Source organism: Desmodus rotundus, chromosome 4 (genome assembly GCF_022682495.2).
Source record: "Desmodus rotundus isolate HL8 chromosome 4, HLdesRot8A.1, whole genome shotgun sequence".
NCBI lineage: Eukaryota > Metazoa > Chordata > Mammalia > Chiroptera > Phyllostomidae > Desmodus > Desmodus rotundus.
Genome location: NC_071390.1, coordinates 12,229,184 through 12,373,362, shown reverse-complemented (window position 1 = coordinate 12,373,362; position 144,179 = coordinate 12,229,184). Strand labels below are relative to the sequence as shown.

Below are 144,179 nucleotides of genomic sequence, written 5' to 3'. Positions count from 1 at the left end.
GTTAGATAGGCAATAGACAGCCCTTGGGGCTTGGAGCCACCATTGCCCCAAATGGCTGTCTTGGTTCCCAGGGGCTTGCTGAGAACCTCACCAGGGCAGCATTTTCTAAGATCCTCTACAGCCTACAGAAGCCACTTGGCTCACCTGTGAACGTAGCAGCCTTAGGTCAACTCTGCATTATATGGTGACATGATTTCACAGTAGCGCTGGTTGGGAAAAAGAATTCATGTGCCTGCTAATGAAACCGAAAAATAAATAGCAACTTAGTCTAATAAAACACTTTGCTTCAGGAGCATGGGGAACCCAGGAGAAGAAAAGGGACTCTAAGTGTGCTTAAAGCTTGGCTGGATCAGTCCCTCAGAATGAGCACCGTGGTTCATCCAATGGTGGATGCACTTTCTAGTTCAGGGCCCAGAGCCAGCATGTGAGGGGGAGAAAGGTACCTGCCTTATGGGGAGACTCGCATCCTTACATTTACTCCTCTTGTCTATAGCTGGATAATATCATTGCTTCCAATGAATCTGATGAATCCCTTGTACCTGGTAGTCCAGACCAGGACTCCAAGAGACTTGAGCATCATTACATGTCAATGAAATCCTGGTGAGTAGAACTGCCATATTTAAAATTTTTATTTTAGCTAATATACCGTTACAGAAAATACCTCTTGAAATATTAATACAAAAGCATTATCATAGACCAAATTCTATGCATTGTTTGGTAACCTCAGAACAAGAAAAAGTGAGAATTGGTTTCTCTCCCCACAGAAAACCATTAATGACACCCTCGGGACATTTTTCTGTCTCCTGGGGAAGTTATTTTTTACTTTGCATTTAAGTCTCTCACGCTCTCACTTCTGTCTCCCAACCCTCCCAATGTAAAGGGTTACTTCGACTCCGTATCCACTTTTAGATGGAAAGTTGGTTGGATGAGACTCTGTGACTGTGATTTTGGTGGTTGGACATACTTCAACATCTTGTTAGCATTCACATGGCTGTTAGGTGCTTAAATGTGAAAGTCGTAAATAGACATGCTAAAAAAGGGTTTGTGTTCACTTCTTATACTTTAGTTTGTTCAAAGACACAACCAACGAGTCTGCTGATAGCAAAGAGGAATCCCGGACCGTTCCAGAGACCCAGAATGGGGAGCTTCACCTACAAGAACAAGGCTCAGGGAGCGACTCTCGCCTCTCACCTGCCAAAACAGAAGCCCAGACCACCAATGACAAAAGGGGGCTGGCCTCCCTAACTGTTGTGCAACTGACAATACTGATCAAGTAAATTTCACTTTCTCAAACTCCGTGGGCACTTAGAGCAAGGCAGGCTACCTTATGTACTCAGAATTCAAATTTTAAAGCAGTTCCTAAAAATCTCAAGGTCAGCCAAGAACCTGACCAGCTTCCCCTTCTCACTGATGTGGTGGCCAACCACAGCGAGCAGCCAAGTTGGGAGCAGCACAGTCCCTTGGGCTGTGGGTGGTATTTTCAAATATTTTTTAAACATTCTCCCTTGCTAGTCTTTCAGGCCTAGATCACACTGGTCTGGGGAGCATGTCACCCAACTTTTACCGTAAAAATTATGGGCATGCAACTCACAAGAGGTTTGCTTCTAGACTAGGGGAAGGAGGACATTTAGGTGTTAAATGATAGCAAGGGTCTTTGGTGAGACTGTTCTCGATTTTAACTCTTCTCAGTATCGTCTTCTAGGAATCATTTCCAGCTGACAAATGTGCAAACTGACCTGATACGGATAGCTATAGAATCAACTCAGTCCATTTTTAATCCCTTCTCATTCGCCTTCCACCCACTACCCCATCCCAAGGCGGAGGGAGGGCTTCCGTGGGTACTTTTCAGTGACTCAAATTCATAGTCTTTTCTGAATGTTTTAGATGCTCTTTAACTGGAAAATGCCATCTCATAGGAGGCCAGAAAGTTTACCCAGGAAGCACAGTGGACAGCCAGAGACAGTTGCCTGATCTGACTCTTACAAATGCTTTATCTCATAGTAACATTCCTGATGAAAGCCATGTGGAGAAGCTGAATGTGTTCCTTTCTCTTTCCGACATCACCAATTATTTGGCTCTCACAGAAGCTGCAGGGCGGATATGGTAAGGCTGGAGGCTTAATGGGTACTGATTATAAATTGGGTTGGAAGATACGAAGACAACAATTATACCTTGAGACACTGTAGGTGGCGAAACCTACTGGAGATACTGGACTGTTCTTTTGCTGTTGGTAGCAGGTCATTGGCTGAGACAGAGAAAAGGGTATGGTTGCTGTGGGAGAGTCAGCAGGGAGGTGGGTGGGTAGAAGGGGACCCGAAAGTCCAGGAAGGAGCAAATTTCTGATTGTTTTCAAGGTGAGGAAAAGTGGGCTGGAATATATATGGTCCCAGGAAATTATCCCACTCGGTGGGCAATGAGCATTTGTGGATGAATGAAGTTAGCAGAGCTGGTAAGAATCTGAAGTCTAAAAGGATGGAACGTATCAGCATCTAGACTTCCAGACACCAGCTAAAAACCTGCTGGTCGGGGACGGAGACAACAGACTTCGTGACAGAGAATTTTCTTGAAATAATCACTGTTTATTTGATTCTAATTCTCGTAAAGACTTTGTAGCTCATTTTGATGGAAGATTACGTTTTTACAGGGGAAGAAAGCCCTTTCATGTAAAGTAGACGTTTCACCCCAATTGCCTTGTAAGTCCTGCAAGGGGCGGGAACCACAGCCTTGCAGTTTCCCACATTTCACACAATCTAAGACTCAACAAGCACTTGACTAAAGCTGGACTTCTCTGCACCTGGGCTTTCTCACTCATTCCTTTGTTTATTTGTGCATCAGAGAGTCATTGCATAATCACCGTGGGCTGCTCGCTTTCAATAAATACTTTTTGAGCCCCTTTTGTTTACCTGGAGTTATGGGCTTATAAGCAGTTTTTAAAAAGGTGGTACCATACTTCTGGTGAAAAAGACAGCCACATAAACAAGTGAATACGACATGCATTTTACGTGAATATACAGTAAGTGAGGCGCTCACACAGCACAACAGAAGCCTGGGGGTGCGGGAGGAGCAATTATTTAAAGTAAGGGACGTGGAACCTAAGAGGGCTTTGTAAGAAGCTTTGGAGGACAGGTCAGGCTCCCACAGTGCTGAGAGAGGAAAGAATGTTCCAGACAGAAAATGGAGTCCAACTACTTCGGATGTGGTGCCACACAGCTGAAGGAGCTAGCGGGAGTAACTACGGGATAGACTACAGTGCAGGGCCCCATCCATGTCCCTGTCCGCGTCCTGGACCGCCAGCGAGCACGGCCTCACAATTGCTTTGGATGCTGTATTCCCCTTGCAGTGTGGCTCAGTGGGAAGGCCCCCAGCGCCTGGGATGCTTATTTTTCCACGGAGATCACATTTTGGCTGTGAATGACCTGAAGCCACATGGCTTGGAGGAAGCCTTCTTGTTTCTTAGACGGTCGGTCCAGAAGGAGGTAAGTCCTGCTGATGGGCCCCGCCCAGGGCAAATCGATGCCAGAAGGGGCAAGATCAAGGTCTTAGACGGAGTCTGAACTGTACTCTGAATGCAACTGAGACTCTTCAGTCCTCAGCCACCAAGTGAAAATAAGAGAACAAGAAGTGTAAATAACACTTCCTACAATATGTGTAAATAACAGAAGGTTATTTTAGGGCCCTTTCAAAATACCTTTACATAAAGTAATTTTGGAGAGAGCACTGGGCTGGGAGGCTGAACAGCTGGCTTCATGGCCTCAGATGCAGCATGATGTGGCATCGGGAGCTTGCATCAGAATCAAACTGGCTCAGGGCTCGCATCTCACGTCCCTTAACCCATTTTTGCCTCAGTGTTCCCAAGTGTAAAATCAGGGATCATGATAACATTAGTCACTGGTGAGTTAAATGAGGTAATATATCTGACGTCCTTCCAGCAGCGACTGGTCCACATCGAGTGCTCAGACATGGTTCTGCCTATTAGGACAGCCTCCAGACTGTTCATCCGTTCCCTTGTGCAGCCTTATTTCTCATGAGCCACCTGACCTTAGGAAAATCACTCCTTCTCTGGGCATCAGTGACTTCTCTCCAGTGAGAGAGCTGGTTTTCAAACGGTGGCCCCTGAAAATGACAGGAGGAGAGGAGAGGGAGGGGCCGGTATGGGGTTTCAACCAGAGCAATCTACGTTTATCATTTATCTTTTTTTACGTGTTGGCCTTTCCTCTTAGCTGTCTTTGAAGAAACAATCTGTTGGCTTAAAATTTCTGCCAACCCCTATATGGGATGACATCTCAAGTTTCTTCTGGCTCTGAGAGTTTATGATGATATGTGTCTTATCTCTTCCACATCACACAATAGCTTTGTGTGATGTGGTTAGACAAACTATATTACCCCTGTTATCTAAATGGGAGACTAGTAAGGATGAGTGAGTTATCTTAGATATATAACCAGTTAGTGGGAAAGCAAGGACTCATTCATTCATTCATTCATTCATTCACTGACCATTTATTGAACATCTATCTGTATGCTGGCTACTGTGCTAGGTCCCAGAGCTATAAGACAGGCCTCAGCCTGAGCTTAAGGAGCTCACAGATCAGTGGATAAATCAGACATCTTATATGCTAATTAGGAAATGCTAGTTAGGATACAGCATGTGCCTTGAGATGTGAACAGAGGGCCAGGCAGCATAAAGGAAGAATGGAGTAGATCCACTTGAGGGAGGCCAGAAAAGTGTCTCAGAGAAGGAGATGCTGAGCTTGGGTTTCGAAGACCAGGGCAGGCGTTTGTGCAGTGGAAAAGAGGTCGCTTTCAGGGGCCCAGTCCCACCATCTGATCACTATATTTCCTCTGTCAAAGACCCGTGCTGGGGACAAGGGTTCAATATAACCTTCTGAGCCTTTTGAAAAGTCACCAAACAATGCTTTGACTCAAAGACCCAGGCATCAGCTCTGAAAGCCAAGAGGAGGATTTTGGCCTGGGAGCAGATCCAAGAAAAGGATTTTTGCCTGGGCGTCTAGATTGTAAAGTCCCTTGCCTGGGAGGGGCCGGCAGCATTTCTCCTGTGCCCAATCTGCCTGTCCTTTTCTCTGGGGAACAACTGGAGGCCTTTGAGAAATCTGGGGTATTCACCAACATGATTATCTTGGACGGTCAAAAAAGTCTCCTTCCTTTCTTACCCCACCCTCTTTGACTTACTTCTTTATGTTAAGAGGGATATCCAGTCTTTTTTTAAAATTCAAACTTCTGGACTCTGGAAAGGAAAAAGAATGTTGGAAGAGGAGAGATGTGGACTCAAAGGCAGGGCAGCCATGGGCCCCTGTTGTTTTAATTATCTGAACAAGGCAAATCCACCCTCCTTCCTTGAGTGGATTAAAGTAGGAGTTTGAGGTGGGGATGGGTAAAGACAGGAGAAAATGTGAGAATTTAAAAGGAGGGGGAAGAGATGCTAGATTTTGCTGGAGACACATCAAACTTCAATTTTCTTGCCATTTTGTCAGGGGCTGGTTCCATCAGATGGTTCAACTCTTTAGTATCCAGAGGCTTTTTCATTCTTGGTACAAATGGGCCTATCAGGCACCATGCCATTTGGAATCTGTCCTAAAGGCTCCAGAAGGTGGATGCGAGAGAATAAAAATCCATCTCCCACCTCACTATGCAAGTCATCTTGGCTTCTTCTGCCCAGAGATTATAGTTCATCACAGGATTCCTTCCATGCCAGCTTCAAAGTGTGTGAGTGAGGATGGACTGAGGACAAACAATCCTAAGGATACTATTTAGTCATTTAACTTTTTCCTTTCTTGTGTTTTAGAAAGTCAAACTCACCATTGGCCGGATCCAAAATTCAGAGAGATTCCATGCTATAGACTGTACCTGCCCCTTAAAATACCAAAGTGCCGTACCTTTTCAACTGTCTGAACTGGAGAGGGCGCTGAAGAGGACTCCAGCCATGAAAAGGGGTCATCAGAAAAGTACTGGAAAGTAACATGCTGGGACCCACTGAAGGGGTGAGGAAGGGACCCGGGCTCTGCTCTGGGCTCTGCCACTTTCTGCTCTGTAATACCAGGCAAATCAGCGCACCTCTCTGAATTCCCCCGTCTGTGTCCTAACAATGGGGATGATGATGCCCGTGCTGGCTATTGCATCAGACACATGAGGAGGGCTGTGTGCAACAAGAACTATGGCACACAATGAACCCATAAGACCTTATCTCAGACTTGGTCCCAAACGCCACAGACCCAGATTGGGTAACTCCCTCATCAAGATGTGCTGTGTGTTCTGTGAGGTCGTGGTCCACACAATCCCTTCTTTGTTAGGGAACAAACAGTTGGAAATACCCATTCAGGGAAGGCAAGATTCCCGGGAGAGATGGGATACCATGTCGGCCTTACTGAACACCTCCTGCTCCTTGTCATGGCTGGCCTCCAGCATGCTGAGACAAAATGCAACATGCCCACAAGAAAAACAGTAAAGAAGACAAGGGGGGGGATAAAAGTAAACAGCATGCTGAGATGGAGTGGCCCCTTGGGTTCAATAAATATCTCGCTTTTATTTAAAGAACCAGTAACTGTTATAGAAGTTAAAGAAGTTTTAGGTTATATCCAGCAAAGATCTGCTTGCTCTCTAAGTAATAAGAGAACTACTTAGCACTTCTATATTTGGAAGGTCTTAGTTAACTGATGCATTCACTAATTGATCCTGGAAGACCAAAAGAATCCGATTTTTTCCATACATGGGAAAACAAGGGCAGAGAGCTAAAGGATTAACCCAATCCAGGAATGTCAGAACAATGGAACGGGGCTTCAGAAAATACAGGGTGGGCAAAAGTAGGTTTCCAGTTGTTCGTATGGAAAATAAGATAATTAATTAATAATAATAATACGAGAGTAAACTTTTTGCCTACTTACAGCTGGAAACCTACTTTGCCCACCCCGCATATTCCGCTGGGTTGTGATTTTGCGTGGGAAGGAATCCAGGCCTCAGATGTTTAACTATGTGCTTCCCTCATGGCTCCCAGTTTCCTGACTGTTCAGCGGCAGAACCGAGAATCTAAAACCAGCTCCGAGAAACAGATGTCTGATCCTCACGCTGTATTTGCATTTAGATTTGAAGAGACCTTCAGCACATAGAAGAGACATTCAAATACAGTTTTCTGCGATCCAGATTGTGCAGAAAGTATTAACATTTTTCATTTACATGCCTTACTGGTTTTTTTTTTTTTAAAGCTAGAGTGGAGTTAAGACTCTTTTTTTCCAGTTTTACTGAGATGTAATTGACATGTAATATTGTATTAGTTTAAGGTGTGCAACATAATGATTTGATATATGTACACGGATCTTCCTTTCTACTTCTAGAAATGTATCTTGCAGAAATACACAAGCACACAAATATATCTGTAAAATGATGTTCATCGTAGCACGGTAGCATTGTTTGTAATAAAAAAAACCTTTCAGGGATTATTTAATTATGATGCTTCATATAAACGAACACTGAAGATGTTAAAAGTTTTGCACGCGTGGTTTTGGAGAGGTGTTTACATTAGTTTAACAAGGAAGAAGCGAGTTACAGTACTGGAGGCATTATATCGTCCCCTTTTTGCAAAGATACATTATTGGTGTTTCTGTGTATACAATTTTCCCAACCTTAATTAGGGAGAGAAATCCCTACCTCAAAGGGTTGTTGTGAGGTTTAAATGGACAATGTGTTAGGCACAGCAGCTAACACATTGCCTGACGCGTAGTAAGCTCTCAAATAAGCGCAGAATGAGTGTCAGTTATGCTGCTGCTGTTCTGACAATTCTCGTTTTTAAGTCTAGAGGAACATACATCAAATTGTTAGTAAGAATCACCTCGGAGAAGTATGACTGGGGTGGGCCATGGGGAGAGGCATTTCTGTAATATCTGAATTTTTCTTTCTTTTTTTTTTTTGGTAATGAGCATATGTTGCTTTTATAAGGCAAACTAAATAGAAGTATGGAAAATCAATAAATATATACACAGATATTGTAAACCTGCTTAAGTGAGAAGCTAAGCCACCTCAGTGAAGGAAACAGAAAACCATCAAGATAAAACTGCCCGGCAGCCAACAATGGGGCCAGAGAAGAGGCTGAAGATGAAGGTGTTAAATCACTTACAGGCCCATGGACAGGCTGGGAGAACACCAGCCGCTGGGCTCCTAGTCTCTCCTCTTCTCCATCCACCACTATGAGGGCAGCAGCCTGTTCTTAGCTCCCTCCTAATCCCTGAATGGTCTGTCTGCCGAGGAAGCTGCTGGGTGCTTGTCATGAGGACCCTGTTTGAAGGATTCTCCCACAGGAGAGGTTCGTTCCCATAAGGAAGTCTCAGGGCAGATTCCAGAGTCTCCCATCCCAAAGATTCTGATTCAGCAGGTCTGCCGTGGGGCCCTGGAATCTGCATTCTAACCACCACTCCCAGGTGATTTGACTGCAGGTGGACCAGGGAGCCCACAGTGGGGTGTCATAACCCAGGCCTGGAAGAAGCAAGCCTTCCTGACTCTGTGCCTTAGAGCAACTGGGGTGCAGAAAGCCTGAGGGTGGAGATGGTATCCTGGTGCTCTGGCTTCGGGCAAAGTCTTTTCTGCAGGACTGTTCCTCATTGTCCTGTTCCATTTCCCTGTGCCTCTCCCCTTCCTCAGAGCGGGAGGCCATCCCTCTTCCCCAGGATTTAATCTATGACTCAGCCCAGTGGGTCCCCCTTCCTCCTAGCAATGACAGTGGCCCCAAGTAAACATGGTGACTGAACTGGCCCAGAAGTTGGTAACCGAGGCATTTTTCCCAGACCCCCACTCTGGGCATCTATTTCTGTGACTGGCTGAGAGAGCTTGCAGATCATCTTGTTGAGAGGGAGGGTTGGGTCTCCTGGGCAGGATGAAAGGCAAGGGTTAACTCGGCATTTCCTAGTGAAGCTGGGCTTTTAGATGTGCGAGAAATGTGTTTTACTGAAAAACTTGTTAAACAATCTGTCAATGAAATCTTTGTCTAATGATGATGATCGGGCAGGATCTCGGGGCCACTCTCAGCGTCAACTCTGGCTAGATGGTTCTAGAAAACCAAAGGTGGTAGTGAACTTCGCACTCACAGTACTGAACGCTGGAGCGGGACTGCCGAATCTGGCAGCCACTAGCTGCGTGTGGCTTTTTAAATTCAAGCTAATTAAAAGTCAATAAAATGTAAAATTTACTTTCTCAGCTGCACTAGCCACATTTGAAGTGTTCAGTAGCCCCATGTGGCAAGGGGCTACAGCTTTACACAGCACGGATATAGAATATTTCATCCTCACAGAAAGTTCTAGTGAACGGCACGTCTCTGGAGCGTTACCCCCCCAAGAGGGAAACAATTTACATTTGCCTCGTTCATAAGCCTTATTCTATCTTGATAATGTTTTCAAATAAAATATTCACATCAATGATTCTGCAACATTTTTTTGAATGGGGTCAGATCTGATTACCTTAAAAGCCATGCTTGGGCCTTTTACAGATAAGCCGTTTTCCCAGCAATTCATGGATTTCGCAGGAGCATCAGTATTGACTTAGGAGTGGTTACGAGGATGCAAACGAAATACGAGATCTGAAGCTCTTTAACAAGAGCTTATGAGATGTGAAGAGGAGAAAAATGAGCACGGTCTCTCGTTCACCTGCTGTCATCTGAGAAGGCACTATTCTATAAGTTTAATTACACTAATTATAATCTTCCTGAAATCTGTTAACACTTTCTTGTCTTCCTTCTCAGAGACATGGCGATGGGCGTTACTGTGCCACACGGAGCATTTCTTATGCAGGGCTATTCCCCGCACCCCCACCCCCATCAGTGACCCTGGACTGCTTTCGCTTATGCTGCAGGCCAGGGAAGCAGACGATGCAGCTTGTCCGCACTGTGCATACCCCGTGAGCGTGGGTAGAAGAGGTGCTCTGAGTAAAGCTCATTCATTTTTAGTACAGGGTTTCCATGACACTGAGTTGGGTGCTCAGTTATGTGGACGGTGGTGTGGGTGGTATTGGCACTTATTTGCATGCCTCTTGGTTCTCAGGGGTGCTCTGGATAGGTGAGACCACTAGAGAAATGAGCGGGGGCCAAGGAACATTGCTCTATTAAAAAATGAGAGAAAACTACCCAGCTTACCGTGTGACGATAGCGGAATGTAGAGGGGAAAGAGACCAAGGGGCTAATTCTGACTGGCATGCAGGTCTTGTAAAGCCAGGGCTATCGCTATGCCCATTCTTTCGGATGGAGAAACTAAAGCACAGAGAAGTTCAATAACCTGCTCAAGGCTCTAGCCAGTAAATGACAGAGCCAGAACTTAAGCCAGGTGGTCGCCTTCGGAGGCCACACTGAAAACTTCCCCCAAAAGAAGGTGGCTTGAGCTCCGGAAGAGTCCACAAGGACAGTGATGCAGACAGCAGCGAGCATGGAACATACTTTCTATGGAAAACAAGGAAAGTGTGCAGCGACTTAGCTTTTCACATCTCTGCTTTCAATAGTGTTCAGTCACTCCCTGGGCCTCTTGCCCAGGAGAACCATAGAAGCCCACACCACATGTTCTAGGAAGCAGGGAAACTCTGTGCAGGCCCTTGCTACACCTCGTTAGCATGCTTACACCCCTGCTTTTCCAGGCCGTCTGGCTCCGCATAGCACTCAATTAACAAGCAGTTAGTACACAGCTCCTAGGCAAAGGCCTCAGGCTGGTCCTCTGGATGGGAGATGAGTAATCAAGAACTCTGCAAACCTCGTCATCCAGTGGGGGTGTTACAAACATATGCATAGATAACTACAAGCCAAGCCCAATGGTCCTAAACCCATTGTTAAGGTACAACTTCCGTGTTAAGTGAGTGAAAGACTTGAAGATTAATCCCATGTAGTTGGTTTGGGAAAAGCTTCAAAGGAAGAGTGATTTTTTTTTTTTCTCCAGATTGTTAAGGGTAGAATTTTACATCTGGAAAGAATGAATAGAATCTGCCTAATCTTCTAGAACAGGCCAGACCCCAAGTCACAGCCATCAGAATGGAACTGGCAGGACGAAAGGAGTTCTCGAAAATCCTGTAGAACTCTTTAATTTCCATGCCATTCAAGCCTTTAGAATTGTCCTCACCAGCACTCTTTGAGCCCCTCTGGGTTCAAGGCACTGCGCCAAGCACTGGTGATAGTGACAGGAAAAGAAGAACACTTCCCCAGGGAGGCGACAGCCTAATGAAGGATGTGGGCATAAAAATTGCTCGGCGGTAAAATTTTCCCTCATAGAATTAAAATACATATTTATACAAACACTTGGACATGAATATTCATAGCAGCCTTACTCATGTTAGTCAAAAAGTGTAAATATGTATCGACTGACGTATGGATAAATAAAATGCAATATACCCATACGATGGGATATTATTTAGCCACAAAAAGAAATGAAGAATGGATACATGGATGCACCTTGAAAACGTTAGGCTAAACTAAATAAGAGAATCCAGACACAAAAGGCCACGTATCGCATGATTCTGTTTGTATGAAATGTGCAGACAGACAAATCCACACAGACAGAAAGTGGATTAATGGTTGGCAAGGGCTGGGGAGAGGGGACAATGGGGAGTGACTGCTAATGGACATGGGCATTTTGGGGGGGGTTGGAAATGTTTTCTAATTAGATAGCAGTGGTGATTGTACGAGTGTGGATATTCTAAAAACCACTGAATTGTAGGCTTGAAAAGGGTAATTTTATGGTGTGTAAATGTTATGTCAACCTAAAAACATAAAAGAAATTCCCTCATAGTCTCCAAACTAGAGCAGGGAGATTGGACATCAAGGCGTACCCCCCACCTGGGAGAATGGTTTCGTTCAGAGTCAATGACAAGTGACACAGGAGCAGCCTTCTGCCCCAACAGATTCAGTGGCCTTTTCTGAATGTTACTGCCTATGAGGTTGGTACCAGTACCCCTGTATAAGAAACAGGCAATTACCGTAACTATGATCCTTAATGCCTTCATAGGTGAGAATTCTTATCACCATCAAATCTCAAAAATACCTCAAGGGCCCTGGCTGGTGTGGTTCCATGGGTTGAGCACCGGACTGCAATCCATGAGGCTGTGGGTTCGATTCCCAGTCAGGGCACATGCCTGGGTTGTGGGCCAGGTCCTCAGCTGGGGGCACCTGAGAGGCAGTTCATTGATGTTTCTCTCCTTCTCTTTCTTTCTCCCCTCCCCTCTCTCTAAAATAAATAAATAGAATCTTTTTTTGAAAAGCACCTCAGGTAGCAGTTTGAGTCCTACTTAAAGCTCATTTACAGTAAGGCGTGAATGACTATTTGAGTCCTAACTCAGCAGAAGGTTGACAAGAGAGGACAAGAGGGCACTCAGTGCCTGGTAGAGAAGGATGGACAGAGCTGGACTGCAGAAAAAGAGGAAAGGTGCCAATAAATCATTAAAGACAAATGACATGTTTCTCAGCTTATCAACGGCTACGTAGCTACTCATCCTGGCAAAGCAGCCAGAAACCATATTCTCCCCTCTAAAGGCCTCTCTAGGAGCTGCTGAGAAAAGAAAACACAATTGCTATTTTTGTTCAAAGGCATATTTAGGATGGGCAGGATTTTCTTGTGCTCTAAAGAAAAGTAACTCCTCTATCAAATGTTCTTTGCCTTATACACTCATCCAATCCTGACTTCTCATGAGCTGTCTTGCAATCCCATTATCTTGCCACACAACAACCACACAACTTCAACACTGTAGTATAAAGGTCTTGCAAAGCCTACACGATGGCCAAGTCACGAGGGCCTGTTTAGGGAATCAGAAGCTCTGGCAGACCAGCTAATAAGCCAGGGAGGAGGAGGGTTTGAACTCAGAAAATAGGGAGATTGAAGAAGAAATTGGTTTCACCCGATCACAGACGGCTAGCAAGCTGCTGCCAGCTCGCATCAAGCTGGGATGCTGCCCCGCAGCTTTTCTTCGGTTAATACCTTACACTTCCAAACAAAGTGGGTGGAATCCCAGAGGATTCTGCTCAGATTCCTCCAGGCTTACATTAGCCAAACTGGAGCTGGGTGATGGATTATTAGGCAGTGCTGTGAATGTTTTTAATGCAGTATGTATTTGCTGAGCTATATAAATAGACTTGATGTAAGTGTCACCATCCGTGTAGGAAAGATGCTTCTCTTCGTACGGTCTTAGGCTGGCTGTTAGGCATTTGCACATTATTCATTATCCTGAAAGCATTTCCCTCTCCTCAACCACCTTCCCCCGCTGTGATCCTTCTCTACCAATTTGCTGAGTGTAGATGACAACCCAGATCCTCAAAACCCTATCAGAATTCTCTGATTAACTCTCTATGGTACAGGAATTACGGGGGAAAAGGAGAGTAAAGCAGATCATAGTGCTGTCAACACTTCTAATACAGGATTTACTTGCCTGGTAAATGCTTGACCCACAAGACCCAGCTAAATGTCGTCCTTCAGTATCTCTCTGCTTCCTCTTCTCAGTAGAACTGATTGCGGCATCCACGTTTCCACATCACTCTGCAGCCGTTTTCTCTGTAGCGGGTAAATTTATTAAGGTTATTTGTCAATACATCTGCTATTCCACACAAGTCTGGATACTTTGCAAGCAAAGCCATATCTTGATCACTTTATATGGTTTGCATCCTTAAAAGTGCTCAGGATGATAATAAATGCATGTCAATTGAAGTGAAATGTGAGTTAAAACCTCGTAATGCAGAGCCTTCCCCAAACGAGGCCACAATGCTTACAGCACACCGAGTCTCCACCCGGTGTTGGTTACAAAAACTAAAGTCCTTAGGGCCCTCTAGGTCAGAGACTGTAGGGATAATCGAGTTGTAACATTCCTCATCACCAGAAATCCTCATTTTGGGTAAATAAACAAATGTTTATTCGGTGATGCTTGATCCAGGCTTGGAGCTTAGGAGCTGTAGAAGATGCCTTCTTTACTATTAAAGATGTAGAAAGGAAGGAATGGAAAGGGGTCTGATTTTTTTTTTTTTTTGAGGATCTATTCAACAATGCTAGACATGATGCTAGGGGCTTTATGTGGTGCTCTGGATCCCACGCACCACCATAGAAGGCATGGCGTTTGGAGTTCCACTGACTCGTCACTTAGTTGCTCTGTGACCTTGGACCTGGAACAATCATGTCACCTGTCCAGTCCTCAACTACTGGGAATAACATGACAGTTTTTGAGAGATGATCATCTAATGTTTTCAGGAACTGTGGTAACCCTCAGGCCTGTCATTCTACATGCATTGAGGGAGCTATAACTAATGATCACGAAACAAGTATTGTACAGCAAGAAGGGTGTATGTACTGAAGTGCTAAAATCTACCTGCGAGCGGGAACTCAGGGGGAGAGAACATGCATAAAAGCTAATGTTCTCTGAGAAGCCGCCTTAGAACGGAGGGGGCTTAAATTAGGACTAGAAGGATGAATGACACTTAGAAAGACAAGGGAGAGAGCGGGTTGAGCACAGGGAGGAAAATGAGTTTAAAATGAGCATGATAGTGAAAAGGCCGCTGCAATAATGACGGTGAAAACGATCCCTCACACCGTGTTCACTGGACAGCAGGAAGTACGCCACGCACTTCGTCAGCATTGTTTCGTTTACTCTTCACATTAATCTTATAAGGTTAGCTGTTTGCCTTTTCTCGTTTTACGGATGGTGATTTTCTCAGGATCACACATTTCCTAAGTTACAGGACCAGGATTCTGACCCCGTGTTGTTGGCCGACCAGGAAAAATGGTACATGTTAGAGGGGAGTTACGGAGAGGAATACAGAAAGCAGCATCACCTCTACAGTCACTGGGATTATTTTCCCCACAGAATATTAAGAAAGGCAATACCTTAAAGATATCTCCCTCCAGTTCTTACGACTTGTCCTACCCTTTGATGGAAAAAACAAATCCAACTTATTTGATTTGACCTTTTCTGGGTATTCACATCATTTCACTTTTGCCAATGTCAATAGATTCCTTTATTTACTTATTTTTTTTTTAGATTTCATTGTTATACCCTGATGTCAATGTGAAATCAAGGTGGTTTCCAACATTTACTTTTCTTCCCTTTTAAATTTATACTTTCTTCCTCTTTTTAAAGTTAATATCTAATAACTGTTACTTAATAATTTGTCTATTATTTCCTGTTGAAAGAACATCGATGAGAAGTGGGCTGGTCAATAAATAAGCAGATTTATTTCCTCAATTCCATCTGATAGGTGGCAGCCAGGTGAACTTTACAGAGATGCATGTCCCAAGGATTCTTTAGAGGAAGACAGTCTTTAAGGTCTTTGTCTTGTAGTTTCCATTTCCCTTAATTTCATTCTGTTTAACAAAGCGGCCCAAGTTTTACTATTATTGTTCTAATTTCTAGACTAATTTCTCAGGTGCCTCTCTGCACACCTCTTCAGGCTCTTTACCTAATACAACTCTTTTAATACATTATTGTCTCAGAGAATTTCTAGGCTAGAGGCTTTTGTTCTATCGTATACTTAGTCCTTGTGCTTCAAGCTATCACATCTGTCAGAATGGCTGCCATCAATAAACCAACAAACAGCAAGCGCTGGCGAGGACGTGGAGAAAAGGGAACCCTTGTGTAGTGTTGCTGGGAATGTAGACTGGTGCAGCCACTGTGCAAAGCGATGTAAACTTACCTGAAGAAATAAAAAATGGAGCTGCTTTATGACCCAGTGACCTCCCACTTCTGGGAATTTATCCAAAGAAACCTGAACTCTAATTAGAAAGAATATATGTAACTTCATGTTCATTGCAGCATTATTTACAATAACCGAGATTTGGAAGCAGCTCAAGTGCCCATCAGTAGATGAGTGGATAAAACAGCTCTGGGACATTAACACAATGGGATGCTACTTAGCTATAAAAAAGAAGAAAGTTGTACCCTTTGTGACAGCATAGATGGATGTAGAGAACATTATGCTAAGTGAAATAAGCCAGGCAGAGAAGGACAAATACCATATGATCTCACTCATATGTGGCATCTAATGAACAAACTGAACAAATAAGCAAAATAGAGACAGACTTATAGATAGAGATCAGGTTGACAGCTATGGGGGGACTTAGGGGGTGGAGGGATGGAGCAAAAAGGAAAAAGGACTCATGGACAACAGTGTGGTGATTGTCGGGGTGAGGGGGTGGGTGGAGTTGGCGGGGTACATGGTGATGGGAAAAAATAAAATAAAGAGAATTTAAAGCTAGAACTCTGATATGCAAATGTCATGATATAAGAAGTCACTTCCCTGCTGCTTTCCTCAAAATGGAACAATCAAACGCTTGACTCTGCGACATCAGGGACCTAGAAGTGATCTGGCTTCAAAATTAAACCACCTTTGATCACTGGCCCTTTTAGGACCAGAAAGAACTGCTTTTTTAGGAGACCACCACAGTTTGAAACATCCACACCTGTTTTTACTCATCTCCAATGGAAAGACTCAGTCAACCTGTCACCCTACTTCATGTCATAAATACTGTGTCTTCAGGGGTGGGGACCCCAGCATTTGGGGGGAGTTTGTGCCCAGAACGTGTGGCAGGAAGCAATCACTTGGAGGTTTCGTGAACATCAGGTGAGGCTGCTACTGTTACACACTGAGGTAGCTGACTTTCCTAAGAGGTCAATGATTAAAGACCAAAATAAATACGCAGCAAAAACATAAGTCTTTTCAGATGGGAATCTGAAATATTCTGGATCCCATGGCTCCAGATGTGAAGATTACATTTGGAAAGGGAGTAAATTGTGTTGAAAGTCAGCATTTAAGAAGAGTCACTGCACTCACTCTGAGGAAGGGGTCGTGAGGACGTCAGAAGATACATTCCCTGTACCCCCTCCTTGAGTGCCCAAATTGCCCTGGTGCCCACCGGTGAAGACTCAGCCACGCAGTCTCCCTAGCTGTGCAATGTGAGGTGGTTAGCTGGGGCAGCATAGAGCAAGCTTAGGCAATTTGTGTCAACCTCCCTGGCCCATGAGGGGGCCTCATATTGAAATGCTTAAGCAACATAAATCCATTGTACAACCACCTGGGTAGCGCTTTCTCTGGAAGTGATGGGCAGGTGGAGAGGAATTGTGCAGCATTTTCCTATATGTTAACTGCTTTTCATTCCATGTCTGGAAATAAAACCAAACTTAATCACCACGACAGGATGGAATAACAGTATGTCTATGTGTTCAGTCCTTATGTCGATTCTTTCCCAGCTTAACATTTGGAAAAATGTGAATTTCCCCAAAAGAGAAAGCTACACTTCACACTTAAGTTGCATAGTCTAGTGCAAATCTATAAATGTGCATTGAATACCTATGGTGTGCAAGACACCCTGAGGATATAAAGATGAATAAAATGTAACCCTTCCTTCCAGTGCCATCTCTTTGTCATTTCAAATGGTCAAAGTGAACATGTGGCTGCAAACACATGGGCAGAGGATTTGGAAAATCAATGTCAAAGCCAAAATCCCTTCTTATTCCCAAATTGATGATCAACCTCACCCTACAAGTGGAAATAAGATCCAAGTAGTAAATGACATGTAACCTTGAATCCTCCAAATTCATAGTCCCAGCTAGCTGCTGGCTAACTTGTACTTGTTTTTAAAAAGTCATTGGTTCAACAAACATAGGGACGGAAAAAGTTGGTTTACAGTGTGAGTATGCAAAACACAGAGTTTGTTTTTTGTATTATTCGTTAATGATTGTATTATTTTCCACACAAACAACTGTAAACCTACTTTTGCCCACCCCTGTATTTCTACCACCTATTACATTCCAGGTACTATTCAAGGCACCAGAGCTACTGTGTTGGATGCAAGCAGCAAAAATTGGGGCACTTTCTGGAGCTTACGTTGGGTGAGAGCATAGCAATGATAATAATAGATGTGTTTTCCATACCAGGTTGATAGACTGTATTATTTTCCACCAATATTTTTTAGAAAGAATTTTTCTTGACGGACAGCTGAATTAAAAACACACTTTCTAAACAATACACATGTTGGTTGTATTTAATTATACCCTTGTTAACAAAATAATAGTGTGCTTACGCTAAAATTAAGTATAAATGTTATTAATAAATACACGTAGTGTAATCATTTAAACATGTTAAACATACTTACCATGCTCACAATATCAAAGTGCTTTTGTGGGTTTTCTGTGGTCCCTAAGGTGGGGGTCTCGCTGGACTGTGGTTTCTGCGGCCAGCATAGTCTTGGCCTTCTCCTTCCAACAAACAGCCTCTCTCAAATAACTTGCTTTTGTCCTGAGACGTGTCCCATTTGTGCACCCTTTAAAGGCTCAAGTGTTTTCCACTTCACATCGCTGTGCTTCTGCAAGGTGCTTGGAACAGATCAGACATTCCGTAGCAACATCTTTTGGATATCAGGAGCTCTGGAATTTAACATTCAGATGATAAAGTGCACCATCTGGAAAAAACAAGAAATTGGTTAAAAATTTACAGAGGTTTGCGTTTCTTAAAAGGACTAACAAGAGAGTAATGTCGCCAATAAATTCAGCTGCGGGGTTCCCAAGGCAGGGGGGTGTTGGTGCACAGCACAGCACAGCATCTGGATTTAGTCAGCCCTTCACCTGGTTCCCCACCCCTCTCCATTCAAAACCTACATGTGGCCTCCACAATCAGCCTTCCCTCCCAGAGAGTTTGATAATGTTTAAATCAAATAGGTTGGACCTCTGTGTGTACTCCCATTTGGTTTTAAAGAGGATCAGGTGGAACAATTCATCTTAGGGGTAGCATTTTGGTTGATATCGCCACTAATCTCAGGAATTTAGAACTGGCTGTCTGCCTCTCCGTGCCAAAGGGCACGAACATTATTTCCTTTCACGGACAAGATGATTTTAACAGCGATTTTGAAATCACATTACCTTCTCTACATCTGTTCCAAGTGATCAGAATTGGAATCTTGGCTAAGTCCAAAATGACACTATTGGGAAAGTCACAGGACCGTACTCTAATCCTCTTAATAAAACAGGGTGAGCAGGGCTGGGCTGGTGGGTTGTTTTCAAGTTATTTCAAGGTCTCATCTCCCCAGTTTTGTAGCCCATTTCTTCAGCCATGACAATAAATAATTGCACAATATTTTCAGAACTTAAATCAGGTTGGAATCAGGCAACCAAACTAAAAAACCACTGAATTTACCCTGCTTCTCTTTCACATTTTCTTGTGGTAGGGGGGCAGTAAGGGCTATAATTATTGGAAATCTTTTAAGTTCAGTGAAAATTTCAGATTCATCTGAAAAGGAATGGGTTCTACAGGCCATTATGTAAAAAATGTTTTCCCAATACAAACTACCAATGAGGCTTATCACTCTCCTCCATCAGACTTGGAAAACACTCCTTAACAAGATAGCAAATTGTTGGTGCATTCTTAAATCTTTAAAAGCTAAAACAAGACCTAAAAGCCAAAAGATGCCAGGTGGGGTTTTTGTTTATTAGTTTGGTTTTGGTTTCATTTCTTCTTCCCCCAGAGAAAATGCCACACCTGCAACTTTCCTAATACCAGGAAGTCTAGCAAGTCACAGGATCAAGGTCTCCCACATACAGTTGATGAAAAAACAAATTCTGACACTCTGTCCCAACAAGATATAATACAACCCAACCCTAATGAGGAGCATTTTCCTCTGGGCTATGGAAGATTGGGGTGGCTAGAGGGTAAGGATAAACATGTACTTACCCTAACAGATGTTCTTTCGATCATTGGGTAAATTGACTTCTAAGAAATTCAAATCCTTTTCCATCCATTTGTAATATGTGAAAATGTACAGGATCTATACACGCTGTGTGTGTGTGTGTGTGTGTGTTTAAAGCTTATTATATGTTCTCCAGCAAATTTTTAGTTTTCTTCATGAGCCAGAAATTAAATCTCAAGTAAATTGCTTTTTTAATCTACTTACTTAAAATATTAAGAACGCCTCTGATTTCTTAGTCTTACATGGACTCAGGTGGTAAAGGAATGCTAAGTTCACAGGAACATTACTATGAAATACATATTAATGCATTTTTCTTTCTGAATTATGTATTTTTATAACTTTTAATTTTTTGCATTTATTTATTACATAGCTTATAATATGAAATGTGGTAAAATGATAAAAGCTGACTTATTTAGACTGGATTCCTGTTTGGTCAGGAGGAAAATTCTGAAAGTTTACAGAGAAAATGATTGGTTTCGACTTCTCTCAATCCATACAAGTCATCGAGCTGACATGCACTGTATCAAGGGTATGAGATGCAGTGGAGTACTTGGTGTGGGTATCACAAAATTGAGTGCGTATTTCTCACAGTTACATGAACTTTCTTATTATCCGTACTAGTGAGATCTGACTGATCAGGTCACTGGTTCTCAACCCCGGAGGCACATTGGAATTTTCTAGGCAGTTTTCATGGGCCCCTCCCCAGACTAAATTGAATCAGAATCTCTAGGGCTTGGGAATCAATTCTTCTGAAAGAGTCCCACGGTCTTCGGAGCTGAGAATCACAGACTGCCTAGAGAGGCTGACCCTAGAAACAGGAATGGTCACGTGGTCTGGGTTCTGGGAGTTGCCATTGCAGTCTACTACCAGCAGGTGGCAGTAGAGGGAAATAAAAAACCAGGCCAGGTGCCAGCCCTGGCTAAGGAGCCTGGCCAATGCACACTGGGCAGCAAAAGGAATTTTTAAAGATTGAAAGATGTCTTAAAACTTATTCTCAAGGTTGTGTTTTTTTGCTTTTTCTGAAAATCGTACTTGGAAAGTAATATTTGGAAAGCTCAATAGATGCAATGAAGGCAAAGTGTCTGTAGCCTGGAAAATGGGAGAAGGGTGGGGAGGGTCAAAACCCCTCATTGAATAAAAGATTTTTCTTTTTCAGGACTTCTTAGCCTCCAGAAAATGCAATATTATTGGAAGAAATATCTATACCTGTCTACATTTACATCTGTATTTATCTATGTTCTGAACTTTCAGACTGTGGAAAGAACCATGGGATTTTAAATCAAAGGTGGGGGGATCCTATCATTATGACAACGTGACCTTGAGCAAGTTAATCTCTTGACCCTCAATTTCTTCATTTGTAAAATTGGGCTCAGATAGAAAAATAACAGAAGTAGGAACCACTTATATAATTTTCAAGTGTTCAAATATGAATTATTTTCTTTAGAGTTGGCTTTTGTGGGGACATCCAAGATGCTGGTGGAGTAAGGTGAAAGCTACACTCACCTCCTCTCGGGACCAAACTAGAATCACCACTAAGATACAGAACAACCAAACTGAGTAAAGAAGAAGCCATATCGAGACTGGTAGGAAGTACAGAGCTGCTGCAAAGGACTGGCCCGCTCCCACTGGCAGTGGCTGAGATTCTATATGAATATCTCAGCAACAAAGGTTCCCGCTGAGGAGCTGGGGTCTCAACCCCATGCTGGGCTCCCCAGCCAAGAGCGCCAGAGCTGGGAATAGGCGCCCACATGACATCTGACTGTGAAAATCAGCAGGGACTCTGTCCGCCAGGTAGGGGTGAGAATCTGCTAGAGGCACAGGCCTGGCAGAGGGAGGGCGCAGTGGACTCGAGTCATGTGAAGACAGTCTGGGGTTTGTGGCTCTGGAGACAGAGCTGAGGGGCAGCTGCCAGGGTCCCACCACTGTCATTTGCCCACACCGAAGACTCCATCTTTCTAGGGTGGAACACCCCCCTCCTTATGGAATCAGCCTGAGGGAAAGCAATAGCCCAGCCTTCTGCAAAGCCCAAAGCAGCAGAAGAAAGGAAATGGCAAAGATCAGAATAGAAATAAACAAAATGGAGACCAAAAAATACTAAATATCAAGGTAACCAAGAACTTGTTCTTTGGAAAGATAAACAAGATTGACAAAACTTTAACCAGATACATCAAGAAAAAAAGAGAGGGGATCTAAACAAATAAAATCAGAAATGAAGGGGGAGAAGTAACACCTGACAACAAAGAAATACAAAGGAGCACAAGAAAATATTACAAACAACTATATGCTAACAAATTAGGCAATCTGGAGGAAATGGATACATTTGTAGAAACATGAGGTCCTCCAAAATTGAATCAGAAAGAATCGGAAAATCTGAGTAGACAGATTACACCTAATGAAATTGAAGAAGTAATTTAAAAAAAAAAAAGCCCAACAAATAAAAGCCCTGGACCAGATGGCTTCATGGGTGAATTTTTCCGAACATTCCTAGAACTAACACCTCTCCTTTTCAAACTATTTCATAGAATTCAAGAGGAGGGAGGACTCCCAACACATTTTATGAGACAGCATTATCATAATTCCAAAACCAGATAAAGATACTACAAAGAAAGAAAATTATAGGCCAATATCCTTGATGAACATAGATGATAAAACCCTCAAAAAAAAAAAAAACCCTAGCAAACTGGATCCAGCAAAACATTAAAAAGATCATATATCATGATTAAGTGGGATTTATCCCAGGAATGCAATGTTGGTACAATATCCATAAATCAATAAATGTGATTCACCACAATAACAGAATGAAGGATAAAAATCACATGATCATATGGATACAGAAAAAGCATTTGATAAAATCCAGCACCCATTTATGATAAAAAACTCTCAGCAGAGTGGGAACAGAGGGAACTTACCTAAACTTAATAAACACCATATATGACAAACACAGCCAACATCAGTGGGCAAAAACTAAAAGTGTTTCCCTTACGATTGGGAACAAGACAGGGATGTCTGCTTTCACCAGTCTTATTCAACACAGTACAGGAAGTCTTAGCCATAGCAATCAGAAAACAGCCGAGATTTGGAAGCACCAAGTGCCCATCAGTGGATGAGTGGATGAAAGAGCTGTGGTACATTTGCATAACGGAAGACTACTCGGCTATAAAAAAGAAGGAGCTCTTTCCTTTTGCAACAGCATGGATGAACCTGGATGGTATTATGCTAAGGGAAATGAGCCAGTCAGAGAAAGACGAGTGCCATATGATTTTACTTACTATATGTGGGATCTAGTGAACAAAATAAAGAATCAAACAAAACAGAGAGAGACTCATAGATACAGAAAACAGACTGACAGCTGTCAGAGGGAAGGGGTGTTGCGGGGCTGGGTGACAAAGGTGAAGGGATTAAGGGAAAAAAAAACAACCAAACCACATAGACACAGACAACAGTATGGTGATTACCACAGGTAAGAGGGGTGGGAGGAGGGAGAAGAGAGTAATGGGGGAATAAATGGTGATGGGAGGAGACTTGACTTTGGGCAGTGAATACACAGTACAAAATACAGAAGATGTATTATAGAATTGTACACCTGAAACCTGTATAATATTATTGACCAATGCCACCTTCAATAAATTCAATTAAAAAATAAAAAAGTTTTTGCTGCAAAAAAAAAAATAAGTTGGCTTTTGGATGTATTGGAATTTCGAGTCAACCCCTCAGCCATCATTCTGTGAGGGTGTCCCGTGTGCAGAGCCCTTTACTAAGGGCCGGGGTCTAATGAAGACCCTGATTCGGGATCAAGTATGGCTACGAATATTCGCCGAAAACATAGCCATTGTTCTACATACCTGTACACGCCTTGGCTTTTTCTTGGTGTCTCACAAACTGGCTAATAAAGAGTTATGGTTCAATTAAAATGACTGAACTATGACTAAAATAGGACATTCTCATCTCAGCAAAGGGAGAGAGAACCACTGTGTTTGAGACGGCCAGCTTCTGGAGGGTGGCCAAGTTTTAAAATGTTTATATCCCTGCGTTCCCCTGCCCTAAGAGGCTTAACAAAGATTCTGGTTGGAATTAAATTTACAGTATGGTGACTGGACATTTCATTTTTACTGAGACGCGGCCTAATCCCTTCGGAAGATTGTATTTCATCTGTGTAAATACCCACAATTTACAGATGTCTGTCCCCACTCCAACAAATTGCAAAAGACTGTTGATGATATTTGGCCTTCCAAGAAAGAACAGATTTGTTTACAAACTATATGGAGTATTGTTTTTAAGCTTTGCAGTCACAAGTGTGAGCCTCGGCAGTCAGCTGCTTGGGCATGTCACATACAGCCTTAGACGGACAAGCTCTTGTTTCTCTGAGTTTGCTCCTCAGCCGTACCATAGTGACTGAGGGGCAGGACCAGGGCGGCTGTTCTGTGTCCCTCTTCACGGTCTCCTACACTTGGGTCATTCAGAGGGGACACTCACAGCTTCTCACTAAGGCATAGAGTGCTGGAGCTGGAAGGCCACGCCATCTAAGAAGAGTCTTATCTACAGAGTGAGATTGAAAGACCCCAGAGAGCTGGAAGACACACCCAGGTAACTCCGTCAGTAGCAAAACGAGAACTTGAACCTAGGACTCCTAACTTCCAGATTCATTGGATGAGTTAGTAAGAAGCATTAAACAGATCGTAGAAGACACAGTGGTTTGAAAGGCTGCCACCGAGAAGGAGTAAAGGGTATGGAGTCACTCTATTCCCCGGTGGGTCCCCTATTCTAAAAGGACACTAGGTTACACGTCTGAGTAGAACACGTGAAAGCAGAAGCGGTGGCATTTGGGGGGATGAAAAGCTATGGACAAACAATAGTATGTCCTTCGAACCCAACCTGCTTCCAGGAACTTTCTGAGCTTGTCCAAACCTGGTTCTTAAAGGAGAACAAGCTGTTTCACCCAAGCTCTGAGTAAGGGCTCAGGGCACCTGCATATTGGTCTGAATCTGGGCTGGTGATGTGAGTGGGACAGGCGTTTGTAAATAATAAAGCATTGGAAAAGCAAGAGGAGGATTCCTGCCCATTATTTATTTTAATCCAGGAAAGGCTTGGCTTTCGTTCCAACTGTTGGAATGTGGAGTCAGAACAAAACAGCACCAAGAATGTTACAGAGTTTGGTCTTGGCTTTTCTTATGCAGAATTGCCACACGTGCTCCTTTCATCACAGGAGAGCCCCAACTTGCTATAAGATTGAAGTTCTCTCACTATTTCCTCATTCGAAGGTACATAGGAAGCACCTATCTTTTATTGCACTCAAACCCACACATGATTAATATTCCAAAGACTGACAAGATGCAAGAACAGCGGGACAGCTTCAGGCGTGATCCCTGGTCACAGAGTGACTTCCGGTATCCTGGCACGAGAAGCTTTCAGAGTTAAATAACAATGGCAGCTCTGTTACTTGATTCATGACAAGAAAGCTCTGGGGTTAGTGAAGACAGTCAAACAATTAGAATTGCGATTCATACCCCCTAGTGAAGACCCAGTGCGCACATGTTGGCACAAGGCCTAGCTCAGCAGGGTTAGCAGAACAGCTAATGTACCTGTCTTCCTGAGGGTCAGAGGAGACTTCTCTTCAATCTGGGGACTGCACTTACCTCCAAGAGTAGGTCTTAGGAACCAAAAGCTAATTGTGCAAAAAGCCAAACCTCAGATACAGAAAGAACGATCACCTAAAGCTAACGAGCAAATCACCCGAGGTGCATGGATTTAGTCCTAAAATAAAATAAATCCAGACCAGAAGAACTGGGAACTCAAGCGCAGATTAGGGATAGGTGGATGATTCTTCTCTGAATACAAAACTGCAAACATTAATGACATCCCTGGCATCGGCGCCAGAATTAGTCCTGAATTTTTACAAACGATCCAGGCATGAACTTTCTGAGTTTGTACATCATGCAGCGTTTTCCCAGAAGCAGAATGACAAGCTAATGAGGATAAATAGCAGAAGAGCTCGCTGAGTTCTGAGGCAGTGGTCAGAACGGAAATAGAAAAGTTTCGACAGTAGGCAAGAGAATGAGAAAGCCATGCTTACCTAATCATGGGATCTAAGTATCACTGAGACCACCGAAAAGTTGTCATTGGAGTTTTCTTAGAGTTTGAGCTCAAAATATGCAACTGAAAACAAAGGCGAGCAAAACATAAAGGGTCCTCAGGGAGGGCTGTGCAAACTAAACTCTGTTCAAACCCTAATGCACTCGGAAGGTTTTGGGTGATTCCAATCGCCTCATTCCAAGACCCGTTGGAGAAGGGTCAGAGCTGCATCTGGAGGGCCTGGGGGGCTGTCAGGTCAGGATTCCTGGAGATGACAGTGCGGAGATGACATTGTGTGACGGAGGAGCTGGTGTGTACCAGAGCACTCAGCCTGCACGCGTCTTCTTACGTGTTAGACAGATCACCCCATGAACTGGGGGCTAATTATAAGCCCACTATAAAGGAGAACGGACTGAGGCTTAGGGAGGGTAAATAACATGCTAGTAAGGGGCAAGGATTCCAACCCCGGCTCTTGGACTGCCGAGCCTCGGACTATGCTGACCTCCCATTCTTAGGCTTTTCATAAAACTCTGAGTTCCTCTTTCCGAGGAGGCCAGACCACAGATAGGAATCAGTGGCTCCTTTTTGATCATGTCTGGGTTGGGCCCCTTCTCCTGTGTCTGCTCCTCATCAGGCCCTCTTCTAAGAGTACAGAGGAGCAGTGTTCTCCCTGTCCTTGTAATGTCCCCCTGGAAGACAGTGCTCAAGGCCACCAAGCTTAGGGGAGACTGAGAGTAGCACATTAGTGACATTTTGAAAGTGTAATGTGAAAAAGGTGAATTTAAAATAAGTGAATTTCCAATGCCTATAAAATCAAGGAATTCCTCACCCCTGCAGGAGGTAAAGGTTGAAAACATAAATGAGCTCAAAAAAGTTTTAAATAAGTTCTTGGATGAAAAACCAAATTGGATTATTAAAGGACTATTAACAATCCAATTAACGATTGAATTAATAATCCAATCGTTAATTGGATTATTAGAGTGCCTAAGGGTCACCTCCAGTCCTTTGGAAACAATATAGCGTTGAAATTAGGTCCTTTACTGTTACTTTCTAAGGTCACTTTTATACTGGATAAATTAGGGTCTAACCTACATGGAAAATTTTCCCTTAACTTTCTCTAAGGTTCCCACGTGTCAACAATTTCATTTGAGAGCGTGGAGGGAAAAAGGTGGCCTTGGAAAAAATGGATGAACTGACTGGTTTCCAAAGCAAAGACAAATGTATTGGGTCGGCCAAAAAGTCTGTTACATTTTTTTCCATAAAATAAAAGACACATCTTTCATTTCAATAGCTTTGTTGATTTGGATATTTTGAGTATGTCGGCTGTCTCCTGCTATTGGCTTCTAGTGGTTAGAGGCCAGGGGAGCTGCTGATCATCTTCCAATGCATGAGACAGCCCCACAGCAGAGACTTATTTGGCCAAAATGTCAGTAGTGCTGAGAAACTTCACAAACCACTTTGACACATTCGATCAGTCACAGCACCTCCTCCATACACTGCATTTCAGTTGTGTTTTTACCTTTCATGAGATAATCAAGGATAATATGCTGAAAATGTTGCATAACTTCATCCATTTTCCATATTAAAGTGGCTGCACAAAAGTTCACCCAGTTGTCTTTTTTAAATGCACGCTGATAGGACAGCTGTCACAGTACAGTCTCACAAAGTTGTTTCAAATGAAGTTAAAGACAACTAAGCGCTACTGGAGCCATCGTACAGAAAAAACATAATGGACTTTTTGGCCAACCCAATAACAATGACAAGAAGAGGGAGAGGGAAATGATGATATTTGGAAATACAATGAATTTTTTTTGAAAATACAGCAGTTATGGATGATCAGAAACCCTATCATAATAACATAATAAAATAATAAATAAATGAATAAAAAGTTTAGTAGTGAAGACTGTTATAAATCCTAAGCAGTGACTTATACATGTAGCTAACAGCTCTGACATTCAGTAGGTATTTTGTAACGAAGATTTCTCTTGTTTCCATTCATTGCAGCTCGTTGTGTCCTTTTGTACCCCCTTTGGTAATCTCTTACAGACATCATTGATCTATATTCATTATCTGAACATTTCCTTCCCAGACGGAAGTAAGAGTGATCGGCATTAGCAATAAGAAATTATTAAGCATCTAATATGAGTTGTAGTCCTGTGCTAGTTGCTGGCTGTGTTTAGTTATCCTCAAAGTGTGGCAATTATTTTAGGTATTTATTTATTTTAAAATAATGCCAAGTCTGGCCCTGGCTGGCCTGGCTCCATTGGTTGGAGTTTCGTCCCATAACCAAAAGGTTGTGGGTTTAATTCCCAGTGAGGGCACGTACCTAGGTTATGGGTTCAACCCCAGGCTGGGCATGGGCGTGGGCATGTGTGACCTCCCAGTCCGGATACAAACAGTCCCCCAGTCGAGGCAGTGGTCCCGGTCTGGGCGCCTACAGGAGGCAACCAATCGTTGCTTCTCTGTCCCCTTCACTCTAAAGCAATGAAAAACAAATGTCCTTGGGTGAGGATTAAAACAATAATAATAATAATACTCAGTCTAATCAATTAATTTCATTGACTAACCCATAAAAATGAAGAGGACAACAAAATATGGACTATTCTATTTCCCTCTTATTCTGTCTTTATTTATTGAAAATTTTGGAAAACAAATTCTTACCTTGAATGTGTGGATCGGGGCGCACACAGAGCCCTCTGACAGCACTCCATCACCCTCAGCATAACCCCCATGTCCGTGCCGTGGTCAGCCTGGCCCAGAATGGCCACTGTTCCCGGGGCCCCCCAATCCCCACCATGCTGGTTTTCATGGTAGCATCTCAACGTTCTAAGTTCTTTCCTACAGCAAGATGTTTGCACATGCTGTTCCCTCTTGCTAACCAGCTTTTTCTTCCTCTACCTTTGCCGGATGGATCTTTCTCATCTGTCATCTCTTTAGGGAAAAAAAAAAAAAAAGAGTAAGTATGTGGAGTCAAGAGGTAAGCAGTATTTATCAAAACCTATTAGGATTGAGTAAAAATGGAAAATTCCCTTAATCTATCAACACAAATCTTTACAAATAAAAAGCTAGAATTGGTTTTTATCCAATTCATCCCTCCACAAAATGTTCATTTAATCCACTCAAAGTGGATTACTGACCACCCAAAAACCTTAATTCTGGGTACCAAACACAAACTATCATGAACTGTTTTCTTGTTCAAATGTTCGCTTTTTCAATCTCATTGTTTATTTAAAACAATTCTTTTCTTTTTTTTTATAGATTTGGTTGAGTTTGAGTTTAAATATATACAGGAATTTCTTCTTTCTACTCCTATCCATGAAAAGAACAGCTAAGCAGGTGGGCCATTATACAATATAAAATGGAAAGCATAGGGCCTTTCTTGGTTGTTTATTTGCTTGTTTGTGCCTTGGGTTATTCTCAAATACCAGGTTTTCAGGTGTACCCGATGTTTGATCTTTCATTATACCATCCCCTCCCCTCTGTGGGTCATTACGGTCATATTCTGGAAGCTCCTGCACATGGAACCCACAGCAGAGAAAATCCAGCAGCGTGGGTTTGCATTCTGGGGTTAAGCCAGCCCCCTGGCTCCCTGGCTAGGCATGAGATCCCAGTGTTTTTCCGCCCAGATCATAGCACTATTAAAAGTGCCCTCCACGAGGCAGACAAGAGTGCTTCCAGTGTGGAGAGAAGGCAGCTTGTGCTAGAAATTCACTGCAGCGCAGTCAGCTGAGAGGTCCCTAACAAAGCCACTTCCTCAGTCAAACCTTGCTTCCAGATGTGCCATCTTTTCCCTTATATATACTTACACTCTTAAGCTACCAGCACATGAGCTTCCTAATTTTTATTTTTTTTCATGACCTACGATGCTGGTATCTTTTATGATATCTGACTGCGCATCACAGTCATGCATCAACTGTTTTCTCTTTCAATATTTGTACACACGTGTTTCTTTGATGTGCAGGATGCTGGGAGCTAAGCCACACCCACATTTCTTGGCTGATGACTCAAGAGCTAAAAAACTGTCAAATTTTATCTCTTCCAGGGAGAAAAACAGAGCTCTGGGGCCCATGGATTCAAGTAGTTATGCATGGATTTTTGTTGGCGTTATAAGTCGTCTGTGGCTTTTCTCCTTTATTAAACACAAAAGCAAAAGCCCTGCAGATTACAAATTCCCAGGCCCCAGCCCTGGAGGTACTGGTGTTGGTCCAGGAATTTGTCTTTTATTATTATTTTTCTAAACTAGGCCCATGGGTCATGCTTTGAGAAATCCTAGAATGAAGAAGAGCTGTTTTGGCTATTCTTAACTACTTACTGGGCTGTCATCTCAGAAGATACTCATAAAGAGTTAAAAAGTCCTTCTGTGACTGAACGGAACATTCTGCAGCTGGAAGTTTCTGATGCCTCCGGAAGAGATAAAGGCAAATGCTTTGTTTCAAAACATGGCCTCATTTCATCATCTGGTTGCCGCCTTTTCCTCTTCCTTCTCCTTCCTATTCTCTATGTCTTCCTCCTCTCCTTCCTCCTTTTTTTTTTTGGTTCAGTTCATTTAGGCACTATATTCTTTTCTCCTCTATTACCAACCTCCTTTCCAGAAGCTGTTACAATGTTGTCAGATGACTGTTTTTAAGATGATGGAGTAGGAAAGTATCAACTGTGAGCAGAACTTAGAGGTGAGATTCTGAACTTCAGCCAAGATACCACTTTGTCTCCAGGGTCTTGGCATTGGCTGGGAATCAATTACCTTTCTTATTTTTAAGATGGTTACAGTAGGCGTGAGGTGACGTAGCACACCATTGCTCAGACCCCAGCAAGGGGGTGTCCCTGCCCCCACCCTTCTGTACACAGACACCCCTCCAACATGACCAGGAACAGGTGACCATACAACAGTCTAGAGTCCCGTTGTCTCACCAAATTCAAAGCCAACTGCCCCAATGGAAACCTCCAGGAACTGATTATCAAGATTAGTCCCCAAACCAGGAGTAACCCCCAGCCTAGAATGGAGCAGAGCTTTTGAAGTAGCGGTTGGGGAATGTGAGGATAGCTCAACTAATTTAAGAGGTTGCTAACACAGATGAAGCTATTTACAAGCAAGGCCTTTCATTCTTTTATCGGTGAAGCAAACCAGCTGCCCTGTTCATCTTGACACTGTAATCTGACCAGTATAAGGGCAGTTGGTTAACAATATCCTCTCACCGAGCCAGGAAATGACGAAAAATGTCTCCATGGACCCCTCCAGGGATAAACAGAGGGACATGCTTAGTATCTTTTGAACATTTAGCTGTTGGCAATGGGAGGAAAGAAGTTATAAAAACGGATGAATGACTAACAGTGGGGTTTGCATCCTGACAGTTGGTTTGCATCCATCTTCCTGGTGGCTGAAGAGCTGTCTTCAGAGAATAATCCAGAAAAAGAAATGGGAATGGAACTTTGAAAAGCTGTTCTTGTTGCCAAAAGCAGAACAGCTCTGTCCTCTTGCATTCCCATTAGGGACTAGACCTCAGTCTTGCCTTGCTAAACAGGGACTTAACCTTCATCTGGGAACTTGGCTATCATAAGCCTTAGAGGGAATCCTGGGTACAGGGATGGGAATGGGTTGCAGAAGTCCTCTGCTGTGAGCAGGAAACAGACTGTTCTTACTCAGCGTCACTCAACTGCTCTAAGTTTCACTTCCAATTCTCCCCAAAGCCACCTCAAACCTTCAAATATGTCCTTTTTATTCATGCCTCTTGGGCTATCAATTTATTCTAAGTGTAGGGGAGGAGCAAATACTGAATGAAGTGTTTTATCAACCAGTGGAATCATCAGAGCTTCTGCAGATCTGCCAACGCCTACCCAAGGGAGTGTACCACTAGGTTGGTCCTGGGAGCTGCAGTTCTGAGCTGCAAGGCATTACTTGGCAACTGATGTAACATACAGGTCGTACCGATTATTTGCATCAACGATTTATCAAAATGAGTCATCTGCATCTGTGGGTTTGTTCTGCTCCTGGGTGCTCACTGCACCCTGCGAATGCTAGAGAATGAACATGCTATGCTTACCCTCTTTAATGCTGACAGGCTATTCTGTTGTGTTGTCTCCTGGCCCTGTTTTAGAGTTAATCCTACCATTTTGGTTAATACCACTATAAGGGACTGATTCTCCCACTGTTCTCCCTCTAAGACCCAAAACCTAAGCTGGAGGAAGTTCTGCTACCTACAGCCAAGAAAAAAAAACAGTAAATAAACAAAATAAATTGGCTCGGAACATTTTCTCATCTGACATACTTCAATATTGTAGAACCTATGCATTGTGATAAGTAGCTGGACCAAAACCATCCTGTCCAAGTTCTGCAAAAGCATGAAACACTCTGGGGGGAAAAAAAAGCAACAGACTCATGGAATCATAGAGGCATGACCTAGAGATCAAGCAGCTCTCTCATTCCCACAGAGGAAACAGACCGTTTTAGTAATTCAGGGAAGTGAGTTACTTTGATCAAGGTAACAAAACCAGTTGGCAGAACCTGGCCTAAATTATAGTCTCTGGAAAGCAAGCCCAAAGTTTTCATTACTACACCTGCTGTATCAACAATCTCTCTTCTCAAGGAGTTCTAAATGAATTCAAGTTGTATGATGATGATACCCATGCCCTTTTTGCAGAGCTAACCCCTGACCCCTCTGTTCATCATGAAATGGTGGTAGTATTCCCAGCTCACTTGGCTGATTTCATCATGTTTAATTGGAGATGGAAAAATTCCCCTCTTTCTTTTGGTTGGTGGCCATTCCAACCAACTTTCATCATCAGAGCCATGCTGGGGAGTGAAGGTACTTTACCCACTTATGTTTGTCTCTAAAGGCTACTCAAGGCCTGCCGTCCATCCCTTTATCTGCTCCTGTCTGGGCTGCTGTGGAGGGACCGCCACTCCCCTGTGGAATGCTGACATGGCTTTATCTCTAGGGGTTTCCAAGTGTGATGTTAGCTGTGGGACCCCAAAACTGTCAGTGTCAGTGGCTGCCTGAGGTCTCTCATTCATTCACAGACATTGAATAGCTGCCAAGACCTGTATTTGCTACTGAAATCTACAGCACGTAAGTGATGCCTGCCACCCAGAAGGTGCTCACTCAGTAGTTTTTGAATGAATGTTTTAATGACAAAGCAGGGGGTAAACAATTAGAAACACTGTTTCAACACAGTACATTCTACCATAAAACATGCCCATTAACTTTCCTGTGCAATTTGCCAAATTACTGATTGCTTCTAGGAGTTATTATAAAGAGAAAATCATGAAATATAAGATGGGAAAGATAACAGAGATTTCATGTTAAATAGAAGAAATGGGGCTGGTTGATTATGCAGAAAAAGGAATAATATTATGAAGCTCTGATAAAAAGAGAATGATGGCTTGAGGGAAGAAAGAAGGCGGGGGAGCTGTATTTAGAAAATAACCATGGCTGAGGGTATCCTTAGCCAAGAAAATTTGGGAAAATACACAACGCAAATGTCGATCAATGATCTAGAACTTGACAGCAGCATAATTTTTAGCTATAAACTCAGTTATCCTTTACTGGATCTGTGTGTGTGTGTGTGTGTGCTTATCTTTATTCCAGGAGAGAATGAACAAGACACACCGGAACTGTGGATGTGATCGCGAAGCAGGGAAAGCCAAGTATTTGGAGGGCTGGTTTTTCAGGAGCCACGTTCTGAACCAGCACAAGCGAGTCCCTGTCAGCTCACTGATAATGCACTGATTACAAATGTGACCAAGTGGAAAAACCTCCCTGCTGCCAAACTAGTCATTGGACCTTTGATAAGAAGGTGACAATTTAGCTGTGGATACAAGTTCAGAGATGCATTAAAATTAAAGGGGGGAAAACAAAGGAGGAGAAGAAGGTGGGAGCTTACTCCATCAGTCTCCTTAAAACAATGAAATGGTGCACAAGCTCGAACTTCGCTGTGTACTCTAAAACTCCCCAAGTGATGGTCATCCATTCTCTGTGGGTGGGTATGTGGGCTGTTTCCACTTTTTAACTACCTCTTTGTTATAAACACACAGGCATTTTCAGAACTGGTCTGCATGCTCTGTTGGCAGCATTCCTCACTGCTGACTGTCCCTTCTCTTGTGACACCCAATTTCCTCTTTTCTCTCTGACTGTTCCTATTTACTCTCCTGCGTGGCCTCTGTCCTTTAATTTGGGAGTCACTGGGAGGCTCGATCCTATCTCCTCCTCCCACCCTACGTATATATTCTAATGAGATACTATTCCCTCTCTGACTCAAGGTACCATTTTTATACTGGTGACTCTCAAACCTATTTCTAGCCAAGATCTTGCAGCCCTGGAGATCCAACTGCTTGCAGACTGACTTCACATGAATGAGCACCAGGACTCTATGACCCTACAGCCCAAGCTACTTACTGGTCTCCCTCTACTCCTGTCTGTTTGATTGGGCTTTGTTGTGTGCCGGCAAACGGACCCCTTTAGTCCGATGACACCTGGTCTCTTCTCTAAGGAACCCAAGCCCCTTCCTCAGACCAGCACGGTGTCTTACACATAATTAGCATCCAGTAGATGTTCCCTGAATGAGTAAGTTACCCAACGAAGATTCAAATAAACTTTGACATGCTGTGCATTAAGAAAGATTTCAAGCCTCTACCATCAAGTATCGAGCCGCCGAAAAGACCGGCATGGTTAACATCAAGCACCATCCTAGCCCAGATGCAGACACGCAGCAAAAGGGCGTTTCATGTTCTCCTCAGCTGTTTACTTGGCAAAGCAAGGGTAATGTAACCAGACCCATCTGCTTCCTCTCCCCTAGGGATTTGCAATGGTGATTAAAAAAACAAAACAGACAAACAAACTTTATGCCAACCTTCTAGTGACTCCTGACTTATCTCACCTGTTCTTTGTCAGAAACATGTTTAAAGTTTTAATACATAAGAATAAATTACTAGGACACAACCTGGAGTAAGTATAGATTTCTTATATAAAAGTAACAGCTATGAGACAAAAAGATGATAAATTCTCATGACATGTGAATAGCCGAGTTGTCTAAAACACTACATTTTTATTATGTACTTTTAAACAACTTGATGTTAACCAGGAAATATGTAGTAATAGGATTCGTGTAGTAATAGGGCTAAACAGGATCCATAAATGATTTATTTCATTATTTAGTTTTCAGAAAAGATCTCAAATACCATGCTGCAATTTTAAAGCTTAAAAACTGGATAAAGATTTACATTTGTCTGTTTACATCACCATTGTGGGCCATTTTTGTAAATGACATTGCTTATTCAAGGTCAGCTGGTGTTATCTACCCTGACATTCAAAACCTTCCTATCTCAAGCCTCCCTTTCCAACTTATAATTATCGAGATCATTTTGCTCCCTTCTGCAAGCTGGGGCAGTAAGTCTGTCTTACCTGTACTGCATAGAACCCCTTCATGACGGCCGTGTGCTGCTGTGCGTTTATACATTTATCTTGTTATTACCTCAAATAATTCCCATTGGACTAAAACTGTAGGCTTGTCATTATTAAACATCATCAGCTTCCAGCAAATCTAGGCCAAAGTCTATAAAACTATTTTATTTCAATAGTGTGCTTAAATAATACATTTTAGAACAACCATGTAACTGAGTTTTTTGTAAAGCATCCTCTTTCAAAAAGGTTTAGTAAAAAGATGGTCAACATCATTCGTCTTAGGAAAACGCAAATAAAAACCACAAGATACCAATTCACATGCACCAATACGGCTGGAATCCGAAAGGCAGACAATGACGAGTGTTGGTGAGGATGGGGAGAGACTGGAACCCTCTCACACTGCCAGTGGGAATGAAAAACGGTATAGTCGTTTGGGAAAACAACTTGGCAGCTCCTCAAAAACTTTAAACATAGTTACCATATGACCTTGCCATTCCACTTCTAGGTATATGTTCAAGAGAAATAAAAACATATGTCCACACAAAAACTTGTACAGAGATGTTAAAGCAGTATTATCATAATAGCCAAAGAGTGGAAACAGCCCACATACCCAGCAGCAGATGAACGGATGAACGAAATGTGGTATTTCCGAACATTGGAACAGTGCTTGGCCATAAAAAGGAGTGAGGTACTCATACGTGCTCAACAGGGGTGAAACCTGAAGACACTGTTAAGTCAAAAGTCAATCATAAGAGACCACATGTTATGTCCCGTTGATACGAAATGTCCAGAGTAAGTAAATCTACAGTCACAAAGATTAGCTGTTGCCTAGGAGAGGGGTAGGCTGGAGGGTGGGGGTAGGGGAGGAGAAGACTAGGAAATAACTACTAACGGGTATGGAATTTCTTTGTGGGTGGCAAAAATAACCTAAAATTGATTATGACGATGGTTGCACAACTCTAGTAAATATGCTGAAGACTGCCGTATTGCACAATGGGTGAATTTTAAGTTACGTGAAATTATATCTCAATAAAACTGTTGAACAACACAGAGTTTGGCACTCTTTCCATGAATAAAAGACACTAATAAAATAATTGGCTCATTTAGCAAAATGGGTGTGTGGCCTTTATTCCCCTTCCAGATACTGTTGCTTTTAGTTTACTTACAAGTTTATCTGCTTATCCCATGTGATACGTAATCAGAGCTTAGAGCCACAACAGGAAGTCCAAAACTGTTCTTTCAAACAAACTTAAAAAAGTTTAATAACATTATCTAATAGTGTATTAAAACACTGCTTTGATGCCATTTTATGATCTTAAGCTCTTGCTTTCCATTTGCAATAACAAAAGGGCTTATCCAGATAACAATTTGACTTTACAAAACTTTTTTCCTTGATAAAAAATGTTATATTTAGGACAAAGCAAATAGTGTGCGTAGGTGTTTTTAAATCCCCACGGACACCAGGAACAGTGTCGGGCACAGAGCAGCTAATCAATAAGTAGGAAGTTCCCAGAGGAAGGATTCAAATACTCACTGACTGATTTTAGCGAAAAATTAAAGTGAAAGTCGACCAACAAGAGAAGTTTATTCTCTAAATTGTTCCTACACTGAAACGGACTTTCCATACCAGATATTTCAACGTACCAAAACAATCAACTGAGTAGTTCTGATATACTTTTATTGTCAGTGGTTCCTCTGGAATAAGACTATTTTCATTTGAAGAAAACACATACAAGAATTTGGAAATCAAATTCTTGAAGTATAGATAATGCATTTTTTTCACTGTTTATTTCAGGTTCATTTACAATTCATTAGGACTGTCTTTGGACTAGATGGTGAAAAAGGTGCTAGACCATAAAATGACTCGATGTGGACCCTGCCCTGAGAGGTTTGCAGCGCCCTGGGGTAAGGATCGCAAAGGACTCTGGGTTTTGGTGTTTCAGAAAAACAGGGACTAATTTAGCTCTACATTGGTGAATCTGGAAGTTCTTTAAAATGTACTCTCTTAAATTCAGGTTGTGATGTTTATGTTTCCATGTATATTAAAACAAAGCTATACCAATATTTTATTTAGAAAACCACTTAAATTCACCAAAACAGAAAAAGAAACCCAAGACATAATTAGATGTTATAAATCCAGCAGGTACTAGGGTGAGGCAAAGAGGTTTTATGCTCCATGACATATGATTTATAAATTTCTGGCTTACCAAAAATGGAGCTGTGAAATCACTGGGGGAATGAGTTAGTAGAGAAAGGGATTATGTACACTCTCTGGAGGAAGGGGTGGATGCTAAGGGAAAGATGAAACATAATTAGCATATTAAAATCATTACCAAGTTAAAAGCTTCCAACTTTTTAGACTGGAAATAATTCTCATGCCCAAACTGGTCTACTATTACCTATGACCATTAACTTATGATTTTGCTTACTTCAAGTAAATTCTTTACTGGTATTCTTCTGGGATCAATACCAAATGAACTGAATGAAAAGTAGTAAGTCCACCTGAAAAGCTCCAAGTATCAATACTCTTTCAAGACAAATCATTTCGGGGATTAGTACTTGGGGCTGATTCTCTTCTTAGTTCCTTGGTCTAGTTATTGATGGTTATTCAGGACCAAATAAGGAAATGAAATCCATCTGAATGGATTTGGTTCAAAGGAATATAACTCAATAAGTGAACAAAGCATTAATTTAAATTATCATTCTGAAAAACAGAACATTAATAAATATAGAGTGACAATTTATATCTAAAAGCCACTGACAGCAAGTGGAAACTATTTTCCTATTACATCAAACTCATGAGAACTTGAAATCCACCTGTCGTCTCTGTACCTGGTAGTTCAATGTCAGGTTAGATGGTAAAAAAGCTTTCTGAGAAGTTCCAAATACATACTCATATATAGTAAACCATATTCCCCTATGTTGGCTTAATTCTACTTTCCCTTCTTGACACACATTTAGGAGGCTCAAGAGCTACCATCCATTTATTTGGGATTATTTTAAGTAGATTTCTTCTTCCACTTCATTTTAAAATTGAAAATTTTTACTTATCAAAGTGTTAGGCACTGGAAGTAAAAATTTCATAGACCACACTCAACAGAGCCTAGAAAAGTTTGGTTGTGGTTATGACTTGTGAGAGTGACTCACTTATAAAACTATCTGGCGTGGTCCCTACATGAGGCTTTGTACATTCTTCAGCAATAGCAGCAAAGCAAAATCATCCTGAGCTGCCATAAGTGGTGCTGTTTGTGTGCAAAGATGTTTAGGTACCGAATAAAGGCTGTGGCTGCCCTTAACTAACATGCCTGGATCATCAAAGGAAAACATTCAAAATCATTAAACACCTTTGTACCAGCGAAGAATGATAATTCAAGGGAAAAAACTATTACTCAAATAATAAATAATAAATGATCCCAAGTGATTTGACCTTTTCCTGTAGGTTAAAAATATCAAATTTGTAGAATCTTTAAAGTTTTTTTCTAATTATGACTTAATAACATAAAAAGCTTAAGGCACCACGCCCAAACAAATAACATATATTAAACCTATAACTAAAGTTAACTGAGAACATAGTTAAACTGATTCATTACCGCTGTGCCCTGGAAAACTTTTCCTCCCCTGAACGTGACCCCTACGACACTTACCTCGGTAACAAAGTCAAATCCAAGCTCATGAAAACAAAGTTCACGGAGAATACTACCCTTCTGGTGACCGGAATCATTACTGAAAATAATTTTCCATGAAAAAATTCCTGAGAACTCCCCAAATTAACGTCACCATTAGAGGTAATGTAAGAATAACATCCGCACGTATGCATATATTATGTTAGCCATTTTCACATTTAAACCCAATAAAAACATTTTTTAACACGCACTGGCCTAAAATTTTCATTTTGAATCAGTTATTTAATCTGTGTTGGAGAGATCAAGATTCATAAAAAAATTATATAATCTTACTTTAAAAAACACCACAATCTAAAATTTTAGTTATCTGGTATCTTGAATAAATAGTTCAGATAAACATCATTCATGGAAACTTCCTCCGTCTTTTATTGGGTGATTATCTAGGCTCTTTGCATCATCTTCAGAGTAAAATGTCGAATTACTTTTACTGAATTTTATAAAATTGCATGAAAGGCAGTTATAAATCCTAAAAACCAAGACACTATATAGCAAGTTTAATTTTTTATTGACATATACATATATAAAAGCTTTATCTCATAAAATATGCCCCATATTAAATAATTTTAGAGATACATAATTATTTATATATGATGTTTTCAATCTAATTATCCATTATAACGAATCCCTTTGGTCCCTGAACCTGCCTTTATTTTCTTTGTTAAGGGCCGGATGCAGAATGTAACTGTCCCCACTGGGAAGCGTAGGAGTCAAGGGGACTGGGGAGACCAGCCTCAGTTACCCCTGATGATGCTGAGAGGCGCTCAGCACCACGAACATGTTATTCAAACGTAAATAAGAAAATAAGCTACATGAGTGACCTTCATGAGGTTTGTCACATGAAATGTATTTCCTATCACTAAATATTTAACTACTAACAAGCTATACCTAAGTTACTTAACTACTCCCAAGTCTTTTGAGGTAACATCAACATCCGGCTTCCAATTTCCATTCTTTAAAATATTTCTCCATTGTGCTCCTAGATTTCAAGGTGCCAACATTCACGGTAGGTATGATTTTCTGGGGCTTCAGCCACTGAACAAAACGTTTCATTTCTAGGTAGCTGCTGTGTTCACTGTAAGGAATTCCTACAATACAAAAGAGAAGATTGTCTACTAAAAATCAAATTGATAAAAAAATTCACAAGCACAAAATAAAACAAAGGAAAGCAATCCAGAGTATTTTATTCAAAAACTCCTTGATGCTTTATTTCTGACAATGAAATTTATCTTTTAATGAAAAATAACGATTAAATGACATTAAAATGATACAAAACTTTGAACATTAAAAAATTGTTACTTTTCTATGTAGACAATAATATGCATGTCTATAGAGTCTTATTTATAATTAGGCCTTTCTTTTTAAATAATTCTTCCTTTTAAGCGCTTTGTTCTGCTATGAATTTCAAGAAAATCCTAGAAGAAGTATGAGTGAAATTTGAAGAACAAGCAGGAGACCCTTGATTTCTAGAGCAAGAAAGCGGATTCCAGTCCCCAAGCTTTGCATGCATAAAAAATAAGCAAAAAGAAACCAAATGAAATCCTTTAAAAAATCCCTTCATCCTCTTTACTGAAGATCAAGTACCACAGGCCCAGGGAGAAAGGGCCCCGTGCTGAGCAAAGTGGGGTCTTTGGAAAGTAAATCACTGGGTCAGTGACTTATCAGAAGTGTTTCCATCAGCCATTACTGCAGCAAGCCCGCTTCTGAGGACAAGGGCAAACCTCCTCCAAGAGGAACAAAATTCAAGTGAAGTCTGAACTGACCGCCACGGCATCTACCCTCCTGGGCTTTGCAGCGCCCTCTACACTTGCAGCACACAACTGCACCGCCCTCCTTTCAGGTCGTTCTCGAATTTCCTCTCCGTTTCACTGATCCCACAAACAGCGGGACCTCTGTGGGTCACTGTTTACTCTGGTCACACTCCTTTATGTCAGTTTATTACATACTAGAGACTCGGGTTTAGGGTTCACAGAGCAAACTGAAACTCTTAAATTGTTAAAGATTCTTTCATGCCTGTTTTTTTTTTTCATCTTTCACTTTATAGCCCTTCTAAAAAATGTAATTACAAACATGAGAAGTGAGCAAATTTAAAAATTATACCATATATTGAGATCTTTCCTTTGGTCTGGGGTACAACATCTGTTATACTCATTAATTTATTAGAATGTGTCCATCCCGTAGGTCGAAAAGCCAAAATCTGATTGTATCTCCCATCATACATCTTCAAATGACTCTGCAAACCCTGTTAAATAAAAATAGGATATCGATGGAATGGTCACGAAGATGGGCTATGCGGGATAAAACAGTGAATAAAGATGTTACACTGGCACGGTCACAGGAAGTTCGCACTTGGTAAGCATTAGCTTGCAACAGTCTAGTGTCCTACTTCGGAAAAATAAAATCACTGAAAAAAATATTTTCACCTTTGCTTAGTTCAAGTTAAGCAAGCTTAAGAAGAGTCTGGAAAAAAAAACTAAGATGAGACAACTTTACATAAGTAATTACATATTTCAAAATTACAATTCAGCGCTGGCTAGTATGGCTCAGTTGGTTGGGTATGATCCCGCAGACCGAAAGGTCACAGGTTCGGTTCCTGGTCAGGGCTCATGCCTAGGGTGTGGGTTCAGTCCCCGCTCAGGGAACATATAAAAGGCAACCAACTGATCGATCTCTCTCTCACATCGACGTTTCTCTCCCTCTCTTTCTCCCTCTCTTTCTCCCTCCCTTCCATTCTCTCTAAAATCAATAAGCATATTCTTGGGTGAGGATTTAAAAAAAATTACAATTCAGATGGCTACCAAAATAAAACACACCTCTCCAAATTCTACTAATATTAGGATATTAAAATCAGAGATACTAGCATCTAATAGTATTCCTATTAGATACAAATATTAACCCTGATAAACATGAAGCCAAACGTATTCCTATGCATGTACACCAAGAGAGGACCAACAGAGGAATAGCAGATGGGAACAGTTTCATATACTCAACACAGACATGCATTTTAAAGATGCACAGTGGCACTCTTCTCAGGCTGCACCTTCAAGTCTGAACTGGAATAATATTAAACTTTCCATGCTGCTACATTTGGAAGAAATATGCTTCCCTAACAAATCATGAGTAGAATATAAAACTTTCCAAACTAAAGTCATTGTAAGTGATGATATTTGATAAAATTCTTAGAGAATCAATAATCAAAGCCCAGTGTTTGAAAGATAAAAGAAATCCAGTTAATAATAGTACAAGGGATATAAAAAAAATCTAATACTCTTTAGTCTTAACACTAAACCCAGAGTTTAAAAGACTTAGTGTAAATTTATAGTAAAATTCTAGTGTTATTTAAAATAATAAAAAAATCTAAATTGCATACAGTATCATCTTAGATTTCCAAAGTCTTTTTCTTCCTTAATCATACATGCTTTGAACCACTAAAGTGTTCCAAAAAATGCTGGTACCCATTCATCCACCTGCCTATTCACTCATCCAATTAGTGTCTGTCCCAGCATTAGTGCCAGGTGCTGTGGTCGGAGCGGACGCAGCCTTCACCCTCTGGAAGCTTACGGCCTAGGCGGGGAAGGAGACAGTCAGTAAAGCCCACCTCTGGGTCTTTTGTACAGAAACTATCTGCCCCTTCTTACCTTTTCCTAACTCTCTTCACCTAATACACCACCAGCTCCTAGGAGCCTTACAGTTTGACCTTTTCACAAAGAACTCATTTTTTAGTATAAATTCTTAGAAATGAAATTGTTGAGTTCAAGGATTTCCCCCTAATTTTGACTACTATCCAAGTGGATGGGGGCATCAATTTCTCTGAATGCCAGCATAGAAATATTACCTTTAAAAAATGCCAATTTGGTAGAAGACAAACATATTGTCATTTCACTTTTATGTTTGATTACTAGTAAGAGGCTGAACATTTATGGTTTTTATCAGACATTTACATCTTACTGATAAATTAATAACATTCCTTTATTTTTTCTATCAATGATCTTTTATTAAGTTGAAGTCAATACAAGAATAAATACCATTAAATAATTGTGCTTCTTACCAATGACTGTTCCCCCCCAAAGTTTGGGGGGTATATATCACAGATATATAACTAAGTTTTCATTACACTATCCTTGGCTTTGCAAATTTTCAAGTTTTTTGTCTTGCTTAGTCTAGGAACTAGCAAATACAATGTGGTTTGCTCAACTGCTAATCCTGTTCCCCTTGTCCTCACAAAGAAAAGGAAACAAGAGGAAACTGAAGTTTAGAGCAATTATACACATGATGCCATAAGCTGAGAATCCAGCTTTCAAAATAGATCATCACACTTATCTATTCATATTTACCTCTGCAAAAATACTCAGGAGAATTAAATGAGAAGGAATTTTTGTTTTTAAAACATTTTATTTATTTTATTTTTAGAGAGGGGAAGAGGGAGAGAAACATCAGTGTGTGGTTGCCTTTTGAGCGCCCCCCACTGGGGACCCGGCCCACAACCCAGGCATGTGCCCTGACTGGGCATCAAACCAGTGACTCTTAGGTTTGCAGGCCAACGCTCAATCCACTGAGCCACACTAGCCAGGGCTAATTTTTGCTTTACAAGAGACAAATTAGTGTTACCACAAAAACATCATTAGGGATTCTGTGAAGGGTGATTTAGTGAACAGAGAGTTCCTGATCTATGACTCATCTCCATTTATTGGAATCAGTTTGTGTCCCGTATATGCCACTAGAATCACCCGTAAGACTGTTACAAGGTTGTACCACATTTAGTCAGTTGGTTTACATCAGGGTGGTAGTCAACTCCACATAATGTGCATGTTGTATAATTGGGAGGTTGAGCTGGACAGCACAAATGGTGTTATTTATAGAGTTTTTAAGGCTTTCAAAGCATGCCTTAGAGACCCTGGAAATTGTATATTTTTTACAAAGAGTCATCAGCCCTGATGCAACAAAACTATTTTTGGCTGGTGAAAGAATGACTTTAAGTACTAAAATACAGCTTCATGGTGACCACCAACCTCTGCTCCACCTGTGCTCTGAAGAAACGAAACTGTCAGAACGTTATAAACATCTGGTTCCTTTACCGGAGGCAGGGGAAGGTCTCCCGAAGGCAATACCAACAAGAGATGACAAACGCAGAAAAGGCAATGACTGCAGATCATTCCTTTTTCCAAGACACTTTTTTAAAAAATGCCAAACACATTCAAAAGGAACACTTCTGAGTCATTAAAACCGATTTGAATTCCTGTACTAAAAATGGACCTTGAGTTTGTAGTTGTGAGAAGATTTAATTCTCGTTTAAGTTTGGATTTGTAACTATGATCTCTAAAAGCAGACAGTGCGAATCAGTAGAGTCTGTAAAAGTCACAGGTTTCAAGGGAATTGTCAAGGACCAAGAGGTGACCCTTTTCCTCTTTAAGGCTAATGAATCCCTCTAACGGTGCTTCCAGATCCTTCTCAGAAACCTTACTTCATTAATTATCCCCTTCTCTCACATATCCTCAATTTCTCCACGATCCTCACAGCATGAAATCCTCTTCTCTTGCAGCTAACAAACACGCAGACTCCATTGTGTGCTTCCCTCCGGCCAGCACCACGCCTGGCTCTGCTCCACAGCCGTCATCCATGTATGCTTCTTGTCTCCCTTTCTTCACTTACTCATTCCTTCCTTCCTCCCTTCCTTCCTTTTTTTTTTTTTTTTGTCTTCAAGGCAGATAAATGCCCGTCCAGTCTTTTTCTTGAGTGGATAGTTCATCGGTTTTCAGTACATTCACAGAGTTGTATGACCATCACCACTACCTAAATCTAGAACATTTGCACCACCCCAAAAAGAAACAACCTACCCACTAACGGGCACAGCCCATTCCCTCTCCCTCAAGCCCTGACAACTACCATCTACCTACTGCCTCTACAGGTTTACCTATTGTGGACATTTCATATAAATGGAATCACACAAAATGTAGCCTTTTATGTCTGCTTCTTTCACGTGGCATAATGTTCTCAAGGCGAATTCACATACAGCATATTTAGTACTTCATTACTTTTTATAGCTGAATAATAGTCCTACTTTATGGACATCATGTTTTGTTTATCTACTTACATCATTTGATGGGCATTTGAGTTGTTTCTACTTTTGGGTAATTATGAATAACGCCGCTGTAAACAGTCATGTAGAAATTTCTGTGCAGACGTGTTTTCAGTTTTCTAGGGCACATACCTGGGACTGGAATTGCTTGGTGATATGGTCACTCTATGCTTAACTCCTTAAGAAATTATCAAACTGTTTTCCATGGCAGCAGCCCCATTTTACAGTCTCACCAGCAATGCATGAGATTTCTAATCTGTCTGGATCATCGCCAACAATTGGCCTTGCCTGTCTTTTTCATTAGTCATCCCACTGAGCAGTGAGGCGATATCTCACTGTGGTTTTGATTCGCAGGTCCCTGGGGGCTAACAATGTTGAGCTCTTTTCATGTGCTTGCTGGCCATTTGTGCATCTTCCCATTCATTTGGTCATTTGTACACTTTCTCATTCACTCCTTGGCCCTGGGCCATCTGGCCTTCTCCAGCATCACTTCACTGCAATAGCTCCTATACAAGTCACCAAAGATGTGCCAACGGCCCTTCTTCTCTTCTAAGACCTCTCTGCAGCACAGGGCACTTTTAAACACTCTTGTAAAGGTCTAGGCCTTTCATTTCCATAATGCTCCCACACCCCCATTGTCTTCCTAAATGGATAATTTGTTCAAATGGAACAAACTAAGTTAGACATTAAAGCTGTTAAATAAAATAACTAAAAAAATGCTATAGCTTCTTCAGGATATTTGTTCATTTTATGATTAATCACCATCTCATTAGCCTCCACACAAATTGGGTGCCTTCCAAATTTAAAATAAGTTTGCGTCCTGGATGGTGTGGCTTAGTGGATTGAACACCGGTTTACAAACCAAAGGGTCTCCAGTTTGATTCCCAGTCTAGGCCATATGCCTGGGTTGCGGGCCAAGTCCCCACTTGGGGCGCGCAGGAGGCAACCACACATTGATGCTTCTCTCCCTTTCTTTCTCTCTCCCTTCCCCTCTCTAAAAATTAATTAATTAATAAAATCTTTAAAAATAACATAAGTTTGCAAGGCGGGCATAAACACCAATGAACAAAACTCTCACTTGATTACCCCTGAAATTTCTTATGAATTATATACTCATGAAAAAAGGCCATAAAAATTTTACCTTAACCTTAGGAATCAGTTAGAATTTCCTTACACAAGGGATAGATCTACAATGTTCATTTTCTTTACAAAATACAAGTGTTATCAAGTATAAGACAGATACAGTAATCAGCATCCTAAGCTAGTTCAAAAAGTTCCCACACAAAAGTATTTCATGAACATTATCAAAAAAAAATGAAAATAGATCTTTTGTATATATTATGTTCTGAATCGTTTTTACTACACAGGTTTGATGTATTCCATTGCTAGGTGTTAAAATGTCAGCAAATGGAATAAATCTTAGTATATGAATAATTCTGACAAGCCCTCCCAAACCAAGGTGAGGTCATATCTTATGCATCTCAATTTACACCTCAGAATGGACACTAGGACTTCCTCTTAGGAGGCATTTCCACTATTTTATTTAATCCTCACAAGTAAATTTCCAACAGACGCCAATGTTGTAAGGGCTTGATAGTAACACAGAATAGGCTTGAGAAAAAGTAAGAACCTCTTAGAATTTTCCATTCATTTCCCCCCTCACCCAGGAAGAGGCGGAGAACCAGCTTAAGAACAGGAGGTCTGAATGCCCAGACAGCCTTATACTTTCCTGCCTGTTTATTTCCTTGTGCCAGTTCTCCAGTCCCTAACCTCCTGGCGGGCGTGTGGATTCCCATATGGAACTGCACACGCTGAAAACTAAAGACATTTTCAATTTGCCTTAAAAGATTTTCTAGGGCAAATTTACTATAGACGGTGACTTCACAGTAATTGGATTCTTCTACATTAAATGCAGGTAAATGGAATTCCAGTTTACAATCATCACATTACCTTTTCTCATTCATCCTAAAAAGACGTATCTCTGGGCGCTTACCTTAAAATTAATTTGCATCATTGGGAGAAGGTGAACGAGTGAATTGCACATGTCTGTAGTGATGAAGGAATTAATTTCTGGTATATTGAGGCACTGTAGTGTTTTATATTTTTCTCGGGACATGCCCACTTTTGAACCTAAAACTTCAGCAATGGCTATAGGCAAAGAAAAAGGTTAAAAATACTAAAATTACAGTTTATGAAAAATAATTACAACTTAACCAAATTTTAAAATAAGAATTTACCAAACAAAAAGAAATTCAAACTGTTCACACTTTTGCCTTAACATCTCAAAAAGGCTGAATAATTTTGTGGGTTAACTGTGTGAAATAAATTGTAAGAAAACCAAAGAACTTATATTTAAAAACCTAGTTTTTAAAAACTACAAAATGTGTAAAGGAGAAGGGAAGAAACCAAATTTGGAGGAATTAAAACCCTGGTTTCATCACTTCATATCTTAAGGTAAGAAAAAATGGAAAGTACTTTACAAAATAGTTCAGTACTATTTAGATAAAACTACAGTTACATATCCAGAAATCACTTCGGAACAAAAATTAAAACTACTCTCTAAGATAACTAATTGATGGTTTTCATCAAAGAATGCAGTAACACAAGGGGAAAAAAAAGAAGAAAAAGAAAGAATAGTGTAATAACACAACTATGTACTAGACATCTTTCAAAGTTTATTAAAATACTGATGGAGCATGAGTGTTTGCTATATAAACATTTATAGATATGAAGGCTATCATAAACACATATCAAATGTTTCCATTAAGTTAATCCCTTCAAAGTTTAAATGAATCAAACTATCAAATTTTCCTTCAACTTCAGAGGTAATAACGAACCATTTCAGGAAATAAATGCCAAGCACAAGAAACAGAGAGTGAAAGCGCTTTATGCAAAAAGAGCTGATCTTTATAATATATTAATGTAAATTAGATACAGCTAACACCTACCTAGGAAGACTTTCTCTTTTCCAATAGAGTAAGTGCCACAGACGACGAGAGTACGCGGGTTTAGAGTTACAGCCTCGAAGGCAGTGTTGATGGCAAACTGGATAACCTCCTGCTGAGACGGAAAGCAGTATTCTGGGCTGCAGTAGCTGCAACGCGGAAATACAGGGCACTTACTCGAAGAGCAACGCGAAAGCCAGAGCATTAAACTGGATGCTCTCTCAGAAATTAAGCTCCAACAAAACGACAAGCGACGGCAGCACAGTGTAACCACCACTGCCAGTCCTCACTCCCTGTGCTTAGAGTAGTGTCGGCGGCTACCCACAACTTACACTGGGATTATGCATTTGCAGGGTGCTTTTTTCATTACGCTTCTTTTATCACCTTCAAATAAAGAAACTGCCTTTTTTCCTTCAAAAATGTTTCTAGCCAGACAGCTATTTTAGCTCTGAATTATAAACCTCAGTATCTTCTTTAACCCCAATCACTATCAAAGATCATCTATTGATAGGGATTATTTTTGTACTAAAGGACTCTGCTATAGCAAAAAAAATTATTAAAATATTAAAATACAACATGAATATGATGACGTAGCTTTAAATCAAACAGTTAATATTCACGTGGTTCTATTCTCTTCTTAGAAGATACAGAAATACATTATAGGAACATAACAAATCCAATTGGGTGCGCCTCAAAATGACAACATCCAATGAAAAACTAATCTAAGACTACTTACTGTCTATACATATTTGAGATGACAAGTGCTCCTTCACTAAAAGAGTCACAAAGTGCAAACACCAAGGAAATGTATTTTTCCCAATTTCCAAAAATGCTTTTTTGCTGATCCGTCATCAGAATAAAAAAAAAAAATCTTAATCCTTTCTCCTTAAAAACCCACAAAGATATTCAGAATTCTATGTAGAATAGTACTAAGTATCAAGAAAAGGGTTTTTAAAAACTTACTATTTTCTTAATTCACCTGGTTTTTAAAGTATATACAAAGGAATGGAAAAATAGCTAGTGTTTGAAAACAGGATGTGGGAAGACTACCTTTTAGTAAAATAGGCCATCCAAACCCATTTCTCCCTGAAACAGGTTCAAATAGGTAACATAATTAATTTCTAACAAATTGGTGACGTATTTTAATACATAATAAAAAGATAATGGCTTACACCATTATGTTCATAGCACTTAAGAATTCAAAGTTGTCACACAGGAATGACCTTTCTAAGAATGAAACGAATTCTGAACACTGCTCAGAAGGAGTGGTACTTTGGCCTCAGCTCTCTCTTCACAACTGCACCCTGTGGTCACAGATGCTCCGAGAGGATAACGCAAAGGGTGTTCTCCTGAAGTCCGCCCCCAGTGGGGTTTCCTGGTTTCAGGAGGAGGATGCTGTTTTCAAAAGGCAGTTATAAGGAGAATTAAACTGCAGTCAGTTAAGATTTGTAATCCTGAATTTGTCCTTAAGCAAGGATTTTTTTTTTTCAAACGGCATCCTCCTGATAAAAAACCTTAAAATGATAAATGACAAAAAGCCATAGTTCTGATTACCTAAGCAAATGCTCAAATTATTCGTAACACACATGGCCCATGCTGCCTGTGGGAAAAGCAAGCACAAACACAGCTCCTCTTACGTGGTATCTAAATACAGCGTGTGGACTTTCCGGCCAGCAAGGAGAGAGCGTTCCATGGAGGGGTCAGCTCGGAAGTCTCCGGTGTGTAGTATGATGTTACCGTTAGGAAGGTAACACAGGATCATGACGGCACCTGGACAGCTGAACACAAGCAGGTCAAAGACACAGCCTTCGCACACGCAAAGCACCCGAAGGAAGAGTGCTCACTTCACTCTCGAGGTAATACACTATTAGCGGGCCGCAAGGACAAAGCATCGTGCTACAGAGAAAATGTAGCTCTGTCCTTAAGGAAGCTTACGACATCAAAACAACAACAACAACATCAAAAACCGAGTTTGCCCGAAAGGACTGATTTCAGCAGGTCCGGTTTCTCAAGCTCCACACAAGGAAGTGTCTGTCTTTAGGACGAGTCCTTGGGGGACGAGTTTTGAGCCCTTGGAACATTCTGCTAAGGGCGCATTGTGTACGCTGGAGGCCTGGGCTGTGTGTTGTCAGTGGGACAGACAGTTCAGGCCAACAACGTGGTGAAGTCCCGTGTTTGCTCTAGGGGACTGGAGCCTGGGAGCTGAGGTCGGCCTCAGTCAGGCGGCACGGCATGCCTGCATGACTGACCCTCAATAAAAACAAGGACAAGCTTCCAGTGAGCCTCCCCGGTTGGCCACGCCCCGTGAGTGTTGTTACACAGTGCTGCCGGGAGAATCACACACACCTGTGCCACTCCGCTAGCCACCTGCAAATTTGTGCCTGGTCTCTCCCAGGCTCACCCCCCGCCCTATGCCTTTTCCCTCTGCTGATTTCCATCTGTATTTCTTCCCTGTGACAAGCTGCACAAGATTAACAGCTTTACTGAGTCTCGTGAGTCCTAGTGAACCACTGAGCCCAGACGTGGTCTCAGGGACCCCTGACACAGTGGGGTTTGGAAATTACTGCCAAGACACAGGGACTTTCATTTTGAATTCTAAAAAAAACACAGGAAAAAAATTACATTTGTGATTAAAATCTTCCCCTTACCTCCTTGCTCCAAAACCTCAGACCCCAATGATTTTACTGGGTAATTCTATCAAATACTTAGGGAATACCAAATATAACACAACCATTTTTCAGAAAACAGAGGAGTGAAACTTCATGAGGCCAGTGTTGAGAGCTAGGAAAAAGGGCTAGACAATTATAAGCATTGCTAAACAGAAAACCTTGAAGGTCACTAGAATGGATAAGGAAGAGAGACAAGTCGTCATCCGAAATAAGCTTATCAACAGGAGACAGACAGATAGTTCCTCCTGAACCCAGAGCAAAACTCCTCCAGAGCTCAGAGCTATGCAGAGATAACAGCAACACCTGCTTTTGTAACTTGCTTGCTTGCTTCTCACTGTATAAAAGAGCTAGCCTGTGAGCGTTTGGCGCGGCTCTCATAGGAGAGTTCGCCCCTGCGCAGGTAAAAACTTTGTTTGGCCAATAAACCATCTATAAATCTCTTAAGAGTCTGAGTCCGTCAGTTCCTGGAACGAGAGATCTCGCTCTCGCATATAACAGCCAGCATTACCCTGATATCAAAACCAGACAAAAGCATTACAAAAAAAGAAAAAAAAAGGACTAGTATCTATCACGAAAACACACACAAAATTTCTCAGCAAAATATTAGCACATCAAATCCATCAATGTGTTCATTTAAAAGGGTAATACAGGAAGACCAAGTGGGTTTTACACCAGCAATGCAAGGTTGGCTCAACATTAAAAAAATCCATCATTATAATTTATGATATTAACATTGAAAGGAGCAAAATCATATGATCCCATCAATACCAAAGAGGCACTTGACAAAATTCAACACCCATTCCTGATTACAAACTCTCAGCAGCCTAGGAGTAGATGGGAAATTCCTCAACCTGATAAAAGGCACCTGTGAAAAAACTACTGCTAACATCATGCTTCACGGGGAAAGAATGAATCTTTTCCCCTGAAGATCGGAAACCAGGCAGAGTGTCTGCTCTCGCCATTCCTGTCCATCCTGGTACGGAGGGTCTGAGCCAGCACAGTAAACAAGAGGGAAAGAAAGCACTCCGAATAGAAGAAAGTGAAACAAAATTTCCTTCATTCACAGATAACATGATTGGATATACAGAAAATTTTCAAGAATCTATGGAAAACCTATTACAACTAACTAATTAGCAAGTTTAGCAAGATCTTCTTGGGATACAAAATCAATAAACAAAAATCTGATGCCCATCAAGAGGTGAGTAGATAAACAAACTGTAGTGTATCCATACAATCGATACTACTCAATAATAAAAAAAGGGACGCACTACTAATACATAAAATTGCATGGACAAACCTCGAAAGCGTGATGAGTGACAGAAACCAGACATAAAAGAGCAGACACTGTATAATTTCATTCAGATAAATCCCTAGGAAAGACAAATCTAATCCATAGTGATAGGGAACAGATCAATGGTGTCCTGGGCCAGAGGTGGGGTTGGGGATCCATGGGAACAGCCCAAGGAAACCTTTTGGAGTTTCTGTATTTTTATTGTGGTGGAAATTACATGGGTGTGTACTTTTGCCAAAATTCAGAAAACACTGAAAATAAGTCCATTTTATTTATGTAAATTATATCTCAATAAGGTTGACTAAACAAATTATAACTGGAGTTGCCATAACTGGTGATTAAAAAGTCAGCAGCAAAGTTAGCAGATAAAAACTTAAGGCAACCCGAAGAATGAGCGCTGGCCTCGATTTTAGGAGACCTAGATTCAGCCTCAATTTTAATTCTCTGAGCATCTATGATTTCTGATGTACATGAGGCTACGCTGTATGAAAAGTAGAAAGAAGAAAAGTTGACAGCTGCATTTTTGCAATGTAAATAGTGATAGTACTTTACATTTCAAAAAAATGAAGGACAGAGGAAAATGGTTTCCAAAAAAAAGTTTTCTAGTTCTTCAGTGTCAAAACTCTGAAAAATTACTTAAAGGGAAAAGAAAACCTTCTAGTACCTGGAGTACCAGCTGTTAATTTATGTAAGTGATATTAAAGGAAATGGCAAAGGTTATCTCTTAAAGAACAGCAGTGACATGTTAACATATTTTTTTAAAAAATAAGGAGTCTCATATGTCAAGCATAGTAATTTAAACTGGATAAAAAATGGGTTAAATAATATTTAGGAGATCTCCACATTTACCTATAATTGGGTAAATTATTTTTTTCAAAAGGAGAAACATGTTTAAGTCAAGTTTGAAGAAATACCAAGCCTATTAGTTCCATTAAAGAAGTTCTTAAGTAACCATACTAACGTGTCTTCCTTTTGAATATTAAAAAACATAGGCTGTTGTTTAGGCAACTTTAATACTTACTGATTGGCATCAAGCAAAACAACTTTGATACCATTCACCATGCATTCGATGTCCATTGGTAAGGGATGGATATATTGTTCTTCCACATGAAGTTTGCTCTTCACCAAATTGCCTGTTATCTGCAAAACCCAATGTGCTTATTGCTTGCTGATCCACTAAAACACTAAATATGTATTTATTTCATATGTAGTTTAGAGCCCAAGCACCTCAGTAATCTCCCTGTTTTCCCACTTAGATCCACTGTAAACCCTCCGGAGCGCCAGGAGAACCTTCCTAAGATGACTGTGCCACAGCTCTGCTTAAATACTGTCACTGGCTCTCTCTTACCCGTGAAGAGTCCCTCCCTGGCATGACACACAACACCCCTCATGATCTGGCCCTCCCCTTTTCTTCGGGTTTATCTCCTACTACCCTACCTTGTTTAGCCATTCTGAAATACCTGAAGTGCCCGGAATGGGTCTATTTCTCAGATGTCTGCCTTTTCATAACAAACTCCACTCTGCCTGCTTCTGGAATCGAACAGACCTGTTTCAAATTCTGGCTCTGCTATGACTAGCGCTGGGATTGGGGCATGTCACTTAACCTCAATTCTTTCATTAATAAAAAGAGGATAATTCAAGAATGCTGTGAAAATTGAATCAAATTCTAGCCAAAGCTCTTAGTAGTATGCAGTGAAATGTTCACCTTTCAAGATACCTCTTTCATCATGAAACTTTGTCTCATCTTAGACTGGGACAGAGTACAGCCCTCCCTTCTACCTACTTCCAGGCACTCCATCCACGTCTCTGTCTGTTCCAGTACTTATCCCATCTGCTATTATTTTGTGAATGTGTCCCCTAAGGCTGTAAGTTCCTTGAAGTTAGGTACTTTGCCTTGAAGTATTTTTTAGGCACTCAATAAATGTTTACTAAATGAAACTTAGATATTTTTTTTTAGTAAATTGGGAAGTAGTTTATCTATTGTCTCCACATACTAAAAATATTGTTGAACACTTTTATAACAATTGACAGTAACTCACTGAATTTTAGATTCTCAATGTGGAATGTTATCTCATATCTTATCTACCAGAATGGTAAATCTTACCATTGTAATTATTCCTTTTTAACCAGACTGCATAGAAATTCATTGCACTCCACAAATTCATAATGCAGAATACTAAAATTTACCTCGCTACAATAAACTGGAAATGTGAAGTTTTTAGACAATCCAGCATAATGATCGGAATGAAAATGGGTGAGAAAATAGGCTGTGCAACCTTCAACCGGTCCGTACTGAAAGGCATCAACTGTAAAGCCAGTTCCTGCAAGGCAAACACCAACACAAGCGCTTGAGCAACACCAGCGAAGGAAAACATATTCAGCTGGATTACAAACACCAAACCTTCCAACGTCTTCACACCTCACTTCTAACTTCACTTTATAACTTAAATTAAAACTTGCATCAGAGTAAGTCAGCAAAAGGTGATACTAGAGATGAAAAGGAGTCTTGTAAGTTTCCACTAAATATCCCAGTATAGGCTTTAATGAATCAAAAAAATATGAATACAAAAAATCAAAATACTGCACTACAAACCAATTACTTTTTTGTTTCATTTTGAATACTACTTCTTTCAATATTTTCCCGACACTTACTGGGCACCTAAATCCCTTTACTTCTGCAAAATAGCCAAAGGAGGATGCTAATTTTCTCTGAAACACGAATGCTCGATGCGGGTGACAGTGACAGGCTTCTACAGGGGCAAAATGAGAGCGGCCCAAATAATCTTACAGATTACAACGGTCTGTGGTCCTGCCACGGGCCTCAGTACAACAACAGACAAACAGTGTATCAGTAGTAGTTACATTTCATTGAGTAGGGTGGGAGAGAGGAAAGGAAACAAGAAAAAAAAAAAAAAAGCCTGAAAAAGTCTCCCTAGAGGAGCAATAATAATAATTTTAAGGAAAGGTCGAGCTGTTCTAAAATGTGTTCATGAAGGAAATTCCCAAGTGTGTTCCTGAGGTATCCAATTATATGCAAGTGAAAAAGCAAATGATTCTATTGAGACTTATCAACACATGGCGTACCAGTTTTAGACTCAGGTAAAATACATACGATCAATCAAAATACTTATTAAAGACTAACTAGTGCTATGATGTACAAAAATGCTCTTCTCTATATGTTTTGAACACAGTATAGTTCTAAACCATCAATAAAGCACTTAAAAAATCTTCCTGAAACCACGTATGTTTTGGCAGTGTTCTTTTATATTCTTTTCAGAAGAAAAGTCATCGGTTCCTTCAATAACAAAATTCATTTCACCACCCATTTTCCTACCAACTCATCTATGAAGACATGAAAAATTACAAGGGTATGAAAAGGCTGAGAAATTTCAACTTACCAGGTATTTTCTTATAGAACGGACACGTCCTTTTTCTTAATTCTTCTGCATGAGCTGTCTGTGGGATTTTCGGGTTGCCTCTCCGCAGCCTGCGGCTGGCTGACTTTATGAAAACTTGGTCTGGACTTAAATGGCCTGCTCCAGCTTTTATCTTGTTAATAATGTAATCTGACCTCTTCTGCTGTGTTCCTTCCTGTAGTGAGTCTGACTTTCTCGGCCTCTTTCTTTGACGCTGGGCTCTCTGACTAGAAAGCTCCACAGACTGCCAATTCTCATTTAAATTCTTTGCATCAAATTCTAAATCACTTAAAGATTTTTCTGCTTTCCTCTTACACTGCCTGGCCCTCTTTTTATTAGGGCTTAGAAGTGGTTTGAAGCCCATCCCTTCTATTGCACCTTCCTCCATTAATTTCTCTTCTTTTCTTTTAGGTGGTAGACCAAAGTACACACCTATATCCATTTGCTTCATTACCTTAGTAGAAGGGTGTGTTGCATTGCACTGAGGACTAGGTGGCAACATTTTCAAAGACTTGGCAGCAGTAGGTGTACTAGAAAATGTCCCTGTATTTAAAACATCTGCTTGACTGTCTAGCATACCACCAAATGCCTTTCTGCAGAAACATGCTGAGTTAGTGTTATTCTTAGCACTGAAATTCTTACTTGATAACTCTCTAATTTGACTTTGGGTTGGATGGAAAGAAAGACACCTTCCTCCCTGGCTTTCAAAAGGTTTTGACATTTTACTCTTAAGTAATGGGAGAGAAATTTGATTGTAAACAGCTGATTCTTCAATGATCTGATTCTGTTTATTTGATGGAGATGAGTGAAGTTCTGGCTCATCAGGTTTTGCTTTAGTGGCTTGATAACTAGAAGCAGCAAGCCCCGCTGCTAATGCAGGTGGAAACAAGAAGAAACTTCCATCATCAGTGTACGCTGGAGCGTGAGCCCAAATAATACTCTGCTTTTGGAAGAGTTGAGATGAATTGTTCAGAGTGTTGTATTTATACAATTCTTCATTGTATTTATCTTGGGTTAAGATGCCCTGCACTTCAGGGCCGCTCTCCTCCTGCTCCCCCAGTAAGGGACAGTGGAAGTTTCTCAACAAAGAACAGCTGTTGTCATCTTCCTCTAGGCTGCCACCTTTAGTGCTTTGTGTAAAATAGAGTTCCTGTGAATCATCCAGCTTTTCATCCAGATCATAAGTTTCTTCATCACTTTGAAGTGGAGAGTAGGAAATTTCACAGCTGCCGAAGTCATTTTCTGGCAACGGCAAATGTGTATGTGCTGAGGTGTGCTGGCCGTCCAATTCTCCAGCAAGAGGCAAACCAACTCCTACCAGTTTGTCATTTTTAACACACTGTGTGAACTGTGGAGCTCGTTGGGACGTTTGGGTGTTTGTTGAAGAGGAAGTCTTTTTCTTGGTTTCCGTTGGAGACTGAGATTTTCTTAGACACTGTGTCACCAACAAAGGATCAACTGAAACATTTTCTAAGTTCTCAGTTCGTTTTTGACATGGAGACCACCCTTGCTCCAGGTTACAAAGAAAGCGTGAATTAGTCTCAATGAAACTAGCACCTGACCCCTGTGACAGACTCTTAAAAGGACTGTTACCAGCCCTACTGTGAGCTAGCAGGAGGTGAGTGTATCTCTTGTAATGAGAAGGAATTGTTGAGGTACACAGAAGACCATCAGGACACTCTGAAAATCGTAATAAAGAAAATTAGTATTAGAATACCAAAGTCCGGACTAAGTTGTGGCAGAATCAGGATTATAAATTAACACGTAAGTGTAAAGTCAGCAGCCCTACTTTGAGGCCTTAGCACAACAGCTACCTTTACACGAATCAAAAGAGCAGGATAAAATAACCGTAAACCAGCCTCTTTTTGCAAGGTCTCGTTATTATTTTTAAATCAAACAAATATGAGCTGCTTCGAAAATCCATGCCGTGCTTACGTTACGTATTTCTTAAACAGATGCTACAAATGGACGCCAGCAGTTTCACTAGTCCCCTATTGCTCAGGCAATAAAGAATAAACACTGATATATCTCCCACGGAACTAAAGTCCTACCCCAATTTTCCTTATGGAGCAACACGGATTTATGACAATTATAGAAGCAAATTAGATTCCACTATTTAATATTCACACTGTATACAATAACAATAATAACACTCTTAATTAGTTATAGCTGTTCACACCCTGGACAATTCAGATTCCGTTCTAAGCTTTGAAATTCAATTTGATAAAGTGATCACTAAGGCCTTAATAATCTGGAAACCATTCCCCACTATATCCTCATGATTGAGTAACATTCTGGAACCCATCTTCACCTACGCCCTTGTACATTTATTTTCAGGTTTACAAAAATAACGATCCCTTCTTGCCCCTGTCTGCCTCCCCCACAAAATTTTACATTAAATTAAAAGACTTCATTGCTTAAAACTTAACTTAAAATTACCTCCTCTGTTATAGGACAGAGTTTAAATACGAGACTATTCAAAAGAGTTTAGACAATAAAAAGAAAAAGTATCTTTGAGGTGGTTTCATCTATAAGACATTTCACCCTGAGGTGTGTGCCATGGGACTCCAACTTCCATTTCTGGTTTTCAAGCCACTTAAAAGCAAATTAGTAACATTTGATGAGGCTTTCACTTGCTATACTTTTATGAGAAAGGCTAATGCCAAATTTTAAGTGGTCTTTTGCGTCCTCATGCAGAACTTTAAAATGACAGAGGCTAAAAACAAAATGTCTTCTGAATCACATTTAACATAAAAGGCATCCTGAGTATTATTTTTACTTTACTGAATTTTAATTCTTTGAGATTTAAAAATCTATGTACTGTATATGTAACTGTAAAATACACAAATCATAACCCATTCTCCACATACTCCAAATTGAATTTTGTACATTTTAAACATGACATTACATATTTTAAAAGATAAAAAAAAATAGCATCACTTCAGTTGCCAATGAGCACATTTTTTATTATTAGACTCTTAATAAACTGAGACTCCTTCCCAGTTCCTCTTCCTGTACATTAGTATGTTGCATCCAACATAACCACATTTAGGAGACTGGATTCTATTCATAATTCTCTAGAAGTCTGTTTGATCAAAGATAATAAAATGGACCAGATGTGTAACTTTTAAGAGCCCTCATCTAGAAGCCGTCAATGCAATTGTTGTGAGTCAAGAAAGTAAACAAAGTGAGCGTATCTAGCACAATGTGTTTAATTAGCATTTACGAAAAATAATTCAGGCGGCTAGGGACTTTTATGAAATGAAATGCATTTAGACTGTTTTCAAAATTCTTTACAGTTATACTGTTGGCTGTTATCTTGTTTCACCAGGCGTAAGAAGGGTGAACGCACATTATCCTGTTTGCCTCTAGGGTTAAGTCATCTGTACTCACAGAGTCTCATCTCTCTTTCAGTTTATTGCTTCCCTTGCTTGTTTCCCTGGACTGATGACAGGCCTGGCCTGCTGCAGGCCTATTTAAAGACCGCTGTCTTTTTTTGTAATCTTACCTGTTGTAGAGACTGGTGGAGAATCCAAACACTCAAACACGTGCCATCGAGGTGTCTGACCCAGTAAGGAGGAAAAAGGCAGCTGGCAGTTCGGGCAGTAGCCATCGTAAACTGGCCGTATCTTTGGAGAAACCTGTTTGCTTTTGCTAGTCCTACTGCGCGTTCCTGGAGTGGTCTCCTTGCCTTGGGACTGCTGGACACCGTCTTCACAGCTAGAATTCTGACTAGAAGATACAGAAATCTGACTATTTGTTTCTCCAAGGCACACTTCAGGGTCCTTCACCTTCTCTTTAGCTTCCACAGTTCTCTTCTTTCTCTTTCGTTTTGACTGACCCTTTCCACCGGTTGCTTTTTTGACAGATTTTGGAACACTCTCAGAGCAGCTGTTTGTATGGGCTGATTTGGGTTTTCTTTTGGATTTGTATTCCCAGATACTGTCCTCTGAAAAGGTGTCTTCTAACATGGTAAAATGATTTTTATCATTAAAGAAGCACTAATCTCAAGTAAATTGAGAGTCTATTTCTTGCAACAAAATTTTTAAATTGAATTATTTTGCTGTTAAAAAAAGGAACAAAATACCCATTAACTTGATGAAAATATAAAGGTCTGGTAATGAATATATTGGCAAACTACAAAACTTAGAGCACTGAGAACACCTAATACAATAAAATTAAGAGAATCTACCACAGGGGTAGTATCTGAGTTTTCTATTTTTGTGTCTATTTCATGCAGTTACTGTGTCTTTTCCAGGACTTGATTCATAAAAATAAGTATCAATAATAGTTTGAAAAGTAAGCCCTAATGGGAGTCTTAGAACGAGCTTTGTAAAATTGTTATAAAGCTCCTAGCTGTTCTCTGTCAACTGTGCAACCGCCCAAATAACTCACAAATCCACCCACAGTCCCTGGGCGATTGGCTCAGCGGGTGTTTCAAACACCAAATGGCTGCCTCAGTTTGCTAATTAACCCTAGTCACTGCAAAATCAAACAGGTGTGTGATTCCCAATAGACATAATTGCCCTTATCCATGACTCATGGATAGTCAACAACTTCAATTTCCTGGGTCAGTCCACCATCTTCCTCCAGCAGCAAAGAACGAACACTGCACAATAAACAAAATTCCAGTATGTTAAGTCGTGCCTGCCCTGAGGCCACACTTCTAACTCCAGACAACAGAGGTGGTCTGCCCTGCAGGTGGCCAGTCCTCTCTCCACCAGCGTCAAAACCAAGGTTCCCCTGCCCGTTGCCTCCCACGGGCTCTGCCTTCTCTTTACACGTTCCGGGCTGCAAGATTAGAGGAGGGGGCCTTACCCCCTCCAGGTCAGGAAGCGAAGGAGCTGCTAGCAGACTCCACTCCATAAAAGCAATCACAGCCCTCCCCTCTGAACTCGGAAGCCGGGCCCGCAGGGATCTTGGCCGCAGCCCACCTGCCACCAACAGCGCCCCTGGGAGCGGCTGCGGCTGCGGCTGCTCCCTCGGCGCCCCCCTGCCTCCTGCGCTGCTGACACTCTATTTATTCGCTCCCGCACTTTCAGCACTGCAGGGCGACAAATTACTGAACTTGTGTATAAGCCAAAGCCATTGGCCAGTCACCCCCAACTTCTAAAAGCCTTTCTCTTGAGGCTTTTACCGTTCTCCTTTACGTTTCCAGTCTTGGCGGGAACTGCTTCCTGCTGCCAGAGCTGTGTCGAATCGGCTGATGCCAGTCTAAGAACCGAACTTTAAAAATTATTGGGAAAAAACCTGTACCCTATTACGTCCTGAGGATTCATTTTGTCTTATTTTTTTGTCCGAAAAGGGAAAGGTGGGGGGAATGGTTTTCTTACAGCTTCTAGAGCACTAAACCGAGGTCTTTTCCTGTTGAATCTGGCGTTCTGAAAGTCCAGGCTTCGCTGTGGCCAGCGGAGTAGGAAGGGGCGGGGTGGTTTGGGGCGGCAATTTAATTACGCGCCCGGGAAGTGGCGGCGATCTGCAGGCAGTAACTTTAGCATTTGAATGCCCACTTACAAAAGAGAAAAAGTATCTTTAGAGGGGTTGGTGGAGTGTGAGATGAATGTGCCGTTTTGAAACCAAAGGCCAGAAAGCGCTCCGTCCGACTCCCCCAACAAGCGTAGCCGGCTGCCCGGGCGGCCGCCTCTGGACTGTCCGGAGACAACATGGCGGCCCCCGGAGCCCGGGGCTGCAGCCTAACGGGCCTGCTCCCGGCTCAGACTTCGCTGGAGTACGCCCTGCTCGACGCCGTCACCCAGGAGGAAAAAGACAGCCTGGTTTACCAGTATCTGCAGAAGGTGGACGGCTGGGAGCAGGATTTGTCAGTACCGGAGTTTCCGGAAGGTGAGGGGCTGGCTTCGGGGTGGGGACCCCTCCGGAACCTCCCCTTCCTCGGGGATGGCGCCCTCCCCTGAAGCGGTGGGCGAGGCGGGGTAGTGCCGGGCGCTTTGCCCGGCGGGAGCCGCGGCTCGCGGGCTCTGCCATTCCCAGGTGTCCCGAAGCAGCGGCAGACGGACGTTTCTCGGGGGCGGGGACCTGACTATTTGTCTCTGAGCCCCGAGCCCCGTCAGGACTTTAGGTTAACTAACTAGACGTTTCATGATTGTTCCGTGGCCCCGGTAGGCAATGATTAGCCCATGCCACCCCGTGCTTTCAATTCTGGTTGCTCACGGTCTCCATCGTCGTCATCTTTCTGCATCATACTAGCTAGCAAGTATGAGTCACTTACGTGATACACAATTCTAAACCCTTCAGGGGTATTATCTTATCTAATCCTCTCTACAACCCACGGGGGTGCTCTTCTTAGGAGTCCTCTTTCACAGTTGAGAAACTGAGGCACAGGAGGGCTAAGTTTATTTGCCGAGGGCCTCACAACTAATATCTGTCAGGATCGGATTATAAAGACCCAAGATTGGTTGGTTTCTTCGCTGAGCCACACTTGTCCGTTCCAAGTCATGAAATGTGTAATTTTAGAAAAGGCATCAAATGTGGCTTATGTCCCAGGTTTGAATCCCGGCGCCGAGAGTGTTGGAACACACGCGGGGCTGATATTCCCGGCACTGCTATTTGTGAAGCAGGTCTTGCTATGATAAGTGAAACCCTGCTTTGCCTTCTTTGGTTGGGACTGCCATCGTTTCGCCTGGCGGTGTTGGCATGACTCCTGGCAGGACACTGAAACCACATGTATAGTTAATTGGCTGGACGTGGCCGGGTTCGGTATCTCCCGGGAGGGAGGGTATCGGAACCTTACCCCTGGCAACAGTGTTGTGTGTCTCTCCGAGCCTTTGGCTCCCACCTTGAAGAGCGCTTACTTTTTCTATTAGCACGCCTGGAATGGAATGCACGATAATTGAAATATCGTGCATTCACAAAAGAATTGGGAGCATGAGAGCTTATCTCGTCAAAGAAGCTTTGAAAGATAACATCCATATGTGCATATTTTTTAAAAACTTGGTGAGAAGTTAGCTATGTAGTACACTTATAAAAGGGCAGCCCATCAGCTGGGATTTAGGCCAGTGCTTTTATTTTCTAGACGTGTGTGTATTTACAATGAGTGTATTTTAATGCCATGAAATTTGACCTCTGTGACTGGCAAATAATGTAAGAAAATACTCAAGCTTCACATTTGACATAATCAAACTTTCTACTGGACCTAGGGTAATTACTGAGGACAGAATACTAGAGATGAGTTTTTTGTCTTGGGTTCTTTATCAGTAAACGGTAATCAAGAAACCATAAACATAACTCGGTCTCAAAAACAGTATGTTTTGTTCATGTCTTAAAAGAAACACATGTTTATGGGAAACCGTGGTATAATGGATGGGCCGCGGACCTAGGATTAAATCCCAGTTATTCCATTTGTTGCTGCATGATTTTGAACAAGTTACTTGACTTCTCCAAGCCCACTTTCTCACAAAATGGAATGAGTATTTACCTTTCATGTTTAGTATGTGGACTGGAGGTAATACGTATATCTAAAGTTCTTAGTTCATAGGAGAGCTCAATAAATATTAGCATCTCTTAACATTACATTTATTGTAATTATTGTTTTTATAAAATTTATTATGAAACCTGAGAGGCACCTCCCACAATAACTGACATATAATACTTTCCCTGCCCCCCAATCTAAGTCACTCTTGACTATTTACAGAAAATAAATTTAAAAGATAGATTCATAAATATTTTGCAACTAGGATGTAAAACATACATTAATTACTTTGAAGTTTTATATGATCACTTGATCTGGCATACAGTTAACACCTTATTAAAATGGGTAATTAAGAGTTCACTGTGCCTTAAAACCTCTCTAGGTTGGATTAATTAGCAAAAAATAGTAATTTGATTTGCAGTTTGGTTTTTCTTTTTTTAGAATTTTGTTATAATTAATTCCAGTTGCTGTTAGTAGTCTTTAGCTGATACTATGCACTTGTTCTCCCAAACTCTGGCTTTCAGTTTCTATAAAATATTTCCAAATACCTGCTTTAAGGTATAATTAAATATTGTATGTCAACTATACTTTAAAAAGGTAGAATGAATAGTTTTAGTAGCTGCATTTATTTATTTATAACCAACAAACTCACTTTGTTTTCATAAGTTGGTTACATGAAGATGCTGTACTTTTAATATTAGTTTAACAGAATCTATCTTCATAGGACGTAGTTAAAGTAAATAAAGTTATAAATTCTGCTTTGCAAAAGTACTGATTAATGAGATTTTTTAAAAAATCTGGATTGGAGGGAACACACTCTTCATCAGTATTAATGTTGCTTGTATGAAATCTGTAATAACAGTGTATTTTGTTTACCTTCGCATTTAAAATATATTGTATTTCAGGTCTCATTCAAATCTAGAGCATTTCTGCTCCTATGAAATTGGTTTAAGCATTTTGTATGTTAAGCACTTTGTTCCTTTTTGTATTTAGTCATGTCTTGCTATTCTTAGGGTTGACTTTCATTTTCAGTAGCCCATTTGTACCTAATTGTGTGCTTAGGCCCTCTCAATATTTGGTATTTCCTCTTACTTCTACCTAAATGTTTGCTCTTATTTTCTTGCGCACACAGGTTATCATACTATTTCTGAAAGAATTTGGTAGCTTTTCCTTGCTATATTTGTAGACTGCCTCATTACAGCCTCTTTCCCATCTTATTTCCCTATCCTCTCCCTCCCCCATCCTCTCCTTAGAAATAAGTGGTTCACGTTGTAGTGGAAAGTTTTAGATACATTGTCTTTTTCTTTAATTATGACCATTTATTGTGTAAATTTCAGGATTAGAATGGCTGAACACAGAAGGCCCTATTTCTGTCTACAAGGATCTACGTGGAAAAGTGGTTGTCCTTGATTTCTTCACCTACTGCTGCATAAACTGTATTCACCTATTGCCTGATCTCCATGCCTTAGAACACACCTACTCTGATAAAGGTAACTGCCTCTTAACTGGTTGCTAACAGACTGCTGTGGCACAGGCACTGGAAGAGTAGCTGACGCATTTGCTCATGGGAAAATGAGCATTTGGCAAGACTTCAGTCATTCTAAAAGTGATTTCTAATCTATGAATTAAGGACTCTTGTACCTTTTCATGAAGAGCTAAGCATAGTGATACCGGAACCAGCATTTAGTATATTTTCCTGTATTGACAGGACATAAGATACTTTTTTATGAACAAGTATTTTTAAAAGGTCATTTTTTTATATCTAGATTTACCTGAATTTGTTCTATGAAAAAATTAAATGTGTGATCTGACTTTACACTCTCCTCAAGAACTGTGATATAAAGGTTTAAAGTACTTCTTACCACCCGCCCCCCACCCCCATATACCAGTGAGCAGAGGCACACTTTTTTTCTTTCCTTAAATTCTCATCTGAGGACATGCTTACTGATTTAGAGAGAGGGGAAGGGAGGAAGGAACAAAAGGAATCGAAACGTGGTGTGAGAGAAGAACATCGATTGGTTGCCTTCCCTACTCACCCTGACTGGGACGGAACCCACAGCACAGGCATGTGCCCTGACCAAGAATTGAACCCGCAACCTTGTGGTTTGCTAGACAACATCCGGCCAACTGAGCCATACCAGCCAGGGCAGGTTTAAAGTTCTTAATAGGAAGTGTAATTGTTCTTTCTTTAATTTCAAATGACGTGAATAACAGTGGAATGCAGAATATTGTAACAGATAGTTTTTCTTTGACCTGCTTTATGAAAAACGTCTTCCAAAGCACACTAGGAAATCTTATTGTATTGCAGATTCTGAAGATGTAAGAGGTTATACTTAGTATTTGCATAGAGGTTTGAAATTTTTTCAGATTTTTCCTTGTTTACCTCATCCTAAAAGAGAGCATAGTAGGGAGTAAATGAAACTAAAGCCTTTGATTAATTAGGTGACATTAATTGAAGCTCTACTCTTAGATAAAAGGAGGGTCGCTGATCTTGTGAGTAAAGATGAGAGTCGAGTGTACATGGACAAGATGAAAGATGTTTCGAAGCTTAAAAAAAAGCAGTGATAAATAAAATCTTCAGTACTAGTGAAACTTCAGCTGCTTTTCAGTTGTAATAGGTTGTATCCTGAAATTGCTGAACAATGAGATTTATCAAGAACTCAGATATTTCTAGTAGCTAAATCATGTTTTGAAAAATTCATCTATTGATTTAAGAAATAAGAGTATCTCCTTTGTTAGGTTTTGAATGCCTGTATGTCTTCATTAAGTCCATGCAAATAAATACATTTATTGAACATGTAATATGTGTAAGGTACTCTGCTAACTGCTGGGGAAAGATGTATCAAAGTTGAAGGAAAAGCGTTATGGAACTTGGGGTGAAAGGAGCAACTCACTTTGCCTAGAAGCACTGGAAAAGATTTCTCAGAGAAAGGCACAGTTAAGACGGAACTGGGAAAATGAGCAGCAGTGCAGCTGAAAATGAAAATGGGGCAGGAGAGACACTCCTGGTGGAGGGAGCGACAGGCAAGCCGACAGGAGAGCGCAGAAGAGTAGGTTTCGTGGGGGCTCCTGGGAAAAGTGGAAGTAGGTTAGTTTGGGACCATGTGGTGAAGAGATTTGCATACCATTCTTCACAGTTTGGGCTTTTCCTTTCATTGAAGATACAGAGATATTAAAGGTTTCCAATTTGTTTTTTGTTTAATAGAAGGATCTCGTAATAAAATTTGAGTTTTAGAGAGGCACTACAGTCCGGGTTAAGAAACCCAGGGTTAACTATTTCCACACTTAAAATACCCCTTAAAGACTGAATACGGTTAACTTTCTTGGTTAGCCCCATCCCTGGAAGACATTCGGTGATGTTGTAGAATGGATCTTTGTAATCCTTCACCACTTCACTGGAAACATCATTTTTATAGCACATTGTATAACCGAGTCTAAAAACCAAAAAACTACTTTTACACACACTTCTGAACAGAAAAATAGTTTGTAAATGTTCTCAACATTATAAATCTCAAAGAAACATTATTTCAGTAATATGCTACTATTTGAAAATGCTGATAATTTAAAAATAAAAGATTTTTATATTGCTCAGAAGATCAGTTCAATTCATAGTCACAAAAGCAGGCATACCCAGAGATTATTAATTACAGCAAGGGTCAGTGAGGTGTCACTAACTTCATTTGCTTTCTTGCAGCCAGGTGTCTTATCTCACCACTATCTGCTGTGTTTCTGAACGTATTTGCAACAATGCTAATAGTTCTTGAAAGGGGCATTCAGCGGCCTATTTTAAATTCATGGAATATTCATTTCATTTTATCAGGAAGCCAGAATTGCTCAGCTTTGTGAGGAAGTCCTTATTAATTCAAAACACCTTAAAAGAGGTCCAATTTAATACCCAGTTTCCTTCCTTTGTAATAAAACAGCTTTTAAAGTCAAGTTTGTTATGGGGACCAGCATCGCTTTTACAGTAGCATAGGGGAAATTATAATGCCAAAGAGTCTAAAGCAAAAAGTAAACAGATACTGTACTTAATAGTAATGAATGGTTCTGGTCTTCAAACACTGTTTAAGAATGTAGGTATGGTCATGGCCAGCATGACTTAGTTGGTTGGGCATTGGCCTGCAAAGTGAAAGGTCACTTTGACCAGGTCAGTTCCTCGTGAGGCCACACGCCTGGGTTGCAGCCAGTCCCTGGTCAAGGTGCAAGTGAGAGGCAACCAATCGATGCTTCTCTCTCACATAGATGTTTCTCTCCCTCTCTTTCTCGTTCTCTTCCCTTCTCCCTAAAGTAAATAAATATATTTTTTCAAAAATGTAGCTGTGCTCTGAGGTTGTTAATTCTTAACAGTTCGGTTCACATACAACACTGACAGGCACCTTGGTGGGTTGTTTTTTTCCTTTTCTACTTGAGAGCTTCTAAATTTTTCTTTTACCTTTTCATACTGGATACATTAATGGTGTGTTGTTATATAATACCTAATTTTAGCACAATGGCTATTATGTAAGGAAAGGCATTCTTGTTTTGTAAGAAAACAACTATTAGGAAAACTTAGTATATTTTAAAATGTGATTGCTAGGTGTGTGTTAACATATAATTAAATTAAACTTTTAAAAACCTAAATGCCATAATACTACTGATTAAATGCTGGTATTCTCATTATGAGCATATATTCTTTTTCTGTTGTATACTTTATTAAAGATTAGAAAAATGCATTTTTAATTTATCATGAAACTAAACCTTTTAAGCAGTCAATGTAGAATTTCATTTTGTGTCAGGGTTCCCAAAACGACCACCAGGTTCAATAGCTCTTTGGGGGACTCACAGGATTAAGCACGTAGTTGCGCTGACAACTGTAATTTATTCCAGCAAAAGGATAAAGCAGAATTGGCAAAGAGAAAAGACACATGTTAAGTCCTTCCTACGGTTATTCTGTATGATTAACAGAACAAGCAAAATATTTTAAGAAAAATCTCTGTACTCTTACTTTAAGGTTCTTGGCACTAAAAAAAAAAGGGAGCCATCATTCTTTGGCAGCTGTCCTTGTATGAAGATCAATATAGATATTCTATTTAGGCAATATGATATAGTTCATATTGTCGACATAAGAATGTCCAAACCTATAGAGAGTTTTTATGAGTTTATTTGAGCCAAACCGATGACATGCATGAAACAAGATCTCAAATGTTCCAGAGAATGACAGCTTTGCAGTTTCTTTTATACATTTGGAATTAAGGAGGGAAAGTAAGGAAAATTGCATGAAGGTGGGAGGAAGCAAGGTGGGGCCTCTCCTGTAACAGGCGTGTCCAACCTTTTGCTATCCCTGGGCCACACTGGAAGAAGAGTTTTCTTGGACCACACATTAAATGCATTGAGGTATGTGATCACAAAACAAATCCTCATAATGTTTCACATAAATTTACGATTTTGTGTTGGGCCACATTCGTAGCCATCCTGGGCCGCAGGGTGGACACCCCTGCAAGATCATTTGCTCCCTTGAGGACAGTTACACCTCTCTTCCCATCCATTCTTTCTGTTATTTTTAGTTTGTCTCTTTTTTTACACAAGAGGTGACTTACTATACACATATTTGTGCACTTTGCTTTTTTCACGTAACAGCTTGAAAAAAGCAAAGTGTATAAAAGTCCTGGCAGTCACTCCGTATAGAGAACTTCCCGATTGTTTTTAATAGCTGCATAATCCTTCATTGTGAGTATGTGTGCAACGTAATTTATGCAGCCGTCTTCTATCCGGTGTGTGTATTGGCTCCCAGGTTGTTTCCAATATTCAGTAGTTATGAACAGTGGATAGTCTGCTGGGTCTATTATTGTATTGCTGGGGGTATATCTTAAGGGTAAATTCCTAGAAGTGGGATTGCTGGGTCAAAGTTAAATGCATTTAAAGTTGTGTTCGACATTGCCAAATTCCACACCAGGAGAGTTGACCTAGTCTGGCTTTCTGCTGGCAGTATATGAATGTGCATCCTTTTTAATTTTTACTGATCTAAAGTGAGATGAATTGTATCTCGGTGTAGTTTTCAATTGCATTTGAGAGTGAGGTCAAACATCTTTTTGTATGTTTATGGCTGTTCATTGTAAATGAGGTTTTGTCAACCATTATATTCTCCGACTGGTTATTATATAGGCATATAAAGGCCATTGATTTTCATGTGTTAATTTTATATTCTGCTACTTCCTGTATGGTTTATTATATGCTGTAGTTTTATAATTGATTCTCTGGGGTTTCCCAATCATACTATGGTATCTGCAAAGAAATATTCCAGTTCTTATGCCTGTAATTGATTTCTCTTCTCATTTTTCTCCATTAAGTAGAAGGCTGGTTTTAGGACTTAGTTATGTTTGCTTAATAAATTAACAAAGTATTAAATGACAAAATTTAAGAAAATTACATTTCAATAAGCCTGATGCTAAAAACAAGAATTTATCCGTGCTACTTCTGGGTTTGGAGGAAAACAGTGGCCACCTGATTTTGGCTCTTTTTAATTGTTTTCTGCTCCTCTCCAAACATAACAAGGAGAGTAAATAACACTGCCCTTGATCCTACATTCAGCAATTTTAGGAGACAGAGAATATTGTGGCCTTCATATTACCCATAAGTTGGGGAATAAACTGAATTTCAGTAAAGGTCTTGCTATTGCTAGCCTGCAGGTACTGAGAACAGGGAGGGGGAGGCTTAAAAGATGGGTGAAAAAAAGTGGTTTAGAGTTCTTAGGTGAAGAAGCACAGAGTACCTGCAGAGAAAGAAACCCCAACAGTAAGTGCAAAACTGAACACAGGTTTGTTGACCAGATCATAGCACCAGCTCTTGGAAAAGTGTGGGAATAGGAACAGAAGTCTCAGGGAAGCATTGCTTCTGGGAGAGAGTCAGATGGACAGATGTGTGGCTTCTCTCGGAAATAGTCTACTGAGGAGATAAAGGACAGTAAGAGTGAAAACTTAAGGATCCTATAGAAACTGAGGAAAAATACACATCAACCCGTCCTTCCAACAGTGCTGTCCAAGATGAAGCTGCACAGAACAAGGGAACTGTCAGAAGAGGGCACTCTCAAACTGAGAACCTTGCCCATAAAATGAATAGGAATATTAAAAATATCACATCCATATAAAACTGTAAAAAGCTGAAAATAGGACTCAAAGTTGAAATGCTGATGAAAATTTTCACTTAAAAAACAATCACGAAGTTGGCAAAAACTGGAAAACAATTTTTCAATTGAATTACATATCCTCAAACAGCTTTTAGGAATAATGTAAAAACAACTTGAATCAGAAATTCAAAAACTAAGAACAGAAATAGACCAAAAAGAGGGAGAAAAAAAAAAGGAAGAAATGTGTTGCTTGAACTCTCAGAAAGGAAATAGAAGAAAAAGGTCAGAGTTATATTAGAAGTGAAGAGTAAATTACAAGGTGCCTAAGGGACAATAAATTCATATAAAAATGGAGTCAGGAGCATTGAAGCGAAGCAGTAGGGGAGAAACTTAGGGAATAAAAATGAGCTGAAGACAGAAGTAAAGAGTTAGGAAATGACTGAATTGGAAAACAGCGGAAGAGGCCCAACATAAGACTACTTAGGAGGCTGAAGAATAAAATCAAAACGACTGGAGCTAATACCTAAAACTGTAATCCAAACAGATATTCTGGAAATAAAAGAAGCCTTGAATCTAGAAACTGAAAGGTCCTACCAGATACCAGGGGAAGTCGGCGTCCTACAAGAGATGTCCTAGTAAAAATATTACACTTTAAAGTTGTTTTTAAAAAATCATCGGAACCCCAGGAAAAAAAGACTTTTAAAGGCATGTAAATTACACTGGACAGACTTTTCGGAAATGTATAAAGGAAGGCAACGGTAGAGCGGTATCTTCAAGAATCTTAAGTAGTTAAAGTACAAACCAAGGATAATATATTCAAACAGCTGTCTTTTAAGGATCAATTAGGGTTATAGAAAAATTTGCAGTGTCCAAGAACTCAGAGAATACTGTGTACATGTGACTCTGCTTTCTGGTGAATCTGCTTGAGGGAGAGCTTCCCCTAACCAGGGGTGACTAAGGAAACTGCCAAATGGATGACGATTTCATACATGTATGTATAGAGCTAAGACCAGAATGAGGACGTGGAGTTTTGGTCCATCAGCTAGGGTTTGATCAGAGAAGCAGAAATATTACAAGTAATGAGAAATAATGAAGGATTTATCGTAGGTGCTTAATCTTTATGTAATTGTGGGAACTGGTTATCTAGTCTGTGTGTGACTGTTACTTCTGTGTCTTAGAGCCTCAACTTGCAGTCAGCAGGTGAGGCACCTGAAAAGGAAAGATGTGCGGCGTTATGAATTGGGTATGAAGGAAGTGGTAGGGGAGGGAGAGCAAGGGCTGCCTGCAGTCTGCAAGCATGAACTGGACCCTGTAAGTTTCTAACTTAAATATGAGGTGCCCAGCAGGGTCAGTCGGTGCCCTTCTTCATGGAGCTGAACACTCACCTGGCCTAGGATTTAGAGCCAGAGACGCCGAGGGCGGTTTGGCAGGAGCTGGTGAGGCTGCGGGTCCTCTGCTAACTCACAACTATAAGGTGAGCGGCAGAAAGTCTGTGAGGCACGCGGACTGCAGTAGAGCCTGGTGTGTTTTTCTCTCCCCTCCCCTCCCTCCCTGTCCCCTCCCCTTCCTTTTTTGCTAAGTAACATAATGTTCTTGAAAAGAGAAAAGCAAATAGTAATACAGTATATGTGTGTACGTATGTACATATGTGGATTATTGTGCCAGTATTATGCTAAGGATGTGCCATGAATTACCAACTTTAAACTCAAATATTAAATGAGGAAGGTACTCTGTCCCCCATTTTTTTACAAATTTATTTTTTACTGAGCTGGCACTGGTGTATAAATTTCAAGTGTGCAGCATTATGAATTGACATGTGTCTGTACTACATTAAGCTCACCACCAAAAGTCTAGTTACCATCCATGATCATACAGTTGAGCCCCTTTTCCCGTTTTTACCCTTTTTCCATTCTCCTTCCCCTCTGTGGTCTGCCTCTATAAGCTTGTTTTCATTTGTTTGTTTATTTTGTTTTTATTTCTGTATTCCACACACGAGTGAAATCATGCAGTATTTCTTTTTCCATCTGACTTAGTTCACTTAGTATAATACTTTCAAGGTTTATTCACGCTGTCACAAGTGACAGGATTTCACCTTTTTTATGGCAAGTAGTATTCCAGTGTGTGTGTGTGTGTCAGTCACAGCACATCTGTTTTATCCACTCATCTCTCAGCAGACGCGTAGGTTGTTTGGATTTCTTGTCTGTTGTAAATAATGCTGCTGTAAACATGAGGGTGCGTATCTCTTTATGAATTAGTGTTTTTGTATTCTGATAAATATCCAGAAATGGAGTAGCTGGATCATACGGAGTTCCGTTCTTAAAATTTTGAGGACTCTCGTACTGTTTTCCAGTGCCTGCACTAATTGACATTCCCACCAACAGTGTACGAGGTTCCCTTTTTTCCGCATCGTAACACTGTTGTTTCTTGTTTTTTGGTAATAGCCATTCTGACAGGCGCGAGGTGATATCTTACTGTGGTTTTGATTTGCATTTCCCTGATAAGTAGGTTTGTTGAATATCTTTTCATGTGCCTATTGGCCATCTGTATGTCTTTGGGAATATGTCTGTTCAGGTCCGCTGCCCACTTTTTAATCAGATTATTTGATTTTTTTATTGAGATTTATGAGTTCTTAATATATTTTGGATTATTAACCCCTTATAGGATGTATGATTTGAAAATACCTTCCTGGTAGGTTGCCTTTTCATTTGTTTGTAGTTTCCTTTGCTGTGCAGAAGCTTTTTAGTTTGATGTATTTTTATTTGTTTATTTTTGCCTTTATTGCCTCTGCTTTTGGTGTCAACCCCCCCCCCCCCCACCCCGCCTTCCCTCCCTTCCCAAATCATCACCAAGACTGATGTCAGGTAGCCTGCTGCCTGTGTTTTCTTCAAGGAGTTCTATGGTTTCGGGTTTTATGTTCAAGGGTTTGAGTTATTTTCTGTGTGTAGTGTAAGATAGTGGTCCAGTTGCATTCTTTTGCATGTGGCTGTCCAGTTCAAACGCAACACCATTTATTAAAGAGACTATCCTTTCCTCACTGTCGATTCTTGGCTTGTCATAAATTGACCATATATGTGTGGGTTTATTCCTGGACTCTGTTCTGTTCCATTGTTTTACATGTCTGTTTTTCTGCCAGGAGCATATGGTTTTGATTACTCTACCTTTGTAGTATGGTTTGAAATCAGTAAGTGTGATGCCTCCGGCTTTGTTCTTTTTTCCAAAGGTTGCTTTGGCTATTTAGGGTCTTTTGCAGTTCCTTACAAATTTCAGGATATTTTGTTCTATATCTGTGAAAAATGTCATTGGGCAATTAATAGGGATTGCATAGAATCTATAGATTGCTTTAGGTAATATGGCCATTTTAACAATGCTGTTTCTTCTAATTTGTGAGGACAGATTATCCTTCCGTTTCTTCAGTCTCTTTTATCAATGTCTTATAGTTTTCAGTGTACATATCTTTCAAGTCCTCGGTTAAATTTATTCCTAGTTATTTGTTTTGTTGCAATCATAAATGAGATTTTTCCTTAATTTCTTTTCTGATTTTTTGTTATTAGTGTATAGAAATGCAGCAATTTTTGTAAATTGATTTTGTATTGGGTTGGCCAAAAAGTTCGTTGGGTTTTTTTCTGAAAGATGGCTCTAGTAGCTCTTAGTTGTGTTTAACTTCATTTGAAAAAATTTTGTTAGATTGTATTGCGACAGCTGTCATATCAGCATGCATTTAAAAAGACTTATCAAAATCAGTGAATTTCTGTGTAGCCACTTTAATGTTGAAGATGGAAGAAAACACGAAACATTTTTGCATATTATGCTTTATTATTTCAGGAAAGGTAAAAGGCAATTGAAACACAAAGATTTGTGCAGTTTTCGGAGAAGGTGCCATGAGTGATCCAGTGTGTCAAAAGCGGTTTGTGAAGTTTTGTGCTAGAGAGTTCTTGCTGAACGATGCTCCACGATTGGGTAGACCAGTTAAAGCTGATAGCAATCAAGTCCAGAGGTTGAGAACAATCAACGTTCTAACACACGGGAGATAGCTGACTTACTCAAAATACCCAACTCAGTTAAGTTATTGGTAAAATAAAAATTGTGTCTTCTATTTTATGGGAAAAAAACTCTTTGGCCAACCCAATGCCCTGAAACTTTATTGTATTGTTTATTATTTCTAATAGTTTTTGGTGGAGTCTTTAGGGTTTCTGTATATAAAGTTATGTCATCTGCAAATAGTGACAGCTTTACTTCTTTCTTCCCAATTTGAATGCCTTTTATTTCTTTGCTGATTGCTCTAGCTAGGACTTCAATACTACATTAAATAATAGCGATGAGAGTGGCCATCCTTGTCTTGCTCCTGATCTTACAGGAAAAGCTTTCAGTTTTCACTGTTCTGTTTGATATTAACTGTGGGTTTATCATATATGGCCTTTACTATGTTGAGATAATTTTCTTCTCTACCCATTTTATTGAGAGTTTTTTTAAAATAAATGTATATTGAATCTTAATCAGACGCTTTTTCTGCATCTACGGAGATGATCCTATGACTTTTATCCTTTAATTTGTGAATGTGACGTGTCACATTGATTTGCAGATGTTGAACCATTCTTGCAGCTCTCATATAAATCCCATTTGGTCCTGGCGTATGATCCTTTTAATGTGGTGTTGTATTCAGTTTGCTAGTAGTGATATTTCATAAGAATGTTTACATTTATGTTCATCAGAGATACTGGCCTATAATTTTCTTCTTCGTGTGTTCTCCTTGTCTGGTTTTGATATGGTAGTGCTGGCCTTGTAAAATCAATTAGGAAGCATTCCCCTCTTCAGTTTTTTAGAGGACTTTGAAAAGGATAGGTATGAAATCTTTGAATATTTGTTAGAATTCACTAGTAAAGCTGTCTGGTCCTGGACTTTTGCTTTTTTTCAGAGTTTGTGATTGCTGTTTCAATCTTACTAGTGATAGTTCTAATCAGATGTTTTGTTTTCTTCATGATTTAGTCAAATTCAGTATGATTCTAATAATTTGTCCATTTCCTCTTTAATTTTCTAATTTGTTAGCTTGTAGCTGTTTTTATTAGCCTCTTGTGATCTTTGTATTTCTGTGGTATCCATTGTAATTTCTCTTTTTTCATTTCTAATTTTAATTATTTGAGCCTTCTTTTCTTCTGAGTAGCTAAAAGTTTATCGTTTTTATCTTTTCAGAGAGCCAGCTCTTGTTTTCATTGATCTTTTGTATTGTCTTTTTAGTCTATATTCAATTGTTTCAGCTCTGATTTTTATAATTTCCTTTCTTTTCCTGACTTTGGGGTTTGTTTGCTCTTTTTCTCGTTTATGTATGGAGTTATTTAGATTTTTCTTGTTTCTTGAGGTGAGCCTGGATTGCTATAAATTCCCCTCTTAGCACTGTATTCTGTAAATTTTGATAAGCCATATTTTCATTTTCATTTGTTATTTCTCCTTTGATTTTTTTCATTGACTGAATAATTGTTCTCTAGCGTGTTTATTCTTCACATATTTATGATTTCTCCAGTTTCTTCTTGTAGTTGACTTTCTTACTGTTATGGTTGGAAAAGATACTTGATATGATTTCATTCTTAAATTTATTGAGAATTATTTTGTGTCTCAATTTATGGTTTACCCTTGAGAACGTCCCATGTGCTCTTGAGAAGAATGTGTTCTGTCGCTTTTGGATGGAAATTTTGTACATACGTATGTTAAGTCTGTCTGTCTAATATGTTATTTAAGGCCACCACTTTCTTGTTGATTTTTTTTTTTGTCTGGATGATCTATCCATTGATGTAAATGTCCACCTTTAACCACATTTTTTGGAGTTTTTGCATTATTCAATTACTTTTCTACCCCAATCTCTATCCCCACTCCTTCTGGATTCCAATTACACATATATTAGAAATCTTGGAACTGATCCCTATTCCACAGGTCCCTGAGATTCTGTTCTTTCTTTTCCTTTAATCTTCTTTCTTTGTGTTCTTTAGATTGGATAATTTCTGTTGAGCTATCTTTATTTTTCTAAGGGCAATAACAGAGTCATTTTTATTGTTTTCTTTATCAATCCACAATTATTCCTCAGTTACAAAGAATAATAGACTATGTATTGCAAGAGGTGGGTCAGGGCAATATTTTGAAGACAGAAAATGGATATATAATTGTTACACTGCCATAAGGGAAAATATAGGCAGCATAGTTTACGTCTTGTTAATATTACTGATAATAACACTAAAACTTATGAGCCTCGGGTATGGAGGCCTCTTTTTTGCCAAGCGGAAGGCAGAGGGGTTTGCAGATGTTGGCTTTTGCATCCCTGCAACCTCCCCGGGCGGTGAGAGCACTGAGGCTGCTGCGCTCTCTGGAGGTTCATTGACTCTTTTCTCTGGCGTCTCCTCTTTGCCGTTGAGTTCATCCAGTGGATTTATTTCAAATATGGTATTTTTCAGTTCTAAAGGTTTTATGTAAAAAAGTTCCTTTTTTACAGTTTCCGTTTCTCTTTATATTTTATCTTTTCATTTCAAGAGTATGTTTATTTACCTTATGGAGTATAGTTATAGCTCCTTTAAAGACTGTGTACTATCTGAAATCACCTGCCTCATTTTGGTGTCATTTCACAGTAGGTAACATTACCTTGTTCTTTGAGTGTCAGGTAATTTTGCTTTGTATCCTGGACCGTGAGATGTTATGATAAGCAGGCTCTGGGTTTTGTTCTGAACCTCTGGGGAATACATTGATAGGTTTGTGTTAGTAGGTATTCAAACCTGTTAGTTCAAACAGTAAGGGTTTTTTTGCCCTCCATCATCATCTCTCTCTCTCCTTCCATCAACCTAGTAATTCCATTCTCATTCTCCAAGCATTTGCTATAGGTTTTGGGTTTGTCTCACACATGTGTAGTTTAGGAGTTAAGCCGAGACTTGTGAGTAATCATACTCAGAAATAGGGAATCACCTTTTTTCCCTCAGGGTTTCTCCCATCCTCTCCCTGGTTCTTTGGGCCAGAAAGGTAGTGGGATTTCTATTGGAGTTCTAGCCACATGTGTGGCATCAAAACCTCAGTGTGAAGCCATGGAAAGGGAAGCAAAACAAAATAAAACTGGAAACATTCTCATGTGGTTTGCTTTTCCAAGTTTCTAACAGTCGACATGCTTTTGTTAACTTTTTTCAGTCCTTGGGTGGGGTATGTGTACATGTGTGGAGTTTGGCTGGAGTTAATAGTTGTAAATGGAAGGATGAGCTGTCAGGGAATTACACATCCCAGTTTGTGTGGCTTTTATTTCTTTTCATTCTGGCTTGTGTAGCTTTGATGGGTGTGTTGGGAAATTAGAGCCATTATTACCTCTACTACCGTGGTAGTCAGTACTGATTTTTTTCTCGAATTCAGGTTAACATTTCTTTTTTCCCCCCATACTATCTTCTTGACAAAGAAATATATTGTTATTAGTTTTCAGCAGTTCTGCTATCTACAATAAGGTTTGTACTAAAAATAATAGGAATTTTAAATAAATTAAAGAACTTATATTATGGAAATATCTTGCTTGTATCATTGTTAATCTATAACATAGGTCAGAAAAATTTAGGAGAGTGTTGACAGTAAATACCAACAAAAAGCATTTTTTCTGCTTTGTAATTTCAAAGAGGCTTACAGCAGCTGGGGGAGAAGTTAACAAAACTTCAACATCTTCATATAACAACAGTGTGTTTTTAAAGCTTTGTCTAGAATAAGGAGACAAAGAGTTTTAACCCTGAAATAGCCAGATGGCTTTGATCAGATGTTTTTATGTCATTACTAAGATTGTCATGAGATTTAAATATTAATTTCTATACATGTGTTGGAGACACTAATTTAGTTCTTTTTTCTTGTTTTTATCTCTGGACTGTTTATATTTATTAATGACCCAACACCTAATGTGTGGATGATGCTATTCAGACTTTAATACTTAATAATATTTAACTTGTGCTTTCTTTTCATTTAGATGGTCTTCTGATTGTTGGTGTTCACTCAGCTAAATTTCCAAATGAAAAAGTCCTGGATAACATCAGGAGTGCTGTTCTTCGATATGACATCACCCACCCCGTGGTTAATGACGCGGACGCCAGCCTGTGGCAAGAACTGGAGGTGTCCTGCTGGCCCACTCTGGTCATACTTGGACCCCGTGGAAACATGTTGTTTTCTTTGATTGGGGAGGGACACAAAGATAAATTACTTTTGTATACTTCAATAGCTTTAAAGTATTACAAAGACAGGGGACAGATCAGAGATAATAAAATTGGAATAAAGCTCTATAAAGATACTTTGCCACCTTCACCACTGCTATTTCCTGGCAAAGTAACAGTAGACCATGTTTCTAAGAGATTGGTAATAGCAGATACTGGACATCATAGAATTTTGGTCGTCTGGAAGAATGGACAAATTCAGTACAGCATTGGAGGTAAAGTTTGTTTCTAATTATGATATGTAATGTACTTCAATAACACAGTTCAAGGAAATGCATTAAAATTGAAATTTATAAATAAGACCTGATTATAGAAGGCCAGTATGCATTGACTTTTAACTTCATGAAATTATGTTGTTAATTAATGGGTGGTATCTGAATTAATCTCTTTTCCCTCAGAAAACAAAGATACATATAAAGCCCTATTCATGTCAAAAGAATGAAATCTTTAAATCAATACTTTTGAAAATGTATTTGTATATCTTGTTTTTAAAAAAACTACCATACTTATTGTATCTTATGAAAGTATTACAGTAGGTCCTCATTTAACATCATCAATAGGTTCTGCAACTTCACGTGAAATGACATAGAACAAATTTTACAGAGGCTGATTGATACAAAGAAGAGTTCACTTACGTTCCTATAGAGTGTCAGCAACGTTACAGTAAAACAGTGCTGAACATTATTTGAGGCTCTACGCTGTACTCTGTATACATTTTGAATTTTGGACATTTTAAATGGAAGTATTGTATTTAACTTTCCACCAAAATATAGCCATATTTTTATTTTTTTAAGACTGGGACAGTACCCTAGGAACTTTAGAATTAGATTATAAAATAAATAACCTAGGATTTGTATATAAGTTTACTTCCATAAGAACGTAAGCATGCTTCTGGGTCATTTCCCTTTAGTGTAGCAAAAGATAAGTATCATTTAAGCATGGACCATTTTGTTCCACGTCTCCCTGGCCGTAGATCTGAAAAGGGCTCTTACTTACTTATGTCTGCATAATTAATAAAATCTTAATTGTTAATAATTTATCATTAACGACATATTAAAGAGAAAAGTGACTCATCTCGGCAGTTCTGCTTTGGTGACACATGCAGCAGTGGTACATAAAGTAGGAACACTTACATTCCTAATGCAAGTACACGAATCATACTCCTAACCCCCAGTGTTACTCTTCGCACGCCAACTTATCCCTTAGCTCTTGAATTTTTTGTTTCTTGGTCATTGCTTTTGTTCGAGTTCGTGTATTTTATGTTGTTTATTTTGTTTAGCAACTTAGTATTTTGGTCTATGACATGCAGTTAGGAGAACTGTTACTCAAAAAGTATCTGTTGTAGCAGGTTGAATTTAAATGGTTACAAGAGTTTTTAATAGATTCTTAAATTTTCAAAATAGTGTATGTGAATTTTTTTTAAACAGAAGGAGAGTTTCTGTTTTTTTCTGTGGGTCAGACACTATTTTCCCCTCACCCGACAACATGATTATTGATTTTAGAGAGAGAGCAAGGGAGGGAGGAAGAGAAACATTGATTGGTTACCTCTCCTATATGCCCCAGCCAGTGACCTAACCCACAACCTAGGCATGTGCCCTGACCAGGAATCGAACCTGTGACCTTTTGGTTAACAGGACGATGCTCCAACCAACTGAACCACACCAGCCAGGGGAAATATTCTTTTTTGTTAAACAGGTAACTAGCAGCAAGCTAGCTTTCCCAAATATATTTCTAGGAATGCTCTTGTAATAAATGCATAATTATTCTAGAATTTTCAAAAAAGAATTCTGTGGTCATATACTCAGGAAACACTGGTCGATGTGATTGAACAGATTTTTGTTGGTGGTGGTTTCCCTGTACTTCTCGTGTCTTTGACTCTGCTGATGTACCTTATGAATAGCAGAGCACAGTATCTTCGAATTTAAGTGACCACAGTTCTGTCCCTTTTTTCCCATCAGGGAACTCTCACCACCAACAATAATAGTGTTATTACTAGCAAAAATAGTAAAACTATTGATAATAGTAATAATAATGTTGGTAATATTAGTGATACATGTATGTCTGGCATTATTCTAAGCACTTTACCTGTGTTAGTTTATTGGGTCCTTCCAGTGCTATGAGTTAGGAATATTACTAGTTCCATTTTACAGAAGACAAACTGACACGAAGAACTTGCCCGGGTCGTCAGCCTGGAAGATGGAGAGCTGGGATTTAAACCGAGTCTGCTGGGCTCTTGAATTTGTATGTTCCTATCCACTCTACTACCTCTCTTAGTAACGTCTTGCAGACAGTGGAGTTCTGCAAAGCAGTTTCGAAATGCGGACCTAGAGGCTTTGAATGGCTTGTCTTCTGGTCAAAGAAATAACAATTGTATTTCATTATGCCGTGTACTGTCTGCTCTTGAAACTCAACATGTATTGCAAAGGCTGAAAAACAGGCCATTAGACTAGAATCACTCTGGCTTGCACAGTATTTATGAAATATTTGTGGCAAAGTGAAGTAGTGAATGAAGGATTCCGAACCTAGGTTCATGGACTATTAAATGCTTGAGTGGACTTGAGGGTCTAGGAACCCCTTGAATTATTTGTGACGTTTTATGGGTATGTGTATCTTTCTGTAAGGAAAGTTGATTTTCATTGTACAGTTGACCTTTCAACAATGTGAGTCTGGGTGGCAACCATCCGTGCAGGAGAGAGTTCACACGTGACTTTCGACTTCCCAAGCAGAAGCCTCACTGATAACATAAACAATCAATGAACACATATTTTGTATATTATGTGTTATATACTGTGTTCTTACAACAAAGTAAACTAGAGAAGTATGTTAAGAAAATCTTAAGGAAAATACATTTACACTATTTATTGAAAAACACTTACATAGGGAGCTCCTTTCTATTTACTAGATGGGAATGCAGCCTGATTCATGAATCATTCAATAAAGCCAATTAGATCTTTAAATTTAAAATAAATGAAAAAATCCATGTATATGTGGACCCACACGGTTCAAACCTGTGTTGTCCAAGGGCGATGGAATTACCAAATGAGCATGTCTTCCCAAATTGGTAAATATTATTCATCTAGGTGCTAGCAGATTAACATAACATTCAGTTCTCTCTGGTCTAGGTAATGGGGAATAAGATGCGTCTGAGAGCATTTTCTCCTGATGCAGGTTGGTTGGGTGGGTGTGTTGGTAGCAGGTACCCAGGCAGCTGTCAGCAGCAGCATCGCTACTCTGGGGGAGGACGGGTGTCTCTGGGAGCATTTTAGTGTTCACAGAACGTCACGTTATTTATGTTGAAATTTCAGCTTTAAATACAAATTTTATTTTGGGGGCTTTATTAAGTGGAAAAATTTCGTCTTATGGTTTATCTGTCTTTTAGGACCTGATCCTGGAAGAAAAGATGGAATATTTTCAGAGTCAACTTTTAATTCACCACAGGGCGTAGCCATAATGAACAATATCATATATGTGGCAGATACAGAAAACCACCTTATAAGAAAGGTAATTTTCCATTTTAAATAAAGTTTTAATACTTCTGATCAGAAAAACTGATACATATTGCTACATTAGTGTTTAACGTGAGAAGGTGATGCTAACATACCTCAAATCATCCTCATTCAGCTGTTTTTAGAGGTGCTGGTTTTGGTTTCATTCTTAGGTATCTTGTTTTTCTGTGAGTCAGCCCGTAGTGGTCTCAGCAGATAAACTCCTCAGTCAGCTCCCTTTTTGGTCCTTGTTTTCGTAGTCACGTGCCTGATCTACCAAAAGCTCTTCATTTCGCGATATATTCCAAACCACTACTTACAAAATGGTGCTTTGTCCTTTTTCAGTTAAATTTCTGAAACCTAGAAAGAAAAAAAAATCATACCACTCCCTGTATTCTTTCAGCTCTTTTGCTTTGCCTGCAAATACTGGTCAATTAAAATTTGTTTTATCTCATGATAAAAGTAATATGTGATTTCGTTTTTAAAAGGTGAATTAATACATAAAGGTAAAAAAAAGTCCCTGATTATTTATTCCAGGTCCCCACAAGTAACCAACCATTATTAAAATGTGTCTTTTCAGAAATTTTGGATTCATATGCAAATAAACTTATAGTTAAAAAACTGACTCTAGACAATCGTTTTTTAAGCAAATGGTGGAATCCTATGTAACTAGAGAATCTTCTGCAGTCCTTTTTTAACTTATTTTTTTCCATATTAGTCACATGAATGATAGGACTGCATCATATCCATTATAGAAGTATGTAGTTATTTAAACATTCTATAGTGATGAATATTTTGACTGTAATCCAGTAGTCTTTAAGTTGCTGACCTTTTTGAAAATAAGTTTATCTAACCCATTCTGCCTAAATACATCGTTTCAGATACTTCCTTGCTTTTCTTGCTGTTTCTCCATTGACCTTTTGGCCCATTTTGTTTAACAATATTATCGTGTATTATACATGTGATATTCACTGTTCTGCTCCACAAGGGCACAAAGCTGTTTTCCTGACCTCTGAACTCTGCAGCACCTAGCACCGGCCTGGCCCAGAGTGGACGTTCAGAAGATACTTGTTGAAAATTAATTTCTGAGCAAATGATATCTTTTTAGTGAGGCATTTTTTAAAGTGTATATATTTTTTAATATGAAAGGTGTTAATGAAAAAAGGATTTTCTTGGATTTATTAATTAAAACACATTCAGTTTTTTGAAAGTCCTGGAGACTGTCTTCTTAGATACTTTAGCACACTAATAATGTATTGTGAATACATTGTTCTGGGGATATGTGTGCCGTAGTATTTCCGAACTTAATTGACCCAGGATCACGTTTTAGGCAGAACTTTTCATAGGACTGATGAATTCATGGTATGTATTTTGGGGAAAAAGTGTGTTTCTTTTACTAAGTCTTTAAAGGTAAGTATTTATAATAATCTTTTTGGGGTTGTATGCTTCTTTAATAGATCATTGCCTCATAGATTTCTTTCTCACAGGGTATTGAAGTGAGAAATGTTTACCCTGTGACACTGAGGGAGGACTTGTCCTTTTTCAGTTGTATGTTATTTCTCTTGCTTTGGACCTTACTGGATTTTGAAATATTGACTGCATTTCAAGTACTTTTTAAATAACATAATCACAAGTTTAGGTTACCTGAAGTTATTTTTATATTATGTGACTTAATTCAGTTTCTGCAAAAGTTGGAAGTGAAATGAAATTATTATTTCTTCCTCTCTCTTTAAAATATTTATTGTATTTTACTTTTTAAGACCTCATTTACAGAGGATTGATCATAACCTTACATTTACAGCTTGTATTTTTCCATGTTGACCTGCCTCTTGTTTGAATAATTTATTAACTTATAAATCCCTCTTCTTTCTCATTCCCATTTTTTTCTTCATGAACACATCTGCAGGAAGCCATTCTGATATGTGTAATTCATCTTTTTATTTGTATATGACCTTGTAAAACGTAGTGTTTTGTGTACTTATTTTTTCCAACAAATTATATATTTTACGTAACATTAAATTTCAAGTATAGAAGTCAAGAATTTTTAGTAAATTTAGCAAGTTGTGTGATCATAACCATAAATCATCTTCAGAACACTTTCATCTTTCCAGTAGGAACCTTCACACCCATTACAGTTAATCCCCATTCCCATCCACAGCACTGATCGTAAAGAGACAGAGTCTCTTGAACATTTCATATAAATGGAGTCATACAGTAAATGGTCTTTTGTGTCTGGCTTCTTTCATTCTGTGTAATGTCTTTGAGGTTCATCTGTAGTCTATTCCTTTGCATTGCTGACTAGCATTCCATTGTATGGATATCCTCATTTTGTTTGTTCAGTCCCCAGTTGAAGAACATTTAGGGTGTTTCCACTTGTTGACTATTATGAATAAATAATTCATGTACAAGATTTGTGTGGACATACTTTATTTTTCTTGGGTCGATACTTAAGTACTCAGATTGTTGAGTCATATGTTTTATATTTTATATTTTAACTTTTTGAGAAACTGCTAAACTGCTTTCCACAGTGATTGCACCATTTTACATTTCTACCCACAACATAGATGGGTTCTAATCTCTCCATATCTTCACCATTACTTGTAAATTTTCCATTTTTTAAAATTCTAGCCATCCTACTAGGTATACAGTGGTTTCTTGTGCTTTTGATATGCATTTCCCTAATGAACAATGCTGTCAAGCATCTTTTCCTCCACTTACGGACCACTTGGGCATCTTCCTTTGAGAAGTGTCTATTCAGATTCTTCGCCAACTTTTAAATTGGGTTATTTGTGTTTTTTATTATTGGATTGTAAGAGTTCTTTATATATTCTAGTTACAAATCCCTTATCAAATATATAATTGTCAAATACTTTTTCACACTCTGTGGTCTGCCTTGTTACTTCCTTGATCATGTTTTTGATGCACAAAAAATTTAAATTTTGGTGATTCCCTAATTTATTGTTTTTTTCTTCCATTGCTTATGCTTTTGGTATCACATGTAAAAATCCATTGCCAAATTCAAGTTCACAGAAATTTACTCATGTTTTTTGCTAAGAGTTTTAGAGTTCTGACTCTTAGTTAGGTCTTTGATGCATCTTGAGTTAATCTTTGTATGTGGTGTGAGGTATGGATCCAGTTCATTCTTTTGCGTGTGGATATCCATGTCTCCCAGAACCATTTTTGAAGAGACTTGTTCTTTCTGCATTGAATAATCATGGCAGATTTGCAGAAGATCAAGTAGTCATGCATCCATGGTTTCAGTTCTGGACTTTCAAGTCTAGGCCCTTGACCTCTAGCACACTGCTTTGACTGCTGTAACTTTTAGTACGTTTTGAAATCATTTAAGCATGTCTTCCCACAGTCTTCTTTTTCAACATTGTTTGGCTGTTCTGGGTCCCTTATAATTAATTCCCGGTGGATTTTAGGATCAGCTTATCCATTTCTGCAAGAAACAAATGTCAGGTTTATACTTTCCCTTCTTATTTATGTACTTCTTGTTTTATTATATTGCTGGATGGAATCTTAGTTGCTCCTTAAGTATTAGCAATGACAGTGGTGTTTGTCATGCTCATAATCATGCAGGGAGAGTGTGCATTTTCCGCAGTGTTTAGTATCTCCTGTAGCTTTGGGGAAAATATTCGTGAGGAAACTTTATATTCCTAGTTACGAAGAATTATTTTATTGTATAATTTTATAAAATAAATTTTCTACATTATTGAAGTAGTTGTGTAAATTTTTTTTTTTTACCTCAGTATGTTGATGTGATGAATTATATTAATGGATATTTTTATGTGAAACCGTCATTTTATTCCTAGGATAAACCTTACCTAATGATAAATTTTTTAAAAGTCAAGTTGGAATTGATTATCCACAATTGTATTTAGTACTTAAAAATGTATGTTTATTAATTAAATGGCTTTATATTTTCTGGTACTATTTTTTCTTATACTGGTTTTGCAATCAAGGTCACACCTAATCAAATGAGCTAGTTAGTTTTCTTCTTTTTTACTGTTTACTTTTGGAAAAATTGGTCTAACATAGTAATTAATGTTTCTGAACATTAACATTCAGTAGAATGCTCCAGTAACATCACCTGGACCTGGGGCTTTTTGGGAGAGGAATTCTTTGATTACTACATCAATTTCTATAATACATTTCTTAAATCAAGATTAACTCAAGGGCCTATTCCTAGCTGCCTATTGCATTTTTGCAGATTTGAGTTCAGTAAAAATATAGATATCACATGAATAATACTCTTTATAATTTCAAGAGATTTTAGAGATGCCACTAAAAATAATGCTAGAGGATATTGCTAAAATAAATCAATGTAATTCACCATTGTAAAGGAATCAAAGATAATAACTGAGTATTAGATGTAGTCAGAAAAATTTAAAACATTTAATACCTATTCATGATAAAAATTAGCAAACTTCACAAGGAAATTGACATAAATATGATAAAAGGCATCTACAACTATAGCTACACTTAATACAAAATACTGAATGCTTTTCCTCTAAGATTGGGAACAAGGCAAGAATCCTTACTCTCACTATACCTACTACATATTGTACTGGCAGTACTAGCCATTGTAATAAGACAGCAGAGGAATAAAAGGTATACAGGCTGGGAAGGAAGAACTGTCTTTATTTGCCAATGGCATGTCATGTACGTAGAAAATTCTAAGAAATCTATTGAAAAGCTACTTGAACTAATAAGAGAATTTAGGAAGGTTGCACAATGCAAAGTCACTATAAAAAGATCAACTGTGTTTTTATAAACTACTGATAGTCAATTGGAAATTAAAATCTTAAAATTCTAGTTATAGTAGCAACAAAAATATATATACATTTTTTTTTCTGAACAGGTTTTATTACACGAGGGCATGGGGCTCAGTCCGTTTAGAGTAAGTTTAGATTTAATGAAATACATACAAGGCTTGTGTAATTCAAACTATAAAGCATTACTGAGAAAAATTAATTCAGTAATGGATTGGAAGGTTCAATATTAAGATGTCAGCTCTCTCCAAATTGATCTTTAGACTCAGTGCAATCCCAGTCAGAACTCCATCAGGCTTTTTTATAGATAATAGCGAGTGGGTTCCAAAATTTACATGAAAAGGCAAAATCAAGGATTTATTACATCTAAGATAATCTTGAAGATGAACAGAGTTAAAAACTTACAGTATTTGATTTCAAGATTTACTGTGATGTTACACTAATCAAGACTGTGTTACTTTCTTAAGAATATGTAGATCAATAAAGAAAAAAAATGAAGTACCTAGAAGAAATGTCATACCAAATAACAAAGTTATTTGATTTTCCAAAAAGCATCCAATCAGCCAAGGGGGAAAGGAAAGTCATTTTAGCAAATTGTGCTTGAACAACTGGATACCCGTGTAGGGGAAAAAAGCAACATGACCTCCACCTCACACACAGTGTACAAATTCAAGGTGCATCACACGCCTACATTTAAGCACTGAAATCTTAAAGCTTTTAGACAAAAACAATATCTTTATGACTTGCAGGTGGGCAAAGGTTTCCAAAGACAGGACACAAACACAACCATAAAAGGAAAAAAAAAAGAAATTCTAATTTATCAAAATTTAAATTTCTCATTAAAATTACGGTTAAAAAGGTGAAAAAACAAGACATGGGCTGTCAAAAACTAATAAAAAAATTCACAAAACATATCTTTGAAGAGATTAGTATCTATGAAATATAAAGGTCCCTACAATTAAAAAATGAGAAGACAACCCAATAAAGAATGGGTCAAAGATTTGAACAGACATTTTTCAAAAGAAGATGTAAAAATGACCTGTGGTCATTTATATTTCCTTTGTAAATGAATTTCAGTCATGCTTGGCGGTAGTAATTGACACATATAGAGCTTAATTACTGATTGAGGTATCATCCATCCATTCATCCTCATAATGACTGATTTTCATTCTTTTACAGGAAAGTGAAGCACAGATCATTATGTAACTTTCTTAAGATCCCATAGCTAGTAAGTCCAGGATCTGGGATTTGAACGCAGGCGGTCCTAGCTCTACTACACTGTCTTGCCTAAACTGAAAACTAGTGCATTCTACTGAAAAAAAGGCTCTTGTCTCACCTCCTGAAACCCTTCCCCCAACATTTTACCATGACAATTTTCAAACACAGAAAAGTTAAAAGAATTTTGCAGCAAAGATCCATATACACACCACCTGTTCACATTTCACTTACTTGCTTTATCACATATTTTAAGCAACTATCAGTCTGTCCGCCAGCAATGGTATAGGAGTCCCAACTGCATTTACCTTTAAAACATTTTAGTTAAGATGAGATCAGCACCAGGTCCGGTAGAAGCATGATGAGGGAGGCAGGCAGGAGGAAGGTCAGGGAACAGATGGATAAGGAATGAAAAGGATTGAGTCTTGTGCTTTTGAATAATAAGACCACCCTATACTTAACCTTTTTTTAAGCTTTTTTGTAAGAGAAAGGATATTTGTGTTGCAAATACTTGCTATATGTTATACTGAAAATCTTCATGTACCAAAAGAAAATAAAAAGGAACACGTATTGCATAAAGTATGTATTCATTACTGCAGATTGACCTGGAAGCTGAGATGGTGAGCACCGTAGCTGGCATTGGGATCCAAGGTACAGATAAAGAAGGTGGAGCTAAAGGAGAGGAGCAGCCCATTAGTTCCCCGTGGGATGTAGTCTGGGGATCATCAGGTATGTAAACTTTTAATATAAAATATAAGTAAACTTTGTTTAATATAAGATTTAAAAAATATTCTGGGTCTGTTCATTTGGATTACTTCTGTTGCTAGTAATTTTATACTTTTATGCCTCTGGCTTGGGATTTGTTAGTTGTGTAAAAGTAAGGGCAGCAGTAATATAAACAAGATAGAGTATATATTATTATATATATGTAATACTAAATATTATGTTTTATATACATGATGAGTATATATTACTCTAAATTAATGTTAAAGAATCTCATCTTAGCCACAGCTTCCAATTAATGTAGTTCTGAAAATTCTTAAGTTAAAAGTGTTATAGTTTTAGAAGTTCAAAAGATTATACATGAATTATACCATTTAACAATGCCTTTTTTATTTTAGTTTGAAAAGAAGTTTAAAAACTGACAGTTGCTTTTTTTAGATTATTAAAATTTGTATTGAAACATGATAGCTTCTTTAGAACAATTAAAAAAATAACACTTTACCCTCCTGAATTTTGTGGATGCTAATAACTAATATGATTGACATTATCTTTACAATCTTTATTATCTACATTAATTTACTATAAGATGACCCAGGGGCATAAGTACTCAGTTTTTCACTGGCCCTCAGTGATATCGAGATGGTTATCTACATGTCTAAAACCAGAGTAATGAATAAAGTAAGTCAGTAGGATATTGAAAATGGAATTTGGAGCTAAATGGTTTGTATGGTCTTAATATATTTATAGAGTAAATAAGCATCAGTTTAGTTGAATGGCTTTACATTTGAGATAATTTTCTATATGATGCCAATTTGCTTATTATTCAAAGACCTTAATTTGTTAATTATAATTAATATTCATAAAATAACTGAATGAACTTTTGGTACTACCTGTACTTAATATATATAACTTAGGTAATTTTGCAGAAGTTTTTTATTGGATTTTCATTTCTGGAGTTGTGTGTTTTCATAATCGTGGTGGCAAGGGGCTAGGAGGATGAGGTTAGAGTGTGTTCCCGGTGCAGTCAGGGAGTAGATTACACATAGACAGTTTGCAACAGTGGTGAAACTAACTACAACTCCGTCTTCTTTTTGTCACCAAGCACCAGCCATTCTAAGTAATTTCAGGGTTAAAAATACTCATCCCCACTAGGACTTACCACTCCTGCCTCCCTGCTGCTGAGCTATTTCAGCAGAAATCTTATAGGTGGAAAAATAGTCTGAAGCATTCCTATCAGTAAAAGAGTCAAAGTGGATGAGAATTGTCACTTTGGTGTGCTGTTACCTTCCCTAAGGAAAGAAAAACGTCTGCCCTTAGTGTGTGAGCCCTCAATGATCTATAGTTACTAGTCCATATAGAATTCAGTTATTGATTTTTACATTTTGCAACTTACTGCCTATATTTACTCAATCTGTCAGTAACTACTACAGTAATGCCTCATAAGAAACCATCCCCAAATTCTTACAAACCTAAACCTTTATTTCTCACTCATACACAAGACAGAGCCTGGGCTTGGTTTCAAGGTGTTTCTTGGGTGCATATCTGCTCTACTTGTTCCTCCTCCTCCTTGGACCAGGAGCATCCTGAGCATATTCTTTTGGCAGAAGGCAGGAGCATAAGAGAGTAAGCCCATTACACATACTAATAAGCCTTTCATATCTGCTTACCTACCATTATTAAAGCAAGTCACATAACTAAGCTCAGAGTGATGGAGCAGGGATAGGCACCTTGCCTGCAATGAGGCCATGTCAAAGGTGTGGATATTAATATTACTACACAGGAGTAAATAATTGAGACCAGTAATTCAGTTTGTCACATATATCAGAATTTACATTGTTTATAAACAGGATGTACTTTACTGGATGCTTTTCTAAGCTGGACTTATTTAATGGCCAAAGAATGCTTATTTTTCTAGGCGAAAAGTTTTTCAATCATTCTTTATAGCATGGAATTTCTGGTTGTTTGTCTTGTATTGAGAACGCACCCAAATTGCTTTCCAAGGAAAATCTTGGCTCTATTGATGAGTAGTCCCTCAGCTTCCAGCTGGAGCATGACATGCTCTCTGAGGCTTGTGTCATTATTAAGCTCAGTTTTCAGTAAAGGAAACGAGTCCTACCTTACTTAACTTAAAAGATCATTAGAAGCATGTGGCTCTTCTTTAACTTACAGCTTAAAATAGCTTCACTTCAGGTACTTGGCAAGAGGACGAGTAATCTTGAATGCACTTAAGCTCAATACCTTTCAAAATGTTGGCTCGGAAAAGGGTTTCCAAGCACTGTATGAAGGACTTAAAATCACAATGACTACTCTAGCCCAGGAGTTTTTACCCTTGATTGTTAGGCTTTATAAGTTCCTTAAACTTCCCAGAAATTAATATTAAGATGTGAAGGAATTGGTCAGGTTCTCATCAGAGTTTCAAAGCAATATGTTACCCAAAAACGTTTTAAGAGCTACTATTTTGAATTACTTTAAAATCTAATCCTGGATTAATGTATTGTCAGAGTATGGGGAAACTGGATCAGAATATTTGCTCTCCTTACAATTGTTTTTACTAAACTATATTTTGGCAACTTGTTATTCATTGAATAATATACCAACACATAAAATCACATTCATTTATATTTATATGTTTGTGTATGTATGTGTTTCATTTACGTATTTCATCAAAACACAGCCCTATGGGACTTGTTCCTGTTTTTACTGTAAGATTTGCTGGTGCTTTCGGTTATTGCCTTATAAGTAACATCTCTGATTACTGACGGGAGAAATTTTTTTCTGACCTCAGTATTACAGATAGTTAGACCTTTTCCTAACCGTCAAGTTTGTTTTAAAGCTCCTAGAAAATTTGAATGTCATAAATGATTGTGTTGGTGTTGTATTGAAAGCTAGGAAACTAAGACAAATTTATCGTTAGTGACAGGTAATGGAAACATGACATTCAGTTTTTATTATTAGTATAACTTCATCTCTGTTTTCTACCTTATTTACTTATTGCTTCAGTTTTCTTACTGACTTTAAATGCATTTATCTTATTAGGGTTTATTTCTTTGTCAGTTGACTGAATCCTTTGTGTAATAAAAGTAGAAGTAAATAGCCCTGGCCGATGTGGCTCAGTTGGTTGGAGCATCATTCTGCAGACTGAATGGTTGCAGGTTCGGTTCCCAGTCAGGGTACGTACCCAGGTCATAGGTGTGGGCCCTGGTTGGGGCACAAATGGGAACCAACCAGTCACTGTTTCTTTCTCACATCAACGTTTCTCTTTTTGTCTCTCTCTTACCCTCCCTTCCCCTCTTACTAAAATCAATAAGCATGTCCTTGGGTGATGATTTAAAAAAAAGTAGAACTAAATAAATACAGTAGAATCCCTTACTGAAGTGATTGGCTATGATAATTGATATGTTAGGGAAAAAATCTATTAAATCATAATCATAAAACTAAAAATGCTTTATTTTGAGAACTATAAACGTACAATTTTTAGCCAATCTTTGACGTAGGACAACCCCTAATACAAGTTTGACTTAGCTACATTTCTTCGAGTCTTTCCAACATATTCAACTTTGTTTTCATAGAAACAACTTCCTTTTTGCATTCATGTTGGATTGGTTCATACAAATTTAAGTTGCATAACTGTATAACTGGTTTGAACATTTGAGATTAAACCCAATTTGAAGGGGATTATGGCTGAGAAAAACTGTTCTTGTACTACTTAAGTTTTTTAATGTTTTAAGAATTTGATAAGATGTTTCTGAAATTCTACAATAGTTAGGAATTGGAGAGTGGCATTATCAGGAGCAAAACATGAAAAAATAGGTTAGGTATTGTGATGGCTTCATATATTAGGCTGTCCTACAGTGCAAGTAATGAACCACAGCTATACCTAGCAGCATGGACAAGAACCAGAAGGAATCCACTGAGTTATAAAAGCAAGTTCCAGAAGGGACCTACAATATGATTTCTTTTACAGAAAGTTTAGTAGCAAGCAAAACTAATTACATATTGAGGGATCAATCTGGATATAGTAAAACTAAAAGAATAGAAAGTGAAAATAAATTTTTTGACTTCTGATAAGTCAGAGAGATGCACAAATGTTTTTTTTTTCTTGAGATAAGTGGTGTACATATGGATGTTTAGTAATTATTTAAGCTTTATAACATGTATCCATTTATATGCATATTTAATTAAAATTAAACCTTAAAAAGAAGCAAAATAGATTAAAGAGAACAAAAAATAACAAGCACTAATACATAGTTAAATATATACCTTAAGAGACCCCATTACTAAACAAAGGAACTTGAAATACCTCTGCTTATTTGAAACATACATGTAATATATAAATGTGTTTGTATATGTATTTTAAATAGTGTCTGAATATTTAACCTAATTATGCCATTACAGTGATAAAAGCATAAAAATAACAGTGATTTTTACAGAAGTGATTTTGTCTTTGTTGATTTTTGATTATCACTGAAAGTAATTGCTAACTACAGTAAATTCATTTTTTCAGCAGAAACTCTGCCATGTTTCTAAAATGCATGACTCTACTCATGCCAGACAATAACCTGAGAGATTTTGTTTCATAAAGTTCAAAACCCCCACTATTCCCTAAGCAGACTTTACCTGATTTAGAATCATTTATAGAAAGGATAATGTGCCCGGATCCCATTAACCTTCCCTGGCCTTTTAATCAGTTCTTCCCCTAGAGAGATGGTTAGCTGTTCCTATACAGCCTTTTATGATCGAAACCCAGCCATTTCATGTGCTCGTCTGACAGTCTGTAGTGTTGGTACTTATGTGCTTAGATGGTGTTTCCAGGGTTCCATTAATATGCTGTAAAAATACCATAAAGCCATCCATCCTCTAAAAATCAGATGATACAGAATTTTTGAAGAATAACTTTTATACAGTGTGACTGGTGTATTTTTATTTAATTAAAATAAAAGCAGTTGCATTTTTTTATGTCTAAAATTTGAGAGATAATTCTTTTCACATTGACTTGTTTGAGTTTTTTTTAAAGATGTCTTTTAGTTAGGTTAATGAGGTATAATTTACAGAAAGCAATATTCACCCTTGTTAGGTATAACTTACATGAATTTTTAGAAACATATTCAGTCTTATAGCCATTACTGCAATCAAGATGTAGAATATTTCTATCACCCCGAAATTCTCTCCTGACCCTTTGCTCTCCCTCCCATCACCTCCAAACCCTCTTCAGCCACTACAACAATGTATTTCTGGTTCAGTCTTTCATGTCTCGCGTGTGCTGTTTAGCATGATGCTTGTGAGATTCGACGCTGTTGCTGCATGCATCAATAGTTGGTTCTTTTTTATTGTCTAGTAGCATTTCCTCATTTGGTGGTACCACAGTTTATTAATTCATCAGTTGATAAACATTTTGGGTGCCTCTAGTTTATGACAATTATTATTTAAGTCCCTATAAACACATGTACAGGCTTTTAGGTAAACATAAGTATTTATTTCTATTGGGAAAATGCTTAGGAATGAAATTGCTGGGTCATATGATAAATGTGTAATTTTATAAGAAACTATCAAAGTGCTTTCCAGACTGGCAGAGGTGTTTTTGTCTTTTGTTTTTTGTCCCAAGTGTCCTTGAATAATAGTGTTTCTGCCTAAAGAACTTCCTTTAACATTTCTGGTAGCAGATGGCTGCTGGCAGTGGTTTCTTTTGTCCTTTTTTGGGGAGGAGAGGGGGCGTCAGGAAAAGCTTTCAGCCTTCATTTTTGGAGATACATTTATCCCATATATGTCTGGATTGACTTTCTTTTTTTTCTTTGATGCTTTAAAGGTGTCTGATTTACTTATTTTTCTAGTTCCTGTGTATTTAGTGTTTTTAGTGTATAAAGTGTTTTTTTCTGGCTGCCTTCAAAATTTTCTCTTTGGTTTTCAGCAGTTTGATATGTTTAGAAATTATTCTGCTTAGAATTCTCGAGTGCATGGTTTGGTGTCCTTTATTATCTGGAAAAAATTCTTATTTTACCCTTTTTTCCTCTTTGTGTCTCAGTGTGGATGATTTTTGTTGGTTCATCTTTACGGTCATTGTTGCCTCAGTTGTGTCTAGTCAGCTGATGAGACTGTTGAAGGAGTTTTTCATCAAGTTTTACGGAAGGTCAGTCAGTGCAGTGAGAAGCCCGGCTGGGCTTGGGTTCCATCATTGCTCTGAGCTCTGTCTGCCCGGCCCCCCTAGCTGTTGGAAGTCCTCCTGCTGTGCGCGGGAGTGGCCTGCGCACGGGGCCTCTTCACAGGGTCAGCACTGGGCCTTGGGGAGCCCCAGAGTGGTGTTCTCTCTCTCCCTCTCTCTCTCCCTCCCCCTCTCTCTCTCTCTCTCTCTCTCTCTCTCTCTCTCTCTCTCTCTCTCTCTCTCTCTCTGCACCTTTGCAGCTCCGCGATGGGTAAACTGCTGCTGCTGGTCGCTCTGTACGAGGTTGCATGGGCACTAAGGGAGTGTTGTCGGTTGTCCTAATCAGCCTCCGTCTGCGGGAGGCCCTTTGCGCCCAGGGTCCCTGAAACGAGGTGGGGAGTTTATTTTTCCTTGTTCCTGTTCCTTTTCTCTTTGGCAGCTGAACTCTGCCTTGAACCTGTGAGTGGTTTTGAAGAGTTTCCTGCTTTTCCCCCAGCAGTGGGGAACCTCTGCTTGGTGTCAATGTGGAGTCTTTGGCTAAAGACAATTCCCTGCCACACCCCCAGAAGGAGAGAGATTTTCTTCTTCTCTTCTTCCATTTCTCAAGTTGGCCTTTTCCTGTGTCCTGGGTGGGGGTGCAGGGACAGGCTTTGCTGCTTTTTCCTAGTGGCTTAAGGCTTTGCTTCTGAGGAGGTTTAGAGCCTGTGGAGAAAAACTGTTTATACTGATGGATGATGTCACAGACGCTTTTGAGGGTTCCTGTCAGTGGCCTCTGTTTTGGTCATAGTTGCTTAAAATAATACAGAATATTTAAAAGCTGGATTGCAGGTCATTTTTTCATTTTTATATTTCATTTGCTGATTTTTTCGTGTTTCTGAAACTTTTATTAATCCTTGTTGATACAATAATTATGAGGGTTTTACCTTTAAAAATACTCCCCAAACCTTTTTAGCTTTTGGCATTGTCCTTTTTTGTTTTTAATCTGTGACTGTTGAAGGTCAGTGACAGTGAGTGTACTCTTAATTTAAAATTGAAAGGTACATGGCTGTCACTTATGCTACAAGGAATGAAACTGATCCCTGTTCTCAACAGTACAACTTTGTACCTTAGACTTTAAAATCCAGAATGAACAGTGTAAATTATTGGTACGACTCTTTAGTTTGATAGGCATTATAAGTGCCAGGCTACTGTTTTTTAAACTCTCATTCTATTTGTAAGAACAAACCCTCCAGCCCTCAGGGAAACGGTCAGGCAGGAAACACTTCTTGCAAGGCGGTGTAGCGTGGTGCTTAGGGCTCGGAACCAGGCTGCACGGGTTCTAACTAGTTTCACATCTTAGTAGTTGTGTGACTTTGGACTAGTTACTTGGACTTTTTATGCCTCGGTTTTATGTCTCATCTAAATTGAAGATACTGACAGTACCTGTATCAAAGGCTTATTGTGGGAATTACGAGGATATGTGGAAAGTGCTTAGAACAGTGCTTGGCTCACACACATAATGTTTCATATATAAGTGTTTGTTATTATCATTGTTTGTAGTCAGAATGGAGTGTCATCATAAAATTCACAAAAAGATGTTGATAAGCTGAACCAAACCAAAAATGGAAAGACAAGGGACTGGAAAAACTGCCTGTAAAAGATTAGTCAGCCAGGAGCTATAGGGAGAGAAGGGCATAAGGAGCGGACCTGGAGTAGAAAGCCTTGGTTAATTTGATCAGGCTGCTGTTTCCGATCACACGTGATAGTGCAGTTGGATACTTGAAGCCAGAGCTAAATCCACGGGGCAGGGGCAGGGGCAGGGGCAGGGGCAGAAGGGAGGAAGAAGAGAACAGGTCAAGCGAGAACTGGCCAGAGGAGCATAGGCTCACTTCTGTATTCCTTCTTTCTGATGGGAACACTGATCATCTGTATGTAGTCAGACTCACTAATGCATTATTATTCAAGGTGTAGCTGTGTGAATTTCAATGATTTAATGATTAAATTTCTTTGAATTTCACTTTAAAAAAAATAGAGATGATACTAGACTAAGGTTGGAAGGAAATATTAGATTATTAATGGAAATACCTCCTGTAAAGTGTTTATTATCTCAGCACCTTAAACATAGGAAGTGTTCTGGATGGTAATCATTTTCACCACCACCATTAATCGATGTGTAGAATCCCAAAGACCTGAATCCTGACCTGGCACGGCCTGGTCACTTTTTCTCATTCCTTAAGCTTTTAAAGGAAGTAAGTACACCGAGACCACAACGGTGACGCTTTTGCCTTCCTACAGTAGACCCCAGTCGCCCTAGACTGGCCTGTTTGGAGAGCTGGGTGGTGGAGACCTGATTTGGTCTTTCGCATATTACCAACACAGCAGTTTTTTGGCAAGGTGGTGGCTTTAAAAGCCTGTTGTCATGTAACAATTATAGTTTTATGTCTAATCTTTATACTTTTCACTTCTCTTTCTTGATGTACATAGTAGGATCTTTAGATGAAGCTAAGTAAGTGTTTATAACAGATATCCTCATCTCATTTCTGTTCTCAAGGGAATGTCTTAGCTCCGGCAGCCATGACAAAATACCACAGACTGAGTTGTTTAAACAACAGAAATTTGTTTTCTCACAGTTCTGAAGCCTAGAAGTCCAAGGTCAAGGTGCCAGCATGACGGGTTTCTGGTGAAGGCTCTCTTTTTGTCTTATAGTCACCTTCCCGCTTTGTCATTCCATGGAAGGAACAAAATAAAATAATTATGAAAATCTTTGATTCAGTTTTAAAATAACTAAACAAAGATTGAATCCCCAGAATATATGGATGCCATTATTACTTTCAATACAATATGTTTATAAAAATACTTGACTATGAGAAATTAAATTGAAGTAAACTTTTCCTTTATATTTTATAGGATAGCAATTAAGAATACAGAGGGAAAAGCATGTGACATAGATTTTTCTGTTGGACTGCCTGCGTTCAGAGCCCTTCCTTCATTCAGTAGCTCTGTGGTTCTGGCAAGTTACCTAACCTCCAACCCTCAGTGTCTTCATCTGTAAACAGGACCTGGTAGCACTGCCTGTCTCTGGGGCTTTGAGAAAACCTCAGTGGTCTTCTCTGTAAAGTGCTTGGCTCCAGCAACCACAGTTTGAGAACCATCATCTTTTTATTGTTGTTGTTAAATCGCAGTTGAAAAGTAATGCAAGTTAAGGAAGAAAAGTTCCTTTTGAATACAAACTGCTTGAAGTTAAAGAAAATATAAATAAAATAGCCTTGCTAAGATCATTTCTTAGAGTATATGCCCGAACAAGTTCTTTTAGTTAAAATGGCTCAGATACATGTAAAAATAACCTCAGAATACATCTAAAATTAAAATATTTCAACATTTTAACAATAAAATTAACTTGAGAAATAGAGCCTTGTCACATTGTAATAGGTGGTAAATTAATTTTTACAACTATTACTCATTTTAATTATTTAATTTTAGTAAACATTTCTTACTTTCCATAAATTAAGTAAAATTATATTTATTACTGTATTACAATATATTAGTAATATACTCCTAGCTTTTTTACATATCAGCTATATCTTTTAGAAAAAGTTTCCTAACGAATTAAAGAGTTGATATTTAAATAGCAGTTGTGGTCGGTATCTACGTCTAAAAGCTGATACTATGGCAGAAAGACACATTTCTTAATCTATTAAAAGATACAGTTTTTTTTTTCATGAGAAATTGTTCAAAGGACCTGTTCCTAAGTATATCATTTAGGTGGTTAATGCTAGGTATTTGAGTGCCAGTTTCTTTGGAAAGCATGTGTCAACCCGTTTATTTTATCACATAAAATAAAAAATCAAATGTTTAAAAACATTGTATTGTGTTCACTGATGCAGTATTACTATTAAGAATACTTTGGATTTCTGTGAGTTTACAGGTAAATTTATAAGTCTAAAGAAGTATATCTTTGATAAGGGAAATATAAAATTTTCAAAAACAACTTAAAACATTGCAATATTTTTATTTTTTTCTGTCAGATGATTTATAAACATATTGCTGTCTTTCCTTAAATTTCTCAAAAAATTGGTGTTTTTGTATTAACCAGATACATACATAAATAACGTTTACTCTTTATTTTCACAAAGATTCAGAGGTCCAAAGAGACGACATTCTGTGGGTAGCCATGGCAGGCACTCATCAGATATGGGCACTTCTGTTGGACTGTGGCCGACTACCAAAGAAAAGGTAGGTGGCAGCATCTCTTTTCGGGCAAACTGCACAACTTGGAGTTCACAGAATTCCCTTCTCCAAGTCCCCACCCTCTTGGCACTCGGGACTCATCAGGATGTGCTGGGACCCGTCCTACCATAACAAAGCGCTGGGACGCTGGGTGGATTAAGACAGGTTTGCTTTCTTGCTCACACTCACGGGGCGCACTGGGAGCGCTGCTCGGCCCCACAGGCCGCTGCAGCACCCACCGTCTAGAGCTCTGCCGGTCGTCCTGGCAGAGTGAGGGCCCTGACTCGCTTACCAGCTCCTCAAGCTCCTAGTCAGAAGTGACACATCACTTCTTACATCAGCCAGACTGAGTCTCATGACCACACCCACCTAACTTTAAGGAACCTGGGACAAGCAGTCCCACCAAGCATCCAGAGAGAGGGCTGGAGACATTTGGTGGGCACTCAATTGCAACATGCAGTTCAGGTGCCCTTGACCGTTAATTCTGGTATTTGAGCGCTGTGAAGTCCAGCAGTTAATAGTGCAGGCTTTGTAGTCAGGCCTGCTTGATGCTGGCTCTGCCATTTCCTATCTGTGTGAGCTTAGGAGAGCTACTTGGACTTTCTAAGCTCAGTTTCCTCATGTATACCTCCCTTTCTGGCTTGTTTGAGAATTACTAATATGTGTGAAGAGCTCACTTAGCTTAATGCCTGCCATATTCAGTAAATGTTCAGAGCTTTGTTGCCACTGGTGGGGATATAAAGATGAAAAATGTCCCTGCGAAGTACTTAAGGTCTTTTCGAGAGAGCCTTTCCCTTCCTAGCACTCCAGGTAGAGCTGACCGTACTCTTCTCTGTGGTTGACTACACTTCTCACGTAGTTACACCACTGCCCTGGTCAGTGTTTCCTCTCCTCCCCTCCCCGCCTCTCTCTTTCCCTCTGTCTCCCCTTCTCTGGTTTTGGTTGCACTTACTTGTTTACATAACTGTCTTGTCTTACTAGGTTGTCTCTTAAAGGAGGGGATCCCTCATCATTCATCTCTGTGTCCGCTGTACCTAGCACAGTATCTGGTACATAATAGGAGTCCAGTAAGAGTTTGCAGAATAAATAAGTAAATGAATGAATGAATGAAAGTCATAGACCAGAAAGACTGTCAAGTCACCATAGAGGGTGCGTGTCATCTCAGTTTCCTTTATCAGTAGAAAGGAGCGGTTGTATAGGTAATCCAAAATATCAGATATATTTCAAATAGTATGTGCGTGTGGGGGTGTTTCACTGTGTGTTTTGCAACATTCAATCATTCATCTAACAACTGTTTGTTAAACATAATCATTCATCTAGCAGCTGTTTATTAAACATGCCGTATGCTAGGTACTATGCAAAGCAATAGGGATGAAGTGTGTTCACTAAAGAATGAAATGAGAAAATGTGGTTGCTGTCCTCAGTGGGCTTACAGAGGAGGAATCAGATTAGCAAACAAAAAAAACATAGTTGGGAAGTACAGGTGCTGTGTGTGGGAGGAATCTCTGCAGAAGTCCTTTACATTGAAATTGTCCCTTACGTAAATAAGAACCCCTGAAATCCATCAAGGAAGGCTGCCTGGAAGAATCTTCTAAATTAAAACCTGATAGAAGAGTAGGAGTTAGACTGGGCGAGTGGAGGTTTTTCAGCCAAGAAATGACTCCAGTGATGTCAGTAGAAGCCAGATCACAAAGTTCCTTGTGAGCCCTTTTAAGAGATTTGAACATTATTCTACATACCTTTCTAGAAAATTTTAAGCTGGGAAGTGACATAAGATTTGTGTTTTTGAAACACGGGCAGCATTTGAAGAGAGACGAGACTAGAGACATAGATACCAATGAGGAGGCTATTGCTATTATCCACGCAAGAGATGACAGTAGCCCACCAACAGCATTTCACGAGACGTAATTATAAAAAGAAATAAGAGATGACCAGAATGTTCTAAGTGATGGCTGTGTTGGACCTAGATGGTCAAGAGTGGACTAAATTTCAAAGTAAGTGGAGTAGGCACTCTCATTCTTAATAGGAAAATGTCCACCAGATCATACTGACCTGTACCATAATTTTAAGGATGCTTTATCTTTATTGTGGATCTACAAGTGGTAATGACTCCTAACATTTTAGAAATCACTGTTTCTCCCTACTCTTTCTCTCTCTTATGTACCTAAGAGAACTCTTTTTTAGATTAAGGCTTCTTAGTAATTACCTTTTAATTTATTTGTTTGACATGTTAGTCATTACATGTATTTCTCCGACTAGATTATTTTTACAAGTTCTTTGAAAAAGTGCCCATATTTTATACAGTCTGTATCCCTTTGCCTCTATCCTCTCTGCTCCCTGCCTAACTGAGCACAGCACAGAGGGACTGATGGTCACTTTAGACTTGTGCATGTTGTGCCGTGTTTGGATGTGATACGCATGTAGTCTGTCAGTATTTTGCTTCTAAGTCAGCTTCTTCCCTTTCCTCAGCACAAGCCACCACCAAGTATTCTTTACAACCTCTCTGGCATAAACTTACAAAAGGAATCGTTGCAAGAATCCTTTAAGTAGAAATTTCCCTGGTGTATAAAAGAAATTGATTTATATAATTGATTAAAGAGCATGCATAATCACCCTGTATACATTTCTTAAAATGGGATAAGGCTTGACCTGGTTACCTTTCAAAAGGTTTCTTTCAATTTCTTTTGCTAGTCTCTACCATGTACAAGAAAACAAAACATTTTTATTAAAAATTTAAGCTTTACACTACCAACAGCTAAATAACCTTTTTAATTATGTTCCTCTGTTTCTTCTTCTTAAAACAGGGCCTTTAACATTTCTTGTAATACTGGTTTGGTGGTAACAACCTCCTTTTTTTCTTGTTTGGGAAGCTCTTTGTTTCTCCTTCAATTTTCAATGATAACCTTGCTCAGTAAAGTAATCTTGGTTGTAAGTCCTTGCTTTTCATTACTTTTAATATTTCATGGCAGTCCCATCTGGCCTGAAATGTTTGAGAAATCAGCTGACAGTCTTATGGGAGCTCCCTTGTACTTAACTGTCTTTCTCTAGTGGCTTTTAAGATTCTGATTTTGTCTTTAATTTTTGCCATTTTAATTATGATGCGTCTTGATGTGGACTTCTTTGGGTCCTTCTTGTTTGGAACTTTCTCCATAGACTTGTGCATCTTTCCTTCATCAGATTAGTTTTTTTTTTTTTATTATTTCTTCAAGTGGGTTCTCAATCCCTTGCTGTCTCTTCTCTTTCTGGTACCCCTTTGATGTGGATGTTGTTACACTTCATGTTGTCCTGAAAGTCCCTTAAACTATCCTCATTTTTTAAAATTCTTTTTTTTTTTTTTTTTTGCTGCTCTGATTGGGTGTTTTTTCTAGCTTGTCTTCCAAATTGCTGATTCAATCCTCTGCTTTATACAACCTACTATTTATTCCTTCCAGTGTATAGTCTTCATTTTAGATACTGTATTCCTCATATTAACTGGTCCTTTTTCATGCTGTTAAGCCTTGGTGTAATCATTCCTTTGAACTCTATATCTGATAAATTGCTTACCTCCATTTCATTTAGCTCTTTTTCTGGAAATTTCTCCTGTTCTTTCATTTGGGGCTGCCTCTTTGTGTTTGTTTCTGTGTATTAGATCTGCTATGACTCCCAGTCTGTGGGGCAGCCTTACATAATAGGTGTCCTGTGGGGTCCAGTTGTACAGTCTCCTTGATCACTTGAGCTAGGTGCTCTGGGAGTGTCCCTTGTGTGGGTTATGCGGGCCCTCCTGTTGTAATAGATCTTGATTGCTGATTGACTGTCAGCTGGCTGACTGGGAGGCTCAACCCCAGCCACAGTGTGTGAGCTGCTGTGCAGGTGCTGAGCACACAAAGCGGAATTCGCCTGAGCAGGGTTTGATGCCTGCTGTGATCTCCCTTTGTATGTGCTCTTGTGAAGCTTACTGGATTCTTCTCTGTTGTTGTCTAACACTGGGTGTGTTGGTTTTGGGCCCCTTGGGAGGAAATCTGGTGCAGACCAATGTCACATGCTGCATGTGACTGGCCCTGGGCAACCTGTTCAGAGCTACCAGCAATCCACAGTTTGCGGCTGCCTCTGCTGGGCTCGGGTATGCATGGGAAGGACTAAGCTGCATACCAAGGCCAGCTTTTACCAGCACTGGGCCCAGGGCAGGTCAGCAAAAGTCCCAAAGCACCCTGAGGTCTGTCTCTACCTGCCAGCTGCCTATTAGTCTTGAGTCACTGAAAGGGCCTCTGGCTGCACTTACAACTCAGCAGGGTATAACTCTACCTGGTGGGGCTGCTGCTTTCCCCCACACTGATTCCGGAGGGGGAAAGGAGGGGGTTGCTCCACCTAAGAAAGATGCAATCTGCAGTATGGGCGAATGACTCAACATGGGGATCCTGGCAGCTGACCCTCCAGCTCTCACCCCAGAGCCATAAACCCCAGACTCCTCATGCCCTCTGTGCCAGAGCCCAAGGTGAGTGGCTGCAAATGAAATTTTACCCTTTAAGAGGCTGCCTGTGTCTCTAGCCATTTCTCCCTGGTGGACAGAAACCCCACTTCTTTTCACAGCCAGATGTTATACCTCTTCCTGGTTCTGGTGTTCTGGGCTGTGGAGCCTGACTTGGGACTGACTTGGGAGTTAGACCCCATGCTTCTCAGGTAGAACCCCTGCATCTGAGCTATCCCTCTGGAGCCTCAGCCACTGCCCCCGGAGAGTGGGCCAGCCCTTTTCGCATCTCTGCCCTTCCTGCCAGTCTCAGTGTGGCTTCTTCTGTAAATCCTTGGGTGTATGGCTTCTCTTCAGCTGCTCTTCACCTGGTTATTCAGGACGATTGTTCTATAATTTAGTTGTAATTCCAGTTTGGTCCTGGGAGGGGGTGAGTGTAGTTCCCACCTATTCCGCCACCACCTTGGATCCTCTGAAAATCTTTTTAATTTCCTTTCAGAACCTGACATTGTATGAAGCTAAGAAGTTGTTAAAGTGGTATCTAGCTGTACCTATCTCTGCATATTTGGAGAGAAAAAAAAAATGTGTCCCATCAATGATATGATGAATATTCTTACAAGTCCCACCTTACCGGGGATTTTCTATTTGACCATTGAGCATAGTTTCAGTATGTCAAAAAAGTACAGAGATCCCTACACTGTAGATAAATAAGTTAATGATTAGAAAAACTGCAGTGAAAGCTGGCTTGCACAATTTAACTGAGCCAAGATCACTAGATTTTTATTTTTACAATGCTTACCACCATTGATTCCGTCACTTACATTCATTTGTTTAATAACTAAATTGGATACAATACAACAATGTCAATCTTGTCTTGTTCTTTCAGTGAGTTAAAAAAAGGAACCTGCCTCCGGTTTGCTGGCAGTGGAAATGAAGAGAACCGAAATAACGCATACCCTCACAAGGCAGGCTTTGCCCAGCCATCAGGCCTCTCCCTGGCCTCAGAGGACCCCTGGAACTGCTTGTTCGTAGCCGATAGTGAGAGCAGCACGGTGAGGATGGTCTCACTGAAAGACGGAGCTGTGAAGCCCCTCGTGGGAGGAGAAAGGGATCCCATGGTAATGAAAGTCCCTCCTGCACATGCGCCCAGACACTCACCAAGTCTGCAGCTTTCTGCGTTTTGAATTGTTCATAAGATTTGAGAGACAGTACTTGTCCTATCCATAGGTTAAAGTGGAAGTTAAATCAAAAGGAAATGTGAATATAAAGAAACACAAACAAAGCCATCTAAGAAAAGTAAGCTTACTCTATTTGATTATGTATAAGTGTCAAGAACCAGAGAGAAAAGAAAGGATAAAATACTGATTAATGAAACAAGAGGAAAATGTAAATTACACATTTGACAGGAGGGTGGAAAGAGTACCAGATTGGTAGACCTGACCTTTTCCTGACCAGATGTGTGATTATTATCAATAAAACGAAGCACCACAAATTGGTAGAGGTTCGAAATTCTATCATGTTTTTCTTGTCTGAAACAAATGCCCAGCTCCATTTATACGAAGTCAGATCTTTTCCCCTTTACTTAAGTAGCATATACAGTCATCTTAATTTTCACTTTATATGCTAACAAAACACTGTAAAAATTTTAATATGTGCTGTATTTTTCTTTTTTAAAACAAAGAATCTCTTTGCTTTTGGTGATACTGATGGAGTGGGAATCAGTGCAAAGCTTCAGCACCCACTTGGAGTGACGTGGGACAAGAAAAGGAATTTACTTTATGTGGCAGACTCTTACAATCACAAGGTGAGTCTTGGCAGGGTTATGCAACACCTTGCTTTTCATCTGTGGTGTTTAAAATGCTGAAAAATCTGTGAGCCTCCTACAGTTGCCACTCTAAAATATAAAGGGGAATAACAGTCTTTGACAACTTTAGCCTTTGTTCTTTTCTTGGTCCTTCCTTCGCAAAGAGGTTATGATAGCACGCCGAGCTTGGGAAAGGACTAATAAACACATTCCTAAGGCTATTGCCAAAATTGTGAATTGCACCCCATCAAAGCTGCTTAGCAACAAATTCAGAAAATAAGGAGAAGGCAGGTAGCACAGAAATTACTATGTCATTTAACAAATGAACATTTTGGAGTTCTTGCATAGTTACAGCATCTATTAGCAAATAATTCCATGAAAATGGAATTAAAAGGAGCATTTCATTAGTTATCTATTTCTATTTTTATTTTTTATAAAAGTAGTAAATATTTTGTGATGAGAGACTATAAATTTAATATAGTTGAAACAATGGAAATCATTAAGTTTAACATAAGTAGCAAATTCTCAGCCAGTGTTAAATGCCCGTGAGAAGAAAAGTCAGTTCAGCTGTGTCCCATTGTGAGAAAAAAGAATAACATTTTGAAACTTTTTGAATTTCATAAGTAATTTCATCAAACATTGCTTCCAGAGGACAAAATGTAACTGGGGATGTGACATAGTGTTCGGCTCTCGGAACGGAGTACCTCCCCCTTGGCCCGGGGTGTCAAACTCATTTTCACCGGGGCCACATCAGCCTCGCTGTTGTCTTCAAAGGGCCGAATGTAATCTTATGTATAAATGTAACTAGGGGCAAGGAGCTCGGCGCTGCCACTATGGAGAAGCAAGGTGCGGGCCGGATAAAGCAAAGTGGAGGCCCGGATTTGGCCTGCGGGCCTTGTGTTTGCCACCTGTGCCTTAGACTATAATTTGAATGTTTGGCTTTTTCAAGAAAATATAGAAATGTCTATTTTTCTGTGATTTTTAAAAGAATACTAATGAAAAGTAGAATTCTCTGGCTTGCTTGGTACTGTACTTTTCCATACAACAAACGTGAGATTGAGCTTTAGGTATATGATTTTTTTTTTTTTTAGATTAAAGTTGTGGATCCAAAAACAAAAAACTGTATAACATTAGCAGGAACTGGAGATGCAAGTAATGTCAGTTCCAGTTTTACCCAGTCAACTTTTAATGAACCAGGAGGCTTGTGTATTGGAGAGAATGGCCAGTTATTATATATAGCAGACACGAATAATCATCAAATTAAAGTGATGGATTTAGAAACAAAAACAGTTTCTGTGGTAAGTAATCTTGAAGGGTAAGTGGAAGGGTACCAGTTTATGAATGATTCTAAGATCCTCCAGCACTGACAGGCACTTTTGGTTCGTCGATCTCTAGTGGTGAAAGTGAACGTAGGCAGCGTAGTAAGTGGACGTCTGTTTCAAAGATATCATTACTCTTAAAGTAAAAAATTCCGTCTGTGTCATGAGCATTTGAGAAAGGTACTGGAAGCTGGAAAGAGTTTGATGAACTTTTAGAAAAGAAAAAGGGCTCATCAGTTTTTAAATATACGCATAACCCATAGACACAGGTGACAGTGATGTCCAAAGGGAAGCAGGGGGGAGGTAGGCAAAGGGGGAAACGAGACATCTGTCATAGTGTAAACAATAAAAATAAAAAATAAGTAAAACTTATGAATTGTTTACATAAATACGTACACACAGTGATACACACTGTGCATACACACTATGTGGGTGGGGTTGTTTAGTCTTATTTTTAATGATTGTTAGATTAATGTGTAATCTTTGTTTCCTATGGTGAATTCATTACTAAATAATCTTCCAAAGAAATCTTAAAACATTTTTCAAAATATGAAAATAAGATTGAAAGAAGAATAAGTTTTAATCGGTTTTTAAAGATATAGTCATGGTCTCTAATAAAATTTAAGTTCCTTCTTGATGTATTACATTTGCCTGAAAAAAAATGCAAGAGGTTTTTTTTTTCCACCTAAAATGCTAGGAATTTCCAAGGTACGTTTTAAAATAAAAACAGATTGTCATCGTAATGTAAGTGTCGTTTTCTTGTCATAGATCTCTGATATAAGATAAATGACATCATATAGTTCACAATGAAAATTTTAAGAGGATATATATTATATCCACTACATTGAAATTGATATAGTTTTACTTTAATTTCCTGTCATTTACAAACAGTGAACAATTAATTTAATTGTTTCGTTCCTAAGTGTTAGTAATCTTTTTGCCAGAATGAAATATATTTCTGAACGTCATTTAAGACTGAAGTCTAAAAATAAACTCTCTCACTCTATAATTACTTTAAAGTACCTGTGCTTTAATAAACACATTTTCTTACTTCCTAGCTCCCAGTCTTCAAAGCTGGAAATGCTGTGGTAGACGGCCCATCCCCAGGGGAAAACCAGAAGACAGTACCCGAACTACCCAAGTCGGCTCCCAGCATCAGACTTGCCCCAGCGGCTGCCTCTCCAGGACAGACTCTTCAGTTCAAGCTCAGATTAGACTTCCCACCAGGAACAAAGCTAACGGAAGGGGTACCCAGTTGCTGGTTTCTAACAGCTGAAGGTATGAGACTAGTCTTGCAAATACAGATGTTTCATAAATTCTTGATGTTTAATCTAGTAATCTTTCTCATTTGTATATGATGTTTTCACTCTGTAGTTGGGCAGGATTTGAGGGAAGTCTTGTGACAAGATAGATGCAGATCTAACCCCACTTTATCAGTTTTCTTTAGTCTTAGAAAATCTTCTCTCTCTTTTATTAAATAACAGTGTTACTCACCCAAAATTACTCAATCATAATTGCCCCCATTCACTACTGGGCAAGTCCATCACACGCGGCAGACTTCTCTAGTCTCGGAATGATAGGTCCTCAGATCTTAGGGCGTGACCACACGCACTGTCTGTTATGGGGGCACGAAGGGCTCAGAGAGAGAGTGGCTATGCTAAACGCTTAGTGTGCTGATTACCGTAAAGGCTCCAGAACATATGTTGAATTAGGTCAAAAAGTGGCATTTGAACCCAGTTTTGCTTCTTCTTAGTTCAGTGTCTTTTCCATTGTGTTACTCCCTCAAACTAGTTCTAGGCCAATTAGCCCTAAAAATGAATTTCATTTCTTTAAAAAGACAAAGTTCAAAGCCACCAATTACACATTTGGGTGTTATGAAAGTTTCTAAACCGTACTCTCACCCTGGTCTCTGGGTGAGCTCGGCCCATGGACTGACCGTGGAGCCACACCGTCTGGAGCACTCTAAGGGAGAGAGAGCAGAGGGACGAGGAGGGACCAGGCAAGGAGACACTCGCGTGAATAGCCAGTAGGAGCAAAACCGAGAGAGTGGTTTCCTGCAGCCAGGTGGTTTAAGGAGAGAGTGACCAGCCGTGTCAAGTGCTACTGATAGACCAGGTAAGAGAAGGATGAAGAATTGATCACTGATTTAATGTCACAGAGTTAGCTGATGTCCTCACCCTCAGCCATTTCAGAATGATGAAGAAGGAGATACTAGAAGTTAAAAAAGAACAGAAATTCTGAGAAGAAGAACTAGAGAAAGCGAATACGGATAACTAAGGAGTTTAGCTACAAAATTAAGAGGAAATAGAGCAGTTGTTAGAAGGGGGAATGTTGTTGAGAGAACAGCATGTTTATTGGTGGTGAAGATCCAATAGAGAAAAGTGTTTTTGGTATGTGGTGGGGTGGGTGTGCTTTAGGATTTGAGAGGGGACGGGATCAAGTGCACACGTAGAAAGCTGGCCTTTGCCAGGAATATGGACATTTGCACAGTGAGGAGAGAAGGCCCCTCGTGTGACCCAGAGGTCTAGGTGGGTAGCAGTGGAGGAAGGTGCTTGTGGAAGCTTTTTTTTGATGCTTCTGTTTTCTGAGTACATTGGGAAGCACAGGCCATCAACTGAGAGAGAGTGGCAGGGTGGGGGGAGGGGTGGAGGTTTGAAGAGAGAAGCGGGTCATGCAGGAGGGAAACACAGTGTGAGTGCTGACCGGCTCGAGGCCAGCAGTGATGGGTGGAAAGCCAGGCCGGTGCACATGGAGGCTGTTTCTGTTGGGCAGAGGTGAGCCCAGGATGCAGGCAGTGTAGGGGAGTACCAGCTGAGTCGTGTTAACAGGTGGTCTGCTGCAGTGGCAGGCACTGCGCCATCAAATTAGGTCTCCAGAATCCCGGTCCAGTATTCATTGTGTTTACACCGTAACTTTCAGTTACACGGTAACAGAATCTCACAGATTCTGAAGAATTAAATTGGTTTTCCCCTGGAGTATGATATTTTTAAAAAACATATACTTTCTTTTTACTGAAGTGACTTGACATAAGCTCCTTCCAGTTCAGTTCTTTGCTTGCTTTACTGTCTTTCACTTTCCCAGGTAGCATCTGTCAAGTGTTTCAGAGCTTTCAATTGCTGTTTATTTTATTTCAGTATAATAGTATCATTAAGACTTGACTTACCAGTTATTAAGCCTGAAGCAGCATTTTCTTCTTTAGAGATGCCAGAGGTAGAATTGACGCCCCATTACTTGCTTACTACGAGAAAACGGATTGCAAAGCCATAGTTAAAATACACCCTTCTAGTAGAAGAGCACACACTGTTGGAGGATGTGCAGTTAACACAAGTGAATTGCTGCGGTCAGAGTCCAGGCAGAGCCTTTGTCCTCACTGTCTAATACTTTGTGACCTCTTAATCTAAGAACACTTCCTGTTCAGGTCTGTTCTCAAAGTATTTCATTACTGTAAATTCTGTAAAGATTTGAATGTGTGTTTCAATCAGTATGAACTCACCTATATATGTAACGAAATCAGTATCCTGCCTGCCTCATAGCAGTGCTTTCCAGCATCTCTGATGGTCTGGACACTATTTGTACAATAAGGTATTAGTCAGCTAGAACTAACCTCTAACTTCTTGTCTCTCGTGATCTTCCTCTGTCCTAGGCTCCCACGCTCTTTCTCATGTCCTCACTCAGTCTTCCATTTCCTCCTTGACCCCTCCTCCCTCCTGCCCTCTCACACACTTCTCTTATGTACCCAGACCCAGGCTCTGCGCCTTCTCACCTTGGTGCATTCTCAGGGTGGCAGCTTCTGCCCTGCAACAGCCCGCTTGGTGTTCACACCAAGAGATCAGAGAGGGCTTGGTGGACTAGCCAGGAGGAACTGCTGAGTTAGAATTTGGGAGTCTGGTTCTGGGGTGACTGAGCTTGTTGGGGAGATCCCTCTGCACACAGGAGAGGGCTGAGTCATGCAGTACTGGGAGGGTGTTTGGGGCTAGCCCTGTGGACAGAAGAGTACTCACACCTGGACCAGTCCTCACTCTTCCGAAGGTTTAGACCAAGTTCCCAGCTGCCCGTTTATGCTGCCTAGGTCCATTAGTCTAAAATCATGGCATCAGTTGGGGATCCCTGTTAATTTCATTTCTCCGTGTAAAATTCAAGAGCCATAAATTGATTTTTAAAACAGGATATGGCACATTAGCATGTTTACTATAACTCCACTTCGTCAAACACAAGTGAATACTGAGTCACTGGAATATAAATGTGGGTAGTATTAAGGAAAGCGAAGGAGTCTGCGGAACAAATTCTTCGCTGTTTTATCACTTGTCCATTTTTACTGTATGGGAGCAAATAAAATTTCATGCAAGAATCCCAGTAATTTAGGATTTTTGAAAATTATAGGGTACATTTGTACACCTATGATAAAGGACTTTTTTTTTCCTTGGCCAGTTACTGAGAGACAGAATCACTTACTTTTAACTAAATTTTGGCCTGTATAATCTTAAAGTTTTCAGCATATGTGAAGGTTTTAACCAAAAAAAAGGCAGCATAAAAGCCCCACTAACACATATCAACTGCACAAATCCCATGTGTAATGCATCTGAAAAATATTTAATGAAACAATCTGTTTTATTTCTAGAATCAGACATTAAAATAGCCCAGCTTACTTTGCTCTTTGATTTAAAACAGAAGAAGTTCCCCACCAACCTGCTATTTAGCAAAATCAAACATTCAATAAAATAAAACGTACTCTTCAGTCCAGAAATAAAGGCCAGAGAATTTTAAAGATAATATTTAAATAATTGTTTAAAACTCTGGACTTAATTTAACTCTTTAGATTCTCACCTTCCACCATCTCCTTACTCTTATTTGACATGTTTTTGTCAAATTTGATTTCTCCATCAACAGAATATTAGAAGCAATAAACTAAAAATAAACTAAAAAGATGGAGAAGACCAATAGAGACAGGTGCTCAGAGTGTTGGCTCATATTGAGGTCAAAAGAGACAGGAAAGCTAGAGGGTAGGCCTAGCATCTCATCACTGCCCGACAGGAGGGCCGTCTCTGTACAGACGGCCTGAGTCCTTGGTGAGCCGTTAGGTTGTGTTCAGTGCGTTCTCTTTAAGACCGCAGGAGAGCATGTCCTGTGTCTCCCAAACGCTGGCTCTGGGCATCTGACCCCTTTTAAGGCTGTGTGTCTGTGAGTACCTGCTTCCGCAGCAAGGTGCGTGCTTTCCTTCTGACGGGAGGTACCGGCTGAGTACAGCCATTGAAAACTTTACGTACTAAAAGGTCGAAGGTTTTAGTGGCTTATTAGACTTTTGTTATTTAGATAATGTACGTATTTATGTCTTAGAAGAGTTTTATGAAGTGTTAAAAAGAGGTAGACAAAAATCTTCTGGTTTTTACATTGTTTGATCCCATTAGAGTAATATATGCATGTTACTTACTTCCAAAAATCAGTGTTAGTTTTTGGTTATTACCTTTGGATAGTCAATGATTTACTATAATCTTATTTTGCAAGTAAGTCACTGCAGAGTTATACAGACATTTGTAGATCCTGGCCTGTTTTGTAGTTTTCATGTTATGTTCCTGAATACTTTTATCTTTCTTAGACAGTCTGAACAGTTTACCTTTTTGTGTTTTAGACAATGAATGGCTTCTTCAAGGACAGGTGCCATCTGGGGAAATAGAGAGCATCTCCAACCAACCAACCATCTCACTGCGGATTCCTGCGGACTGCTTGTCACCCGAAGCCGTCTTGTCTGTCCGCGTGTTTCTTTACTACTGCAGCGCCGACAGCAGTGCCTGTATGATGAAGGGGGTTTTGTTCAGGCAGCCCTTACAGATAACCAGTGCGCAGCCAGGTGCCATGGCTCCAGTAGAGCTCAAGTACGTATTGTAGCAAGCTAGCTAGCAGCCGGGCCTCCACAGCCACCTGCCCTCCGTCCTCCGTCCCCCCCCACCCCCCCAAATCACTCACGACGACAACCTTGACTCCTGCCTCTGGGATACCGAGAAACCCACTGCTCAGTCCTAGCAACTGACGTTAAAGTACAACTATACTCCTTATTTAATTATTTATTATAAACAAATTCCTTCCTTCTGGCTGGGCACCAGCTAAGTCGCTGACCATCGTCTGAACCACGATGTTGCAATCTATGCTGCTATTGCCACGTGACTTAACGTCCACACTTACAGTAGGAAATATTATCCTGAGATAATTTGCAGTGATTACTGATAACGACAATGACACCAAATATTTTAACTAACTTTTTCTGCCTTTAACAGTGAGCAGCAGCACATTTGAACGTGTAGATTTCACAATAACTTTAAAGAGAACCCAAGTTTCGGTCTCCATGTTGGTTATGAGGACACCTGACATTCCAGTCCTGAGGTCTTCTCTAAGGCTCCCCCTGCCCCAGAAGTCTTTGTCACGGTAGCAGCTTTAAGAGTTCCTGGGTAGTACATGTGGCCTGTGTTCTCTTCTGCAGTTTCCTCAGTTGAGATACATTGAAAAGAGGATTTATATCTGTTTTCATTATGTTACTTGCTATTCTAAATTACCATCATTAATGCCTTATAACTCTGTACAGAAAAGTTTCTAAGGACATACGGAGTCACTCCTTAACTGTTTTCTGAACGAACAGCCTTACCAGGTAATGAAGGAGTCCTTGGAAATAGGACTCCCAAGGACCAAGGGACTTAGGGACACATTACTGTGATGAACTGTGGTGATAAAGAACTACGGCAGCTGAATCTGATGTCAATGGGTATGTGTGTTTCAGAAATTTGCATTTCACTTGTAAGCATTAAATGCAGATTTGTTGGATTTGGGTATTTGGGGCATAATCAGAATTTAAATTATGGCCATTTATTGTGATGTGTTTTTAAAAATCACTTTTAAACCTTTCAATTGGAAATTTCAATGTGTTGCACTTTCATGCTATACATATGTATAGTATATCCTAATATGTTATTCTTTAAAATACTAAGGCTAAAATATACAGGGATTTGATAACATTGGGGTTTTCTTAGCCCCAAATATATTGAAAGTTTTTATTATAATTTCCCTATATAACTATTTAAAAGCCTATTCTTATTTTTACTAAAACTGATTCAACATGTTCATGATTTAATCAGCTTACAAGGTTTTTTTTTAAAAAAATGAACCATATTCAATAAATATAGATAATATGGTATATGCCTTTCCCCCCCTCAAACAGTAAGTTTGGAGTATAATCTTTTAAGCACCGTCATCTGCCTATTTTCTTAGGTGTTTTTGAAATACAAGTTTCGTACGTACTCTCTCTCTCATTCCGGTCCCTAGATCTCCGAGGCATGGAGAGGCACACACAGATCGTGACTTTGACTAAATTGTAACCTGCTAAAGCTATCGAAAGAGAGGTATGAATGTAAAGACTTCCGTTTAAAATTGTGTGTAATTACCTCATAAGCCTTTTCTCTCCAAACAAAGAAGTTTTGTAATAAAAGAACTTGTACCATTAATATTCTCTTTTATGGAAAATAGGCCATAGTCATTTTTTTAATATCATTTGCTTATACTTCTCATTTCCAGTTGGTCAGGATGAGAATATTTTGGCTTTATCTTTTCCTATTTAAGGACATAAACAATTTCACTCTCTAAAGGAGTTTATAAAATTTTAACTTGCTAATTCAGATATATCTGATAATTAATTTTTCAATATTGTACACAAAGATACATGTGAGCATTTTTATGTACATTAAAAATCCAAAAATATTTCCTAGAATCTATTAATGTTTCCTTTGTCTAGACCAGGGGTGTCAAACTCATTTTCACTGGGGGCCACTATGGGCCTCACGGTTGCCTTCAAAGGGCCAGATGTAATTTTAGGACAGTATAAATGTAACTACTCCCTAACAGTTAAGTGAGAGCTCGGCGCTGCTGCCGGGTAGAAACAAGGTGGAGGCTGCACTTGGCCCGTGGGCCTTGTGTTTGCCACCTGTGGTCCAGACAGTGTTTTATGTTATGAACATTCTTATTCTTATTACCCATCCACCAGTCTGCATTGTTTTTTACTGTCAAAATATTATTTATATAATTAGTATAACTTTTTGTAAATTATACTAAAGCAATATAAATAGGTTCCTAGAATTTATGACTAACATATCTGTTACATAAGAGGAAGTACAAGAAAGATTACTTTAAAAAATTTCTTATCCTGTCTGCCTTCTGTTTTCCATAGGGATGTCTGTATTTTTAACTTTCGCTATTTTTCATGCATAAATTACGATACCCAATAATAGTAGTGTAAGTCACCTAATCAAAGTGCCAGGAGTGTGGCACTGCACTTTGATGTGATACCTAGAATCCTTGCCCTAAATTATTCTACTGGTTTGTCACTATTTTTTCTACCACTCTCTGTGATACCATTTCACAATTTTTTTTTCTGCACTTATGCTCTGGATTGATATGATCCCTGAAAAGAATTTTACTTGTCTTGAATATGCTGTCTCAAGCAAATATGTAACAACTGTGCATAAGGGAATACTTCACAGTTTAATTACCCGTAAGTGTAACTTTGGCAAAGTTCAGTGACTAAAAAAAACAAACCATTTTTCTCCTTAATGGTTCTAATATATTTGTTATCAGGCCTGTAGAAAGGTATAAATCTTACAGCTAAAAAAAGGGATTTAATATGTGTGGCTGAGTATATGTATATACATACACAGATATACACAGATATACACACAGATATAAAGATCAACTCAGGAATTTCTCACATAAGTTTCTCTTACGGCCAATAAGTTTTTTTGAGCTAACACCACTGAAATAAATTACTCTCTGCTTGTTTCTCTATCGTTGAAAAATTTGGGAGGATGTTGATAATACTATCTGTAATATTTTTCTGCTTGTACAAAATTTACTATTGATTTATATCTGCCATTTACAACAAGTTCAGTCTGGCCATTGTATTCAGCGTCATTTGAAGGACAGTTATCAAAAACCAACGAAACGCTGTAGCTCACAACTGCACTAAAGTATATGCAGAAGGACTGTGTCAACGGTGCTTCTCCTGAACGGTGGAATTACGGATATTTTTATTTGAATTCTACTTTCTTCTTTTTTCAGTGAGCAATATGTTATGTTATTTTTGAAAAACCAACAGGAAATTTTTTAACAATTTAAAATGAACTGAATAATAAGTACTTATATAATAACTTTTCTAAAGTCACTTTTATTACCAAAGATCAAAACATACTTTAGAGCTCTTAGATCTACCAGTTTTAAGCATGTGCTGTGGCGAAGACAGAAATGTTTCTGGCTGCTGCTGCTGCTGCTGCCGGTGTTTTTATTGTGTAATGGAATGTAGCAGTTAAGGGCGGGACTTTGCCCTCAGTTGGATTCTAACCGTATAAAATGGGGCTACTGTCCCTGCCTCATGGGGCTGCTGTAAGGATGCGATGAAATAGTGTTCGTGAAGCATTTAGTAATTAATGAAAATGCTAATTATTGGCTTAGTTGATGATAATTTATGACCAGAACCACATGGCTTAACATCTCTGCAACCACAGTTTCTAAAGGAAACTATTTCTTTATCAACCATTTGATATGTTAATATTCTCCACAGAGTTGGGATTCAAGAGAAGAAATACAGTTTTCTAATAAAGCATATTACTATTTTATGTGATATATAGTTATAAAGAACTATACTTGCAGTTTTATTTTTTAAAAATTTTATAGACCTACAACTACGAGTAATAAACTTCCATTGAGAGGGTCTAGACAATACTCACCCCAAATCATGTTCTTGTAACATACTCTAATGGTGCTTTACAAAATCTTCAAAGTACTTTTATGCATTTTGCCTCATTTGAGCTTCGGGATAACCCGATGAATCAGACGAGTAGATGCGATGTCCATTTTGCAGAATAGGAAACAGCTTTAGAACGTCGCTGGCATGGCAGGACCAGAGCTCCCAGGACTGTGCCTGATGCTGGAGCAGCGTCTGGCGGGGCAGTGGCTCAGCCAGTGCTGCTGAATGACCGGAGGGCAGTGAGTGCTGGATCCTGTCTTTGAACGTAGGTCTCCTACCCCCTTGCGCTTCTCCTAGAAGTAGATGAAAACAAACCGAGAAGTTAAGAGGACTTACTTCCTTTTGTGAATGCTTTCTTAAGCCTTTGCAGTATTTAAGTAAAGCAATAAGGATAATAGCTAAGTTCACTGGGTGCTTACTACCTGTCAGGCACTTTCCTACGTGCTTTATACGTATTAACTCCTTTAACTCTCACGACCACCCTATGAGGGAGGCACTATTTTTTCTTATTTCTCTGATGAGGAAACTGAGAAATGAGTCAGAAGCAGTTACAGAAGCACAGTAGATCCCACATTTAAGAAGAGGCTGAGCCTGCTGAGTCTGCTCATCTACCCTGCTGTTCTGCCTCTCAAAGTAGTTTCCTAAAAACCAACCTTTCGTAGTTATATATAGTAACTAAACAATCCAAAGAACCCAAAAAGTCCTAGCGATAATCGCTTTTGAAATTTAAATCCATTTAATTATATTAGCTTTTGGACTTTTCGTTCGACGCTCTTATCTGTCAGGGTTTGTAGCAGTCTGTACAGTTGTTGTTTCCGAAAAGATTTTCTGTAGCATTCTTTCTTAAATGCAGACGTCACCCGGAGTTTTTCTTGGCAGATGGGTGTATTAATGAATTAAATAGTTTTTTAGTATTAGTTCCAACAGCGCTATTTTAATTGGTCTTCAAAAGGCAGTCATAGCTAGACCTCATCATGAAGTTTAACTGTGTTCCCAGCGCCGAACTGACGCAAACCCCAAAACCTCATTTGTGTAAGAAAACGGTTTTAATAAGGCAAGTGAGCTCAAGAAACGTAGTATTTGGCCAGTCCGTTAACAATAAAGGCCCGACGGTGACTCAAACGCAGGGTCCGGCAGAAGTAAGGCCTGCCTGAGTGTGGGCGTAATAATGTCTAGTTTCAATCTGAACATTTCACCTAAAATGTCCTATGGTGTGCTTGAGTGACATTGTTATGTTACAGAATTCCATGCTTATGATTCTGCAGTAAAAGATTCTGTAATAAAAGGGGGCGTTATTTGTGCCAGACCCTGTATCCGCAGTGCTGTTATAGTAAAATTTTCCCCAGGTCAACCTGTTATTCCAGCCTTAGCTACTCTGAGAAGGAGTGAAACCAAATACGGCATACCACTGGATTGTGAACATCTTTTTGTTGTTAGTTTTATAATTTAAATTAAGTAAAATTAAAATTTGTTAATTTTGCTGTAGAATCTCATTTCTGAAATGCGTAAGGAGTTGCACATCAAGTTCAGAAGGTGATGATAATGTACTTTAGCAGTAGAACTCACATGACGTTCACTTAAGTAAAGAATTCACACTCAGCACATGTCACTATTTTGTCCTGAATAACTAAAAGTTTGCATTTTCAGATTTCCTTGCAATAGGGTAATACAAACAATGGTGGTAAAAGTTAGAGAGGCTCGGCCAGTCTGCCCGTGTGCAGTCCCCGTCCAGCAAGCCTGGCGCTTCCACACACGGGACTGCAGGGGAGCCCCGGGGTCTGGCCGCAGGGAGCCCCTCTGACTGCGCCCCTTCCATTGCTGATTTGCTTTGGTTTTCTGCAAGGTTAGCGTCGGAAAGTAAAAACCCCAGACACCTGCTGTGGAATGTTTGCTAGTTATTCATTGCTTGGTGCGTCCCCCTTTGCTGGCACGTTGCTCTCAAGTGTACGACCAAAGGATGTTTCATTCCATTGAAACCTCCACAACCAAAAAAAAAAAAAAAAAGAATCACGTATTTCCCAATAGGCTTCCCAGCCTGTGCCAGCGACCACACACTGCGAAGCCCGGCACAAGCACCCTGGGGCGCGAAACCACGGGCTCAGAGGGCTGTCCGGGCGAGGCGGGAGTTCCTCCCTCCAGGCAGCAACTCGCAGACCTGGTGTCTCTCAGTAATACACAGTTAAGCATGATTGCCAGAGTTTTTTTTTAATGTGGAAAACTTGAAACTGGGTTAAATGGGCAAACAGAAAATAATACTTTTGCTCTTAATACATTTCATTACATATTTACATTCGAAATAAAGGAAGATGAGGCTTCATAATACTGAGAAGTAGAGAAAAAAATGAGCTCTCCGACTTAAGTACGCCCAGGTTAAACAGATTTACTATTCTTACTCTAATGTATGCCTGTGAAAATGTTAAGGTGCATAGGATAAAACCTCAGTTGATAAATTATGGTAATGGAGAGTAAAGATAGAATGTTCTTTCCTGAAAATGTAGGACCCTGCCACGGAACTGTCTGCTGTTTTCAGAACTGGTAGCCACTGTTTTTAGTCCCACGAGAAATGAGCCCGTGCCGTGAGTGTTGCGCACGGCGTTCACTGTGCTGCTCGTTCCGAACCAGCACTGCTCACGAGTGTGTGAGTGGAGCTGAACTGTTCCGCTCACACAGGCCTCTGATGTTCGCCATCCACACTTACTTGTGACAAACATACCCCGCCACTGCCTCTCCACGCCGCAGGCCCTCTCCCTAAAGACAACGGTGGCGCCTGTGGGCGTTGGCGGAGGAAGTCTGGTTGCTCACGTGCCAGACACGGCCCGTGATTTTGTTGGCGTGCGTTTGTTTTCCAGAATTCCAAGTACCGGTTTTCAAAGGAAGAGAAAAGTACCTTGTGTGACTTTGAAATTAATTTCTGTTTTCAGGTATTCCTCCCTAATTCTATTTTAGGTAAGTTAATATAAAAATTTTAAATTCTCACTGTTACGGCCCATTGAGAGCTGGTTTGGAAGTAGTTTAGTTGTCTGTCACTACATGTGGGTTATGGACAAAGTTTTCTGTGTGACACACACATCTATAATTTCACATTGTAACAGTTCATAAAGTTGTCAGATTTGAAAGACAAACTCTTTTGTGTTGATAAAGTTGTGGTTTTACTCTGAGACTAGAGTTGGTCTGCTGTGCTGACTTCATGCCTGTCATTCCAAAGGTTTGATTGTATGTTTCTCCAAATATGAAAAAAATGCAATGGAAATCCAATTTACAAGGATATATGTTGATATTTCTAGACATGGTCTAGCCGTAAAAAAATTGATTTGATTTGCATTTTTAAGCATTTCCTGTAAACAGATTAATATATTTTTATAGAACACTGTATTTCTACATTTATTTCTAGACTATTTTTAGTGACTTTCTCAATGGTGTGTTAAGGGAAGATTGTTTGGAATGAGTGTGCGGTGGCCTTCGTGCCCAATCAAAGGAGGTGTAAGACGTGGGGTGCTAGGGAGCGAGAATGTGCTCATACTGTACACTGAAACCTACTGACTCTTTTCTAAAGCTTTGTACACTTTTTCATGAAACATTAAATATTTTCTCTCTGAAGCAATGTTTCTGGAGATAATTTTGCCGCTTACATACCTGAAAGCCCTGATTTCTTCTTTGAACTTTTGGAGAAGTGAGCATAATACTTGGTTAAAAAAAACAACAGAAAACTCCCAACCAAATAATTCAAAATGAAATGCCATCATAATAACAATAGATTTTTCTAAATACATTTGGAAAAGGTACTCTATTCAGTAAATGAGGATATTTGAAAAGAAAAGAGTAGATCTCAACACTATGCACAGACTTGCAGAGGAATTAGTGACAACGTAATAAATACACAAAAATGCTGGAAGAAATGCAGACGCCTGTAGTGTTGGGGGTGGAGATCAAAAAAAACTATGAGCTCAGAGATACAGAGAACAGATGGGTGGTTGCCAGAGGGTGAGGGAGACACACAAAATGGGTGAAGAGGGTCGAAAGATACAAACTTCTGGTTTAGAAATAAGACAGCTCTAACCCGTGCATATGTGTTCACACAAATACATGGATGGTCCCTGCTTCCCACAGTAAAAGACCATAAAAATGAGCGTGCGAGCTGAATCTCTGGGGAAGCAGTCTTAGTCAGTGGGGACAATGGGATTAGTCCATGACCTTTAAAGATGTTTTGTTAAAATACTAAAAATTCAGTGTCAATTGTAAACACATGGAAAGTGAAAAAGTAAAGCTAATATTTAGTACACTGTAATTTAAAACATTACAAGTATTTAGAGTTAAAATTTTTACATCACTGGAAGAAAACTTATCAAGAGTATTTGAACAGAGCTTGCCTGCCTCTCATACAATTCATGGTACAGAGCAAGCATCTTTTCTCTGCCTCGGCACCTGGTGATACTTCTGAGTTTGGATCCACTAACCTTTTCATCTTGGTGCTTTGAATGTTGTGCTGTATTTCCCAAGAGCTCCTGTAGTGTGAAACTTTGCCAGAGTCACTTCCTCTGGGATAGCATTGTTTTCATCACATGGATGTATGCTAATGTGATGTATGCTAATAAGCTCACCTTCACTAAGTTTCTCTGCTGTCGTATCTGGAGTCCATCAAACACTCATGGTCGGCCCTTTTCTCTGTAACACTATTTGCATTCCATTCAAATTTCCCTTCCAGGGCTTTCACTTTTCATTTCCTTGCTGTGCCTTTTGTCTGGTAGGCCAATTCCTCTTTTGGTTATCGTTTTTTGTAAAATTGTCACATGGCTCTATCACTAACTGGGACACAAGAAGGCACCACAACTGCACAGTTTGCACTGAGTAACATGCAGTGACCTGTCGCTAACAGGCTTTGAGAGGGGTGACGTTACTTGTTGCTGATCACAGGACACATGACCTATTACTACATAGTGATTTGTGGACTGAAGAGCTAACGGTGAAGATCATACTTAGGTAATTGCTTCTAAGTTAATATCCCGTGGCTACTGAACTTGGAGTTGTGTTGATTTAAACTGTAGTAACTGAAATTGTGCACAAAATAGATCAATGGAAACACAACAAACACCTAATAACTGCAGAGGTGAATACAGGGGTAGGGAGGGGCTGGTATTTACTCACCATATATACTTGTATTGTTTGACTTTTTACCAATGAATATTGGGATTTTTTTTTTTTAGAGCGCACTAATGTGGGAAAAGATTATTTGTTTCCCACCATGGCGTTGCTTGCTCTGTGTGCGCCGGGAACAGGGAACCAGAAGAATAAAGAGAAACAAATAATCATTTGAATAATTGAATGTTGGTATGTTGGTTGTCTTAGAATATGTGAAATCATGTCAAAGGAGAGTAAATTTGTCACAGCGAAATGCATATCCAGAACACCAATTCTGTGCCGGCTGAGCTGACGCCACCGCTTGATGACAGAAGGGCCTTGAGCAAGCAAGTCTCTCCACCCCCATTGCATTCAGTTTCCTCACCTCTAAAAACTGAGTGTTAATACCTCGCGGGTCGTTTCATGGTAGTGTGAGAAAAGCACGTGGCCCCGTGACTAACAACTAGTAAACGCCCCAAACACTGAGCCTTAAGTTCTCCACCCGTGGGTGTCTCCATGCAGAGGTGGTGACAATGGACCCAAGTGTGCATCACAGCAGGAGCTGGACCCACATGGCCTCAAGGTCTGAGCCATTCCAAGACTCTGAGGTTTGGAATATATGTGGAAAAATCATCGTTTAGTTTTGCTTCAAAATAATAATTTGTTACTAGAACTCCTTTGGACTTTGTAATATTTTTTAGAATGAAACACACGAGAAACCGACACAAATATTGGTACATTCACAGATTTTTAGTAAGACTCAGAAAAGTTTTTAAAAACACTGAGCTAATCAAGTGCAACCTTGTTAGTGTAAATAATTTTGTGTAACTCCAACCACCAGCTAATTCGATTGCATCTCTCAATTCCTAACTAGGTAAGACACTTCTAAGAAAAGGATCTTGAGAAGGAAAAAATTGAATATTCATCCCCCTCCCCTTTTTTTCATTATGAATATGCTCCAAAAAAAGATTTCAGATACCCTTTGTGTATATAAAACCTTACTTAGAATATTTTTGAATTCTATTAAAATGTTTACAAAAAACCATGGGCTATCCAGCCCATCATTGTGCTAGTTTACAGACGTGTGACCTTGATCTTAAAGCTTTCCAAAAAGTATACTGTTCTTCATTATGTGATTTGTTTTCATCACACATGGAATACATCTAGATATTGATGATATTTTGTGCTCAATTCTTATCTTGTCAGCTGTTAAGGAGCAGATAAAATCAAGGAACTTGGGAAAGTGAAATAATAGGCAAATGAATTTCCAAACTCCAACAAATCTGAAATCCACCCTTCAGTCTGCGGAGCAACACCTCACCCAGTGATGTGTGAGGGCTGGCTCACTATTTTCCCAGGGGTAGGAGTTCCCCAAATGAAGAGGATTGCTTCAGGTCAGTTACCATTACAGGTATCCGTCCACCAATCTATGTACAATATAAATAGATATTTTAAAAACTGTGGCATACGGATAGATATAGTATGCGTAATTTCTACATTTGACCAGCTGTAGTTTCCAATTTCCCCTTTTGACCCAAAATTCAAATCCTCGTCCATCTGAGATCACCATTTTCATGAGTAGTAACTTTGATCATACTTCGCAAATCTCAATTTAAATATAGGTCCAGCATATTTTAATTTTGTTGACAAGAGAAGCCGAAAGTATCACAGTGTCTGCGGTTACTGCTCCCTCTTACTGAAGTCACCGCACTGCCATGAGAGGAACGGGGGCCCCTAAGAAAGGCCAACCTCTGCCGTCCTGCCAACAATAAGAGCATTTATGTCCCCTAATATTTTTAAGATTTTAATTTGTATAAGCTCGTTAAATAATAGCTATCTCTTTAAACTGAAATTGTTCTGGATTCAGCATTTCATTTGAAATGACACCACAACCTTATTAGAATAAGCAAGATAAAGAGGATAAATATTTGCAGTATAGTTTATCTCCGCATCCTGAAAAGGGAAAAACAATAGCTTGCCCGTGTTCCGGAAACCAGCGTGCCCTAAGAACCCAAGCGGTGCGAGGAATCTGAGGAGGCTGTTTACTCTGTGCCCAGGCTTTGGGCAGCAGCACGCCTAAGTCAGCCTTGCAGAGAGTCAAGTGGAAAGACAGCTGCTTCTGCCGGTTTGCCTTCCTGGAGGAAGAGCACAGTAAACATCCGCAGGGCCCAGAACCTTGTTTGGTTTACTTGCACCTTGCTGTTACTTAAGTGTTTTGGGGTGTTTTGTTAGAGTGCAAGGTGAAAGAGACAAAACTGAAGTGATCAATTTGTGTTAAGTGACTCCACCAAATTCTATAACGAATAAGCTGATGGGGAAGCTGCATTTTAGTTGCTCAGGAGCTCAGCCGTTGAAAGGATCTGGCGTGTTTTAAAATGCTCTTCTGCATCCTTCACACACAGTGCACCCTATTACTGAACAACCTGGCAAAGGGATCGTTTCTTGCATCTAATCCATGCCCCTTGTGCTGCATGTAAGCTTTTCATTTGTTTGTTGCTCACTGAGCACATGTACTAGCTCTTCATAACCTTAACTTCTCTAATCAGACTTAATCATTTCCTATGTTGACATTTTCTTCAACACTAATTCCTCACCTCTATGCCTTCTAAGTGCCTTTTCTCAGGCTGCTGTCTCTGTCAGCCCTCCTTGAACTGTTCGTGGCCACCCAAAGTTATAAAGCCAAGAGTTACGAACACAGAAACTAATGCCAGAGATTACGCGATGCTTCCAGAACATCACATGAGGGGCTTGGAGCTCCTGCTTTCCAGTGAACAACTGTCACTGATGGGAATTGTTTATAAATTGTTAATTGTCCCAAGGGCATAGAGCACATGAAGAAACATTTATACAAGAAAATCCATGAAAACCTTGAGAATCTGGCACTAGAGCCACGGCCCACCCCCTTGCTCCCCGTGCCCCAGATCAGTACAACAAGCTTCCCTGCAGGCAGGTGTGGCCAAGAAGACTAGATTCCCTCTCCCTCCCCAGTAAAGAGCTACAGTAGTTCCTCGGGAGGGCACAGGGCCAGGATTCTCATTCTCCTCTGCACCCTGTTGTGTTGAACAGGCTAAATTCCAGGTGCACACAGCCAAGAGGTCATAGGCCAAGAATACTGGGGCCCCGGACACCTTACCTCACCTCGCTCATAGGGCAGAGGTTCCATTGCAGAAAACACAAGCCAAAAAGACCAGAGGCTATTGCCCCCACCCAGTGCCACACTCCCAAAGCATGAGTATCTGTCCAAAGAAAGCAGAGGACTATCCTCACTTCCATCCTCAGAACAGTAATACAGAGAAGCAGAAATGAAAGAGGAGACATTACTACTGAGCTTACAGAAATAAAAGTGATTTTGAATAAATAACTTAGATGAAGTGGAAAAATTTCTACAAAGACAAAAATGATTGAAACTGACTTGGTAAGAAATAGAAAATGTTAACGTATTTATAAAAATAAGTAGATTGAACTAGTAATTAAAAAACTTCCCACCAAAAGAAAAAACTCCCAGTAACAGATGGTTTCACTAAGGTTTTCTACAGATTTCACTAATAAATTCTACCAAATGTTTAAAGAGGAATTAATACCAATTCTTCACAAAACTCTTTCAAAAAGTAGAACACTTCCCAACCCATTCCAAAAGCCTGATATCAAAACAAGACAAAGACATCACGAGAAAACTACAAACCAATACCTCTTAATAGAAATACTAAGAAACTGAATCTAGCAACATATAAAAAGGATGGCATGCCATGAGTCTGTGTAACCAATTTGTCTGGGCTTTACCCACAGTTCCTAGCATGGAGCTTCTAAAACCCTTGGAATTCCTGAAGTGCCTTTGCTATTCATAAACCCCTTGGATCTCACCTAATTTTATTATGCTAGTAAGGTGACTCACTGTGAGCCATTAGGCAGCTTCAGGGTGGGGCTGGTCGTGCTGTAAAGACCAACCATGAGATTAGAGAGCTGGAACTTTGAAACACATATCAGCCTGACCTCCTGACCTCCAGGGAGGGGAGGAGAGGAGGGCAGAGCTAGAGCTAGAGCTCACTCATATGGCCAATGTTAACTAAACCATGCCTATGAATTACCAACTCTGCTACCAACCCTACTACCAACTCTGGACACGACGGGGGGAGCTTCCTGGGCAGTGTACAAATCGATGTGCCAGGAGGGTGGCACACAGGTTCCACGGGGAGAAGTCACTGAACCTCTGTTTGGGATCCTCCCCGACCTCACGCTGAATTTCATTGTAAGTACAGTGTTTTCCTGAGTTATGTGAATTGTTAAACCCAAAAGAGTCACAGGAGCCCCCTGGGCACGTGGCCCGTGGACCTGACATGAGATCAGTCTCATTGTGAACTGTGCCCTTGAACTTGTGGAGTCTATACTGTCAGCTGTCTGGTTGGTAGTGTTGGTCTTCGAGCACTTTGAATGTGTTATTCCACTGTCTCTGGCCTCAGTTGTTGAGAAGTTGGCTGTTAATTTTATGGGAATACCCTTGTATGTAACAAGTTAGTTTGCTCATGCTGCTTTTAAGATTTTAATCTTGTCTTCAACATTCATCATTTTTATCATGATGTGTCCATTCACAGACTTCTTTGCATTTATACTATGGGAGTTCCTTGAATTTCCTGGATGTGTGGGTTAGTGATTTTCAATAAATTTGGGAAGTTTCTTTTTAATTTTTTTAATTATTTTTTTCTGCTTTCTCTCTCCTGCACTTCCAGTAGTCCTGTGATGTATGTTGATGGAATTGATGGTGTCCCCTCCTTCTCTGAAGCTCTGTTTATTTTCTACATTCTTTTTTCTATCTGTGTTTCAGTTGGCATAATTTATACTGATTTATCTTCAAGTTCACTCATTTTTTCTCCTAGTTAACTTTTTAAATGACTTTTTAGAGCAGTTTTGAATTCATGGAAAAATTGAGCAGAGAGTACAGGTAGTGCCCATATATCCCCTGTCCCAACACCAGCACAGCCTCCCTGACTACCAGCTTCCTGTACTGAGTGTGTACATTTGCTACAACAATGAACCTACATTAACACATCGTCATTGCCCGAGTCCATAGCTTACACCAGGTTCACTCCTGGTGGTGTACCTTCTATAGGAGTGTACAAAGGCACAATAATACGTATCCACATTATAGTATCACACAGAATGATACTGCTCTCAAACCTTCTCTGATCTGCCCATTCGTTCTTCTCTCCTGCCTAACCCTTGGCAATGGCTGATGTTTTCACTGTCTCTCTGATTCTCTCTTTTCCAGAATGTCATATGGTTGGAATCACATAGTATATAGCCTTTCAGATTGGTTTATTTTACTTAGTTGTATATATTTAAAATTTTGTCCATGTCTTTTTATGGTTTGATACATTTGTTTTAGTGCCCAATAACACTGTTGTTTGGATGTGCCACCGTTTAGCCATTCACCTGCTGAAGGGTATCTTGTTTGCTTCCAAATGTGGGTCGTGAATAAACCCACTCTAAACATTTGTGTGCAGGTTTTTAAATAGACATGAGGTTTCAACACGTTTGGGTAAATACCAGGGAGTGCAATTGCTGGATCATATGGTAAGAGTATGTTTAGTGATGTAAGGAGCTGCCAAACTGTCTTCCAAAGCGGCTGTACCATTTTGCATTCCCACTAGCAATGAATGAGCATTCCTGTTGCTCCCCCTCTTCATCAGCTTTTGGTGTTATTGGCGTTCTAGATTTTGGCCATTCTAGTAGTTGTGTGGTGGTATTGTGTTGTTTCAATTTGCATATTTCCCTGGTGGCATGTGATGATAAGCATCTTTTCATTTACATTTACCATCTGCATTTCTTCTTTGGTAAGGTGTCTGTTCAGATGTTTTACCCTTTTTAAAATCAGGGTGCTCATTTTCTTATACTTGAGTTCTTAGATAATAGTCCTTTATCAGCAGTGTCTTCTGCAAATATTTGTTCCCAGTCAGTGGTGTGTCTTCTCATTCTCTTGAAATATTTTATTTCAATTATTGTATTTTTAAACTCCAGAACTTCCATATGCTTCTTTTTTATAATTTTCTCTCTTCATCGATATTCTCTATGTAATGCAATATTGTCATCATACCTTCTGTTAGTCCTTTAACCACACTTCTGTTCCGTGAACATATTTACAGTGGCTATTTTGAAGTCTTGTCTTTGTTAAATTCAACATCTGGTTGCTCTCACAGACAGTTTCTGTTGCCTACTTATTTCCTGGTGTATGTGTCATACTTCCCTGTTTCACTGCATTCCTTTTGTTGGAAAATGAACATTTTAGATAACATTGTAGCAGCTCTGGATACTGGCACTCCACTTACTCACTTGTTTAATTTTAGCGACTGGCTGTATTATTTTATTGAAGTCACACATGCACATACAAAGCTAAGCCTCTGATGTTGCTTCTCAAATAGGCACACTTTGGGGTACATTTTTTGTTTTTTGGGGTTTTTTTTTTTGCCTACAGTCACCCTGGGTTGACTGTGATATTGGTAGGGGTTTCTTCCTCTTCCACTGATGACAACCAGCTAAAAAAACTCCTACTAACTTCCAGCTGATTGCTCTATTGTCAACAGTGCCCCAGGGTATATATTACTCTACAAAGGAACCCAATCGAATTGTGGCTCCTTTGAAGGAATAGTTTGTTAGGTGTTTGACATTTGTTCTGACCTCAGGTGAGCTTCTCCCAGCTGGCTAATTCCTCAGTTCTCTCCTGAAAACTAGCCAGCCTACATACAGCCCAGGCTGAATTTTTAAAAATCCAGGCTTGTCCATTAAATCCATGAATGACCTCTCCACTGCCTTTACCCACAACCTCCACTGCTCTTGAAAGTGCCCTTATGTTTGAACTCTTCCACCCTCTGTTGTAAATGAAATCAATTCCTTTGGGAAGAGATTAGGAGCTGTTTTTACATCCTGCTTTTCACCCTCTCCTCCAGGCAAAATCTCAGACCCTGGGCTCTGGAACCTGGAAAGGCACACTGGCCAGCTTCTGTCTGAGCCACATTCCTGTTCTAGTTGCCGAGTGCACAAGGCAAGGTGGGAGGCCGCAGCCTGAGGTCCTCCTGGCTGGCCTCTCCCAGCAAGGAGCCACCACCTCATCAGTGAGTGCAGGGGTAGGTGGGGAGGCCCAGGGTTCTCAGTGCACTTTACCCAAGGTAGAGTCTTCACTCCATCAGCTAGAGTGGGGCAGAAGGGAGCTCCCACTTCCCAACCACACTTACCCACAGCTAAGCCTCAGCAACAGGTAGTTGGTGTGGGGGGAACACTGAAGTCCTGTTCCTCTGGGGAAGAAGGAGCCCCAGTTGGGAGCTGAGGGTGAGGGAGTCCTTTGTTCTCAGCTGCCAGGCGGGAGTGGGGACCTCACCTTGCTGAGCTGGAGGGATGAGGGAGAGAGCAATCCTGTTTCCAATACCATGGGCTCTCAACTTTTTACCAGTTTTTTGTAGAGTTTCCCTCGCTGCTTGGCCTGAGGACCATTTTCACAGGCTTTAACTTGTTGCTTTTTATAATTTTTGCCAGGTGCATGAGGGAACACACCAGCAGAGTCCTGCACAGTCACTCTGGAAGTCGATCTCCTCCTCTGGGACGGCAAATGTAGTGTAGTGGATGCCTGTGTTGTACTCCGGGCGAGGACCCCCATTCCCTGCCTTGCATTCATGAGACCCTTACATCCCTTATGACTGTCCTTTGTAGCTATCTCCAAAGTCATCCTGGGTCTTCTATTTATTTATTTTTATTTAATCTTTATTGCATTTTTTTCCATTGCCATTCAGTCCCCTTATACCACCCTCCCCCCAGCAATCACCACACTGTTGTCCATGCCCATGAGTCCCTTCTCCTTTTTGCTCAGTCCTTCAACCCCCTAACTACACTCCCCACCCCCACTAGCTGTCATCTGCATCCTGGGTCTTTTAATGTTGTCAAAGAAAGGAGGCTTTTATCCAATTACTAATGAAAAGTCAAGCCGCATTGTAGAAATCCCAAAACAGCCGTCTGGAGGCAAAGACTCATGCAGGGTTCAGCAGCTCATGGTGCGCACATAAAGGACAAAGACTTGGAGACGAGAGTTTTACGTATGGTTTTACCCTCTTCAGGCTGCTATAAGACAGTATCACAGACTGGGCAACATGAATTTCTTTTTCAACGTTCTGGAGGCTGAAAGTCCAAGATCAAGGTGCCAACACAGTCGGGGGCCAGCGAAAACCCCCTTCAGAGTTGCGGAATGCCAGTTTCTCGCTGAATCCTCACATGGTAGAGAGGTGGAGCTAACGCTCTGGGGTCTCTTTTACAAGGGGACTAATCCCATTGGTGAGGGCTGCATGCTCTAAGCATCTACCTAAGGCCTCACCTCCTACAACCATCCCATTGGGGGTTAGAATTTCAATCGATGAATTTGCAGGGGGGCAGGACCCAAATAAACCACAGCAATTGCATCTCTAGTTTCATTATTTTTACTTGACACAGGCCCAATTATTAAGTAGATGCTTCCCCATGTGTGTTCCAGGAAATGCTAGTCTAAAAAGATTACATGAAAAACAACAAAAAAAAGGTTCCTTGTTTAATAATTTTCAGTTTGCATAAAAATAATTCCAGAACAAGGTTAGATTCCAGTCTCACTAGATCTCAGGAATAAGGCTCAAAGAATGAGTCTTACTGAAGAATGACTAATAACTTGTCCATTGCACTAAAACCAAATATGAGCAAGCAATATGATATGATTCCTATTTTATGGGTGGAGAAGCTGAGCCAGTGAAATAGTAACTGTACGGGCTGAATAGCGTCCCCGCAAATTCATGGCCACCTGGAACTTCAGATACGACCTTATTTGGAAATAGGGTTTTTGCAAATGTAATTAATTAAGATGATGTCATAATGTATTAGGGTGGTCCTAAACCAATGACCAGTGTCCTTAACCAATGACCAGTGTCCTTATTAAAAAGAGGGCAATCCGGACACAGACACACAAGTGAGAAGGCTGCGTGAAGACACAGAGACGCACAAGGAGAAGTAAAGACCGAGAGATACAAGATTAAGCAAAATGTGTGTGTGTGTGTGTGTGTGTGTGTGTGTATTGACACATAGAGACAGACAACAGTATGGTGATGGCCAGAGGGAAAGGCAGCTGGAAGGAGGGGGAGGTGGGCAAAGGGGGGATGAACAGGATGGGAAGAGACTTGACTTTGGGCGATGAGTGCAGGGTGCAGTGTGTGTGGTTGGGCAGTGTACCTGAAACCTCTGTGGTTTTATCAACCAATGTTACCGTGGTGAATTCAATAAAAATGCTGACGTCATAAGAGTTAGTAAAAGATATATTAATTGGCGGGGGCTGGGGAGGGGGGAGGAGCTAAAGAATACCAAAGATTTCCAGAAGCCCCCAGAAGCCAGGAGAAAGAAATAAACAATTGCCTGGAGCCTCAGAGGAGGTGCAGCCCCGTCAGTGCATGGCGTTCCCACGCACAGCCTCCAGAACAGTGGGAGGAAATATTTCTGTTGCTTTACGCCACCAAGTCTGTGGCACTTTGCGACCTCAGCCTTAGGAAACAACTACAGAATCTATTTTAAATAACTCTATGCAAATATTTACCATTGTTTAAAAAAAATAACAACAAAGCAATATTGTTTTCTAACTGCGTGGAAACAAGACAGGTTTGGAGGTGCCTCACCCCTATCATGGGCACTGCTTTCATTATTGCCAAAGGGTAATCACGTTCTTTGAAAAAATTGTGAGTATTCGTTTCCTGTGGGTTAAAATTTACTCCTGAATTTGGAGTAAATTCTATATTCTCTTTCCAGCCCAGATTAATTTTTAAATTTTTTTTATTTATAAAAAAAACATTATTAAGCATTTTTCAGACCTCTGCAGTTAACAAGCTTACTTATTTTTTTCTCATCTTTTTCTGGAATATTGCTAATGTGAATCCAGCTTGTTCTGAAAATAAGGTCCTTTAATTAACTAATCCTTTGGAGACAACATATGGTAACCAGATTAAAGATTAAAACAAGGACACAGAATAGGTCTTTCCAGGGACGATTAGCATGCCTCTTTGCAGCCTCAAACGAGATCACGTAATCTCACTGCTGTGGGCGGGCGGCCCCCAGAGAAGGGAGAAAGGCCTGCAGCAAGTTTCAGGAGTGTTTATCTCTCCCACCTCCTGCTTTGAGAATATTCTTTTGGAGATTCTGATGCTGGTGCAAGGGGAAAGGGAAGGCATTTTTTAAAGACAACTTGAGGTTCCCCCCCAATACTTTCTTTAAAAATGTTAATTGTCCCAAAGGCATAGGAACATTGCTATGGCCCTTGTTCTCTCCAGCAATGGTGGCTATTCGTGTGGAGGAGTCAATGCAGTGAACTCTGTGCTTAAAGAAACATCTGATTTTATTTCCTGCAGGGTAAGGAACGGGGACAGACATGGTAAATAAAGGCAGGGCCAGAGTAAATGCCGCTGGGGGAGAAACTCAGTTTACTCCCTTCGAAAGCACGTTGGGATTGTCCACAGCTTCTACTGCAGACACACCCCCTTCCTAAACTCTCACCTGGAAGACCTGCCTGCCGGTGAGGGCAAAAGCTGAGCTCCACTGAAAACCGCCTCCTTGTGCCTCCCGGGTGCCTGGACGTTTATCAAACGTGCTGGATAATTGTGCTAAATATTGATGTACGCTGCTCTCTGTCACGTCAGTCCAGTCCATGTTTGGGTCAATCGCACGGTGAGCTCTGTGATTCTTCGAGAAAGAAGCCAGAATGACAGGTTTGGTCCGAATCCATCCGGAAGTTCCGGACTCCTAGCTTATTCCGACAGCTGAAGGAGAGAGACTGGAAACTCACCTCCGCTTGCGGTCACTGCCCTGTCCCCACCGCCAGCCACTCCCCACCCTGCAGCACACAGTGATCCTGGCTGTGTGGTAGGCAGAATAGTGCCCCCACCCCTGCAGATGACCGCATCCTAACCCTGGAGCCTGTGAATATGCCACCAGGGAGGAGGGTGGCCTTTAGAACCTGGGTAGGACGAGGACACGTTCTTTCCTGGAGCTCCGGGCGGAAGGCAGGCCGGCCGCTGACACCACTGTGGCTCCCTGAGACAACTGGCTTTGGACCTCGAGGCCTGTGAGATACTACATTTGCATTGTTTTAAGCTACTGAGTTGGTGGTAATTTATTACAACAGAAAATTAATACAGGTAGGAAGTTCTAGTTTTTTTTAAAAAAAAAGAAAGAAAGAAGGAGGAAAAAGAAAAGCAGGCCTCGGAGTCCCTTCTGCCTTAGTCCAGCAAGGGTGTTAGTATGGCATCGACCTACTTTACACAGTCACTGTCCTTGAAAAGGCTGGGAAGGTGAGTCCAAAGGCCAAGGCCACATGCTCCATGGACGGCATCAGGCCTGGGCTGAAGGCCCTCACTGATTTCTGGGTGGTTTGTCGTAGTTACCAAGTTCAGTGTTTCTCTCTTACCATCATCCTCCATTCACCCTCACCCAGTACAGATGCTCCTCCACTTACAAGTGGGTCAAGTGACAGTAAACCCTTTGTAACTTGAAAACGTCATTAAGTTGAAAATGCATTTAATGCACTTAACCTACCAAACATCATGGTTTAGCCTAGCCTCCCTTACACGAGCGCAGGATACTTCCCTTCATCTTCACTCTGGCAAAGTCATCTAACAGGGGGCATGCACCGGAGGGTATTGGTTGTGTATCCTTGTGACCACGTGGCTGGGAGCTGTGGCTCTGGTCCAGCATCACGTGAGAGTATGGTCCTACAACTGGCTAGCCCTGGAAAAGATCACAATTCAAAGTATGGTCTCCACCCAATGCTTTTCACGTTCATACCCTTGTAAAGTCAAAAAATCATACGTTGAACCATCGAGACCGTTTATATACAAGTGTGCAGCTTATAAACTGCACGTTTAACATGGTCTCAGTACAGACCTAACTCAGTACAGAACCAGCTCAGAACAGTCCTATCCTGTTGAACAAGACACTAAGTTGCCTTTCAGAGACAGCAAAGCCACAAGTCATGCAGCCAAAGCATGTGCAGGAGAACTCTGACCTCCAGCTGCCCCCGAACCAAAGGCTCACCCCGCCCCTTTCCCCCATACAAATGGAACCAAAGTACCAGGACAAGATCAGAACTTGAACCCCAGAACCCTTTCAGAAGCAAAGGGTCTGTTGTCCAGGAAGGTCCGGTGTTGCTACCCCTTACCATGAATGGCCAAGTCCCAAGGTCCTGCGACTGAACCTTACCCCACTAGGATTTCTGCACACCTGTTCCCTCTGACCCCTTCAAGACCCTTAACCTAGTTCAATGAGCAAGATGGTTTTGAGATACCATTAGGTCTCCCATATTCTTCTTCTTCTTTTTTTAATTTTCATTTTTTTTGTAGGGGAGAGAAACATTGATCTGTTGTTCCACTTATTTATGCATTCATTGGTTGAGTCTTGTATGTGCCCTGCCCTGAGATCAAACCTGCAACCCCTGGCGTATGGGGGGCAGCTGACCTACCCAGCCAGGGTGAGGTCTCCCATCTTCTTAGTCAATAAACCTACTCTAAACTCTGATGCTTTGAGTTTTGGCCTTTTAAAGCATCAGGCACACAAACTTGGGTTCGATCACACAGCCTTTGCTTTTAGTAAGTGGTGGACTACCAAAGACCATCCTTTAAACGCCAGTCTTTGTGTAGAGCAAATATAATAACGACTAAGAGAACAGCAAGAGCATCACCTGTTTTGTGGAAAGCAAGCCCATCATGGCGACAAAGCCTGAGCTTCCTGTGCCTTCCTGACCACAGGTGCCCTGGTGGCTGGCGAGCTGGAGGAAGGAAGCAGCATGCCTGGGGAGCAAATTCGGGGGGAAGGCATTCTTTGTGTTAGTTCTCGCGGTTTGTTTCCAAGCTTGCATTCTGCTCATGTGGCCCTTTGTGATGATATGTGTAACTGCACAAATCATGAGCAGTTAAACCTGACGCACGACCGAACAGGTGGCCCATTTCCCAGCAAAAGACAGCTTCCTCCCCTAAAAGCAACAGCGATCCACGTCGGATTTTCCAGTGGGCGCGAGTGGGCTGTGTTTTCAAAGGGAGTGTGCACGACTGTGACAAGGAAACCCACGTGGGGGAGAAACAGCAGCATGCACTCCCACCAGGAGACAGCTGGCCCTCCTGCCACGTGGAGACGGGGACGTGCAGCGTGGAACTAAATATGGAAGGCTCTGAAGCTCCCTGTGAAGAGCTCCCATCGCTCTGAAGAGGAACTGGGTACGTTTTGGTGGCTGTCTGGGTAAATCTCTTCACAGACATGTTCCTTCTCCAAACAGAGGGCCTGCCCTCCACCCCCATTTAATCATGGATGGCTCCCACCCTCCTGAGACTGGGCAGTGGCCCTGAAAGGAACAGCCCCAGTGAATCCCCATGAGAAGAGGTGACTGCCACTGTGTGTCACCTCAGAGCTCAGTCACGTGGGGGTCTTTCCCCTGGACGGAGGAAATGCACATCCTGCCGCAGGCCTTTTTGTAAGGTAGGTTTGACACGAAGGTCCTGCTGCCGTCCTGAAATGCCTTTATCAACTCCCGAAGTGGGAGATGACAGCAGTGAGAGCTGACTGGAGGACTCAGAAGGTCACAGGCCTCTGGGGACTGACTAGCTGATCCTTCCCATCCTCAGGGAAATCCAGCCCGGGGAGCCTGTGACTTACCCACAATCCCCTTGTTAACGGCAGAACGGGGCTTAGAACCCTAGCATCCAGAAAGGCCCGTGCTGGGCCCTTACAGTGCAGTGAAACCATCGTGGTCTTATTTATTGTGCCCCCAAGGCCGCTGAGAAACTCACACTGCCACTTCCTTGCCCTACATGTTAGAAAAATTGGAAAAGTGACATCCTTTCATCTGTTGTTTACTTCGTCTGAACACTGATAAAATGTTTTTGTACCCATAACAAAATGTGCTTGTTTCCCATGAGATTAAATCTGTTATTTACTTAGGGCTTAAACCTGGGCACACAGGAGATGTCCTCCCTGTCTCGTTTCCTCCTAGGAAGGGTGGTGGAGGGCAGGGGTCTTTGCAGATGGAGACATTTGCTAACGAAGAGACGCTCTGTCACTGTTCTCCGAAATCCCTGGACACCAGCTAACGCTCTTTATGCATGTGCCCAGCCCTGGTCTAAGTGGACACGCTAGCGGTGCTATCTTATCTTCACAGCACCACCAGGAAGCGAGGACTGTCATTATTCCATTCACCGAAGGGGAAACGGAACCAAGGAGCCGTTAAATGGTACACCCGAAGTTACCCAGACTGTGCCGTGGAGCCAAGGCTCACCCCGGGGTCCCTGCGACTCCAGAGCCACCTGCACTGCTTCACAGTGGGTGAAAAACCCTTTTTCACTAAAGCGCCGGTTTGGAATCTGACACATTTCAGATGGACATAAATCAAAGCATAAACAGATCTTAGGCAGTAGTGTTAAAATTGCATAGAAGAACAAATTCAAAACATGTCAAAGTCCATGAAAAAGACACATGGCATATTAATTACAAATACTTGCTATTTTTCCATTTGCACAAACTGCCAAAAGACCTCCCTCAACCAAGCAATTTTCCATTCCTCTTGGCTGAAAAGTAAGGGAACAGCATTTCCTTTATAAAAGGGCCCGACCCTCACTTCACGTGCATTCGGGTTGCAATTGACTTATCGGAAAGATGGTTTTTCTTCATTAAAAGACAAGGAAGAAGTTTTAAAGAGTAACAAATAGGACAATCCATACACCTTTTCTCCCTGGAAATAGGTTTCAACAACAGCCTCACGGTCATGTTAGAGGACAAGCAGAGCCACACCCAGTTCCATTAAAGTCACTCACTGTCCTCACCTAAGAAACAAACGCCAGGCTCCCGAAAAAGCCAGGTGTCTTCCAAGTCTGCACCCCGCGTTTATTTCTGTGTGCTGGCCAGATGGATCTTCTCTTTGATGTCCCTTTCTCTCGCATGCGCAAGGACAATGTAATTTAATTGGAAGCATCATCAACCTAGTTTTTGAAACCAACTTCAATCACACTGCCCTCCTCCGCAATTAGGGCAGGACTCTGGAAACAGTATCTACGTTTCATTTGAAAACTGATCTCTGCCGTGCTTGTGTGTAATCCTCATTACAATCACCGGGAATTTTCAAGGGTGGGATTGCTTTGTCCTGAGGAGGAAGGGGTAAGCTGCTTTTCTCGAAGCTCTGTCCCCAAGCAGGGCACTGCAGCTGCGTCTGAGTGGAAGGCTCTGGTGGAGCCTGGGTGTGTGAGGAAGAAAGGGGAAGGAGAAGTTCCCCGGAGAACTAGAAGATGGAAGGGTGCCATAGGGACACAGCGCAGTTTGAGGGCCTGTGACTCTTTCTGCTGATGCAGTTCTCACTCGGGGCAGGGCCGGTGAGAAAGTGGAAAGCGCAGCTGACACTGGGAAGAATTCTGAAACCTCATTTATGTTCTAAGAGCTGCAGGAGGCCTAGAAATCAGCGGGGTGCTTGGCAGCATCTGCCTCAGAGGATGAGAAGGGAGCAGCAGTGTGATGAGGCCCCAAAGACAGGTCCGACAGCCACGGAGGAAGCCCAGTACTAGGTCTAGGCATTGTGTGCCCTTCTTAAAATTGCTCCTCCCAAGGTTGTGTGACCTGGGGCTATGTCGATACTGGCCCTGGAAGCAACCAGATGCTCAGGCCAGAGAGGAGCCCATTTAGGATTAGGAGGTCGGTCCACAGGACCTCAAAGAGGCTGCCTGACAAATGAAGAAAACTAGAACACCCTCCATGATCCCATCTACGGAATCCAGAGGGTCTGAATTCTTCGTGTCGATATACAAATCCAAGTAGCTTTAATATTTTTTAAAACTCTTTTTAAAGAAATGCTTAAGAGTCTATAAACCCCCTTGAATCATGGTGTGGAATGCAACCTAGTGACTGGAACCGTTGCAGCAGGCCATGGCTGAAGGAAACCGAGTGTTTGTGAAGTGTCTGCCCTTCAGTCTCCTCTCTCTCAGAACCACAGGCTGGAATGTGGATGACTGAAAATGAACACTTTCACTGGGTTAAGAGAATCAAAACTTCTGCTTCCTCACTAGGTTAAGAGAATAAAAACCGCATAGAATGGAAATGTCAAAAGCGATTACACACACAGTTCAGAACTTCATTTTTCTCTTTTTCAGGAACCGCCAGCATTAGCATTAATCAAGGCAAAGTTTGCAATGTTGCAGCTCTGCAAAACTTTCATAAAATCGTTTAATCCCTGATTTTGTCTTCTTTGTTGCTTTTCAGTTCACTTCCAGAAAAAATGTTTTCCACCAACCATCTCCTACTTCGGGAATGACTCTGACAACCCCTCATAAACCTGCATATTTTGTGACAGATCTATGATTATATTTAAGTAGCCTTGTCAGGGGGAGCATGCTCACACTTTCTCTGCTGCGCTGACTCTAAAGAGAGTGCTGAACTCGCTGATGTTCTAATGAGAGCCTTCCACATCTGCAAAGAAGGGGGGAAGTGGCTGGGACTTAGAGAAGGTGATGATTATCATTAATAAATAAAAGCAAATTAAATAAGCCACGCTAAGAAAGTCAGTCGGTGTGGACCTCACCCTTCTGGGAAACTAAGGCAGGGCGAGCTGAATGGTCTAGTCGGGTACGAAGATCCACGGGGAGAGTGTGATTCTCCAGGGACGCAGAAGGCCCTGACTGTGTTCTGGGGGTTCTGAAAGGTGGCCAGTGGATGCAGCAGGAAATCAGATTCCCTCCGATTGTAGGGAAGAGCTGGACAACAATTAGTCACAGCTGTAAATGGAGTGGCCAGAAAAAAATCATGCACCCCCCATTGCCTGACGTTTTCAAGCTGAGATTCGGTGACCAACGGGCAAAGAGCACGTGGGAAGTGTCGTTTCCTCTGAGTTAGAGAGGAAACGAGGTAACGAAAGGCTAAAGGTGCCTTCCCACTCCAAGAATCTAGGAGTCCATGGCTTTGGACAATCAGTAACGCACTCCAGGACTCGCTTTCCTCATCTGGAAAAGTGAGGACCTTGACACAAGATAGGTAGGTATGTAAGGCCTTTCCCAGTCTGAGATGGTATAAACCGGCACTGCTCAGGTGCCCTAACTCACTGTCCAAGCTGGAAGAGGCCAGGGAACCTCTCTGGGCCTTGCTCTGAGGTCTTCCCTGTAATCCAGGCGGGCTGAGGACGAGGGCCTGCCAAGTGCTTGGAGCACCGCTGCAAAGGCAATCAGTCACATGCCTGAAGTCAAAACATTTACCAAACAGAGGTTTTCTGAGCCTCATTTCAGACAATATCCATCAACAAGAGCCTTGGGACAATGCCTTAGAGTTCCTTGTTGTGGAATTAAGGGTGCTCACGGGGAAGCTCATGTTGAACTTGGCTGAGAGAGTACATTTCAGGCCTAAACAGGAAACTCCTAAGGGGGGAGGAAGCACAACTTTCCCAGAAGGCCGCTATGTCATGCCTCATCCCAGTGACTTGGTTTCTCAGCCCCTTTAGTGGTTAGTTCACAGCTGGCGCTCGAAAATGTCTGAATGAACAAAATAAATTGTATTGAGGCAAGATGTCTGTCTTTAACAATTCTATTCTATATGTATTCACTTCAGATGTGCATATTATATATAACATCTTTGAAAATTACCTTGACAATTGGAGTTGAAACAACAGCAAGGTAAATTCTTTTGGCAGCGGGGGGGAGGGGGAACATCTGGGATAGCACAGGGCCGTGTGTCAGGGCTACCCGGCTGGAGAGGACCCTGGATGCCCTGAGGCCATCCCCTGACGTGCTCCCTAATTTCTGACTGAATCTGTCCCTGGTTGAGCGAACACTTGTCTCTCAGGAAAGCCGGCAGTCCCCATGCACAGGGTAAAGGTATTTGCACTAATCTGAAAGGCCCTGTTGTTTTGTTCTCCCCTCTCGGCTTTTGGGGAAAGAGAGAGCAGGGCTCCCTTTACTTATAAAACTGAAATGCAAAGACTTTCAAAACTCTGCTTACAAAGGTTTGGGTCTCCGGGCCCCAGCCAGGGAGCTCCTGCCTGGCGAGCTGACACTGGGTAAAGTGAAGAGATGGCTGAGAGAATTTCTCCAATTCCATCCCACTGCCCAGGGTACCTTCCCACTCACCCCCAACACTTGCTGCAAGTGCCAGTGGTACCATCCCCCAAGCATCCTCTTGGTGCCCACACTCATGGTGGTCATGAGACACAGTCTCCCATTCAGCTCCACAGCCCCCTGCTCCCTCTGCAGCCTCCCATCCTAAGTGGGGCTCCAGGTGGTTGATGAAGATGTAGCTGATAGATGGCCGAGGGTGTTACCCTTCCAAGGATAGAGACTTTGCAATAAGGATGACTCTGAGGCAGAGGAGGCAGGTGGCAGAGAACATGGATTGGGTGCAGACCACCCAGACTGCGGGGCATTCAGCTTTTCCCGAGCAGCAGTCAGGACACATCAACTGAAGAGACAATGGGATATTTTAAATCAGAGATATTTTGAAAAAATTCAGGATATATAGGTGACAAATACATGTTTCGCTAACTTGTAAGACTAATCATGTCCTCTACTAAAATTTTTTCTCTAATTCTCCAAACGATTTGCCAGATGGGGAGCTAGTCTGGAGTCCATTGAAGGAGTCTAGTTGGAGCCTAGTCACTTCCATGCAAGTTTTATCGCTCTGATTGGACTGTACGTTCATTGATAGCAAGGATCTTGCCCTAATAATCTCCATGTCTGTAGTTCATAGTGACAGACCCACAGCAGTTTGCTCAATAAATATGGGATGGATGGATGGATGGATGGATGGATACAGACATCCTAGTGGCACCCACAACTTAGATTACAGGTGCTGTAGGGACCGAGATTGCACAGAAAAGTATGTGTATTTAAAAAGAAGACAGTAGAGAAGCAAGTAGGGAGAGAAACGGAGAGCAGAGAGCCCTTGGGCCACCCGGTTTGGAAGGAAGACTAAGAAGGTTCTAGGTAGACAGGAGGGGTTCTCTGCACCTTTGCTTCTGCCAAAGGAGTGTGTTTAGGTCATCTGTAAGGTTCTTTCCAGCTTGAAACCCTACTGAACTACAAATTGTGAACTTGTAGTTGTTGGGCGCTGGTGAACACAGGTGGTACAGCTGCCGTCATCAGGAGATCAGCTGGAGAGTGGCAGGAATTTTTGAGCGCTATTTTAAGGATAATCTTTAAGTTTTCATCATAATTTGCCTGAGGAGCTATTTGTCCTGCTACAAGAGGAAGTGCTTGTATTTCAGAAACTCTGCAAACACAAGCCAGAGCCCCGTGCCATCGCATTGAATCTGAACATTCTTTTAGCCTCCCTCTCCTTTGGAACAATGCTGCTGATTCCTCTGTGTGAACCTGCCAATGTGGAGGCAGAGAACAATGTGTCCCACAGCCATCCCACCACACCCAGCCCTTTTCCAGCTGAAACCTGACCTCTGCTTCTTGTTATAAGCCATTATGATTACAAGGCACAGAGATTACCAAAAACTCTATACACATACATACACACACAGTTGCTGTGAGCAAATTGCTCCAAGTGCATTCAAGTTCAAGAGCAGAAAATCTCACACAGCGTGCTTGTGACCTATAATGTTTATCATCTGAGATCCCAGCCAGTGCATCTATTCTCCAGGTCCCTTTTCCTCTCCCAGCCCTGGGTTAGAGCAACGGGCTTGGAATTAGAGCAGAAACATTGTGCTGACCAGGAGGGGAAACAGGAGACTGAAGTCTAGATGAGACTAGAGTGATGAAGACTGTGGAAGCTGGGGTGTGGGAACTACCTTGATGCACTGGCAGCCTCCACATCGACTTCTAGGCTGGCTAAACCGGCAGCCACAGAAGATCAGGTGGTAGGCAGCTTCTAAGGCAGTCGCAGTGCCTCCTGCGTCCTGGTAGTCACACCTTTCTTGAGTACTGACTGGACCTAGTGACTTACTGCTAAGGAATCTGGCAAAAGTGATGGGCTGTCACTCCTGAGATTAGGCTATAAAATGACTCTGTCTTGCTCACCCTCTCTCTTGTGTTCTCACTCCCTCGCTGCTGTGTGGTAAGCTGCCTTATGGAGAGGCCTGCGTGGCCAAGAACTGAGGGAGACCTCTGGCCAGCAGCCCATGAGAAGCTGGAGGATCCTGCCAACCCCACGAAAGTGAGCTGAGAAGCAGCACCTCCCCCAGTCAGCCTTGAGAGGCCTGCAGGCCAGCCAACACCTTGATCACAGCTTGTGACAGACCTCATTCCCAACCCGCAGAAATTATAAGAGAATAAGCCTTTTTTATTTTAAGCCACTGGTTTGGGAGTTTTTTTTTTTTTTTTTTTTTTTTACACAGCCATAGGTAATTAATTGCCCTAGACTGAATGTGTCTGACCACGCACACCCAATTCTCCAGCTGGAACCGAATCCCTAGAGAAAGAGTATTTATTAGGAGGTGAGGCCTTGGGAGGTGGTGAGGTCATGAGGGTGAACCCTCAAGGAATGGGATTAATGACTGTTCTTATACGAGACCCCAGAGAGCTCTCTTGCTCCTTCCACCACATGAGGAACCAGAGAGACGAGGAAGTGGGACCTCATCAGACATCTGGCAGCACCTTGATCTTGGACTTCCCAGTCCCCAGAACTGTGAGAAATAAATTTCTGTTGTTTATAAGGTACCCAGTCTAAGGTATTCTGTTATAGCAGCTCAAATGGACTAAAACATTAGTATAGTTTCTGAATCAATTAAGAAATGGAGAAAGAAGAGGAAAGAGATGCATAGGGTACAAAGGGTACAAGTAGGGTGAAGGACCACACTACCGGAGTACCCGAGCCCTGATTAGGCAACGTTTTCACATGTCCGGTTTCTCTCTCAGCCACATCAGCCTTCCCAGTGGATGGTTGGATTACAGGGGCCAGAGCTGAGGTTTGAGCAAAGGGGCTCACAGGCAGAAGGCACCTGCGCCGACACCGCTCGCTTGCTCCACGGGAGACGTGCAGGGTCAAGTACTCACAGCCACAGCTACAGCTTGTCAGTTACCCTGTTGAGCAGTGCGATTTTTTTTCTGGCTGGGGACACATAGGACCACAATGGGTAACAGCAACGTGTGGCTATTTTAGGACCTTATAAATACTGAATGCCTCATATAACTTACGCGTATGTAGTATGAATATTTGGTACCTTGTATGCATTGTATATGTTATGAATATTTAATACCTATTTGTTTTTTTTCTTTTTTGATTGTTTTTGTTAAAAAAGTAATTTCTTAATCTTACCATTTTTACTCATGCCATCCGCTTTACTGGCCATGCCTTTGCTACATTCTTACCTTGCCTAGAATGCTTTCTGCCTAGCCTGTGAAACTCCTATCCACCCCCGAAAGCCCAGCTTCAGTCCCACCCTCTTCAGAAAGCCTGCCCTGACATTCCAGCCTGTGGTGTGCTCGAGTTGGCTCAGGCCAGCTCACAAAAGCGAACTGGTAATTTTTCAGGAATTTTGAGAGCTGGCTATTGAACACAGGCATTATTAAAAATCAAGTTGTGTAAACTTACAATGAAATAAATTACATCAGAGACAAAGGTAATAAATGCTCAGAACTCATCCCTTCTGAATTATCACAATACATTTGACTACAGTCTACACTTCAGTGTATTTATTGCTATTGCACCACTGTGATGGAGCTACTCCATTTACACCACAGAAAGTGGAGCTTTCATTTTCTTCCCAGGAAGATGGTTGTTAAACATTTACCAGCAGCGCCACTGACTCCAGCCAAAGGAATCTCTCTAAATTCTAAACTGGCAGAGCACTTCCTGTCTTTTCTGCTCCATAAATGGGCATTTTTGCCTTTGCTGCCTTAGATACCAGGTAATTTCCTGTGCATGTATACACATGGGCATACCTATTTTCTCTCCCTAATTGGGTTGTTGACACCTTTAGGGGCAGAGATAGTGTCCCCTTTAGCCTTCCTGAGCCCCATTCTCCTTTAATAATGGAACACAATGCCCACCTGCCTCCCCCCCCACCACAACACACACACACACACACACAGTGTGAGAGCCAGTCTCCCAGCTTCCTGGCTCTCCCAGGGCTCTCACTTGCACCATCGCCCCTATTCCCGCTCTGGTTCTTGGCCTCTCCCTGCAGCTGCTCTTCTGTTGCAGCCCCACATTAGCCCCTACTGCTCCTCCTCCCCGCAATCCCCTGCAGCAATATATCTTTAGCAAGGGTTTGAAGCTCACGGACTGAAGAACAGAACTGGCAATAATTCAACATCAGGCATCACCTCCCCAATATATCCATTCCCATCATTAAGGCTCTCTCCACGTCCTTTTTTTTTTTTTTTCTCTTTTAGATTTAATTAATTTATTTTTAGAGAAAGGGAGGGAGAAAGAGAGGGAGAGAAACATCAATGTGTGGTTGCCTCTCATGCACCCCCCAACTGGAGACCCGGCCCGCAGCCCAGGCATGTGCCCTGATTGGGAATTGAACTGGTGACCCTTTGGTTCACAGGCCGGTGCTCAATCCACTGAGCCACACCAGCCAGGGCTCTCCATGTCCTTTCTCCTTGGTCCCTTTTTTCTTGGCCTCTCTCCACCAGGACCCTATCTCTGTGAGTGAGGGTTCCCAAGCTTCAATTTCCTTATCCATCAAGGGAAAAACCATAGTCATCTACCTTTATGATGCCAAGAGATTTTTTTCTGAATCCCTCCCCAACTACAGATCCATCTTTGTACATTAAGAAAAAGAAAGATTACATAATAAAAACTCTCAACAAAGTGGGTATAGAAGAAATATACCTTAATGTGAAGGCCATATATAACAACCCCATAGCTAATGTTACACTCAGTGATGAGAAGCTGACAGCTCTTCTTCTAATCAGGAAAAAGACAAGGATGCCCACTGTTGCCACTTCTATTTAACATACATAGTATTGGAAGTCCCAGCCAGAGCAAGTAGGCAAGAAAAGACAATAAAAGGTAAACAAATCAAAAGGAAAGAAGTCTTTAGAAACTGTCTCTATTTGCAGATGGCATGGTATGATATGTAGAAAATGCTAAAGATGCCATTAAAGAAAACTTGTAACTAATAAATGCAGTGAAGTTGCAGGATATAAAATCAGTGTACAAAAGTAACTTGTGTTTCTATGTACTCATAATAAACTTTCAGAAAGATTTTTTTTAAATCCCATTTACGATCACACTTAAAAAATATCTGGGAATAAATTTAATCAAGGAGGTAAATTTT

At 40.5% G+C, this 144,179-nt stretch overlaps 3 protein-coding genes and 1 long non-coding RNA gene across 11 annotated transcripts in view; 3 read left to right on the top strand and 1 right to left on the bottom strand.

Annotated features, from left to right (window-relative positions):
• The window catches only part of PLEKHS1 (pleckstrin homology domain containing S1), a 26,177-nt gene extending 16,776 nt beyond the window's left edge, over positions 1-9,401 (top strand). For 2 of the 4 annotated variants that reach the window (XM_024555683.4, XM_053923392.2), the window contains 5 exons: positions 494-600; positions 1,067-1,273; positions 2,002-2,103; positions 3,341-3,476; positions 5,801-9,401. In XM_024555683.4, the coding sequence (XP_024411451.2) occupies positions 494-600; positions 1,067-1,273; positions 2,002-2,103; positions 3,341-3,476; positions 5,801-5,974 (726 nt within the window). In that variant the 3' untranslated portion in view covers positions 5,975-9,401. The remainder of the gene's footprint in view (positions 1-493; positions 601-1,066; positions 1,274-2,001; positions 2,104-3,340; positions 3,477-5,800) is intronic. The other 2 variants (XM_045191651.2, XM_045191650.3) reach the window with 2 other exon arrangements.
• A 29,916-nt stretch (positions 9,402-39,317) lies between these two features.
• DCLRE1A (DNA cross-link repair 1A) lies at positions 39,318-60,508 on the bottom strand. 4 transcript variants are annotated; one of them, XM_024555586.3, is made up of 10 exons: positions 60,374-60,508; positions 58,732-59,832; positions 55,206-56,903; positions 53,995-54,128; positions 52,829-52,947; positions 49,485-49,625; positions 47,851-47,996; positions 46,896-47,050; positions 40,927-41,068; positions 39,318-39,914 (listed from the first exon to the last, which is right to left on the bottom strand). In XM_024555586.3, the coding sequence occupies exons 2-10, from the start codon at positions 59,192-59,194 to the stop codon at positions 39,754-39,756; spliced, it is 3,159 nt and encodes a 1,052-aa protein (XP_024411354.2). In that variant the 5' UTR covers positions 59,195-59,832; positions 60,374-60,508; the 3' UTR covers positions 39,318-39,753. The 4 variants fall into 4 exon arrangements, 3 of the variants coding, with proteins under 3 accessions (XP_024411354.2, XP_024411355.2, XP_045047297.2); XM_024555587.3 differs by having other exon boundaries at positions 58,732-59,286; XM_045191362.3 differs by lacking the exon at positions 60,374-60,508 and adding an exon at positions 60,042-60,287 and having other exon boundaries at positions 58,732-59,286.
• Positions 60,509-60,665: 157 nt separating this feature from the next.
• Positions 60,666-119,437, top strand: NHLRC2 (NHL repeat containing 2). Of its 2 annotated transcripts, none has more exons than XM_053922081.2 (11): positions 60,666-61,064; positions 63,987-64,139; positions 77,715-78,170; positions 81,335-81,456; positions 88,030-88,159; positions 98,402-98,501; positions 103,826-103,991; positions 104,621-104,743; positions 105,835-106,041; positions 107,121-107,340; positions 111,689-119,437. In XM_053922081.2, the coding sequence occupies exons 1-11, from the start codon at positions 60,887-60,889 to the stop codon at positions 111,943-111,945; spliced, it is 2,112 nt and encodes a 703-aa protein (XP_053778056.1). In that variant the 5' UTR covers positions 60,666-60,886; the 3' UTR covers positions 111,946-119,437. The 2 variants fall into 2 exon arrangements, with proteins under 2 accessions (XP_053778056.1, XP_024411356.2); XM_024555588.4 differs by having other exon boundaries at positions 60,668-61,064; positions 103,826-104,057.
• Positions 119,438-125,024: 5,587 nt separating this feature from the next.
• LOC139440840 (uncharacterized) lies at positions 125,025-130,011 on the top strand. The gene is made up of 3 exons (XR_011651093.1): positions 125,025-125,201; positions 127,894-128,058; positions 128,477-130,011. It is a non-coding gene; the product is annotated as an uncharacterized lncRNA (long non-coding RNA).
• The last annotated feature ends 14,168 nt before the right edge of the window (positions 130,012-144,179 follow it).

Excerpts from the sequence above, each read along its gene's own strand:
- DCLRE1A (XM_024555586.3), bottom strand. The coding sequence starts at position 59,194 with ATGTTAGAAGACACCTTTTCAGAGGACAGTATCTGGGAATACAAATCC. Across the intron at positions 56,904-58,731 it reads TCCACCAGTCTCTACAACAG|AGTGTCCTGATGGTCTTCTG; the intron begins GTAAGATTACAA and ends TACGATTTTCAG. Across the intron at positions 41,069-46,895 it reads TGATGCAAATTAATTTTAAG|GGTTTGCAGAGTCATTTGAA; the intron begins GTAAGCGCCCAG and ends TTTATTTAACAG.
- NHLRC2 (XM_024555588.4), top strand. The coding sequence starts at position 60,887 with ATGGCGGCCCCCGGAGCCCGGGGCTGCAGCCTAACGGGCCTGCTCCCG. Across the intron at positions 61,065-63,986 it reads AGTACCGGAGTTTCCGGAAG|GATTAGAATGGCTGAACACA; the intron begins GTGAGGGGCTGG and ends TGTAAATTTCAG. Across the intron at positions 106,042-107,120 it reads AAACAAAAACAGTTTCTGTG|CTCCCAGTCTTCAAAGCTGG; the intron begins GTAAGTAATCTT and ends CTTACTTCCTAG.